Here is a 104552-nt window from a genome sequence, read left to right as displayed (position 1 = left end):
GATGTAATTTATTTTATTGTCTTTACCTACGTGGCTTTACTGAAAGAACCAAAGAGTATGGATCCTTGCAGTCACGAAAACTTCAAATCTAGAAGGTTTCCACGTTCTCCGTTGAGGATCGAACTTCAAGTTTCGTGACGCCTCCATCCCACCCGTTCTCCACAAGTGGCCGCTGGGTCCACCACCACCACAGAGAGCTTCCCTCTCCCTCAACCCACAGCGCAAAACAGAAATGAGACACCCCCTCCTCCACTGTCAACTCTCGCCGTCTCATTGTGCCGATTTACCGAAGCTTACCGCAACCAAGAGACGAATCGGCAGACTTACAGCTTGGGACGGAAATGCAGTTGGTCGCTCAAAGCGCCCCCCACCTCCCACTCTGCTTGGTTTTGCTCCTACGCTGGTGCCGTGCCCACAGTTGCTACAGCTGGAAAAGTGCTGCCTACCACCCTCGTAGCTTGAAAGCTGCTGCCTATATACCATGTGGATCCCCTACCCCACGTGAACCGGCTCCGATCGGCTTCACCTTTCGACCTCCTCCATTCCGTTCGCACGCTGTGTTGAGAAAACAAACCCGTCTGACTCGTCAAACTACAAGCATGCCTGTTAGAGTATTTGTATGCTGCTATACATTTCCACGTGGTAAGTCACTTGGTTGAGCTGGCATGTGTAGCCAGGTCACTTGTGAAAGAGAGTTGCATAGCTAAGTGGGCCTTAACCTGGTAAACTAAATATACTCTTTGGTTCTTTCGGTAAAGTCACGTAGGTATAAAATAAATAAAATCACGACGTTTCGAGTACAACACAAGCAATCATCATCAGGTGGGAAAACCACAGCAAGAACAGCCCATCCCATCTTCCTTGCACGTTCCCCAACTCATCTTTCCATCGCGTGGAACCGCATTGTACCGCGTTCCTGTGTTAACCAATGACCACAAATGTGTCGATTCGTCTCATAGACCGAAATGGAATGTGTGCAGATGTTTTTCTATCAGCAAAGAATGCAACAAGGAAGTAAACCTTTGTGAGAGATGAGTTAAGGGTTGAAAAGAGGGCTGACCATCACCACTGTTTTCATTTTGCTGCAATGAAAGACATGGCGGCGACTATTGTATGTGTGTTATGTATGTTGAACTTTTTTCGCACCGTATGTAGCCAACCGTGCTATTGTGAGCCCCGTAGCCTTGATAAAAATCGCCTGATAGGGAACCAACATTTACAGGCAGACTTGAGAACAACAAAAACAACGCAAAATTAAGACGTTTAAGAGTCGTACAGTATTAGACCTACGAAAATCTCACCCAAAATGGAAACCTCTGCTCTACTATACCCAGTTTGGTCGTTAAGGGTGCTGTTATTTGGGTGTTAGGCTGGTTAAATAAATAAAACAATCAACGTATTAACTGGTATGCAGGGTGGGCCATAACTACCCTGATTTGAAATAGCGGTACGTTGTGTTGAATGATTTTGTAAAAAAAAAAATTTGCAGAAAGAAAGTAGAAGTAAAATAAATCACGACGTTTCGGGCGCAACACAAGCGTCCGTCATCAGGTAGGAAAGCGTGGACTGCTGCTGATGTAGACTGTTTTAAAAGCTTGTGTTGCGCCCGAAACGTCGTGATTTATTTAATTTTATACCTACGTGACTTTACCGAAAGAACCAAAGCGTATGGATTCCTGCAGTCACGAAAGCATCAAATCAAGATAGAAAGTGGAAGCTTGGGAGTTTATGATGAACCGGGATACACCTCAGCAGCATGCAAAAGTAGTTGAAATTAATTTCAGAACAAAAATGTGAAATTATTTCAACACAGAGAGACTATCGCAGATATTTGAAGACTCCAACTCCGCACTGTAATCGGGCGTTGATTTCCCGATTTGAGGGAATCAGGAACAAAGTGTTGGCAGACCTCGAGCCAGTCGATTTCCGACTTCTATTGAGCACGTTAAGGGCGAGTCGTCACTGAGAATCCCAAGACTTCGACGAGGAGAGACGCTCCTCTCAATTGTGGAATCGCACGACGGTCGATGCGGCGAATCTTGGTACAGGACTTGAATTCGTTTCCATGTAACATTCAGTTGGTAGCGAAAATGTCAGGCCAGAGACCATTAAAGCCACCTACAGCGTTCGTGAGCTTTCATGGAGGGGAGTGGTGGAAAATGCCGTTGAAAGAGCACGGATTTGCTAACGCAACGCAGGCTTTCATTGACAAGATATTATTTTCCATCCATTATCGTATCGAACCTCCATGAATTAAATACTTTTCTAGCATTTAGAGTTTGTGTTTGTATTTCATTTTTCAAAAGTTTTAGGCAAAACTTCTTCTTCCTAGCGTTGTTCCCGCTGTGGCACAGGGTCCGCTTTTCGGCATTGTCTTCTCCATTTGGCTCGGTCCAGGGCATCTTCGGGGGATGCGTTGACCGTCTTCATGTCTTCCTTTATTCGATCCATCATCCATCGCTTCTTCGGACGTCCGCGTGGACGGCGGCCCCCTGGCTCAATACGCACGGCAGTCTTGGCCACTGATGACTCTTCACTTCGCATCACATGGCCGTACCACCGAAGCCTTGCCTCAAGCATCTTGTCCGCAATGAGGGCCACACCAAGTCGCTTCCGAACGTCTTCGTTCATGACCCGATCCCATCGAGTCAGTCCAAAAAAGTTTTAGGCAAAACGAATCAGGTAATTACGTATGGCCCACCCTGTATGTAGTACAACTGTGATCATGCTGCTTGTTGCTGGCCTGCGCTCAACAACGGCGTTAGTTAGAGAATAATCATCTCAAGACACATCACTGAAAGTCACTCCACATCTGCCGGAGCTCTTGACTGGACGCCAACACTTTATGTCAAGACCGTACTTGATACTCAACCGTTCGACATCTTCTTGGTTCTTTCGGTAAAGTCACGTAGAAGGGAAATAATAAAATAATAAAAATGAAACATAATAAAATACAATTCTCACGACGTTTCGGCCACAACGCAAGCAGCCGTCCTCAGGTGAAGAACAGGGCTGTCGGAAACACAGCGTCTGAATGAACACCACCAAGCTTGGCAGCGTATTTTTAAGCTGGAGAGCGCCTTGACAAAGGAATTTGCATATCAACAGAGGAATATTTATGGAAAATGCAGATATGGGATTAGTCACTACTGTATACCACACTGCTGTATATTCACTATACAATTACGATACTATATATTACCTTATACATTATATTAAACATTACACTTTTATACTATTTATTATTATACAATCTGCTATACACAATACCATTGACCGTCGCGTGAAAGGTACTAAGAGGAAGCAACGTACGACATCGTCACCATGTGACATAATGGGTCCATGACATTTGGGGTTTTACTTTGGGTGAACTATAACTGCTTTATTTTGTCAATATCTGCCCTTGCTGCACGTGCATACACCTGCCCACGCCGCCTCATTCTCAGAGAGGCACTGTCATTCAACACTTGCCAGATTAAGAAAAAACATCAACACGGCTATCTCATCCACACACCGGGTCCGAGTTGAGGTCACGCTCGCCAGAATATTTTTACAAAAACTCACCCACCCTGGCTCACCCACCCCGTGATATTAATCCTTATGCCTCCCATTGTCATCACTATCACCCTTCCCCTCCCCTCCTCTCCACCGGCTCCAGCACTCAAATTTGTCTTTGCATTGCGTGCCGGATGATCCTCGTAGCAAAAGTAGCTACAAATGCTACGGGCCCCGCACTTCAAGGGCCCCGCGCTAAATGCTTTCAAGCTATCAATTCCGGTTCAGTGATTCTGCACTTGCTCTATTACTATAGTGCTATACTGCCTTCAACTTTTATGAACGACTGGGTGTTTAACGTTTCGACTGCAATGCAAGCATCAATCATCCTCAGGTGTGAAATCCACAGCAAGAAAATTTGAAAAAAGTATCGGTTTTTTAAATTTTCTTGCTGTGGATTTCACACCTGATGATGATTGCTTGTGTTTCAGTCGAAACGTCGTAAGAATTTTTATTGTTTAATATTTATATTATTTTATTATTTCCCTTCTACGTGACTTTACCGAAAGAACCCAGAATATGAATCCCTGCAGTCACGAAAGCTTTAAATCAGCTTATTAATAATACAGTTTTTTTGGGTTAGATCGCGGAAATATAAATGTGTCGTTAACCCACCACCGCCCAACACATACATTTAATAAGGGTTGTCACGTCAACAAAACGTGACCAATTAGTTACTACTACTTAGGCCACCCGGTGTTTCGGAGAGTAAACCCACAACATTTACAATTTGAGTACGGCGTGTGGCTGGTGATTACAGTCAGCTTCATCAGGCGATTTGCCAGAATTGTAGTTTAATTTGTTTGACCGGAATGTGAACCCCCCCCCCCCCGCGACTCTGCCCCAAACTCCCGCAACTCAAGGGCGACCCCTCCCGGTATAGATTCGACAGTGTACTCTGTATCGCGCGGTATTCAAAACCCACGCTAATCGTACCGTCCGTTTATGAACATCGCTATATCGTGATTAAAGTTGCACATTTTCCCCGGTGTATACATCCTTACAAAAATGTGTGCTCGGCAATAATAAACAATAATTGTAAATAAATCCCGTAACTCTTGCCCATTCACGCATGCGCACGCCATAAACAGAAACAATTAGAGACAAGCCAAAGTGGTTGCGAGTGTGGCCGTGAAACCCACACTATGGACCGTATAGCAAACCCACAGAGACATGTCAGAGACTCGTAGATATATAGACCCATGGAGACCTATACCAAGATCCAGGATGGTCATGTCTACGCGCCGCTTCTCGGTGGCAGCCCCAACAGTCTGGAACGCAATCCCTCTGCACGTTCGCAGCATCACCTCAATCGCCTCCTTCAAGAGACACTTAAAAACTCACCTCTATAACCACGTGCTTTCGAGCGACTCTGAGCTTGGCTCCGCGCCTCTGAGTTGCGGCCGTTACGTCCGCAAATTTGCGCGCGTTATAAATTGCATTGTTTTTTTTATTTAAAGCTTTCGTGACTGCAGGGATTCATCTTCTTGGTTATTTCGGTAAAGTCTGTCATTCAGAATGAGACGCTGTCTTTCCGACAGACCTGTTCTTTACCTGAGGACGGTTGCTTGCGTTGTGGCCGAAACGTCGTGAGAATTATTTTATTATGTTTTAGTTTTATTATTTTATTATTTCCCTTCTACGTGATGACTTTACCGAAATAACCAAGAAGATGCATTATTATTATTATTAAACCACTTTGCCTGCGCTCCTTCAACGGAGGGACAGCAAACACGACACGATTCTCTCTGCTGAAGCCATCTCGTCATGCCCAGCAGTCGTCGACATTGGACGTTCAGCTCCTGGCCCGTATCGTTCCTGTTGCCACCACGCACAAGAAGAGAACAGCATTCACGTTAGTGCTTCACGAAACGTGGGTCTGGAGCAGTTGTCTGCATGTCCATCACCCCGCACCTCCGTTTAGCACGGTTGACAAATTACGTTAAGAAAGAAGTTAAACTTACATACGACATGATGGGTATGTGACATGATGGGTATGTGACATGATGGGTATGTGACATGATGGGTATGTGACATGATGGGTATGTGACATTGTGGGTACATGACATTGTGGGTATGTGACATGATGGTTACGTGATAAAATGATTGCTATGTGCCATGATGGGCATGTAACAATGGTGGGTATGTGACATGATGTGACATGATGATGGGTGACAATGACGGGTACGTGACATGATGGGTTAGGGGCCGTACATAAATGACGTCACGCACCTAGGGGGGGTCAGACATTTGTGACGATGTGTGACGAGGGGGGGGGGGGGGGTGAGAAATGTGACGTCGCATCAAAATTCGCAACTTTAAATAAATATAGACAACACGTTCTACTTGATTAAATATACTTTTTAATAAATGTTTTCTCCTACATCAGAGTGCAGCGGAACAATAAATACGCAATACAATGACAATAGTTTAAAGCGATTTGAAGCATGTTTTATTTTTGGGGGGGGGGGGCAGAGCTTTGTGACGTCATATTTGAGGGGGGGTTCTGACTTTTTGTGACGCCGTGTGACGAAGGGAAGGGGGGTCCAAAATCATCCAAAATCGCGTGACGTCATTTAAATGTCTGACCCCCCCCCCCCCTAGGTGCGTGACGTCATTTATGGACGGCCCCTTAGTGTCCGTAAGCCCTGAGGCACGTAGATAGAAAAATAATTTTAAAAAATCACGTTTCGATCGCAACACAAGCAATCGTCTTTAATTTTCGATTTAAAGCTTTCGTGACTGCAGGGATTCATATTCTTGGTTCTTTCGGTAAAGTCACGTAGAAGGGAAATAATAAATTAAAAAATCAATAAAAATAAAACTATTAAATTCTCACGACGTTTCTATTGCAAAACAAGCAATCATCATCAGGTGTGAAAACCACAGCAAGAAATTTAGAAAAAGTGGCGTTCTTTTATTTAATTTTCTTGCTGTGGGTTTCACACCTGATGATGGTTGCTTGTTTTGCAATCGAAACGTCGTGAGAATTTTATAGTTTTATTTTATTTTTAAATTATCAATTCCCTTCTACGTGACTTTACCGAAAGAACCAAGAATATCAATCGTCTTTAGGTTAAAAAAATTCGATCGAAACGTCGTGATTTAAAAAAAATAGTTTTTCTATTTAAGCTTTTTTTTCAGCAATATTTTGCTGTCTTTTCTTGGATTTTCTGTTTGCACTTAGTCACATATTCACTTTAAGATGTTTTTTGTTCATGTTTTTGTTTTAATTTGTTGCGGTTGCACCCGATTCAAGAGCCGCATGGCTCACAGGGCTACACCTAATAAATGAACTTGAACTTGAATGATTTCCTGCAGTCACGAAAGCTTTAAGTCAAGATTCAGTCCCTACAATAACGAAATTTACAATTCTCTCCTTCCACATCTACGTCTCTCCACGTTTAAAAGACATAAAAGTAAAAGCATTTTACACATCTCATCAGCCACCACCCCCTAACATTGCATTCCCATGGGCCACATTGCTTCAGCACAAGCACAAAACCCTGCAGCAGTTTCTAAATTCAGCAGCAGCTAAACACGGGTCCCTGAGTCAAAGAGCAAATGTAATTATTAGCGATAGTTTAACACGATGGCCAACACACAAAAACACTCGCACATGAGAATAATCTTTATTCTGACCGGAGGAATCCGATGAGCAACGAAGCTATTTTTTTTTAAATCTTTTATATTAAGTTCGCTTGCTTGCTTACGACCATGCAAATCTTTCGGTCGTTTTTTAACCCACTTACCGTGATCCAATTGAGCTGACATTTTCCACACAGACTCGTTGTACGTGACAATTAATGTTCGTGAAAAAAATATTTCCAAAATTGTACACTTTTTATGACAAAAATATTATATTTAATTACCAATTTCTTAATGGTGCAATGCAATCATCTGACCTATAGGTGGCAGCCATCTCAAGCCAGAGGACGAGAAGACTCTAGCCGCCACGCATATAAAGGATTTATAGTGAAAAACTTTGTTTTTACGGGTTATACTTGTTCCACACGTAAACAGTACCCAGGGCGCTGTGGGGGAAATGTTAGTAATGCGTGGCTGATGAGATGTGTAAAAATAATAACAGCGTAACTTTTTTTAAGTTAAGGAGGTAACATTTTATGTCCGCAATCTACCACTTGCCTGTCACGGTTAACCTGTAGACACGTTCATATTCTTGGTTCTTTCGGTAAAGTCACGTAGAAGAAAAATAATAAAATAATATAAATATAAAACAATAAAAATTCTCACGACGTTTCGACTGCAACACAAGCAATCGTCATCAGGTGTGAAATCCACAGCAATATTTTTTTTTTCAAATTTTCTTGCTGTGGATTTCACACCTGATGATTGCTTGTGTTGCAGTCGAAACGTCGTGAGAATTTTTATTGTTTTATACTTATATTATTTTATTATTTCCCTTCTACGTGACTTTACCGAAATAACCAAGAATATGAATCCCTGCAGTCACGAAAGCTTTAAATCAAAATGTAGACACGTTGGTACGGCACGGACGATACCACTCGTCACAATTTACAGGGGGGTATTTAGTCTATGAGCCCATCCTAGACATCTCTCTTCTGTTCTGTTTTAATTTTTATTTTTTATTTTCTTTACCTACGTAACTTTACCGAAAGAACCAAGAATATGGATCCTTGCAGTCACGAAAACTTCAAATCTAGAATAGTATCCAGATGGTTCTGAATGGTACAGCCCAGACTGGACCCACATCTTCAATTCCCCTCTGCTGGTGAATGGTACAGTCCAGGCCAAAACCATTCATGACGTTAAATGAGGGGGGCTTGTTTGTGTAATGTGCATAAGCCCGTGCAACTCCCCTCTGTGATATACAATATAAACGCAACATATTAGGCAATACCACTGTAGCTTTGAAATAAAACATTAATAATCTGCGATGTTTCCGGCATGGCCCTTATTCGTAGCACACACATTATATGCGAATAGCCCATCTCATTTATGAAGCTACCTTAATGGTACAGCCCGGACAATACCAATTGTGGTTATACATAGGGGTATCTATACTGTACAATGGAAAGATCCCTTATACTGTATTCATCCCTACTATTGCATTAATGGTCCAGCCCGGACTGTACCACTCTTGACATCTCACAGGGGTAATGTTTCTGAAATCTGGGTTCGCCCGCGGACTCCGCTATGAGAATGGTTAAAACTGGGCCATACCACTATTGAGAATCACTGGGGAGTTACAGAGTTCCCTCCTCCCCCGCCCCCACTTCTCGACTGTATAAATGAGCATCCAGTGCACCTACACTCCCTCACTGAACATTAAAACAGATACACCCCGAACCATAACCCCTCCTGACCACTCACAATTCGACAATTGGAGGAATCTGGAATACATCATCTTACAAACACCCCCCTCTAAGCAACTAAATGGTACAGCCCAGAGCGTACCACTCTTGACAGGAACTAGGGGGTAATCGAACCCACTTCTTCCCCCCCCCCTCTCCACGCGTCGCTAATGTGCTCGTCCGTGCGTCTCGATCCGTTCCGTATCTCCCTCCCACAAGGTTCGTCCGCCACTGTTCGCGACAGCTCCGCTTGGTTCGCGATGAGCAGGACGAGATAATGTCCTGGCCGCATCCTTAAGGAAGCTTCCGATGTCAAGGTACGTTTGCGTTGAGGTGAAGGACAGGAGCGAGGGCTATGGGTTCGCAATTAAAATCTGTTCGGAGTTTAAAAAAAAACATTTTCAACAAATCCAACACGCGATCCGATTTATGTTCCGAGTTGGGTTTTTTGTTCTGCGGAGGTGCCCCTCCTGTTCCCAAGGGCGATCTGCACTTGTTCGGCGCACTTGTACGCGTGTGTCTGCTGCGAGCGTGTGTCGGGGTCGATTGGGAACGTGTGGGCGCGTGTGGCAGTGTCACAGGTACATAATGGCCGACTGCAGCGTACACACTGATTTAGCACTAGCCACCTGCTTGTGCCTGTGTGTGTGTGTTTACACGTGTGTGTGTGGTGAGTATGTATGTGTGGTGTGTGTGTGGTGAGTGTGTGTGTGGTGAGTGTGTGTGTGGTGAGTGTGTGTGTGGTGAGTGTCTGTGGTGTGTGTGTGGTGAGTGTCTGTGGTGTGTGTGTGGTGAGTGTCTGTGGTGTGTGTGTGGTGAGTGTGTGTGGTGAGTGTCTGTGGTGTGTGTGTGGTGAGTGTCTGTGCTGTGTGTGTGGTGAGTGTCTGTGGTGTGTGTGAGGTGAGTGTCTGTGGTGTGTGTGTTGTGAGTGTGTGTGTGGTGAGTGTGTGTGTGGTGTGTGTGGTGAGTATGTATGTGTTTGTGGTGTGTGTGTGTGTTTACACGTGTGTGTCTGTGGTGTGTGTGTGTGTGTGGTGAATGTCTGTGGTGTGTGTGTGTGTGTGTGGTGAATGTCTGTGGTGTGTGTGTGTGGTGAGTGTGTGTGTTTACACGTGAGTGTGTGTGTGGTGAGTGTGTGTGTGTGGTGAGTGTGTGGTGAGTGTGTGTGTGTGGAGAGTATGTGTGTGTTTACACGTGTGTGTGTGGTGAGTGAGTATGTGTGTGGTGAGTGTGTATGTGTGTGTGGTTAGTGTGTATGTGTGTGTGGTGAGCGTGTGTGTGGTGTGTGTGTGTGTATTTAGACGTGTGTGTGTGGTGAGTATGTGTGTGTTTACACTTGTGGTAAGTGTGTGTGTGGTGAGTATGTGGTGAGTGTGGTGTGTGTGTGTGTGGTGAGTGTGTATAGTGAGTGTGTGTGTGTTTACACGAGAGTGTGGTGAGTATGTGTGTGTGGTGAGTATATGTGTGTGTTTACACGTGTGTGTGTGTACACGTGTGTATGTATGTGTTGTGTTAGGTAGGGGGAGCGGTAGTTGTAGAGGTTAGCACGCCAGCGATACGAACCCAGCCACCCGAGTTTCATTCCAGCTCACGACCAACACCACCAGTGACACATTCCCTAAATTAGTCCTGGGCCTCCACGAGGTCGACTCAGCCTCAAATGAGTCCGCTGGTTCTGTGTCAAAAAGCCATCACAACTGGGGAGACAGTCTTTTCAGGGGGGATCTTCGTGTTAGTTTACGCGTTTGTGTTGTGCATGTGTCTTGGGGGTCTGTGTGTGGGCGTGTATTTACACGTGTGTGTGTGTATTTTACATATTCTGATGCTATGTCATGCAGTGTGCACAGTACATGTACTGTGTGCATCTGTACTGTGTTTCACGTCATGTGTAAGTGGACTGTGTGATGTGGCCTGTGTGTATATACACTGCACGCCGTACTGTATGTGTACATACACACCACACGATGTACTATACTGCTTTGTATAAACTGTTCTGCTTGTGTGCAACGTGTGTGCATTGTATGGTGTGTGTGCGCTTTGTACATGTGCACTGTATTGTGTGTAGATATACAGTGTGTACATGCACTGTGCACACTGTATTGTGTTTCTACAGTGGTGTGGGGAGCGGTAGTGTAGCGGATAGTGCGCTGCGCCGTGAGTTCGATCGCTACCCACGGCCAATACCAGTGACGATCATCTGAACTGGTCCTGGGCCTCCCTTAGGTCGACTCAGCCTGAAATGAGTACCTGGTGCGGTGTGTAAACATCGCCACTGGGGAGGCAAAGGCGACCGGGCGTGGTGCTGGCCACCCACCCCCTCGTGTGCCGTGCCGGCCTTGGTAGGTGCTCACAAACAGCACTTGCCCCTACAGTCTGTGAAGGCTGTACGGGGGATCTTTGTGTGTGTGAGTGTGTTTATGCACTCGATTCTCTGCTGCTGCTGCGCCCCATGTTAAGGTGACTCATCCACATGATGGGGGCAATCACCACCACCACCCAATTACACCACCAATCACCACCACCCAATTACACCACCAATCACCACCACCACCCAATTACACCACCAATCACCACCACCCAATTACACCACCAATCACCACCACCCAATTACACCACCAATCACCACCACCCAATTACACCACCAATCACCACCACCCAATGACACCACCAATCACCACCACCACCCAATTACACCACCAATCACCACCACCACCCAATTACACCACCAATCACCACCAGCGCAGCGACCCTGCCCAGTGCACAGTGGTGGGGCACAGTGTGGGTAACCACGATTGTATAACGTCACAACATCGTCCTGAGACACTGCTGCTGCTGTGCTGTTGCTGCTGCTGATGATGATGAAAATTCCACGTTGCCCTGGCAGGCTCTCGAGACATGAGTGCGAAAACAAGCACGGTGTGTCGGCGTTGTTGTTGTTAAGTGCTTGTGTGTGTGTGTAACGGTGTGGGGGGGGTCGCGATAACGCTTGTCCAGACGGTCAGAGACGGGGGCGATATTCATGTCGCTGAGGATCTCGGCACAGAGGATCTCGGCCACAGCCACGCAGGTCAAAGGGCTTTCCCAAAGCTGTCTCCCAAAGGAGGTTCCCAAAGGAGGTTCCCAAAAGTTTGCGATTAACTCTTCACCACCACCAACCGCCACCGTTAACTTCACCACCAACACCAAAGATAAAGCTCCCCCATATAGCCTTAACAGACTGTAGGGGCAAGTGCTGTTAGCGAGCACCTATGAAGGCCGGAACGGTACACGAGGGGGTGGGTGGCCAGCACCACGCCCGACCGCCTTTGTCTCCCTAGTGGCACACAATGTTTATACACCGCACCAGGTACTCATTTGAGGCTGAGTCGACCTAGGGGAGGCCCGGGACCGGTTCAGATAATCGTCACTGGTGTTGGCCGTGAGCGGGAATCGAAGCCGTGTCGCCGGGTTCATAGCGCAGCGCGCTAACCGCTACACTATTGCTCCCCACGACCACCAACACCACCACAGGCACCACCAACAACAACAACAGCCACTAAGTGGTGGTGACGTCACCACGGTGCTTGTGCCAGGCTAGGTGCACCTTGAGACCACGTGAAGTGTCCGAAGGTCACGGAGCAGACCCAGGTGCCGTGGGTTGACTGACTCGGATTATTGGCCGATGTTACCACCTGTGCTCCATGACCACCACCATCACCACCATCACCACCATCACCAAAGACAAAGATCCCCGTATAGCTTTAACAGACTGTCGGGGCAAAGTGCAGTTAGTGAGCACCTATGAAGGCCGGCACGATACACGAGAGGGTGGGTGGCCAGCACCACGCTCGACCGCCTTTGTCTCCCCAGTGGCGTTGTTTACACACCGCACCAGGTACTCATCTGAGGCTGAGTCGACCTAGGGAAGGAGGCCCAGGACCGGTTCAGATAATTGCCACTGGGGTTGGCCATGAGTGGGAATCGAACTCGGGTGGCCGGGTTTGTAGCGCAGTGCTGCTCTAACCGCTCCCCACATCACCACCACCACCACCACCGCTCCCCACATCACCATCGCCATCATCGCCATCAATGGAGAAACACAATAGCACGACAACAAGAGCACTGCACCGAGGCTGCAACAGCACAACACCACGCGCTTCGAGAAATCCCAGAGAGTTCCCAGGGCAACCCGTCACATTTAGTGCACCGCAGTGTGAAATGGACCGACACGCGGAGACCCATCTCGTGTACACGGGGGTCAGTCGGACTCTACGGGGGCACGGTGGTGGCGGAGGGGTTTACGTGACGAGGTCGGATACGTGAACATTTGTAGAGAATGACAGCGACATTGAAACGAAACTTAAAACATTTTTTTATTTCACCATGCGAGGGCCCATTGAGCTGTGAAGCTCTTTTGAAGACTAATAGTTCAAAGAAGTGGCTTAACTTCTGGAATATTCTAGCGGCCAACATACTCTGAACGCGTTGTGGTTGATCCTTTAACGTCGAGGGGAAGAAACCGGAGGACCCGGAGAAAAATCCACGCGGCCACGGGGAAAGAGAGAAATGCAAACTCCAAATTTTCAATAGGTGCAATGGGGTGTGAATTAAACCCACGACCTCCTGTACACCGGGGAAGGCTTTCACATCTTATCCCAGTAACACCAGGCGTGCACGAAGGGGCCATCCATTCAGTACGTACGCATGGAGGGGGGAGGGGGTTGACCCAAATGCGTACGCTTGCGTATGGGGGGGGTCTACTGACAATGTACGTACGCATAGGAAACGGGGGGAGGAGGGGGGTGAAGCCTCGATAATAATTTGTCTCCATTGGCCTTCAAATGAGCCACAGTTCAGTGTCTTCAGCTGTCAGACAACAAGTCCTGCCGGGAGAAGTGGGACTGTGGGAGAGGTGTCACTTGTATGCCACCCTGACTGCAGCTATCACGCAGCTCAGCAACATCAGTGGCCAGGGAACGCAACTTAATTCTTTAATGCAGCCGGCCGTGGACTATCTGTTTGCTTAACACGTTCTTCGTGAATTAATTATCGGCTGTTCTATAGGATTCGGGGGGTGGGGGGTGCGTCAAGCGTACATACGCAGGTGAGGGGGGGGGTGTAAAAAGTCCGCGTGCGTACAGGGAGGGGGGAGGTCAAGTTTTGACAGATTTTTGCCTTCGTACTAAATGGATGGCCCCTAAACAGGCCGCTGGTCGTAGCAAGTTTCTCGAACTCCCCCCCCCGCCTCCTCTGCTCGTCCCCCTCCCTCCCCCAGCAGCAGCAGCAGATGCTGTGTAAATAGATTCAACCACCCCCCGCGAGGTCTATGATGGGCAGGCCACCACGTGTGGTAGAGGTGGTGTGGGGTAAAGTGTGGGTAACTCCCGAGACGTCCATGTCTCGGCTTTGAAGAGTGGACCCTTAACTCGTTGCGCTCAGACTTGCTCTGATGTTAGCACCAAGGTCCCATTTCTCCGCGCGTCGCGCATCGTAAACAAACAAACTCGAGCGCGAACGTCTCTGACCCGCGTGATTGAATCGCGCCAGATCTGAATGCCGTCGCGACGGAAGTGGGATTTTGTGGGGCGACCCCCCCCGTTGCCGTCGTTGTGCTGCGCGGTATTAACCGGGACGGCCACGGGGCATGAACCGCGAACCTCATCTCACCATATTTTTCTGCGGTGGAGAAATGTTAACTACCTCGCCCGGTATGCAAGAAGTTCGTGGGTTCGATCCCGACCCTGACGCCTGCTGCTGTATTTTTGGAGTTTGCGTGTCTTTCTCTCATCATCACGGTGGCTAGGAGATGTTAACTACCTCGCCTGGTATACAGGAGGTCGTGGGTTCGATCCCGACCCTGACGCCTGCTGCTGTATATTTGGAGGTTGCGTGTCTCTCTCTCTCATCATCATCACGGTGGCTTGGAGATGTTAACTACCTCGCCTGGTATACAGGAGGTTCGTGGGTTCGATCCCGACCCTGACGCCTGCTGCTGTGTATTTGGAGTCTGCGTGTCCCTCGCTCTCCTCGTGGTCACGTGCATTTTTCTCCGGGTCCTCTGCTTTTTTCCCTCCACGCTTTAGAATCAACAACACGCGTTCAGAGTATTTGGCTGCTGTAAATTTCCACGTGACATGCCACTTGATTGGGCTGTCATTTGTGGCCAGGTCGCTTCTGAAAAAAGCTATTTAGCTCATTGGGTCCTACCTGGTAAAATAAAAATGTGTCGAGTCTCCTGGTCCCCTGCTCCGGATCCTCTGCTCCGTCGTTAATTCTCTCCCCGCGCCTCGCGACATCACTGGCAACACCTCTTCTTGTTCGCGATAACAACAAGAACAGCGGTACTGATCACTTATTTGCTGCTCCCCTCGCGTGCAATGCCGGCCTTCATCTGTGCTTGCCAATGTGCCCCAACAGTCTGTTCAAAGCTTTGTCTTTTTTTTGTGTGTGTGCGTTTGAATTTTTCGTGTCACTTTGTGCGCGTGTCGATTCACGCTCGTGACGAACATTTGAACTGGTCCTGAGCCTCCGCTAGGTAGACTCGGCCTCAAATTAGTTCCTAGTGCGGTGACTAAACATCGGCACTGATGGGACAAAGGCGGTCAGGCGTGGTGTTGGCCACCTACCCCTTTGTGTACCATGCCGGTCTTCATAGGTGCTCATTAACAGCACTTGCCCCAACAGTCTGTTAAGGCTATACGGGGGATCTTTATTGTTTAGTTGTGTGTATGTGAATACTGTCTATGTATGTGTGCATGTAAATGTTTGTCCTCTGTGTGCGTGTGTGAGAATGTGTGTATGTGTGTGACAGCTGTACACGTCACAGATTCCCACTCGCATCCCCGTGACGAACCCCCCCAGTGTCAACACAAACCCCCAGGGCCTCTCCACTCACACGAGACAAAGGTACCCCATAGAGACATACAAACCATTCGGGGCAAGTGCTGTTAAGCAGCCACCTATTGTGGTTGGCACAGTGCAAAGAGAGTGGTGGTGGGGGGTGCGGTTGTGGCCAATACTTCACTTAAGCCACATTTTGTCTCCCCGGTAACGAATTTTTTTTTAAACATTGCACCAGGTGCTCATTTAATGCTAAGTCAACCTAGGGGGAGGCACAGGACCGGTTCAGATATCACTCGCCCGTCGCCCATGTTGCCCTGTGACCGAGACTCGAACTCGTGCCGCTGGGTTCACGAACCTACAAAGACAAAGATCTGAACATTTAGCCTTGAGAGGCTGTTGGGGCAAGCGCTGATAGTGAGCACAGATGAAGGCCGGTACAGCACACAATGGAGTGGGTAGCCAGCGCCACGCCAGACCGCCTTTGTCTCCCCAGTGGCGATGTTTACACACCGCACCAGGTACTCATTGAAGGCTGAGTCGACCTAGGGGCGGGCCATGACCAGTTCAGATAATCGTCATTGGCTTTGGCTGTGAGCGTCAATGGAACGCTCGTGGCCGGGTTCGTAGCGCAGCGCACGAACCATTCGCCACTAAGTTACACAACAACAACAACTAACGGCGCTTGTGGCCTGGCTATGTGCACGTTGAGGCCACGTGAAGCATCATAAAGGTTCGCTGCTGGCAGGAGGTCACGGAACAGACCCAGGTGCCAAGGGTTGACTGGCTGAGATAACTGACAGATGCACCACCTGTGTCCCCCCACTGCGCCACCACACTCTATTTTAGCTGCCTGGCACTTGGCGCATTGTTGTGAGCGTCACTCCTCTGTCCTCCTCTCATGCTGGAGGGCGACTCACACCAACTGTGCCCCATAGCGTCCTTCACAAGCCTCCTTCAACAGAGGCTGACTTTGAAACCGCTGGTACCAGTCATCAGCCAGTCCACTCAGCTCTACGTCCTTTTGTACTGCATCATTCCATCTTTTCTCCAACCCCATGCCATGCCCGTTTAGCCCCCGCTATCCAGCCAAATAGAAGTTGCCTGGGCATGCGGTGGCTGTGCATACGGCTATGTAGCCCAGCCAATACAGCCTCGCCTGCCTGAGGAGCTTAGTGTTGGGCTGTGTCCAGATCTTTCAAGGATCTGTGAGCTCCTCGCACTGTAACTCAGTCTGGTTTAATGCAGAATGGATGGTAGGTAAGGCCAGCCTGAATGTTTCTAACCGGACAAAAACACAGATACACACGTGCACAGACGCACGGACACACACGACTAGTTCCGCGTCCATCACTCACACACAGTCTGGGGAAACGGGTTTCATAAACCTCGCCCCTCCTGCCGCCGCAGCCGCGAAGATTCTGCAATGAAACGTCCCCGTGTGTGCCCTGGCCCCTCCCCCCTTCCCACAGGTGAGACTCACCTGCCTGACCGTGTCTGCCCAGTACCACCGCCGCCGCCAGCCAGCCAGCCGAGCATGCACCCCAGAGGAAGCGAGCCGTGAGACACATGTGTGCGACTGTGGCATGGTGCCGGTGAGTCTCTTGCTATGATTCGGATTTCTCACGTGACGACGCGGTGGCTTTCGTCACGTTTTCTGTTCGGCTTCGTTGCCGCACTTGATTTTCTCGTGTTTTTGCCGTCTGTTATTTTGTTTACACCCGGCTCAGCTTTGTTGGAGGTGAGACCCCATCATGGTCTCTTGAATTCTTACCTTGGCTAAACAAAATCAGCTTGCACCTGAGTGGTGGAACACAGGCATGGCCCGCACCTGCCTGTCTGTGTGTGTGAGAGCCTGTGAAAGTGAGTGTGGTCAAGCATTTCAGAGTGTGGACGAGCATGTGAGAGAGTGAGTGAGAGTGACAGTGTGTGTGAGAGTGTACGAGAGAGTCGGTCAACCCATGGCACCTGGGTCTGTCCCATGACCTCCTGCCAGCGGGCGTTCCACACTTCACGTGGCCTTAAAGTGCACATAGCCTGGCACGAGCGCCTTGGTGATGTCACCGCCAGATAGTGGCGAAAGGTGGTGGTTGTTGTTGTGAGAGTGTGAGTGCACCGAGCCTGGCACAAGCACTATGGTGAGGTCACCATCACTTAGTGGTGAATGGAGGCTGTTGTTGTTGTGTGTGCGCATCAGTGTGAGTGGTTTTTGTCTGCGTTTGTGTGTGTGTGAGATTGTCAGTGAAAGACAGCGTGTGTGTTGTGTTTTTGTGTGTGGCTATGAGAGCACGTGTGTGTGTTGGTGTGTGGCTGGTACGGCGTGTAAAGGTGGCTGGGCGCGGTGTGTGTGCGTGCCTTCTCCATCTCCGCCCGCGGTATCTTCGCGCGTTATCTTGCGTGCCCGCGTGTTCTAACTTCATGACGCAAACTTCCGTAGAGCAATCACGCAGACAAAGATCCCCCAAAGTGTAACCTACACAGGTCGTTAGAGCAAGTGCCGTTCGCACCTACGAAGGCTGGCACTGCACACAAGGCAGGTGGAAGGGGGGGCGATGTGTCCAGAACCACACCCTGTCACATTTGCCTCCCCATTGTCGTGTGTGTGTGTCTGTGTGCATGCGTCACATCCAGCGATGTATTATTATAGTTTGCTGTCTTCTCGTCTCATTCCTACTCAATGACGCAAACAGCTCCGACCTTTAAACCGTAGCCCTGCCACACCCTCCCCCCACCGCCTGGGGGGGGGAGGGGGGTTGGCCCAGTGCCCTTTGACCCCAGCCCGGTTCCCTTTGACAGTACAGGTGGCATCCCAAGTGCCCTTCCGCCTCGAACGCGCGGGGGTCACCATTACTCTCGTGGCGAGATGTTAACTACCTCGCCTGGTATACACGAGGTCGTGAGTTTGATCCCGACCATAACACCCGCTGTACATTTGGAGTCTGCGTGTCTCTCTCTCTCTCTCCCCGTGGCCGCGTGGATTTTTCACACGGACCTCCGGTTTTTCTATCTCCATATTTAGAATCAACATAATGCATTTTGAGTATTTGGTTTGTGTACACATTTCCAGATTTGTGTTGAGCTATCATTTGTTATAGCCATGTTGCTTCTGAAAAGAGCTGTGGGCCTTACCTGGTGAAATAAAAAATAGTTTTAAAATAGTTTAAGATAATCCCACACGCGTGGGACTCCGGTGTGAAGTTGTGCCACGATCAGGGGCACATAGAGACGGACTAAGATGCCCTGTGTAGCCTTGGGGCAAGTGCTGTAAGCAAGCAGCACCAATTCACCCAGGCACGGCACACAAGGTGGTGGGTGGCCAGCACCACGCCCAGTGGCCTTTGGCTCCCCAGTGCTCTTTTATATATGCCGCACGAGGTACTCATTTAAGGCCAAGTCTACCTAGGGGAGGCACAGGACCGGGTCAGATAATCGCCAGTGTTATTGGCCGTGCGTGGGAATCGGACTCTGGTGGCAGCGTTCATAGCGCAGCGCGCTAACCGCTGCACCACCGCTCCCCACTCGTATGCACTTTCTCATTCAGCCAATATTTTCCACTAAGTGACGGTAACGTCACCACAGTGCTTGTGCCAGGCTAGGTGTACTTTGAGGCTATCACGTTTCGCTGCTGGTTGGAGATCACGGCACGGACCCAGGTGCCGTGACTTTCCTGACTAACCAGCAGTTGCACCACCTGTGCTCCCTACATGTTTACACACTTGCACATGCAGATAACGTATTTTATAACTTAACTAGCTGTACTACACGGCTTCGCCCGGGACTTGGATTCACCACGCCCGGCCGCCTTTGTCTCCCCAGTGGCGATGTTCACACACCACAGCAGTTACTCGTTTGAGGCTGAGTCGACCTAGGGGAGGCCCAGGACCGGTTAAAATAATCGTCACCGGCGGTGGCCGTGAGCGGGAATCGAACTCGGGTCGCCGGGTAGTGGCGCGGGGCGCTAACCACGACACTACAATGCGTTACTCTTCCACATGCGCGGGTCACATGACAGATTTGACATCACAGCTGACTTGCCGTGCAAAAAATATATGCATTATTGAGCTCCCCCCCTCCCCCAAAAAGAAAAGTGTATTTTTATAATTTGTGCATGGTGTACTGTCTGAAAAGTACCTACATGGAAAATTTCAAGTTTGTTGCATGTCAGGAAGTACACTAAACATTTTGAACAGACACACATAATCACAACTTTGCCTTTTATATATATGGAGATACAAGGAAATCGGCGCTATCATTGCCATAGCACAGGCTGATCATCACGAAGGAAGGCGCTGCCGAGTCTCATACATGCGGCCTGCGGTAGTTTCACAGTCGCGGTCGGGCGATGATTGCTGCTCCTGCTGCATGCGTGCGTTTGCGTGTGATCCCAATTGAGTGACTTATCGGTGTAATCTTTCACGTTTAGCCAAACTTGGGCTGTGACGCTGGCACACGGTGTCCTAGTCCTGCGAAAAAACAACGGCACGGCATCTCTGAACGGCCACTGCGGCAGTTTTACTATTATTAGGATCGGTATGCACCACGGTATTAACCAGGGTGGCCCTCGTGGGCTCGAACCGCGTGAGCCTCCACGCGCTCAAACTGCCAACCATGCCGTGCCGCGTTGGGCGCGTGGAGGTGTTTGATTTCGTTATCTTCTGTGCCGCGCCTCTGTCATCGCGTCGATGCAAATGAGCGCTTGCGATATTCAACTGGCGGAGTGGTGAGAAGGGGAGCGAGTCAGTGTGGAGTCACAGGGCCCAGTGTCTGAGGTCAATCTCTCTGTTTGGACCTGTGAACGGGGGGCGGGGGGGGTACTGCCTGGCTCCCTCCCAGCGTGTCTTGTCTCCTTACCCGCCTGTCTCGTCAATGTATCTCTCAGTCCGTCTCTCTGTCTTGTCTCCTTCTCTACCTGCCTCTCAGGCTGCCCCCCTTGCCTGTCTGCCTGTACATCTTTCTAGATTTGAAGCTTTCTTGACTGCAAGGATTCATACTCTTAGTTCTTTCGGTAAAGTCACGTAGGTAAAAAATGAAATTAAGATTGTTTAATTTTTTTAATTGATCTTAATTTCATTTTTTACCTACGTGACTTTACCGAAAGAACTAAGAGTATGAATGCCTGTACATCTGTTTGTCACAGGCAGGCAAAGACGCACAGACACAGTTAAAAACAAAGACAATATCCCCGTACAACTCTAGATTTGAAGTTTTTGTGACCGCAAGCATCCATACCTTTTGTTTTTTTCGGTAAAGTCACGTAGGTTAAAGAAAACAAATCGATTAAATCACGACGTTTCAGAGGCAACACAAGCTTCCGTCTTCAGGTGGAACCGTCACAGCAAAATGACTATCAATTGAATTCTAGATTTGAACTTTTCGTGACTGCGGTAAAGTCACTGATACAGTCGTTTTGCTGTGACGGTTCCACCTGAAGACGGAAGCTTGTGTTGCCTCCGAAACGTCGTGATTTAGTTTATCCCGGTATCGCCTTGAGCAGCAGGTGAATGGGGCATTTGCTGTTAGTTAGCACCTTTGCAGGCTGGCACGCTGCACAAGGAGGTGATGATATCCACCACGCTCGGCCACTTTTGTCTCCCCAATGCTGATGTTTACACAACACACCAGGTCCTCATTTTAGGCTAAATCGACCTAGAGGAGGCCCAGGATTTGTTCAGGTATTCGTCATCGGTGTTGGCTGTGAGCGGGAATCTAACTCGGGCTGCTGAGTCTTGAGCGCGGCGCGCTAACTACTGCACCACCGCTCCCCACTTCAGACACCCACTCAGCAAAACACTCAGACACACTCGGACACAGACACACGTGGCGGTGGCTGCGGTGTGGCTGTTATTTTTTTGTCTCGGTGTGTCTCGCTCGTCGAGGTCTGGTCGCGATCTACAAAAACAAAATATTCGGCGGCTGAGTAATGCAAAGCGGTGGGTAGGGCTGGTACGTTGGTGGTGGTGGTGGCGGTGTTGGTGGTGGTGGCGGTGTTGGTGGTGGTGCTGGCTACGTTGGTGGTGGTGCTGGCTACGTTGGTGGTGGTGGTGGTGGCGGTGGTGGTGGTGTTGTTGGTGTTGGCGGTGTTGGCGGTGTTGGCGGTGGCGGTGTTGGTGGTGTTGGCGGTGGTGGTGCTGGCTACGTTGGTGGTGGTGGCGGCTGTGTTGGTGGTGGTGGTGGCGGTGTTGGTGGTGATGGTGGTGGCGGTGTTGGTGGTGCTGGCTACGTCGGTGGTGGTGGTGGTGGCAGTGTTGGTGGTAGTGGTGGTGGCGGTGTTGACATTTGGACCGTGGTTTCCCGCACGGGAGATGGAGTAATCGGGGAAGTTCCGACAGGCGCGGTGTGTGCGAACAGACAGCCGCGCCCACGGCACAAAAACACAAACCCCCCCCCCCCCCCGTGTAGCCTGAGCAGACTGTTGGCAATAGTGCTGTGAGCGAGCAACGCGCCTATTACCCACACGTCATATCGAGTGATGGTAACTGAGCCACGCGGCCACTGTGGTGTGATCATGGTCAGCAGAACACTGACCGGACTTGCCCATCCCGAGTTCGCCGGTTCGTATTCGATTACTGAGAGTATTTGGCTCCGAGAAATTTCCACGCGATAAGCCGCTTCGTTTGAACTGTCATTTGTGGTCAGGTCGCTTTTGAAAAAGAAGCTAATGGCTCGTTGGGCTTTGCCTGGTAAAAAAAAATGTGTTTTAGTTTTATTTGTATATTTTTATTGTGATTTGCCTACCTTGCCCTATGCTTTGCACTGCTGTCGTGTGTTTGTATTGTTGTGGCGTGTGAAAAATAGCTTCATAGCTCATCGGATTCCTCCATTGTTAATCAATATTCTGATTCCACTCCCATCTCCCGGCGTGGCAGCTGAGACAATGGAGGTCGGTGGGGGGGGAATTCTTAGATCCCCCCACCTCCCACCCCCACCCCACCTCCCACCCCCACCGCACCTCCCTCCCCCACCCCACCTCTCACCCCACCTCCCACCCCCACCCCACCTCCCTCCCCCACCCCACCTCCCTAACATAGTTTAAGGGGTTCAACCCAGATGAGTTGATCTGCATGTCGTGTGTGGTGGGGTAAAGTGTGGGTACTCTCAACCCTTCCTTCCAAGACATCTTAACGATGCACCCGCACTCCCACACACGCACGTATACACACGCGCACGTACACACACACTCACACAAGCACGCGTACACGCACGCGCACACTTGCACACACAATACACCCTCATCCCCAATACGCGCCCTCACACGTGCTTGCATGCAAGCACAATGTACGGCCCTGTGCTTTGGGGACAGACACCCACGCACGCGCACACGCACGCACAATGCACGCACAATGCACGCCCTGTGCGTTTGGGATGCGGTGAAGTTCGCGTCTCGGTGTGAGTCGAGTCTTCTCTCTCTGCTGACCTTTCCCAGTCGGAAGCAACACTCCTCCTCACATTGCGCTCACTCAGCTCCCGTCCCTGCTCATCGCCTACACAGTGGGTCAATGTGGGAGTTAGGGGTCGATTTACTTTGGCGATGGTGGTGTTGCCCTCTGCTGGTAGTGGTGGTGGTAGTGGAGGTAGTGTTGGTGGTGGTGGTAGTGGAGGTAGTGGTGGTGGTGGTGATGGTGGTAGTGATGGCAGTGTCTGTGGTCAGGCGTGGTGTTGTCCACCCACCCACCCCCTAGTGTGCCATGCTGGCCTTCATATAGGTGCCCATGAACAGCACTTGTCCCAACAGTCTGTTACAGTTATACGGGGGATCTTTGTTTATCTTTGTGGTGGTGATGGTGGTGTCTCCGTCTTGTTTTTGTTCTGTCTTGACAGCTGGGGACATCTGTCTCTACGTCCCAATGGCTGATCCTTTATCTCCAAGTTCCTCTCCCACCTCCTCGCCTCTCCCACCCACTCTCCCCTCTCTCTCTCCCCCATCTCGCCTCTTCCACCCTCTCTCCCCCATCTCGCCTCTCCCACCCACTCTCTCCCCTCCTACCCTCTCTCCCCTCTCTCTCTCCCATCTCTCCTCTCCCATCTACCCCAGCCTCACGCAGACAATCGGTTGCATGTATTAATAATAAGCCCCATTGTCACGTACGGGTTGTTTGCACGGTTAAAAATAAAGCACGTGTTCACGCACGCAAGCGCACAGCTGTGCTTGGGGGTGAATAGTTAATGTCCCATCACACCTGCACGCGTGCGTGCGTGCGTCCGGGAAGCGGTGGCGTAGCGCTGCGCCACGAACCCGGCGGCAACCCGAGTCTCGATTCGGGCTCGCAGTCGAGATCGGTGACGAGTGATATCTGTATCGGTTCCAGGCGTGCCTCCTCTAGGTCGACCCAGCGTTAAATGAGTACCATCAGCGCCGCGACGATCTCCGTCGGTGCTACTCTCTTGCAGCACTTGCCTCGTCAGCCTGTGTGGGCTACAGGGGGGACCTTTGTGTGCGTGTGCGAGTCGGTTGAGGCGTGAGCTCACAAGTTAAGACACGATCGGCTGAATATTGCTCACAATGAACTCTCCCTCCTCACCACCCTACCCCACACCACTCACCCCCACGCTCACCACCCTACCCCACACCACTCACCCCCACGCTCACCACCCTACCCCACACCACTCACCCCCACGCTCACCACCCTACCCCACACCACTCACCCCCACGCTCACCACTCACCTCCCCCCCTCGTAGCCCCACCCCGCACCCTCACTTCCAAATGCTGCGTAGTTTTGGATCACCTATATCACAAAGACCCCCGTGTAGCCTTAACAGACTCTTGGGGCAAGTGCTGTTAGTGCGCACTTATGAAGGCACAGTACACACATCCAACTTGGTTCTGCACTGAGTTTTTTGCAAAATTCCAGATCTTTGAGTGTGGCAAGTTGTGTGGGTCAGTGCTGCTGTATGTGGAGCAGAGGTCGCTTAAGGAAGACAGGATCTCAAGAGGTAGCTCTGTGGTGTCCGCTTTCTTCGGTCGTTCTCCATTGACCAGACCGTAACGTGTAAGAATCTCACAGGTAGTTTTGTGATAGCCGCTTCTGCGGGCCGTTCTGTGTGAACCAGAGCATCACTTGAAGAAGGGAAACTCGGAGATAGTTTTGTGATATCCTCTTCTGCGGGCCGTTCTGTGTGGACGAGTGTGTCAATCGACGGAGAACGGATCTCGGAGATAGCTCTGTGGTATCCGCTTCCACGGGCCGTCCTGTAACACGAAGTCGTGCCGCTCTGCGGGATTCCCGACTGGATTCGTCGCCCGGTGAGGCCGCGACGGCCATCGTCTACTCTGAGTCGCATCGACGGGTCAAACGTGCTTGAGTGATTTCTCCGTCGCTACGTGTGTCGCACCGCGGCGATGAAATGTTCACTACCTCGCCAGGTATACAGGAGGTTGTGGGTTCGATCCCAACCCCGACGCCTGTATATTTAGCGTTTGAGTGTTCACTCTCCCCGTGGTTGCGTGTATTTTTCTCCGGGTCCTCCGGTTTTTCCGTCCGCATTTAGAATCGACGTGCATTTAGAGTATTTGGCTGCTATACATTTCCACATCATGATTAGTCACTTCCTTGAGCTTTCATTTGTGGCCGGTCACTTCTGAAACAGGACTACATAGCTGAGTTGGCCTTACCTGGTAAAAAAATAATATTCATTCAGTTTTAGCAACTGTGCAATCCTTACACGAAATCATCAGTCCACCCTTGTAGACAAAAACAACCTGCCCCATTTGGTAACCGTCGCTCCGTCTCCCACCGGTGGACGAGCGCTGCGACGCGTTTCACCCCCTCGGACCGCCGCTTCGTTGTTATTCCCGACCGTCGTCCGATCGCCCCCTTCGCCTCAGCGGCGACGCGTCCTGCTCCAAGCCCTCCACGCTCACTCTCCACGCTCGCTCTCCACGCTCGCCCTCCACGCTCGCCCTCCACGCTCGCCCTCCACGCTCGCCCTCCACGCTCGCCCTCCACGCTCGCCCTCCACGCTCGCCCTCCACGCTCGCCCTCCACGCTCGCTCTCCACGCTCGCCCTCCACGCTCGCCCTCCACGCTCGCCCTCCACGCTCGCCCTCCACGCTCGCCCTCCACGCTCGCCCTCCACGCTCGCCCTCCACGCTCGCCCTCCACGCTCGCCCTCCACGCTCGCCCTCCACGCTCGCCCTCCACGCTCGCCCTCCACGCTCGCCCTCCACGCTCGCCCTCCACGCTCGCTCTCCACGCTCGCCCTCCACGCTCGCCCTCCACGCTCGCCCTCCACGCTCGCCCTCCACGCTCGCCCTCCACGCTCGCCCTCCACGCTCGCCCTCCACGCTCGCCCTCCACGCTCGCCCTCCACGCTCGCCCTCCACGCTCGCCCTCCACGCTCGCCCTCCACGCTCGCCCTCCACGCTCGCCCTCCACGCTCGCCCTCCACGCTCGCTCTCCCCGATCACGTGGACGGTTGGCGTCGTTCTCCCGCTCGTTGGGGGGTTTTGTTTCTCTTGTCCGAGCGCTCTTCCCCTTGCAGTCTCTCGCGGGGGGGGGGGGCGTCGCGTGTCACGCAAACGGCCACAGTCACCCACGACGGCTCTCACTGGAATTCCGAAGTGTGCCCAGCAGCAGCAGCGGCGGCAGCAGCTGAGAGAGAGACAGAGATGCTGCATTCAGGATTTGACAACTGACAGCACTCGAGGGGGCACTCGGCGATGTTGAAATGTTGACTGTAGCGGCGCCGTCTCTGCCCACGCTGTCCACTCACGCTCACCTCATTCTGTAGGAATGTGCTGCTGGCGGTGGTGGCGGTGGTGCAGGTGATACTGTGTTGTGCAACTTTTAACTGCTGCTACTGACATGTGTGTGTGAGTATGCTGCTAAATGTGTCATAGTTTTTGTTCGCTGATGGTGATGTTAATGCTGCTGATGATGATTCTGATAGATGTGTAATAATCTTCATTCCTGCTGCTGCTGATGGTAATGCTGATGGTGGTGCTGATGATGATTCCGCTAGATCTGTAATACTCTACATTGCTGCTAATGATAATGATGCTGACGATGCTGATGATGCTGCTGATCCTGATGGGTCTGATGCTGGCTGATGATGATCCATTTGATCATGATAATCCTGCCGATGAGGATGCTGGTGCAGCTGTCGATGCCCATGATGATGGATGTGATACGTAACTATACCGCTGATGCTGGTGTGTGTGGGCGTGAGTCGCATCTGCTTACAGGAACAGAGACATAACCCAAATAATATCTCTTAGGTGGAACTTGTGGGCTGTTTGTTGAATATTCCCGCACACTTGTAATCGCAGGAATTCCTCAGTGTGGGCATGCGCCCGCGTCGGTTGTTCATGTGGGCGAGTGTGTGCATGTGTCCGTGTGTGTGCATGTGTGTTAGTTTGTGTGACTGTACAAGTGTGTGTTTGTCCGTGTTATGTGAGCTTGCGAGTGTGTGCATCTGTATGACTCTGTGTATGTGCGAGCGTGTATATTTATCAGTGCATATGGATACACGTGAATATGTGTGTGTGTCTAGATGTGTATGTATGTGTGTACATATGTATGCGTGTGTGTGTGTCTTTTTCTTTACAAAAGGATTTTCGGTTGTGTGTACAAATGTGTGTTAATATCAGCAGGAAGACAAAGGCAGCCTGGCGTGGTGCTGGCCACACCACTCCGTGGCAGCCTTAAGAGGTTTTTCGATAACACCACTTGCCCCAACAGCCTTGTGTAGGCTGCACGGGGGATCTTTGTGTGTGTGTGCGCATGTGTGTGTGTGTGCGCACAAACAGTACACGTGGATACTGACACAAACATAACTGCACGCTGACTAACAAGCGCGCATTACGCTTGTTATTCTCCAGTGCGTGCAGGTAATTGTCTGTAAGCACAATAGCCGTGCGTGACTTGTGCCTCATAGCCAATTGAAAACACACCCAACACATACACACACACATCCACATACACACACACACATCCACACACACATCTACCAAAACACGACATGCACACCACAGCGCACACACATGCACGATAACATCCACACGCATACATACATACATACATGTGTACACCTGCCCATGACAATACGAAGACACCCGTATCCACATACGCACACACTTCAACTTACACACGCGCCAACCACAACACGCACGCATCCACCACATGCCAACTTAGACATGCCTATCAACACACGCGTTTTGCACACACCCGCGACAACCCACACATCTGCACACACGCCCACACAACTCCACTCGCGCTTGTCAACAACAGTGCGCACATTATCTGTGCATTGCATTTGCAGTGGAGATCGTGACACATTAAAAACAACAACAACCGTCCTTCACCACTAAGTGGCGGTGATGTCACCACGTCGCTTTTATCAGGCCAGGTGCATTTTGAGACCGCGTGACGTGTCAGAAGGCCCTCTGGTAGGAGGCCACGGGACAGACCCAGGTGCCATGGGTTGACTGACTGAGATGACTGGCTGATGCACCACCTGACTCACACACACACTCGCACGCACACACACGTACGCAATCATAAACTCACCAGTCATGTTTTTAGTCTTTGCACCGATTTCTCTTTGCTTCATAGCTGTGACTTTTTTTTGCGTTTGTCTTTGTGGTGACCTCGGATACTCTTGCAAATGGGACTCATGTCTTGGTGTCATGAGTTCTCACCCTGGTCACACAGAATCAACCCGACTCTAATTTTTAATCACTTGCCCACCATCTCACTCACCCACCCATTCACATACTCACTATCATTCTTATCAAATGGAACTCCTATCCTGGTCTCTAGTTCTTACCCTGGTCACACAGAATCAAATGGGAACATTAACAAGGGGCGGTGGTGGTGGGGATGCTGCTGGTGGTGGTGGTGGTGGAGCTGTTATTTATTGGTTGGGCTGTTGCGATGCTGTTGGTGTGGTTCTGGTGAATGTGTCGGTGGTGGTGATTGTTGCCGTGTTGGTGTGTCACGACGGTTGTGCAGTGTTGGTGGTGAGGGGTGCTGCTCATTGTGTCAAGGTTTACGTATGTATGTTGAACTTCTTTCACACCGTACGTTGCCAAATTGTTGATGTTGGCGGTGTTAGTGATGGTGCTGTTGGTAGGGTGCTCCTGGTAGTGCAATTATTGTTTATTGGTATGGTGTTGGTAGTGCTGATGGATGTAATTGGTATGATGTTGGTGGTGGTGTTGAGTGGTGGGTACCCGGATAGGTGGATTGGTGAATGCATGATCTGGGTGAGAAAATTATTGGATAGGTGTGGGTGAGTGGTTTGATGGGTGGTGATTGGCTGGGTGAGTGGCTCACTGAGTAGCCGATTAAGCGCCTGGGATGAACGATGTCGATGACGACGACGACGACAATGATGCCAATGCAAAAGTCTCGGCACTAACGATCTCGCCCCTTTCCAGCAGGACGGAACTATGCCTCACACGCTCGCACTGGCCACCATGCTCAACGGAAAATCCATCCGGCACGGCACCGCGGACGCCTCCGGGCTCCTGCGGCAGCCGTCGTCTTTCCGCCGGTCCGTGGACCCCGGCACCACGCCGCTGCCGCCGACGCACCGGGACCGGCGCTCCCTGGACGGGATCCCGCGGCAGCCGCCGCTCCGGCGCGTCGCGGTCGACTCCCCCCCTGCCGCGGTAACGGTGGCAGGAGGAGGAGGAGGAGGGGGGGTCCTGACGGGGCAACAGGTGGTCGAGAAGCGCCCCGGCGTGGTCCGCCACCCGTCCATGAAGCGCCTGCTGGACTCGCGTGGGTTGCTCGCGATACAGAAATTCAGGCACGCGCGCGGAAAAGCCAAGGACGCCTCGCTCGGGGTCCTGCCGCAGCGGGCGGTGGAGGGGCGGGGCCCTGTGGAGCCCATCATCACGGGAGGAGGACCCAGAAAGCAGCAGCAGCAGCAGAAAATCAGGCACGTGGCGACGGGCAACGGGATGACTGTCCCCGTTGTAGCGGTCCCCGCCCACCCAGTGGACGTCGTGAAGACCCCCGCGTTAGCATGGGGCATCCAAGGATCCCGGGACGTGCTCCAACTGTCGACGGATGTAACGGACGGGCGAGCCGCGGATGCCCGCGTGGACTCGGAGGATCCGGCCGCTTCGACGGCGAAGTCGACGACCACGTCGGCGTCGTCGGCGGCGGCGGCGACGACGTCGGCGTTAACGACGGTAGTGGCGACGGTGACGACGACGGTGACGACGTCGACAATGGCGGAAAAATTCCGACGCGAGAAAGGGAAGGACGGCCGCGAGGGGGTCTTTGCGATCCATACACTGGGCAGACGGCCGTCCACAGCCAGGAGGTCCATAGACGCCTCGCTGGTGCTGATGACGCCGGCGTCGCAACCCAAGCACAGGCACGCGAGCGAGAACAGCAGGGACGCCCGCGATGGGGTCTTCGCGCACAGGTTTGACAGGCGCTCTCTGGACGACTTGGGCAGCGTGGCGCTGCAGGCCGGCGGGCGACCCGCGGCGGGCGCCACGGACGCCCGCGGGTCCTTGAAGCGACGGCCGAGCAGGCACTCGCGGGCAGCGGGGGAGGACAGCGATGGATGCCCCGGGGGGGTCCTGACGGCGCGCGAACCGCACAGGCACAGCAGCGTGGGCAGCCTCGGGGGCCTTGGCGGTGAGGTTTTGAAAATTAAAAAAATTAGAAATTACTTGTGAATAATGTTTTTTTCAATGTTCAGTAACATTTCCCACTCTGCATTGATTAGCAGTAATAACGTTACGAACCTTGCATGAGAAGGCTTGCCATTGATCGCTGTTTTATTATTGCCAAGATTTGGGAGCAACCTTTTGATAACCGTGGCCGCCTGTTCTCTGGCAGGTGAAAGATTCTTTTAACGTCCGATCCTCTTTACGAGAGCCATAGATTTAGTTTGTTGTCCTTCCCCCACACCTCCAGTTGGCATGGTTGGCTACGTATGGTGCGAAAGAAGCTCAACATCCGTGCTGCATACATCGTGATCCCGCGTCGTGATCAACGTTTTAAGCCTTGTTGTGGGCGTGGGGTGTTGCAGATTCGGACAGGCACGCGAGCAGGAGTGAGCTGGACACCTCGGGGGAGCTGGTGTTCCAGGCTGGGGTCCTCGTGGGCGGCTACCTGCCAGCGCTCGTGGACAGACTGGTGCCGACGGGGGACTTCCCCACAGACGTGAGACATCGCCACCACCGACATTACCACCACCGACATCAGCACAACTGCCACCACCGACATCGGCACCACCAACATCGCCACCACCGACATCGCCACCACCGACATCGCCACCACCGACATCGCCACCACCGACATCGCCACCACCGACATCGCCACCACCGACATCGCCACCACCGACATCGGCACCACCGACATCGGCACCACTGCCACCACTAACACCGCCATTGCCGACACCGCCACCACCAGCATCACGACCAACGCCATCACGCATGACATCACCACCAACATCATCGTCGCTGCCATTTTCTATATTGCCAGTACTTTTTACATCACGTACACAATCAATGACATCCCGTCATCATTGCCATCATCGACATAGAAGGCATCATCAACGTCACAAAGATAATCATTGATGATATCATCGAAATCGTCACTGTCATCACCTCCACCATGGACATTAACATCGTCAACACGATCATCATCATTGCAGTCAGCTAGTCACTTTCTCAGTCGCTCAGGAGAGTGATTTAATAGATGTCATGTGGTCATGGCTGTCTCTTACCTTGTGTTCCCCCATGTGTCCGTGTCTCCACGTATCTCCCTGTGTCTCCCCGTGTCCTCCCGTGTCTCCCCGTGTCCCTCCCATGTCTCCACCGTGTTCCTGCTGTGTCTCCCTGTGTCCCTCCCGTGTCCCTCCTTGTCTCCTCTTGTCTCTCCTGTGTCCCCGTGTCTCCCCCGTGTCTCCCCCGTGTCCCCCCGTGTCTCCCCCGTGTCCCCCCGTGTCTCCGTGGGCCCCGTAGAAGTCGCTTGCGTTCACCGTGCTGCTGTGTGGACGTCTGTTTGCTGCGCCGCACGACCTCGCGGCGCTGCTGAGCGAGGCCAGCGACCGGCGGTGGCACTCGGAGGAGCTCGGGGACGAGGTGAGGGACGGCTCGTGCCGGCATGCGGTGCCAAGATCCCGTGCCGGTGCTGTGTACGGTGTGTGCGGCGTGTGCCTGTGAGTGCATCCCCTTGTTTTTGTGTGTGCCTGTGTGTGTGTGCCTTCGACACTTCACGTGGCCTCAAGGTGCACATGGCCTGGCACAGGCGTCGTGGTGACGTCACTGCCACTTAGTGGCGAATGGCGGTTGTTGTTGTTGTGCCTGTGTATGTATCCGTGTGTGTGTGTGTGTGCATGTGCCCGCGTGTGTGTGGGGGGGGAGTGGTAGTGTAGCGGTTAGCGTGCTGCGCTACAAACCTGGGTTCGATTCCCGCTCACGGCCAACACCGGTGACGAATATTTGAACCGGTCCTGGGCCTCCCCTAGGTCGACTCAGCCTCAAATGAGTACCTGTTGTGGTATGTAAACATTGCCACTGGGGAGACAAAGGTGGCTGGGCGTGGTGCTGGCCACCCACCCCCTTGTGTGCCATGCTGGCTTTCATAGGTGCTCGCTAACAGCACTTGCCCTAACAGTCTGTCTTTGTGTGTGTGTGTGCCTGTGGGTGCAGGCTAAGCGGAGGAGGTTTGGCTGTCACATGTCCGAGTTGCTCTCCGAGTGGCGCGACACGTTCCCACGTGACTTTGAGGATCTGCGGGTCGCCCAGCTCCTCGCCGAAGTCTCCCGCAGGGTCGTGGGTCATGCAGAGGTCACAGACGTTCCCACTCCCTAAACCTTAACCCTAAACCCAAACTCTTACCTCTAGCCCCTGCCACTAACCCCTCATTCTAGCCCCTAACTTTAGCCCATAGCTGGTGGGGCTTGTGGTGGTGCTTGTGGTGGCCTTGCGTGGTTTTGGCCAGCCACCTCCTCGTCTGGTGTACCAACCTTCATAGGTGCTCGCTAACAGCACTTGCCCCAACAGTCTGTTCAGCCTATACGGTGGAACTTTGTCTTTGGTGTTGGTGGTGGTTGTGGATGTGTTAGCGATTGTGATTGTGGTCGTGGTGTTGGTGGTTTGTGGTTCTGGTGGTGGTTGTGGTTGTGTTAGCGGTTGTGGTTCTGCTGGTGGTGTTTGTCGGGGTTGGTGATTGTGGTTCCCCATCTCGGTTGCCGTGGTAGCGACCGTGCGTCTCGACCACAGTCTCTTGCTCGCAGCGGTTCCTCTGGTTCTGTTTGCGGCGCTGTGCCGCATCACTGCGGTTCTGACACCGCATCCCCCCACCGCCCGCCCCGCAGGAGGCTGACGGATTCCACGTCCCTCTCGGATGTCCCCCTTTGCCCCCCACGCCGGGCCTGCCGTGGGAGGTCCCTTCCCTCGACCGGCTCTCTCTCCACTGCATCGCTGCGCCGGATTCCGCGTCCTCGGCATCGTCGGCGTCATCGGCGGAGCCGACCGCCGCCAAGGGGTGTGCGGCAGGGGCGGCCTCGGTGGGCCTCTGCGGGACCTGGGACCTGGCGGCCACCTGCGCCGACCCCTACACCCTCGCGCAGCAGCTGACGGACATCGAGCTGGTAAGCTTTCGCTTCTGAGTTTTGCGGTTGTCTGACGTCGCGAGCTTGAGAGACAGCCGCGGCTTTAGAGGGGGGGGGAGGCCTTCATCCAGCAGTGAAGCGACCATGGCTGATGATGATGTGGTGGTAGTGGTTCTGATGGTGGTTGTCGTAGCAGTCGTGGTGGTGGTGGTTGCGGTTGTGGTTCTGATTGTGGTAGTTGTGGTATCAGTCGTCGTTCTGGTGGTGGGTGGTGGTAGTACCAGTTGGGGTTTATTGGCCGAAGATAAACTAGTGGCGCAGCATAACCACCCACAGCTGCCCCATCCACATCGTTGCTTGCGAGCGCCATGCGTCACCCTCTTGTGATGTGTCACGTTCATCCCAATCGTGCGAGAATGTCGGTGTTATGCGTGTGTCCCGGGAATTCACGATTGTAATAACCAATCGCATCCACGCAAATGCGTCACGTGGCAATGAAATCGGAGAGCAGATGGACGCCTGCAACTGGTTGCACGATTTGCTCGCAAACGGTTGCGCGGGCTACTCGCAACCAGTTGCAGAGACATTCACGCATAAGAGGTTCACTTGCATGCAACGGATCGCTCAGGTGTGGACAAACGCTATTGTTTTGCAATAACGGTGTTTATACCGCAGAGTTAAAATAATACATTATATCCTGACCCTGGGATTCAAATTCTATATGGGGTCAAAATACCGCATGCTCTAACCGGCGTTAATAGGCGCTCGCTAATGCCGCGTGTCGGCTTGGGTATGCACGCAGGAGCGGATGAACGACATTGGCCCCGAGGAGTTCATGCAGGCCATCATGGCGGCCACCAGCAGCAGCAAGCAGGCGGACGGCGAGGAGGTGAGTGTGTGAGTGCGTGAGTGTGTGAGTGCGTGTATGTGCGTGAGTGTGTGAGTGTGTGAGTGAGTGTGTGTGTGCATGTGTACGTGTGTGCGTGCGTGTGTGTGCGTGGAGTGGTAGTGTAGTGGTTAGCGCACTGCGCTATGAACCCGGCGACCCTGGTTCGATTCCTGCTCACGGCCAACACCAGTGACGATTATCTGAACCGGTCCTGGGCCTCCCCTAGGTCGACTCAGCCTGAAATGAGGCGGTCGGGCGTGGTGCTGGCCACCCACCCCTTCGTGTACCGTTCCGGCCTTCATAGGTGCTCGCTAACAGCACTTGCCCCTACAGTCTGTTAAGGCTATTCGGGGGATCTTTATCTTTGTTTGTATGCAATACCGCTGTGGATGGCATTGCAGTGTACTACGAACTAAGCTACCCGAATTCGATTCCCGCTCATGGCCAACAATAGCTAAATGGGCCTTACCTGGTCAACAAAAATAAAAGTAGTAAAGAGCAATAGTTTATTTGGCTGCGTCAGTACGTGGCCAAACGAAATCGCCCGTGAATTGTCATCGATTTCACAAAACGTCGTTTGCATCCAATTTTTTAAGACGCAAAAAAAAAACTGCAAATAAACGACCGGTTGGCGAATAGTTGTTGTTGTTGTGTTTGTCGTGTGTGTGCGTGGGTGGGCTGCAGAATAAGGGCCCTCCCAAAGTGCAGAGCCCCCCACTGGAGGTCTACGTGGACTGGTTCAACCGCCTCACATACCTGGTGGCCACCGAGATTTGCGTGGTGGGTGGCTTACCCAGAATTCCCTCCGTGCCATTAAGTGTGTCCTCGCACGCTTACACAGGTGTGTGTGTGTGTGTACGTGGCACGATTGGCTACGTACGGTGCGAAAGAAGTTCAACATACATGCGTCACGGGACAGATCCAGGTGCCATGGGTTGATTGCCTGAGATGACTGAAGGCAGATGGCACCACCTGTGTACGGGGGAGCGGTAGTGTAGAAGTTGCTGCTCTCCGAACCGGGCTACCGGAGTTCGATTCTCGCTCACGGCCAACACCAGTGACGATTCTATGAACCTGTCCTGGGCCTCCCCTAGGTCGACTCAGCCTCAAATGAGTACCTGGTGCGGTGTGTGAACATCGCCACAAGGCAGACAAAGGTGGCCGGGCATGGTGCTGGCCACCCACCCCCTCGTGTGCCATGGCGTCCTTAATAGGTGGTCGCTAACAGACCTTGCCCCATTGGTCTGTAGATTACACGGGGGAACTTTGTCTTTCTGTGCTAAAAAAAAAACACTTGGCAGGACCCTCCTGGAAAAGAGCCATGAGACTCGGTGAGCCTTTCCTGGGTGAACAAGCGGAATCGTAGCTATCGTAAAGATCAGAGCAAAAATGTCCAATACATGTCTGTATGTTTGGTGTACATTTGCAGGCCGCGTGTGCTAACAGCACTTGGCCCAGCAGGCTTGTTTCAAGGCTTTACCTGGTGGGGGGTGGTGCTTTGTGTGTGTGCGCTCGTGCAGCCCGGCAAGAAGAAGCAGCGCGCGCGAGTGATGGAGTTCTTCATCGACGTCGCCCGCGAATGCCTCAACCTCGGAAACTTCAACTCGCTCATGGCCATCATCAGTGAGCCACTCGCACAATACTACCAAGATCCCCCGTGTAGCCCTTGCAGGCTGTCGGGGAAAGTGTTGTGAGCAGGCAACACCCTTCGAAGGCTGACACAGAGCACCTGCTCGGGGGCGGTGTGGCCAGAACCACACCCGGCCGCCTTTGTCTCCCCATTGCTGATGTTTTTACCCACTGCACCGGGTCATCATTTGAGGGCGAGTCGACCTACAGCAGGCCCAGGACCGGTTCAGATAATCCTCACTGGTGTTGGTGGCCGTGAGGGCAAATTGAACGCTGGTCGGTGGGTGCGTGGTGCAGCGCGCTAACCACTGCGCCACCACTCCCCAAACACGCAACAACACCGCCCGTTCGCCACTAAGTGGCGGTGACGTCACCACGACGCTTGTGCCAGGCCAGGTGCACTTGAGGCCATGCAAAGTGTCAAAGCCTCGCTAGCAGGTGACACCTCCGATTAGCACGGTCGGCTATGTACGGCGCAAAATGAGTTCAACATGAATACAGCACGGGACAGACCCAGGTGCCATGGGCTTGACTGTCTGAGATGACTGGCAGATGTGTGCCACCTGTGCTTCCCGCTGTGCCAACTTGCACCATGCTCACACAGCCACGAAGCCATCCAATATCACGTGTCCCCCCCCCGCCGTGTTGCAGCCGGGATGAACATGAGTCCTGTGGCACGACTCAAGAAGACCTGGTCCCACGTGAACACCGACAAATTCCAGATCCTTGAGGTGAGAACCCCGCGTGACCCCACATGACCCCCAAGGTTTCACGTTACCGCTCGCCGTCTCTCGCCGTAACCGTGGTGACGATGTTACCGAATACCCTCCTCTTTCACCTCTTTCCCATCTGTGCATGCACGTGTGTGTGTGTGTGTTGTGCATCTGTACACGTGTGTGTGTGTGTGCGTGCTTTTGCATGTGTGTGTGTGAGGGGAACGGTGACGTAGTAGTTAGCGCGCTGCACTACGAACTCGACGACCCGAGTTCGATTCCCGCTTACGACCAACACCAGTGACGATTATCTGAACCAGTCCTGGGCCTCCCCTAGATCGACTCGGCCTCAAATGAGTACTTGGTGTGGTGTGTAAGCATTTCCACTGGGGAGACAAAGGCGGTCGGGCATGGTGTTGGCCACCCACCCCTTCGCATGCTGTGCTGGCCTTCGTAGGTGCTCGCTAACAGCACTTGCCACAAACATCTATTAAAGCTACAGGGTTGGGGGGTCTTTGTCTCTGTGTGTGCAGCACCACATGGACCCCACGAGCAACTTCTGTAATTACCGCACCGCCCTACGCGCCGCCGCTCAGCGCGCACACGCGGCACAGAGCGACCGTGAGAAGGTGAGCGAGCGAAGTGTGTGGGTCAGTGGATGAGTTAGGGTCATGTTGCTGTCTGGCCTGTGGCTCCACACAAAGCTCTCCGGGTCTTCTCAACCACCGTTATGCCCTCCCTTCCCTATCCCTATGAAACTTGGAACCCTTTAATGGAACATCTGTGCCGGCTTAAAAGATTTCGGCTGGCTTGCCTACGATCCATCCTCGGTTTAACCAGGCTGGATTACGTTTGAGGAGCTGACAAATCCTTGAGAGATTGAGACACAGTCCCTTCAATGAGCTCCTCTTGCAGGCAAGGCTGCGTTGGCTAGGTAACGTAGCCCACATGCCAGCCACCGCATGCCCAATCCGCTTCTGTTTGGCCAGATATAGGGGGCTAAATGGACACAGCACAGGCGGAAGAGGAGATGGAGTGATGTGGTACAGGAGGACATTGAGCTGAGTAGAATTGCTGAAGGCCTGCACCGGTGGTGTCAAGATTGGTCTCTATGGAGGAGGCGCGTGAAAGACGCTACTTGGCATTGGAGGCAGTCGCCCTCCAACAACAATGGAGGGCAAAAGAGCGACGCTCGACAACAATGAGCGGAGCGCCGGGCGGCTAAAACGTAGCAAGTTGACACAGTTGGTGCCTCTGCCAGTCATCTCAGCCAGTCATCCCATGGCACCTGCTGGGTCTGTCCTGTGACATCCTGCCAGCAGCAAGCCTCCCACACACTTCGAGTGCACTGGGTCTGGCACAAGATCTGTGGTGACGTCACCGCCACCCGCGTTTGTGCCGCACTGCCTTTCATAGGCTCTCTTTCACAGCACTTGTCGCAATAGTTTGAGTAGGCTAAGTGGGGGATCTTTGTCTGTGTCTTGGTTCAGATCGTGATCCCGTTCTTCAGCCTCCTCCTCAAGGATATTTACTTCCTCAACGAGTCAAGTCCCAGCATGCTGCCCAGCGGCCACCTCAACGTGGAGGTGAAGAGTCCACCTCGCCACTCACCCACCCACTCGCTCACCCACCACCTCACCCAAGGTGTCACCCACCAACTCACTCACCCACTCACCCACCCACTCGCTCACCCACCACCTCACCCAAGGTGTCACCCACCCACTCTCCCACCGACTCATCCATCCATCGACTCATCTACCCACTCATCCACCCACTCACTCATCCACCACCTCACCCAAGGTGTCACTCACACACCCACTCACCCACCCACCACCCACCCACTCTCCCACCGACTCATCCATCCACCGACTCATCCATCGACTCATCCACCCACTCACCCACCCACCAACTCATTCAACTAGCCACTCACTCACTTACTCAGCCACTCATCCATTCACCCACACATTCATCTGCTTACCCGCCTGACTGGGTAGCTCTGTGGTCGACTCAGCCTCAAATGAGTACCCAGTACGATGTCATGGTGCTGGCCACCTCCTCCTTCCTGTGCTATGCCGGCCTTCATAGGTGCTCGCTAACAGCACTTGCCCCAACAGTCTGTTAAAGGCTAAACGGGGATGTTCGTGATTTAAAGCTTTCGTGACTGCAGGGATTCATATTCTTGGGTCTTTCGGTAAAGTCACGTAAAAGGGAAATAATAAAATAATAAAAATATAAAACAATAAAAATTATCACGGCGTTTCGACTGCAACACAAGCAATCGTCATCAGGTGTGAAATCCACAGCAAGAATGTTTGGATTTCACACCTGATGATTGCTTGTGTTGCAGTCGAAACGTCGTGAGAATTTTTATTGTTTCATACATTTATTATTTTATTATTTCCCTTCTACATGACTATACCGAAAGAACCAAGAATGTGGGGATGTTTGTGTTTGTTGCGTGTCTGTGTGTGTGGAACTGGGATGATTTGCAATGACCATGGGCTTCTAATTTGACCGCATGTCCACTTGACCTGTGGAACTGCCCATGTAAAGACCCTCCTCCCCTCATCCTCTCACCTCGTATCTCCCCCTCCTCTCCACTGCCCTCTCCTGCCCGTCCGTGGTGTGGTGGTTGAGTAGAAGCTGCAGGAGCTGACGAGGCAGGTACGCGAGTTCGTGACGTGGCGACGCGCGCGCTGCCCGTACCCATCCGTGCCCAGCGTGCGGGACTACCTGCAGCACGCGCCCGTCTACCACAGCGAGGAGGGTGAGCCACTCGCCCACCCGCCTGCTCGCCCACTCGCTTGCTCACTCGCCCGTTCACCCACTCGCTCATCCACCCGCTCGCCCGCTCATACACTCGCTCGCTCAACCTGCTCACTCACCCGCTCGCTCACCCGCTCACTCATCCACTCACTCGCTCACGACCTCCAGCGCAAACCCGTTCAGCATGTGCTGTGTTTTGAGCGCCATGTATGATATGTCATGCTCACCGTGTGTCGTCGTGTGTATGTGTGTGCGCGCGCATGTGGGTTGTGTGCCTGTGTGTCCTCACCATTGTATTTGTTGCTCTGCTTTGCGTGTGTCGTGCGTGTGTGTGCTGTGCGTCGTGTGTGCGCTTGCGTCGACACGGCGTGCATTGCACCCCCAGCTCTGCAGGTGGCGTCATACGAGAGTGAGAGTCCCGAGAACCAGACGGAGAAAGAACGACTCAAATCCCTCCGGTGCGTATGGCTCTCCTCGCTCACACTCGCACACTCACGCACTCACACTCACACTCTTGTACTCCCACTCGTACACACACACACTCATACTCACAAACACTCCCACGCACTCGCACACACACACATAGACTCGTACTCGCACACAAAAACAAAGATCCCCCGTATAGCCTATAACAGACTGTTGGAGCAGGTGCTGTCAGCGAGCACCTATGAAGGCCAGAACGGCACACGCCCGGCCACCTTTGTCTCCCCAGTGGCGATGTTTACACACCGCACAAGGTACTCATTTGAGGCTGAGTAGACCTAGAGGGGAGGCCCAGGACAGGTTCAGATAATCGTGACTGATTTTGGCCGTGAGCGGGAATCGAACTCTGGTGACCAGGTTCGTAGCGCAGCGCGCTAAACGCTGCACAACCGCTCCCCACTTGCACACACACACTTACACACATACACTCGTACATACACTCGTACACACACTCGTCCTTACACTCATACTCGCACACACTCTCACACACATACACTCGCACACATACACTCGTACACACTCGTTCTCACACTCATACTCGCACACACTCTCACACACATACACTCGCACACATACACTCATACACACACTCGTCCTCACACTCATACTCGCACACACTCTCACACACATACACACTCTCACACAAATACACACGCACACATACACTCGTACACACACTCGTCCTCATACTCGCACACTCACACTCATGCACTAGTACACTCGTACACTCGTATTCACACGTTCATACGCGCACTCGTACTCACACTCGCGTACGTGGGCGATGATTCGGTCATCATCTCGTGTTGCTCCAAGGCCCAGTTCCGATGATGCCATGAGCCCTGTCCTCGTGAACACCCTGATAAGGGAGCCAACTCCCTCCCGGCTCCCAGAAGTGGGTCCTTCTAACGACGTGGCTCCTGCATTTCACGCGTTATTTACTTTTCCATTTTACGAGCGTGTTCCTGTCGAGTGATTAGGGGTGATGGTTTCTGGAGAGGCACTAGAAGAGCCTCGCGCTATTGACTGACGCTACGTCGCTTCCGATTCTCCCCGCTTTGTCGTGGGGAGACAAAGCGGGACGGCCGTCGCGCCCCAGCCACACCACCACCGTTGATGCTGCTACTTGCTAACGGCGCTTGCCCCAACTGTCTGCGTAACTATACGGTGGTGCCGGGGGGCTTTGTCTTTGTGCCGACACAGGTCCATGCTGACGTAAAGACGCGAGAATTTCACCGTCGGCTCGGGAGGAGCGCTCGCAGCAACGCCGGTGGCGCGCACCGCAGCCAACCCCGTGCCACCACTGCACCACCGCGTGCGTGTAATCGTGTGTGTCTGTAGGGAGTGGTGGCGCAGCGGTTAATGTGCACTGCTTGATGGACCCATCTACGAACCGAGTTCGATTCACGCTCGCGGCCACCAACATCGCTGATGAATATCCGACCTGGTCCTGGGCCCTCCCCTAGGTTAACTCAGCCCTAAATGAGAACCTGGTGCTTTCTAACAGCACTTGCCCCAACAGACTATTGAAGTGTATATGGGGGGGGGGGACCTTTGTCTTTGCGTATGAGCACGTGTGCGTGGGGGGAGAGGCGGGCAAGTGGTTGGCACAGTGTGCTATCAACCCAAAGGCCTCGGTTTGGTCCCAGGCCGCCTGGCTTGAACGACCCTTCGCTCGACTTTGCCTAAAATGATTCTGCCTGCAGTAGCGTTCCGACGTCGGCGGTGGGGGGAGGCGATGGCGGTCAGGGTGTGTGTGTGTCGCGTGTAATGTGCCACGTCAGCCTTAATGGGTGCTCACTAATTGGGCAACCTGCAAAACAGTGTCCAGGCTTTGAAGGGGGGTCTCTGCATTGTGTGGGCGGTGGGTGCATGTGCACGCGTGTGTGCGTGAGTGCGTGAGTGCGTGAGTGCGAGTTTTTGCGAGTGTGTGTGTGTGTAGTTGTGTGTGAATGTGATGGCTCCTACAGTCTGTTCAGTTATGGGGGGGGGGGAATGTTTGCCTTTGGATGTGTAATGCTATGCGCATTATTGCATAAGTTTGTATGGGTGTATATGAGTGAGTGTTTAGGTGTATGTGTTATGTATGGATGTCTTTGTATGAGTGTATATGATTGTGGTGTTTTTGTATAGATGCAAGTGTGTATGAGTGCACGTGTGTGTTTGATTGTGTGTAGGAGTGTGCGTGTTTTTTATCTTGAGTATGAGTGTGTATAAGCGCGTGTTTGTATAGGTGTGTGTGTGAGTGCATGTGTAGGTGTGTGTGTTTGTATGAGTGTGTGTGTTTGTGTAGGTGTGAGTGTGGATAGGGGTGTGTGTGTATGAGTGCGTGTGTGTGTGTAGGTGTGAGTGTATATAGGTGTGTGTGTGTGTATGAGTGTGTGTGTAGGTGTGAGTGTGTATAGGTGTGAGTGCGTGTGCTGGGCAGGAACGGCGCTCTATTTTATAACGAGAGGGTGGAAACAAGCAAAAATATTCTTTTTAAAAGAACATTTCCCAAAAAAAAAATTCTGAAAACGGACGACGCGTGTAAATGTACTGGTAGATTTTTATTTCTGTAAGATAACACGAAACTGGAACGATGGTAGAGAAATGGCAGCTTTCACGATGAATTGCGAGACAACCATTGAGTTTGTTAGTTTGTACTTTATGCTGTAATTACTACTGTCACCGACGGGAGGGGGGGGGGGTCCTTACAATCCTAATGTGTGGGGAGGCAGACCGAGCGAGCAAGGGAGTGTGGCTATGCCGTGAGGGGTGTGGCCAGAGGCTCGTTAGACACGCCCTCTATTGTGCAGCAGCTCTTCGCTCAGATGTGGACAAAGCAGTCGCGGCAGGAGGCGATTTTAAAGTTGCGCGATTTTTGGGGTGTCGGATCTGCTCCCGCGACTGCTCGCTCGGATGTGGACCCGGATATGGGGTGGGGGGGCCCATATAAGACCACCCAGACAGGGCCCCCCACTCCTCAACGGGAACCTCGCCCCCCCCCACCCATGACTGTACCGCCCAGCGGGGCGGAACTGTTTACATTATCCGCAAGCGTCAGAGCATTGGTGTCGGTGTGAGATGGCGTTTTGACCCCCACGTCATGTTGACCACCGGGATCACAATACGATGTATTATTTAACCCCCTTCCCCCCCCCCCCAGGTCAGTTTGTGCCATTCTAGCTTTAATAATGTAATGTTGAGAATTTGGGAGTGCGGGGGAGATGGGGTGGAGCCCAATTTCTATCATTTGTAACCGAGACTTCAATATATGTTGAACTTTTTTCTCGCTGTATGTACCGAAACGTGCTAATCGTAGGTGCGGGGGAAGGACAACAAACTAAACACAACAAGCAGTTCTAAAGAAAAATGGGTTTTCAAAAAAAATGGGAAAGTGTTCTGTTACCTCCCCGCGGGGTCCTCCTGATTTCTTTAGCGTCAAAATTCCATCTCACACCTGTGCTAGGTAGGGTTGCCGTGGTATTGGAGTGCGTGCCTGCGTTTGAATTGTCTTGGCAAACAATGCGTTACTTGCCCACACAAAATACGGACGTGAAAAGACGACAGTTAAAGTGTGAGATGAATAGCTATTGCCCATGGTCAAATTAGTGATTTGCCAAACATCTTTCGGAGTAATTGGGGTTATTGGCGGCGAAGTGGTGTCGCTGTTTTGGCTAATTTAGTTATTTCGTTGTACCGAGTTTGACAGCGTGAGCGCTACGGATCGTAAGAGTGGCAATGATTATTATGAGAAGCGTGGCGAGGCGAGCGAGCTGCAATTGAAGAACTCTTCAGTAAACCTTTATTTGTACTTGTTCAGCAAAAATATTTGTAAAAACTTTTTTTAAAAACACACTTTAATGGAATGTACCGTACTAGTAATGGAAGAACTCCACGACTCCAGGAAGTGGCCCGAAGCTTGCCATAACGTAAGGGGCCGTGGTGATTTACAGCCAACGTCAGTTGAGCGTGGACAATTAGACCCAAGGCGAAACATAACATATAAAAAAGATTGTTAAAAAAAAAATTTTAATGATAGAATATAGTATTGTCATCAGTATGCCATACGTATACCAAGTTTGCAGTCGATACCACATTGGGAAGTGGGTTCAAATGGAGTTACAAGATGTGAGGATAAGACAACAACAACAGACAGAGTGAGTTAATAGAAAGTGTGTAATAACAAAGACAAGAACGCAAAATACACTTATAGATTCATGGCTAATTGATCACAAACACCATCGTCGTGACGACATTGTACGTATGGTGTAAGCGGATATCAAGGCAACCCTCGTTGACACCTGAATTTTTACAGTTTTTTCTCACTTGCTGTTTTTCGATACGTGTGTGTGTGGGGAGCAGTGGCACAGTGGTTAGCGCACTGCGCTAAAAACCCCAGCGGTCCGAGTTCGATTCCTGCTCGAATTCAATACCAGTGGGCAAGTAATATCAGAACCAGTCCTGGGTCCTTCCCTAGGTCAGCTTGTCCTTAAAATGAGTACCCAATGCAGAGGGTGTGTTTAAACATCAGCACTGGGTAGACAAAGGTGGCCAGGCAGACTGTTAAGCCACACCATCATCCCCTTGTGCGCTAACAGCACTTGCCCCAACAGCCTGTGGAGGCTAATTGGGGGGTCGTTGTGTGTGCGTGTCTGTGTGTACGAGTCTCAGGTACATCATGGTACTGATAAAACTTCACACCCAACACGTGTTTGTGCAGTGTGGCTGGTGATTGGCTGTCGTAATTGGCGTGTGTGAGTGTTGCCTACATAGCGGAGCAGTCGTTGAGTGGTCAGCCCACTGCACTATCAGTGACCCAAGTTTGATTACTGCTCAATGTCAACACCAGTGATAATTATCTGAACTGGTCGACGCGGCTTCAAATGAGTACCTGGTGTGGTGTGTAAACATCAGCATTTTGGAGACAAGGGCGTGGTGTTTGCCACCCGCACCCCTTCGTGTGCCGTGCCAGCCTCCCTAAGTACTACTGGTTAACAGCACTTGTCCCATCAGTCTGTTGAAGACTATTGGCATATTTTCCGGGAAAATGTCAAAACTGGGTGGTTTTTAACTTTTGCCGACAAAACTGGATCCCAAATGTCAAAACTGGGTGGTCTTGGAAAACGACAGGCAAAACAGGGTGGTGCTTTTTGATATGACAAAACTGGGTGATGTTCAATGTGGACAAATGTCAAAACTGGGTGAAGAAGGTGTACGATTTAATGTATCATTTTGTACACGTTTAGGTCCTTGCGTTATTCATCCATATGTCGCCACAGATTTAGAGCGTTCCAAATGATGTTTCTCGTGGCTCATGTTCCATACCTTGCACCACAAACTTCCCGTTTGCATACTGGCACAGTGTGCCAGCTCGCTACTACAGTAACACTTACTTGCCATATGTATACTGGCACAGTGTGCCAGCTTGCAACTACAGTAACACTTTCAGCTCGCGAACATACACGAACTTGCCATTTGTATACTGGTACAGTGTGCCAGCTTGCATGCTACACCTACTACAGTAGAACAACGGTAGATAGTGTTTGCGTCGAGAAGTATGGTGCTGCACACTTAGAACAAAACATGTTTGTTACATATATATAACTACTTCGATGGGCAAGAGCGCTTGTTGTGGCCCTTGGCGTGACAGAAGGAGCACCGCGTGAGGCCCAATGGGCCACCTTCGCCACGGTTGCGAATCCGACGCTTCTTCGGGCGGCCAGCCTTCTTCTGGCGAGGAGGTGGCATCATGGTGTTGTCGCGTTGCAGCTCCTCGGCAATGGGCAGCTCGATACCGGCAACCGAGGTCCATGTCGTGTTGATGGCAGAGACTTGGTAACACACCGCACATGCGTCGTAGAGCTCAGGCATCCGCCCAAACGCCATGAGGGCACGAATGTAGTGCCGACACGGCAAGCCCATCTGCTTCATGTACCCGCACGTGCACGACCGAGAGCTGAGATCGACTCGGCGCTTGGCAGAGGCGTAGGCGTCTGGATCTTTGACGTATGCACGCGTCGAGGTACTCTCGTAGACCTTGTACCTCGGGGCCAACGCCTGCTGAGCGTCGATGAGTCCTTGAGCGTACGGCGTAATGACGCCCTTGAGCGGCCCACTTCTCGGCGTCGCTGCGGTGGGCAAAGGCCGTCGTCATCATGTCTTCCATGTGGTGCATGAGGAAGTGGAAGGGGTCCATCTCGCGAGCCGGCAGGGCCTCGCTGTTCGTGGACTCCACAAAGTTCGTCGTGCGCCAGCCGTACAATGGCGTCGTGTGCAGGTGCGGGTAGAGCGCCCACGTGTGGGGGTCGATCTTGTTGTAGTACGTGGCCGCCGCAGGCAGAGCTACGCCCAAGCAGCCCAAGGAGCTGCGGAACGCGGCCTCGGAGGCGCACCCTTGGGCATCGTAGATGATGCCTTGGAGGTCGGGCGTGAACGCGGAGCCGATGTTGTCCACGCCGTTGCAGATCAAATGCCGCGTGCAGTGGATGAGCATGAGGTCCTTCCAGTCGGAGGCTAGGATGCCCGTGCCACGATCGCAGAAGACCGGCGTGCCGTCGAGCTCGATGTCGTTGGTCGTGCAGCAGTTGAGAAACCAGTCGTAGGCCGCTGCCGTCTCGGACAGCACCAGCGCCACGGCGAGAAGGACGTTGCGGTTGTTGCCGTCGCGCCCAACGAGGACGAGCATGGTTCCATTGTAGGCGCGCGCCTTCATGTGCGACCCGTCGATGCCGACGACGCGTTGAAGACTTGGCTGCAACGAGCGTGCGATCGGGTTGCAGATGAACGCACCCCAGAAGATGCCCGCGTCTTCTCGCACACTGCAGGTCGTCGCGTTGAGCTTGCCGAACGTCTCCACCAGCGAGTTGATGAACTCGAAGCCTGCATGGGCCGCACTCTCGTTCGCCGCGATGCACGTGTCCTTGGCGCGGTACATCATCCGGGTCGGGACAATGACGCGAGCAACGTTGGCGACCTGGGCAATGACAGTCGGTGCGGAGGTACGGGGGTTGGCGCGAAAGGCCGAACGGGCTGTCGTGTTCGCCTCCACTTGGCGCTGCGTGATCTTGGTAGTGCCCGTGCAGCCGTGGTGATCCGTGCACAGCGCCGAGACGCGGAAGCCGCGTCGTTCCCCCGTGAGCTTCGTCAGCTTCACCTTGAAGGAACAAGGTGTTGAACTAGAGCAGACGATGGCAACGTGCCGTCCGCCGCTTCGCTTGAGGTCAAGGACCGCGCGCTTGCCTTGTTGCAAAGCAAAGTCTTGGATGCCGTGGATGGCCTCGCGGCGCGTGGTAAAAGTCTTCTTGGGGTGGAGGGTTGCCATTCGAATGTGAGCAAGGTGGCAGTGCGCCCGCCTGGTCGCAAGCCCGCCCCGAGCTCACTTCCGAGTCCGAGCCGTAGCTTGAAATGTTGGTCGTTGGGGTGCTGGCACACTGTGCCAGCGTACAAATATCAAATGTGTGTAGTTATATGGTGCTGGCACACTGTGCCAGCATACTAATACCACGTGTTTAAATGAATGGGGTGCTGGCACAGTGTGCCAGTATACAAATACCAAGTGTTTGGATGAATGGGGTGCTGGCACACTGTGCTAGTATACAATTATCAAGTGTATTTGACAAATGTCAAAACTGGGTGCACCCTGAGTGTCCAAAACTCAAGTTTTTGGCCACCCAGGGTGCACCCAGTTTTGACATTTGGGATCCAGTTTTGTCGGCAAAAGTTAAAAACCACCCAGTTTTGACATTTTCCCCATATTTTCCCATACGAATGCACTCTTGACCCAGTATTTAAAGCTAAAGTTGGGTGTGCGTCTCATAGTGCTGCGAACAAGATTCGTTTTAATATAGTTCAGAATAATCTTCCAGTAGACAACCCTCTCCCAGTTTTAAAGCAACGCGTTCGGTAATAATCACCTGGCAGACGACGCAATATACCCGTTCCATATTCTAGTGATAAAAAAATATTTTTTTACAAAATGACCCCAAAGTATAGGGTGCATCTTCATGGCGCGTCTTTTATAATTGGGAGAACACGGCAACCAGGGCGCCCGCCGGGCTCAAACTCCGAGCATCTTCAATAAGCGGCCAACGCTGTCCTGCAGGGCCTCCGTGTCGCCCCCAAGCGGAGGTCCTGCTGCTGAGGGCTCCTGCTGGCAAGGCCCCCAAGCGAGCCCCCTCTCCAAGGTCTGCTGTGGCCGACTCCTCGGCAAATTTTCTTCCGCCCCCAAGGTCCTCGAGCACCGGGAACCCGTTGGGCAGAGTCGGGGAGGGGGGCAAGCGAGGAGCCACGCTCCCAAAGCCTCGTCGTCCGCATTGCCGTAGCACCCGGGAGGCACAAAGCCGCCTCTTGGGTTTTCTGCAGCGAGCAGAACTGCAGTTCGGCAAAACCACCCGATCGTCATCCTCTCGGTGGACACAGGCGACACATGAGGCTCCCTGGGCCCACAGGCATCTCGCATGGGTCTCACCGGGGACACACGTAGGCCAGGAGGAGCTTGATCTCGCTGTGGATGATGACGGGATCGGGGTGCAAGTTGTCGGGGAAGCGGTGGGCCGCCGTCATTTCCCAGGCGTCCAAGATCACGACGGGCAACCCCGCCATGAGACGGCGCATGACGCGGTCCAGCTGAAGAGCGAGCCAATCGGACTGGTAGACAGAGTGGTAGCTGGTGTTGGCCGACTTGAAGACGACCAGCGTGCCGGGGGCTCGCTTCAGCAGGCGGACGATCGCGGCACGAATGCCGCGCATGCGAGCGATGTAGAGAGACACGGGGAACCCCGTGAAGTGAGCCCACACGCTGATCCCCACCACCGTGTCCTTCCCGCCTGGGGTCGGGAGGGAGCGGTAGTACACAGGCATGGACGCAGGGACATGAGGACATAGGGACAAGCACAGCAATGAGGACTCGTAGTGTTTCCCAGGTGTTGGTTTTACTGGTAGGAACCTCCTGGTTACACCAGCCCACGGGATTATTGTGTCCGTCCGTCCGTCGTGAATCGATAAATGAAAGGGGTGGGGCTGGGTGGAGAGGGGAGGGGAGGGTGGGGAAGGGCTGGGTGGAGAGGGGAGGGTGGGGAAGGGCTGGGTGGGGAGGGGCTGGGTGGGGAGGGGAGGGTGGGGCTGGGTAGGGAGGGGCTGGTCACCCCGTGGTGCCCTTATAAAACTCAACGTTTAACCTACTCACGCCGGCTTGTGCCCGCCCTCACAGTCGGCCATATTTGCGGAATACACCACGCCGCCGTTGACCCTGGCCATTGACCGAGCAACCCAACGTTCCTACCAGCTCCCTCCGCAGGAATGTGTTAAGAACGGCGTGGCTGTTTAAGAACTGGGACAGGATCTGATGAACCACAAAAACCTGGATTTTACACTTCCGTGGAATGGTTGCATGTTGGCCGCAGTGTCACGATAATTATAATCATTTACTTTTATATCGCCTCATACAAATCATATCTCAAAACGTTTTTCACACGCATACAGTTTTTAGCACAAGGAGGTATGGGAAACCCAGACAAGCAGGAAGGCAGTCCAAGTCGGCGCTAACGATTGCCCAAGCTCTGCGATCTTGCATTGGGATGTTTCGGCAGTTAGGCGCATTGGCTCATGTCACGTCTTGTGCCGTCGCCGGGCAGAAACGTGTCAACACCAGCGGAGGATTTGTGAACGAGGCACCACGAGATGTCGTTCGTGCAGCACGCCGCGAAGTGTCGGGAGGGGGGCATCCTGACCGACGAGGCCGTCGATCTCGTTGGCGGCGTAGTGCAGGGCCGCGAAGGGCCGCTTGGCCGTGAGGAAGGGCGGGCCGTGCGTGCGGTACAGCACGAAGGTCTTCGCTGCGCCCACGTTGGCCGAGATGAGGGGGCCGAGGTGCGTCGAGCCGATGTCGATGAGCTGCATGTCTGGGGAGCAGGGAGAGGTGACGGCGTCGTGAGTGGTTTTAAACGGTGTTGTGCATATTGTGTATCAAAGTGTTGTCCACTTGTATAGTTAAGACTAACGAGCAACCTGTGGATGTCTAGATTTGAAGCTTTCGTGACTGCAAGGATTCATACTCTTAGTTCTTTTGGTAAAGTCACGTAGGTAAAAAAATGAAATAAAAATTTATAAAATTAATTTAAATTTCATTTTTTACCTACGTAATTTTAATTTCATTTTTTTACCTACGTGACTTTACCGAAAGAACTAAGAGTATGAACCAGTGGATGTGCCATGGACTGGAAACACCACTTCTTACCAAGGCTCAAAACCTATTTGTGCAGACGCATGGAAAACCATTAATGAGAGCGTATACACGTGGGAGGAAACTTACACATGCAAAGGGGGGGGGGGTAACACACAATCCCCGTACAGATGGAAATTAATCCGCTTGCTGTGCCGCAGTAACCATAGCAAGCCAGCAGATGGCGCCCTTGCCACCAACGGTGTGCAGGAGGGAGTTTCACTAATCCTTGGTTCACTCATCTTCATGATCCCGATCCCCACCCTCATCTCCACAGTGCTGGAAAACCGATTGTCCGTGGCACCCACCCGGCACATGGGTGGAGATATGTTCGAACCACTGTCGAATGGTGGAGTCTCCAAACAGGTAGAGCCTCTTTCTGCGCAGGCACTTTGCCAGGTCTTGAGGGGCAGGGAAGGGCCGCGCCCTGCATGCCAGCGACACCCACTCCTCGTTGAGGTAGTAGCCGCTTGGGGAGGGCACGGGGTGGCCTGGCACGCATGGCCCAAGGCTGGCCTCTGGGATATACGCGCACACGCACATACAGTGAGGGAAAAAAGTATTTGATCCCCTGCTGATTTTGTACGTTTGCCCACTGACAAAGAAATTATCATTCTATAATTTTAACGGTAGGTTTATTTGAACAGTGAGAGACAGAATAACAACAACAAAAATGTTATAAATTGATTTGCATTTTAATGAGGGAAATAAGTATTTGACCCCTCTGCAATCTCAGCTCATTACCTGTATAAAGACATCTGGGAGCCAGAAATCTTTCTGATTGAGAGGGGGTCAAATACTTATTTCCCTCATTAAAATGCAAATCAATTTATAACATTTTTGACATGCGTTTTTCTGGATTTTTTTGTTATTCTGTCTCTCACTGTTCAAATAAACCTACCATTAAAATGATGGACTGATCATTTCTTTGTCAGTGGGCAAACGAACAAAATCAGCAGGGGATCAAATACTTTTTTCCCTCACTCTACGCACGTAGTGAACACCCAATGAGTGGAGGATATACCTGCATAGTGAGATGAGACAACACCATCAAAAGCGTTTTACCACGGCCGATGGGCATTCAGCACTTCAACTGAAACCTGGAAAAGCTCCTGGTCTAGGCAAAACATCCCCCGAACGACTGAAACACCTTGGATCCCACGCACAAGATTGGCTATTAAGTTTCTTCACCAGAATTGTGTCTCAATGCCGGCTGCCCAAAATTTGGAGACGGGTCAAAGTTATCGCAATCTTAAAGACAGGGAAGGACCCGAATGTCACGGGTAGGTACGAGCCCATCTCCCTTCTGCGCGTGTATTTAAAACTCTTGAAGCATCTGGTGCTAGGACGCATCTCACCTACTGGCAACAACATTTTGAGCTTTGACCAGGCTGGTTTCCGCCAGCGCCGAAGCACTGACACTTTTGAAAATCGCTTTCAGCGACATCTCAAAACATGTGCAGTATTGCTGGACCTCACAGCAGCGTATGATACATTCTGGAACACGGGACTTCTGCTATTAAAGCTGTCGCTAGTCCTGCCGCACTCAGAAGTGGACTCCATCGAGTTCCTCAAAAATCGTGGCTTCCGAGTGCACATGGAACAACAAAGTCAGCTCCTTGCAGATGCAAAATAATGAACTGCCTCGGGTGTTCGTTCATGCCTCTCGTTTTACACGGAGGTTGTGTTCGTGAAAAACGGCGTAATTACGTAAATATTACGTAATTTTCCTCTAATAAACAATGGAAAATTTTAATTTGAACTTAACTTTCGTGACTGCGGTCATTCATATTCTATGTTAATGTAGGAGCCCTCTCCTACATTAACATTAGCTGTCCCGCCCATACTCTTAGTTTTTTTGGTAAAGTCACGTTGCTGATGCAGCAAATCTGGCCGTGACGGTCCCACCTGATGACGGAGACTTGTGTTGCCTCCGAAACGTCGTGATTTTTATTATTTTATTTTTATTAATATTTATTTCATTTTTTTACCTACGTGACTTTACCGAAAAAATAAGAGTATGTCCCGCCCATCTCTACACCTTTATAAACAGCCTGCCCTCGGAGGATAACCTCCCTCTTCCTGATGACGACCGCTTGTGTTGCGATCGAAACGTCGTGATATTTGTATTCACTTTATTTTTATTTTTTTATTTTTATTTTTTCCCCTATCTACTGCCTTCACAGAAAGAACCATAGAATAGAAAAAGGAAAATTTGTCGGGGAGATCACGCTATCGAACCTCATCATGTCTACATATTTCACTGGTTACGGTACATATAGTTACAATACTACCATACATGTAAATTTCGATTTAAAGCTTTCAGACGCTGTCTTTCCGACAGACCTGTTCTTCACCTGAGGACGGCTGCTTGCGTTGTGGCCGAAACGTCGTGAGAATTGTATTTTATTATGTTTTATTTTTATTCTTTTATTATTTCCCTTCTACGTGACTTTACCAAAAGAACCAAGAAGATACCATACATGTCTTCAAGCTAGTAACAGCGTATTTTTTTAAAGTGTTTTTTTTTACACAAAGTGAGACGCTTACCGGACATTGGTAGACAAATCTGTGCACAAGACAAAGTTCATGCGGACAAGATCTTGAAAATGGCATGCGAGAAGGCGATACTGATGCTGCCCGTGCTTGTGGTCGTCATACTGCACCTCGGGCATTGCTACTGCACCTTGCTGCCTAACCACGATTAGCTCGCAGCGCATTCCGTACGCATTATTGCAATGACAGTGCGTGCATAACAAAAACAAGTACATTAACGCACTATTTCAAGAATGTCTTGCGTAAACGCGTGTAAGGTGCCGTCCATAAATGACGTCACGAGATTTTGGACTTTTTGACACCCCCCTCAAATGTGACGTCACAAAGCTGTGCCCCCCCCCCCCAAAAAAAAAACATGCTTCAAATCGCTTTGAAACTATTGCCATTGTAGTGCGTATTTAATGTGGCTCTGCACTCTGATGTTGTAGGAGAAAACATTTATTAAAACGTCTATTTAATTAAGTAACGTGTTGTCTTTATTTAATGTTGCGCATTTTGATGTGACGTCACATTTCTCAAACCCCCCCCTCCCTCGTCACACATCGTCACAAATGTCTGACCCCCCCCTCCCCCTAGGCGCGTGACGTCATTTATGGACGGCCCCTAAAGCGTGAAGCAACTGTACTCTTCAACATTTACATCAACGACCTCGCTACGAGGAAGCCACGACGATTTATCTACGCAGATGACATCTGCATCACAACCCAAGCCGATGACTTTGGCGTCCTGGAATATACCCGGAACAGTGACTTAACGATGGCATAGCAGACTACTGCAGCAGATGGCAATTCCAGCAAAGCATAAGCAAGACGGTTTGCAGTGTGTTTCACCTGCACAATGCCAGCGCAGCTGATCAAACACGACCCAAAGCTGGTGATCATTGGGAGTGATGTTGGTTGGACAGGAGTCTGACGTACCGTACATATGAAACTCTCTGCTGACCCGGCTGGCTGGCTGTCTCAACGTGGGGTGCCTGGTCACTACGTACGGTGGGCCTCTCCCTCTGTAGCAGACTCCTGACCCTCAGCTGAATGTCATCATGAGAACCATATCCAGTGCAGTGGGGATAATCCCACTAGCGTGGCTTCGTTTATTTTACAACATCCCTCCGCCAATAAGTCACTGCCAAACTGCGGTCGTCAAGATGCTGGACAAGGGTGCATGCAGCACCAGCGTTGCCCCTTCATATCGATATCGTCAAGTCACCACCCGTGCACCTGAAGTCCCGATACCCTGTGTGGGCATCACTGCAGCCCGAATATATTAGTATGTGGGATAACCGCACTGCCTGAGACGAGGAATGGAGATTCGTGGATGTGCCTAACAAGGACCTGACCAGTGATCGGTCTGTCCAGATGCCTGGTTTTAATCTCCCAAGGCACCAGTGGGTCCAGCTGAACCAGGGGATGTGTGCTGCTTACAAACATCGATGGGACATACGTGACAGCCCGCTGTATGAATGAGGGAGGAGATCATGGCGCACAAATTCTAGATTTGAAGCTTTCGTGACTGCAAGGAATCATATTCTTAGGTTTTTTCGGTAAAGTCACGTAGGTAAAACATCAAAATTAATGATGCAGCTAATTCGGCTGTGACGGTCCCACCTGATGACGGAGACTTGTGTTGCCTCCGAAACGTCGTGATTTTTGTTTTTATTTTATTTTCATTAATTTTGATGTTTTACCTACGTGACTTTACCGAAAAAACCTAAGAATATCATGGCGCATATCATCTCTGGCTGTGTAGTGCGTCAGGAGGTGCCGTGTGTGCTGAGCAGACTGGCTGCCCTGCACTTACCAGAGGAACAGGCTGTCACAAGGCTCTGTGGCTATGTGGGCTGACGTCCACACACAGAACATTCTAATATATTAATTGAAATTGTTCACCATCTAATTTTCTTGTTTATCTGGTGCTCTGTGTGAAAATCACGCGTAAAAGCATTCGCTAAATAAATAGCGCTCGTATTTACTCGGAATTACGACAAATATCGTAAACGGAACTTATAGCATTGCTACAATACCATTATTGCGATTCCAAGGGTAGAGAGGCATTGCTGTTCTAAGTGGGAGGTTAACGAACAACGTTTAGACTATAAAATGGCGCCATCAGTTTGAACACAACGTGATTGATGTCACAAGTAGAACATCGAAAGATGCCAACATTCGTCTCCAGTGGCAGCACCAGGAGTGGGGAGGGAGACTCAACCACCTGTGCCCCACAGTCCTACTTTGGCTATTGATCCATTTTCCCTTCCGAAATGTATTAACCGATATTATGTGAGCGAGAGTGACGATCTCATTACGACCAACCTATTAATATAATTTGATATCCGTTCTCTCTTACAACATTCATGATCTTAGCTTGCCAGATCTACGAGAAATGTCAAGGGCATTTTCCGTGCTCACAACCCAGGTGATGGGAAGTGGAATGATTTGGTCATGTGGTCACATTTTTTTTATCGAAAATATATTGATCATGAGCTAAGAAAGCCCTGGGTCAGGCTTCGTGGGACCGAAGCGGTGAGCACTCAGCACTCACCGAGGTCGCGTGGTGATGGGGATGGCAGCACCTGGATCTGGCTCGGATCTCCGCCGATGGTCACTTTGGAGATTGTGCTGCATCACCAGGATCAATGTGCAATAGATAACACTGGTCAACACACTTTTTCTAGCATAAGGTTTTCCAACGGTTCTAAGATAAATTTGGGGTGCTGATTCCAAATCTGGCATCAGTTTTTGTCTATCACATCAGGTTTTTGAGATATCAAATATTGTATTTTCAATAAAAACTGTGGAAGAAAAATATTAAATAAATGTGAATATCTACATAAAATGATATTATAAACACACTATCCTAAAAATACAGCACCATATTTTAACACTAAAGCAGTCACTGACTCGCAACAACTTGCAATCATAAGTGACAGAGTTAATTTCGGGTAAAATCAATGAAAATGGGGTATGCCGATAGCATAAAATGAGATGTGATAGAGCAAATCTGAGATGAGATTTGGAATCAGCACCCTGAAATTAGTCTAAAACAGCTGCAAAAGTCCAGGCCGGAATTTTTTTTTTGTTGACCAGTGTAATCATAGAATGAACAAGGTGTGGGTGAGGTGGAGGGAACGGAATGGAGTGTTGTGCAATAACAATATGCAAAATATTCCTAAATGTAATGGCATACAGGGTGGTGGTTAGGTCAGTGGGCATGTACGGCTCTGAAATAGTAGCATCCGTTATTTAACCAGGAAATTAAATACTTGCCCGTTGAGACATGACACATTGCCTCTTTTGAAAGGGCAACGTCGGTTTCATCAAGTTGTTGAGAACATGGGTTCCTAAACCTCCCCAACTCGCAATGCACCTGAGAAGCCAGATCATTTTCAGGAACCCATGCCCACTGAGACGGTGACAAATTGTGGCGTCCGGTTACTTCTAAGTCAGAGGCGAAACAAATAATTGCCAATAAACATTTTGGAAGTCATGTTAACAACAAAGGTGTCAGAGGAGCCTACCTATGTATGGAGGTATTAGATTGCAGGTCACAAGGTGATGCAGCTCAGGCACGGATACGTACACAGAGACACTGATATTGACACACAGAAAGACAAAAGAGTGGCGGCATACAGTCACGGATATGGAGACCCGATTATAAATAAGTAAATAAGGTGAACTGACTTTAACATAAAACATGTATGAGGAATAATGTGTCACTTTTGGAAAGAAAAGTGACGATACAAGGCAAGACGAGGCAATGGAGAAGATTGTCCGACAATATATACAAATTGGCTAAAGGCAGCATGAAAATATCAACACAAACACAGCCTAATCGAGTTGTTTTTGTCAACCCTATTAATCAGCTTTGGCCGTTGGACAGGCTGCTTACTTGCTGAATAACCGCTCCTCCTGATTGGTGAGAACTTTCTTGCGGCCCCCATCAGAGTGGAAGCGCAGGGAGTCACAGGGCAGCGTGGTGGGCCTCGCACAGAACCACGCGTGTCCCGTGGCCGCGTCCCTGTACTCGCACGTCCCACCCTTTGCCAGGAAGAGCGGCACCGCGTTGCACTCGGTGGCCTTGCCTCTCGCGCCTTCCTTCTCGAAGTAGCCGGTAAAGAAGATCTTGTTGGGCACCGAGTCGCGCAGGCGGCTCATGATGTGCACGGCCTCACTCGAGTGAACCAGCTTGACGTCCACGAGGGCCTCGCCTGGCCACGGCAGCACGACGCTCGCCGTGTACGAGCCGTTGTCGTGGTCCAGCACCGAGCCGAATACTCCCGCCCGGAGCTTGTCTGAGTAGACTTTGATGCGAAAGTAGTCTCCGCCATGCCGCTTGTCCCTGCCGTGGTGGTCCCTGGCCTGCACGGCGAGGTGCAGCGTGTCACCCACCGTGAAGTTGCGTGTCCCACCCAGCAGCCGGTAGCTCGTGGTCGCGGGGCTGGTGGACGACTCGAAGTCGAACGAGGATGTGGAGGGCGGGTTAGGCCACCGGAGGAGCTGCTTCAGGTCGTCCATCTCGGGGTCACGTTGTTCTGGGGTGAAATTTCTGGGGCCTGGTTCGGGCTTCACATGGCAGGGAGGCTTATGCGGGAGAGGGAGGATGAGGGACACCTGGGGAGGCACAGAGAGGAAGTGGAGAATAGAGGAAACTCAGACGTTGGGCCACTCAACCTGGGAGGGCAGTAAACCAGGATGATAATATCATGGCAGATTGAAGCGTGGCCTTTCGAGTTTCCTGGTTCTCCTTGACCTGCTGCTGGGTTACCTGTGTGAGTACGGCTGTCACCTGTCCAGGTTTTTCCGAGGATACCTCTTGCTGAGGTAGTTAAGGATTAGGTTTTGGTAGCAGCAACACTCAGCACCAAGGGGGGATGAGATTAGGAGGTGGTGAGATGTTATCGTCATCGCCTGGTATACAGGAGGTCATGGGTTTGATCCCGACGCTGGCGCCTGCATGTTTGGAGTTTGCACGTTCTCCCCGTGGTCGATTTTTCTCCAGGTCCTCCAGTTTTAACCTCCACATTTATAAACATGCTTTTAGATTATTTGGCTGCTAGAAATCTCCCACGTGATAAGACACTTCCTTGAACAATAATTTGTGGCCAGGTTGGTTCTGAAAAAAAGCTAATAGCTCAGTGGACTTTACCTGGTAAATTACATAGTATTAGATTAGGTGAGGAATAGGAAACAGGTGCCGCCAAATGTCGGGATTTGTATGCCAGAAGCAGATAATATAATAGTTCAAACGGTGAAACAAGCACCACATTCTGCACGTATTAACTCACAGGGTCTGATAGGGTCAAAACAGTCACCTAAAAATCAAATATGGCTGACATTTCTCCAAGATGGCCACCATTTTTCTTTGTTGATACCTTGAGCAGAGGCGTCAAGTCTTATTTATCTTAGTGTCTACATGTATTTGCTGTGATCTAATAAAAAAAAAATGTGAATTTTTTTTTAATTATAAACAAAATCCAAGATGGACTTCATCTTAGGCCAGATGTGTTTCCACTCATTTATACACCTATTGATCTACAAAACAGAATAGCTACATTTCAGCTAGTCTTTGCATGCACAGGGGCGATGTGTCCAGTGTGCCCTAAAAGTGCATCGGCATGAACTCTTCTTCACTTATTCTTATGAGATCGTAGTCAAGTGATGTATTTTAACCAATGTATCGGCTGAAAATCGGCTTTAAAAACACATTGGTATTAGCATTTATGCCACCGATGTTTTATACACATACTGTATAAAGAGCCAAACAAAGATTTTTGTTTCTATAAATGTATATTTGCTAATTGATATTTGCTAAAGGATCCAATTGTGAGGTGGAGCAGCTGAGGCGTGCACTTCAGTTGTGAGCAGATCCATACAATGCTAGCAGTGCGTGCCCCATCATTACCTCAAAACAGCAACAGCTTTCATCGACCTCTCTTTAGCTTACGATACCGTATGGCGAAAGGGACTCCTGCTGAAGCTTGCAAAAGCCGTACCCTGCCGCCCGACAATTAGACTAATCACCGAAATTCTGATCAATGGTTCACCGTCCATCTTGGTGAAGCTGCCAGCAGCCCACGAGTGTCGTCTCCGCCTGCCACTTGAACAATAGACAAGCCTCGAAAACGTTTCAGTTTAACTTCTACGGGGAGAAGCTAAGGCATGATGAACACCCTCGGGATCTAGGATTTACCCTGGATCGGACGATTAGCTACCATCACCACCTCAAACAAGCTAAAGGTAAAACGAAAGCACAAGTGAATATTATTCAGAAACTTGCAGGAACAGCCTGGGGAAGTGATGCCAGCACGTTGAAGATATCGACGCAGGCCCTTGTTCACTCCGCTGCGGAGTACCGTGCCCCGGTGTGGGGTGCAAGCCCTCGCACGGACCTTGTCGACGCCGAAATTAACGCGCTTCATATCATCAGCGGTTGCCTAAAGTCTACTCCACTCCCGTGGCTTCCTGTGCTGGCGAATATCGCTCCGGCCAACATCCGACGCGATGATGAAAAACTTCACTCTGCTGCTCCATCAAGATCTAAAAAGGAACCCCCATGGCCAAGGCTAAAATCTAGAAAACCATTCTGGATACGCGCCTCCGCTCGAGCAGCCGAAAATAAAGACACCGCCCTCGATGGTCTGAATCATGGGCGGCTATGGACGTGGCAAAAAAAACATAATTCACAATCCGAGGGTGGACGTATCGGGTTTCACTCTTCCACGACGACTATGGACCACGTTGAACCGCGCTCGAACGCAACACACAAAGACTAGCGTTAAACAGCTGCACGACTATGCGTGCCAGCGGGTGGTTAATTGCAGCGTGAACACGCGCGCTTCTGCAGGCGGTTTATTTCCTAACCCGCGCACGCACTATGATGAAAGCTACGGCTCTGCCTTCGCCACTCATCTGCCCACGCAGCTGCTCCACACACACACAAATCACACTGCACCGATACTGTGCTAACTTTTATTCATGGCGCAAAACCCTGCACTGCCCGGAGGAAATATTCCGCGAGCAGAGCCTATCCTATCACGACCAAATTCCCCCAAACACTCACGCGCCCTGTTGCCTACATCGCAGCCATTCTCACAGCGTCGCACGGACGTGGGGAGAGGCGGAGGGACGGAGATGGGAGAGAACCTTGCCTCACGCTTGTCTTGTGGCGGCACTCGCTGGCGTCTCATGGACGCTGCGAGTGGCTCGAAGAGGCAGGGAGTCGGTCTGGGTCACCGAGCGGCTGGAGATCAGAAGACCCTTGAACCGTTTCGGGTTCCCCCTATTTATGCCCTGGGTTTTCGAAAATCCAGGGTTACATTACATCATCCTGCACAGTCAATCGTTACCTAGGGCATTCCGTTACGCTATCCGCTGGTTTAGCCTGAGCGGCCGCCCGGCTGAATACACACCCACGGTGTGCACAGGGATTTCCCTCCCACCTCTTCGTCTGTGCTGCTCGCGTAATATTTCACCCTGGCCCCTCCCCGGTGCTGTGAGCGTCTCATTGCGGTTAGCCCAGTGAGTTTCTGTGCGCCCATACAATTTTCAGCCAATTTTGGGGGGCCGCAATGTAATTTGTCCTGGGAGGGTGTCGGCCAATCTCCTGGCACTGGGAAACCGTGGTACTTCCCCTCTAGGGGCCCTTTGGATGGAAACCCGTGGTGCCAGGCAATCCCCCGCTGGGACACTACGTGTGTGCGCTGCGTGTGGGTGGGTGTTTAGTGCAGGTGTAGTGCCGTAGATGGGCCACACTTACGGGCAGCAGTGGACAGGGCCCATCTGCAGGTACCTCGGACCCCCAGGGGAGGGGCCACTGTGCCAGCCCATGAGGGGGGGGCTGCTGGGGGCTCTAGGATCCTAGGCAGCTAAGCCCTCGGGCCGGGCCTCAGGATCCCAGACAACCCAGACAGCTGAGCCCTTTGGCGCCACCAACGGAGGGCTGCGGGGGATCTAGGATCCCACGCAACCCCACCCCTCGATGGGCAAGGGGGATAATAGGGCCGCTTCCTAGCCGATCGGGGCCAGTCGCAGCTCAAGACCCAAGACCAGCCAGCTAGGACCCTGGACCCCCTCGCCCCGCTTGTCCTTGTAAGGGCCGGGATGCTGTGCGGGCCAGTGGTGGGACTCTGGGACTCCCGGCTCGACATCCTTGTAAGGGCGAGTTCCGAGGAAGCCAGAGTCTTGACCCGCACCTTGGCTGGGTCGGGTCAGGTAGCCTCCCCTAGGGTAATTGTAGCCGGAGGACCCCAGAGCGTAGCCAGAGTCAGGCACGCTAGGAGTAGGCTGTGACGCTAGGCTGTGTCCCTAGGCTGTGTCCCTAGGCTGTAACAGAGTATCAGGACTGTTGGAGTGTTGTATCGTAATAAAGAAGTTACCTCTACAAGTGTCTCTGGAACCCATTACACAGGGGCCGGGAGGGAGTCATGGCGCTTGCGGAGTTGCTCTGTGGTCGTGGCATCACAATAAACCATAGATTGATCTCTATTTACATCTACGGGATAAAGGTCAGCGTCCATTTTCAGCCACAGTCGTGCAAACAATTGATTCACTCCCCCCGCCCCCCCACTTTGCACAAGAGCTTAGAAGTGTGGTCACCACATCTACGCCTCTATATAAGGAACGAAACAGTTAGACTTTTTCACAAATCTGGCTGTCGCCTGATGAAGCTAGTTTTAATTACTGGCGAAACATCGTACTCAGATTGTAAATGTTGTGGCTTGGCTCTCCAACACACCGGCGTGCTGTACTAGTGACGAATTGGCATGTTCCGTTTACGTGACAAGCCTTTCTAGTTGGCTATGCCGGGTGGTGGTGGGTTTTAACTATACATTTACATATTTATGCGATCTAACCCAAATAACCTCTCATCTCTACACATAAGCAGCTTCCACCATCATGGACTCGCACATGGGCCCAGAGGCTCTTGCAGAGACCTGTAGGCTCACACAGAGACCTGTAGACTCGCACAGAGACCTGTAGACTCACAGAAACCTGTAGACTCACACAGAGACCTGTAGGCTCACACAGATACCTGTAGACTCACACCGAGACTTGTAAACTCACACAGAGACTTGTAGACTCACACAGAGACCTGTAGACTCACACAGAGACCCGTAGACTCACACAGAGACCCGTAGACTCACAGAGAGACCTGTAGACTCACACAGAGACCTGTAGACTCACACAGAGACTTGTAGACTCACAGATACCTGTAGGCTCACACAGAGACTTGTAGACTCACAGAGACCTGTAGACTCACACAGAGACTTGTAGACTGTAGACTTCTTACACAGAGACTCGCGTGACACATACTCGATAGAGACCCATAGACTCACAGCGATCCATAGACTCATATGGAGACTCCAACTCACAGAGTGTGTGTATGTGTTGGGACTGCCCCCCTCAAATTTGGTTCTCTTGGTTACGCCGGACGAAATACCCTGCGACATGTCCTCCCGTGAACCCACCCAGCTCTGCTGCCCCGCTACACCTCCGTACCCGTCCCCAACTCACGCCGTCACTAAACCTGCCTTAAAAGTAGCCATAGTATCTAAACATTAACTCACCCCGGAACAAAGTGCACATTGGAGACTCCAATTGGCGGTGTGACCGGCAGAGGTTCGCGATTCATTATTCGACCCCAGCCCTCCGCCCTGGTGCAGTTTAATCATTCGCGTGGCGTAACCGTGAAATACGCTGCGCCGGTTTGCTTCACGGTGGTCATTTGATCCTAAAGGTTTTGATTAATGTACTTTTAGAAAACATACAACATCGAGCATGAGATGTAAAGGAATGATCCCTGACTCACATTTGCAATGAGGACGATGGCGAAGATGCAGAGGAGGGCGACCGAGGTTCGAGCCAAGGTCCCGCACAGCCTCCTCGCGTCCATGACTCCTGACGCGGCGGACGCGCGCAAATTGTGGGGCGTTGCGAGGAGACGTTGGCTCACGACAGCATGTGTGAAGACACGGGGATACGTGAAGACACGGGGAGACGTGACCGCACGCAGACACAAGGTGAAGAGAATGAGATGTCGTCTGAATGTACGAGGGGAACTTTTACGATCCGGGTTTACACGGTACGCGAAGGTTGGGTGGACCATCACGCACGACGGAAACCTCGTACCGGTGGGCAAAGTGCGGTCAGTCTATGCTTGGATCGTGGGCAATTCGGTACTCGGGCTCCAGCAACACACGGCTCTATTGTTCACGCGAGAAATTAGCACTGCTAATGAGATATTATTCATCGAAACTACGCCCAGAGTTTGCTCGCGTTTGTTCAATCAATGCTGATGAACATATATACTGCCAGAGAATGACGTGTGGCTAATATGGGATGTGTAGAAATGTGTGTTTACCTGGAGATACAGTGTCGTGTTGTCTGCTTCTTTAACGGATAAGAGATGACACGTTTCATGAATTCAACAAGCTTGTAAGCGCAGTCGTAGGAAGGGGAAAAGCGGCAAGAGAAGTGAGGTGACCTGCAGCGTGGTGAGCGGGTGGGTGAGTGAGTGAGCGGGTGGGTGAGCGAGCGGGTGGGTGAGTGAGCGGGTGGGTGAGCGAGCGGGTGAGTGAGTGAGCGGGTGAGCGGGTGGGTCAGTGAGTGGGTGAGTGAGCGAGTGGGTGAGTGAGCGGGTGGGTGAGTGAGCGATTGGGTGAGTGGATGGGTGGGTGAGTGGGTGGGTGGATGGGTGGGTGGGTGGGTGGGTGGGTGGGTGAGTGAGTGAGTGAGTGGGTGAGTGGATGGGTGAGTGAGTGAGTGGGTGGGTGGGTGGGTGAGTGAGTGAGTGGGTGAGTGAGTGAGTGGGTGAGTGGGTGAGTGGGTGAGTGAGTGAGTGGGGGAGTGAGCGGGTGGGTGAGTGAGTGGATGGGTGAGTGGGTGGGTGGGTGAGTGGATGGGTGAGTGGGTGAGTGAGTGAGTGAGTGGGTGAGTGAGTGGGTGAGTGAGTGGGTGGGTAGGTGGGTGAGTGGGTGGGTGAGTGGGTGAGTGAGCGGGTGGGTGAGTGAGTGGGTCGGTGAGCGAGTGGATGAGTGAGCGGGTGGGTGAGTGAGTGGGTGGGTGAGTGAGTGGGTGAGTGAGCGGGTGGGTGAGTGAGTGGGTGCGTGAGCGGGTGGGTGAGTGAGTGGGTTAGTGAGTGAGCGGGTGGGTGAGTGGGTGAGTGAGCGAGTGGGTGAGTGGGTGGGTGAGTGAGTGAGTGAGCGAGTGGGTAAGTGAGTGAGCGGGTGGGTGAGTGAGTGAGTGGGTGAGTGAGTGGGTGGGTGAGTGGGTGGGTGAGTGGGTGAGTGAGCGGGTGGGTGAGTGAGTGGGTCGGTGAGCGAGTGGATGAGTGAGCGGGTGGGTGAGTGAGTGAGTGGGTGGCGAGTGGATGTACGAATCGGTAAGTCAGTGAGTGCTGTTGTAATCTGGGGTGTAATGGTTGGACACAGTTCGGATGAGACAGAGGAGTGGGCAGGATGCAGGTGGAGGGTGAGAGGAAGGAGGGGCAGGGGGAGGAGGTTACGGCTAAGTACAGGAACAGTCCCCGCGTCTCCCTCCTCGGGGCTGAATGATGAAGATGGACTCGAAGAGTCTTCCTCCATCTCGGACCTTCAGGTCGTGGCTTCTGATATCACTCCTCGCCCTCAGCGCCCTCGTTTTCTTCGCGATGAACGTGAGAACTCCACCTCCTAATCTTCCTCAATACATATCCTCGCTTCTCTTGTGTTCTCGGTTCGAGACAGCGCGCCTCGCAATGCACTTGTACCCCGTGTGCATAGTGATTATTGGGTCGCCGCGTGTGGCATCTAGTCGTGTTTCATCGCAATATAACGCCATGCGGCGTGGTAGCAGAGGTCGCAAACGGGTTATGATTCCTTACCCGTACCCGTACCCGGCCGCACCAGGGTCGCAAATGGGTACCCGTACCCGTTCCCTACCCGTACCCGTACCCTACCCGAAATGAGTGACAAACGGTTACTCACCAGTGACTCACGGCCTACCCGTACCCGGCCGGGTACGGGTAGCCGGGTATCGGGTAGGGTACGGGTATCGGGTACCCGGTTGCGACCTCTGCTTGGTGGTTAAAGCTTGCTTGTATAGCAGGGACACTGTCCCTCTCCTCCCGTGAATCGTATCGAGGGGACAGGTCGGCTAACTAGACAATACGTGCAGTCCCCGACTTACGAACACAATTAGTTACTGGACCCGTTCATAAATTAAAAGGAACACAATAATATATTGGATTAAATGCCCATACGGTCAGTGGTATGTCAAATGTGTTACGGTTCAACAGAAAAGTGAAGCATTGCTAAACTCATAAGATGAAATATTGTACATTTGCATGTATAACACGATAAAAACAATATTGTATAGTAAATAAAACATAAAACAAAGTTACGTGAATAGAAACAAAAATCAGTTGTATCGTCACTTCACTTGAGTTCTGATGCTGGGGGGGGGGGCAATGAGTCACCACAATTACACACGCGCACACGCGCACTTGCAAAGACACACACACACACGGGAGCACGCACGAACATACACACAAATGCACAGCCACGCAAACGAACGACAGACGATCCCTCGGTACGGACTGTTGGGGCAAGTGCTGCAAGTGAGCATCGCCTATGAATGTCGGCACGGCACACGAGGGGGAGAATGGCCAGCACCACGCATTGCCTTTGTCTCCCCAGTGACGATATATGTACACACCGCATCAGGTGCTCATTTGAGGCTGAGTCGACCTAGGGGAGACCCAGGAACCATTCAGATAATCGTCACCCGTGTTGATTGAGGGTTGTTGTTTTTTAAAAGGAAGAAAGAGTAGTCCGGCTCAATTTTCTCTCCCATGCGATTTCCTCTATTATAGGGCATCAATGCGGACTTTTAAACGTGCTTTAACGGCGATATTAAGATGAACAAATAACTCGATCCGGAAAACAGAGAATTTTAACAAGATTTGGAATGTATCAACGATGCCTTGGGACACTTTGTCCAAAGAAGGCGAATCAAACGGTGGCAGATAAGAATTTCTCAACATCCACGTACAACCAACTCTTAAAAATTATCGTCAACAATTACAGAACACGTGTTGACAATCACAACACCGTGGCGACTAAACAGACAGAAAAAACACAACGATTGTTCGTACCAAACCCTGACGCACGCTCCACTCTTGGGTGAAGAAACAACCCAGGGTATATAACGACAGTCTCAGGACTCGACTGGTGCCTTCAACAACTCACCTGAGCAACTCAACGCGGTTGCAGTCCCGGGACTTGGTTGACGCTATCAACAGCGCTTTGAACAACTCAACGCAGTTTCTGTCTTGGTCGCGAAGTTTACGCCCTCGACAGCGCCCCGCAGCTGATCCTCTCCCAGAGTCCCCCTGGGCGAACGCTGACCACCCCGGGCAATGCCAAACACATATCGCGTTCCCGGGCAAACGCCGACCACAACATACGCGCACACGCATGCACTCACTTTCTCACACAAACACACACACAAAGATCCCCCGTGTAGCCTTAACAGACTGTAGAAGCAAGCGCTGTTCGCGAGTAGCACCTATGAAGGCCATCATGGCACACGAGTGGATGGGTGACCAACAACACGCCATTTTTGTCTCCCCAGTGGGAATATTTACACATCACACCAGGTACTCATTTGAGGCTGAGTCGACCTAGGGGAGGCCCATGACTGGTCACTGGTGTTGGCCATGAGCGGGAATCGAACTCAGGCAGCCACTTTGGTAGCGCTAACCGCTACTCCCCACACACTCACTCTCACACACACACACCACTCTCACACACTCACTCTCACACACACACACCACTCTCACACACACTCACTCTCACACACACGTGCACGCGAACACACACAAACACTCCGAGGGAGAGGCTGATTCATCAAGCGTGGACGCAGAAATTATAGTTGCACAATTGGGACCAACAATCGGTCGACATTCGCTATCAGCGGCAAGACACCATTTTAAGACGGAACCAGCAGCTATGTATGCAAGTTTTAAATACGTCAGAGTGCGCAATTACATTGCGAGAAGGGACGGTAATTGTGCAAATTTCCCCAGCGAGTGAGATTCATGAAGATGCAGAAGTAGCGGGAAGAGAAGGATGGGATAGGGTCTCCCTGGGCAGAGGAAATCGTTCAACGGAACCCTAAATTGACTCAAGGTCAAAGAGACCACCTTAAAAGTCTCCTTCTAGAATTTTAAGACGTTTTCAGTAAGGTATGAGTTGCACGGACTTGATGCAGCACCATATTAAAACAGGGAATGCTCAACCCGTTAAAGATAATTCATATAGAGTGGAACTAGTATATAAAGAACAGCTCTGTAGAGCTACAGATAAGATAGTCTTAGGTTTTTTTCGGTAAAGTCACGTAGGTAAAACATTAAAATTAATAAAAGTAGAATAAAATAAAAATCACGACGTTTCGGAGGCAACACAAGCTTCCGTCTTCAGGTGGAACCGTCACAGCCACGACAGCTGTATCAAGTAAATGAGAGATTGCAAGAGCTACCACTCCGTATATATAGTGTTTGGAGAGGGGGAAGGGCCAAGTACGGCACACTTTTTATTATTATGGTAAGGTGAGGCTTAAGAGGCTGAGCCTTTGTTATGGAGAGGTACGGTTTGTGACTAAGCCTGGCCTACATAACAATAGTGTGAGAAAAGAAACAAACTAAACATGGTAAAACAAGCCTGGCTGTCTATCAATAACCTGTAAAAGTTGTCTGTCAAATAAGATGGTCCAAATAAGTGTAGTAAAATCTTTTTTGCATGGTTAATCACATCTTTCCAATGATTACTCAGTTTGTAACCATCATCACGGTTGAAATTATGTCTGTGTTTGTGTATTTGTATGGCTTCGTGTACAAACCTTTGATGGTAGCCAGGAGGTTTGCAGTGCACCTTGGTCTCGGAAAAGACAATTTCATGAGAGCCCACCAAGTTGTAGCAATGATCGGCAACGGCCGAAGAATTAGTTCTGCCGTGTTTCAGATCTGACTTATGCTCGCGGACACGATCAGAAACATGACGTTTCGTTTCTCCAATGTAGCAATCACCACAACTGCAACTCAATTTGTAGACTCCAGGATACTGTTAGTCAGGAACGACATCCTTCACAGATGGAATCAGATCACGGATTTTATGCACTGTACTGAATCGGACTTGGATCTTATGTTTGTTTAGAATTTTGGAGATCGTTTTGGTCACGCCTGCTATGTATGGTAACGTGATAGTTTTGGTCGGAGTTTCATGTGGCTGTTTCTGTGTGGTGGGAGAAACAGCTTGGCGGATAGTGCGGTCAGAGTATCCATTCATCCTGAGGGCCCGATGTACATGTCTTAATTCACCGGCCAGGTGGTGTTGGTCAGAAATGCCATGGGGGGTATAGCGTTTTGATGAGATAATTCTTTTGAGATGGGTAGTGATGGGAATCCGGTTTCAAGTAGGAATCTGTGTGGGTGGCTTTCCTGTAGACAGAATGTCCCAAGGATCCGTCAGGCTTCCTCTCAAACAGAATATCCAAGAATGGTAGTTTACCATCTTTCTCCACTTCCATGGTGAATCTGATGGATGGGTGTCTGGAATTTATGTGGTCCAAGAAGTGGTTCAATGCTGGGAGGCCATGTGGCCAGATGACGAAAGTGTCATCCACATACCTCTTCCACAGGGAAGGACGCAGGGTGGATGTCTGGATGGCGTCTGATCAAATCTAGAATTACAGATAAGATGTTGACGGCGGAAATTATTTCTCCATCAACAAACCCCTGGTGAACACCAGTAGTCCTAGTTAAGAAGCCAGATGGTTCCATTAGGTTTTGTGTAGATTTCCGACACCTAAACAAGGTTATGATCGCAGACGCATATCCCCTGATGATTCTCTCCATGCATTAGAAGGAGAAAAATATTTTTAGATCTTTTATCTATCGTCACGGTTTTGGCAACTTCCCCTGGACGACGAATCCAGATTAAAAACTGCTTTTCTAACACCGCAGGGGTTGCTCTAATTTAATAGACTCCCCATGGAATTACTCACAGCACCAGCAACCATCCAACGCCTCATACAATTTGTACTGTCGGTCCAATGGGAGATTAGTCTTATATATTTCAACAATGTCATTGTTTTTAGTAAGTCGTTTGACGAACATCTGATGACACCACGATAGGTTTTATTTAAAGTGCGAGCCACCAAACTGACATTGAAACCATCTAAGTGTCATTTTGTACAGGGCTCAGTTAAATATTTGGGGCATGTTGTCAGCGGTGTGGTGATTCCTAGGATTTGTTTACTATCGACGATTTCTACCCCGGCTCGCTATAGTTGTGTAATAACACTCTGGAGACGGTTTGTGGAATCGGTCCTTTTATTTACTTTCCTCAGTTCACAAGCACTCCTCGTTGCTGGCAGGCAACGGGAAGTGGGCAGACAGATTGCAAGAGACGCACCGCCACGTGGCACTCGGAGCCCCGCTCGTGCGTGGCCCGCTCTCTCTTCGTTCCTTGTCTCACCTCGTGTCCCTCGGCTCTTCCCTTATTTAATGCCTGGGTCACGTGGTACGCTCCAGCCAATCCCTAACATCCTGCGCTGAATGTTCCAGATTCCTCCATCAACTCCCGGGACCACGCCCCTGACTTGTCTTCCCATTGGCTGAGGCCAAGAGTAGCAGAACCAATCATCCTAGCTGACATCCCTTGATCACGCCAGGGCCATGCTCCCAGGCTCTCCCCCCATTGGCTGTAGAGCAGGACCGCCAGAGTCAATCACCACGTGAGCCGGACATAGGCTCTCATTACAGTTGCTAAACCCTTGCCCGCCCTCACACCAACAAGGGGTGAGAGCGTGCATTTAAAGCGCTAACGTTCAAGGTTAACTGATGCTCCACCACTAGCATATCCGGATTTCTCGCTACCGTTCATCCTTGATACAGATGCTAGAGATGTCAGTATAGGTGCGGTCCTGTAACAAATACAGGAGAAAACGGAATTTGTAATTTAATACGCGAGTCGCGTGATTTTCTCGGCTGAACAACGCTATTGCGTTACTCGTGGAGAACTCCTGGAAGTAGTTCATTTTGTCACGTTGTTTCGGCCCTACCTAAATGACTGCAGATTTACCATGCGGCACTACAATTCTCACTTAAAATGGATAAATCCTCAGGACAAATGATGCATATCCGGATAACTGCATGTGCTACGGGAGCGGCATGGTCTAAACCGACCCTCCCTGACTCGCTGAGAAAGGTGATGTCGATAAATGCAGCAAAAGTAGAAAACGATGTACTGCCCGCAGATCATGATCTCGGGCTGATAAGGATCAAATGATCCGATTGCAAAAAGAGAATGAACCTCTACAGTACTCCGCTGCACAGGCAGCTGAATGTGCTCAACATGGTCCAAAGGGGGCTCCATTTATCACATAGTGAGGACTTCTGATGAGGTGAGACGTGAAGATGCAGCGTCGTTGCCGAGTGGTGCCAAAACCCTTATGGCAACAGTTGCTACGAGAAGTGCATGCAGAACAACTAATGCACTTGGGCCACTGACAAACGTTCCTCGCACTGCAGGCGAAGGATGTCCGCAAGTGGGTAAATTGTTGTCAAGAGTGTGCAAAGAGGAAACCGCCCCAACCCATACAGCCTCCACTGCAATCGATCGCAGTCGAGGGTAAACGAGCTAGTAGCATTGGATATCCTGGGTCCATTTCCTAAACCAGCAAGGGGAAATAAATATTTGCTCATGGGGACGGAGTATTGCACACAATGGCCCGTCACATGGCCAATACCAGACCAAACGACTGCAGCCATAGCAGAAGCCTTTCTCCGTGGCTGTGTATTGGATGAGGGCCCCTCTGAGAAACTGCTCACAGACCAGGGTTGGAATTTTTCGGCTAAACTGTTGAGAGATATCTGTGATATCATGGGTACTAAGAACATTCAAATGTCACCAGACCACCCGCAGTGCGATGGACAAGTAGAGAGGCTTAACTGCTACACTGTCAACAATGTTGTGCCATCTTGTAAATGATGATCAGATCGACTCGGACTTGCACATCCCGGGGGTCCGAGGGGCATGTCGCAGAGCACCACATGCATTGACCAGGCTCTCCTCCTTCGTTTTGATGTACGGGAGAGACCCTGAGCCACCTATTGAGGACCAACTGGTGGCTCTCCCTGCTAAAGTTGTTTCATGGCCTGCCTCCTTCAGGCTGCCACGAGAAAGGCTCCGTGAAGCTCGTGAAACAGCGATGGCGGAATCGGGCAGATTGCAAAAAGCAAACAAATGGTTGCAGCAGGGTACAGAGACACCTGTACCCTTTGGGCAGGGCGATCGGGCAAGGTCACACTGTCCCCAGGTCCGAGTTGGCACATCGGCCAAACTACACCGTCCCTGGCAAGGCCCAGTGGAAAGTGTCAAGATCCTCCACCTACAAAGTGTTTGCCTCCAAATGGGATGCCAGTGATGGGTGGTTCATCCGAGTCACCTTAAACCATATAGAGAACCACCGACACAAGAAGTTATTCAGGCCCAAAAAGACCGGGTCCAGGGACATCGTGACAAATGCTGCGAGGGGAGCATCCTCCTCGCAGAAATACTGCCCCTACACTCTCTTCCCTCTTCTCATGAATGACTGGAATGAAGATGGCCACGATGAGGGGGGCCGACAGAGTCATCAAAAGAGGCGCCGAGAAGGAGTGTCACCGAGTCGAATGTGCTGCTCGACCACACATACATATTGACGATATGTAAATATGTATGGCTAACTATGTTGTGTATTGCTTGCCTAAGAATCTACAGCTTTAACAGGGTAGCCCACGTCACGTGAGAGTTTAATTATGATAAGGAAGGGTCAAGTTGGGTTGTAACACCTTCCCCCCCCTTGATTCAAGGGCCTATGATATGCGTTAGCCCAGAGGTTACATTTTATGTACTCCATGCCCCCAGGGTTGAATCCCTTGTGTGATCCTGTTGTTCATGACATACATCCCCCAGGTTTGAATCCCTTGTGCGATCCAATTTTTGCCCACATACAGTCCCCTATTATAAAATGAGAGTTGTAGCCGGGACGGCAATTTTTTTATGGGGGGGGGGAGTACTGTCCATGGCAAGGGTTATAGTGGGGCCAGTGGAGATGGATGTAAACAGATGCAGGGTATTATAATACATTCCTGCGGAGGGAGCTGGTAGGAACGTTGGGTTGCTCGGTCAATGGCCAGGGTCAATGGTGGCGTGGTGTATTCCGCAAATATGCCCGACTGTGAGGGCGGGCACAAGCCGGCGTGAGTAGGTTAAACGTTGAGTTTTACAAGGGCGCCACGGGGTGACCAGCCCCTCCCCACCTAGCCCCACCCCTCCCACCCCCCACCCAGCCCCACCCTCCCCACTCAGCCCCTTCCCACCCTCCCCACCCAGCCCCTCCCCACCCTCCACACCCATCCCCTCCCCACCCTCTCCTCCCCACCCAGCCCCACCCTCCCCACCCAGCCACTCCCCACCCTCCCCTCCCCACCCAGCCCCTCTCTTCCCTCCCACGCCCCTCCCTGCACGACGGACGGACACAATAATCCCTTGTGGGCTGGTGTAACCAGGAGGATCCTACCAGTATAAGCAAAGATTCGAGAAGGGAAGTAGAATACGGTTAGAGTCTGCTAGAATAATCTACCGGGGGAAAGTGCTGGAAGTTACCAGGGCGTGGCTGAGTGGGTACATAAGGGGAGCGAGGCCCGCGATCAGGCAGGCTAGCTCAGAGACTGCAGGTGGACGACATCGGGGCCGACTGTTGGAGATCTACATAGTGGAAACGATCAAGAAGGACTGTTCGAAACCGCCGGGGCTGCAGATAGTCATAGCCTTTTCAAATGTGTGAGTCATACTCTCGCCTTGTAAATACGTTATTATGGAATAAATCTTCTCAAAAGTGGAACCTGTGAAGGAGCTTCATTACAACTGCACGAATACGCTACACTACTACACTACACCATTACAGTATACTGTACACAACTGCTGTTTAACGCGGTAGATGCCTTCCTGAAAAGTGTAAAGAAAAAAATGTGTAAAGAAAAAATGTCCCCTTAAATAATGTAACGAAAAAGCTTAGTGAGATAAAATGCATGCACACACGTACTATATCATAAGGTTCAGTTGCGCGGCTCAAGAAAGTAGTTCGTCGTCAACTTCTGAGAAACCGCGTTATAATGATCAGGTCCCACGTTATAACGGATGCATTCCGCGTTGTGCAAAATGTTTCCTAATAGAAGAACCACGTTATTGTGAAACATGTTGCGAGTACTTACCGTATACCATTTAATTACACGACTTAACACAATACCACACAACTATACCACATCACTAAACTATACTGGCACTTGCTCACTTATTTTCCCCTCATTCACTCTCTCGCTCCTCCTGCATTCACTTGTTTACCTCTCATTCATTCACTCATTCTTTTGTCTCATTCGTTTAAGTCATTCATTTATCCCTCAGTTACTCATTCATTAATTTATGCATTATTTCATCATTCTCTCATTCATGCTTCATTCACTTGGTAATTCCTCCCTTATTTAGTTACTCATTCCTGTCATTAAATTACTTAACCCTCATTCTACCTTAATTTACTCATGTTTTGATGTGCATGCACTGCCTCCCCAGGTGTCCCTGATCATCCCTCCCTTGCACAAGCCTCCCCGCCATGCAAGGCCTGAACCAGGCCCCAGAAGTCCCACCCTGGAGCCGCATGACCCCGAGATGGACGACCTGCAGCAGCTCCTCTTGTGGCCGAGCCCGCCCGCCATGTCCTCATTCAACTTCGAGTCATCCACCAGCCCCGCGGCCACGAGCTACCGGCTGCTGGGTGGGACGCGCAACTTCACGGTGGGTGACACGCTGCACCTCACCGTGCAGGCCCGAGACCACCACGGCAGGGACAAGCGGCACGGCGGAGACTACTTTCGCATTAAGGTACATTCACCAAGGCTCCGAGCCGGCGCATTCGGCTCGGTGCTGGACCACGACAACGGCTCGTACACGGCGAGCGTCGTGCTGCCGTGGCCAGGCGAGGCCCTCGTGGACATCAAGCTGGTTCACTCCAGTGAGGCCGTGCACATCATCAGCCGCCTCCGCGACTCCGTGCCCAACAAGATCTACTTTACCGGCTACTTCGAGAAGGAAAGAGCGAAAGGCGAAGCCACCGAGTGCAACGCGGTTCCGCGCTTAATGATGAAGTCCAGGATGTGCGAGTACAGAGACGCAGCGACAGGACACATGTGGTTCTGCAAGAAGCCCAGGAGACTGCCTTGCGACTCCCTGCGATTTCACTCGAACAGAGGACGCAGCAACATTCTCACAAAAGATGAGGAGCGGTTTTTAAGCAAGTAAGAGCAGACATCTCCCTCCTCCTGCTTGACAAACTCCCCAATGCATTTCACTTGATAGTTGTAGCAACAAAATGATGAGTTCAGGCCAATAGTAGAGCGGTAAATGGGTTTTCAAGATTGACGAGCCCAATCTTGATACAACAGCATTTTCTACTCCTCGTTTGGACTCAATGAGTTGGTGATGTAAACAATAATGCGGCCACATTTATCTCTTGTGCTGGGGTCTGGACAAGCCTTAGAACATTTTACAAGCAATGTATAATTTGCCCGCAAGTCATGATGGGAGTCGTGCTTTCTTGATGTTTGTGAGCACACCTTTTCATGTTGTTCAATCAATTTGCTTTCAGCCTGCACACATTTTCCTGCTGTGATGGAATTTCAAGTATAGCTGATAAGACCAATCCTAGCTACACAGCAATTTCCACAATTTGTAAAGGCATGGACTGAGTCTTAACTTACACGTTACCTGCCGGTGTGGCATCCCATCTGCCTGGGCCATTCCCCACCCATTTTTTGTGCGTTGTTCCTGGGTGATGCAGCGAAGTCTCAAAGGTGAGAATCAGCGGAGATCCAAGCCAAATCAAGGTGTTGTCGTCGTCATCACTGCACAACCTCAGTGAGTGTTGAGCACTTCATGTCCCACGCAGCCTTAGCTGGGCATGTCTAGAGTGTGACCAGGCCTGCTCAGTTGGGCCAGAGTACAGAAAAAATGTTCAAGATTCTCGGGCAAGCTACGAGTGTAATACGATCATGAATGTTGTAAGAACAAACATATCTTGAGTCAAAGTCAATAGGGGTGTCATAGTGAATTATATTTGATTGATTTCTCGTAATTCTGAAAAACAAAAGTTACCTTATTGAGTGTATGTGCATGTGTGCTTCTCAGTGGCCGGCCTTGGGCCATGCATGCCAGGCCGCCCCATGCCCTCTCTGAGTGGCTTCTACCTCAACGATGAGTGGGTATCACTGTCCTGCAGAACACGGCTCTTCCCTTCCCCTCAAGACCTAGCCAATTGCCTGCGCGGAAAGAGGCTCTACATGTACGGGGACTCCACCATCCGCCAGTGGTTCCTGCACCTTACCGCCCACGTGCCAGGTAGAAAGACCTCACCATCAGCATTAACTCCTCATCTCCATATTGCTCCACCTACTCAATTTGTCTTGTCTATAGGGAGCAATACCCCTTTTCCACTGCCACAGCTGGGCCGGGTCAGAGCGAGGCCCTCACGGTATGAGCCAGAAACAAACCGCGCTACGCTGACCTCGCAAGACATCTGCTCTGGCTCGAGACCGAGTATGGCAAGGGATGGGGCTCATTCAGTGGGGCACCAGTGGCACGGCTCCTAAGAATGTCTGTAGATACTAGGATGTTTTCCTGTGTCTCTCTCTTCCAGTACAGCCACTTTGCTAAGGCCAATGGGTCCACAAACATCTGGCAGCAGTAGTCCTCCACAGTTGATGATCATTTTCATCATCACATACAATCTGTTGCTGATGTCTCTGTCATTTATATGTTTGATAGCAATCTTCTGACCCGATGTCATCTTTGATCGTGTAATAACCATAATTCTGGAGCACTAACCTGAAGCAAATGTGCAACCAAACAGATTACCAGGATGTACGCCAAGGCCTCCTATTGGTGCAGAGAGGCCTCCATAGTGATTGGTCAAGAGGCAAGGTTTGAAGCGATTGGAGGAGAGGTAGAAAAGGACTCTGAAGCCGGTCGTGTAGGGGCTGACGCCAAACGGTTTATTCAGGGCTTACGCCTAACTCGGGGGAAGGGGTTAACACAACAGTTATTAACTAAGCTCCCCAGGGGAAGGGTACTGGGAGTTCCCTACACCCCACCAGGCTATCAGGCTCTTCCCACAGCACTGACCAAGGGTTCAGACAACTCGGCCAGCCGGGTAAAGTAGCCCTTTAGCCTGGCTCTCTACCTTCAAATACCCCAGGTGGCATGACGTCACTTTACCCTGACGGCATTCCCCCGAGGCGAGTGTGACCTGACGTCAGCACTCCACTCCTCAACACATACAACAATTTAAACTATGAAAATACTGCACGTGTTTAAATTTTTCATGACAGTAATAAACACGTAAAATATACAGTGTGATACGGTGAAAAGTTCATGTTATTCGGTATTCACATCAGTCCAGCAATCGTCAAACACACGTTACAAGAGTGTAGTACTACGTAGATCGCCCTATGCAGAGTCTTCGCGCGTGGATTGGTCAGTACGGTACATTAAATCCAGTAGCTTTGTACAGTAGGATATTATTTCTGTACATTTGTATGTTTTTGCCAATTTCATATAGTAAACTATTTTTACGACTCAAAAAACATATACAATACACCTAAACACATAATACTATGCAAAAATGCGCAAAATTATGACATTTTAAAGAATGGTGTTATTATTCGATAATCTACTGTATATAAACATGTTTCAACTCACTGGTAAGTGTAAGAACAATCCTCATGACCAAATTCAGCAATTAGAAAAGACGTTTCACTTGAGACTATGTCAAGCATGATCAGAACAAGATCTAGAAAGTCAAAGTAGCAATCTAGGAATTTAGAATTACTATCGATACGTCCTGGGCTGTCCTGTACAACCCCGAATATAGAATTTACTTATGGCCAAATACGACCATCTTAGCAATGTCATTGCATTAATAAGTGTCACCGTGACATCAGTCGAGTACCACTATGACTCGTCTGCCTGCTCAGACATGAAGTTCATCGACATCAACGCCCCGACGCTGCTGGGCCCGCTCATGTCGGTGAGCGTGGCCGCCAAGACGTTCCTGCTCTTCCGCTCACAGGGCCTCCCCTTCCTCACGCCGCACGGGCCCGTGGCCGCCCTGCACTACGTGGCCAACGAGATCGACGGCCTAACTGGTAAGGAGGCCCCTCACCTATGCCTATCACCCTCCCCACTTCCTTACCCACTATCCATACTCTTCTACAACTAGATGTGGAGTTTTTAATTACAACGGTTACAGAACAACCTCACTTGTGTCATCCTTGCTGTCTGCCAACTACGACTAAACTCAGCCACCACTTTCCATAGTCTTCATTGGCTCCCTTTCGCCAGCAATACTAATTTAAAATCGCCTGTCTTTGTCATCGCGCCTTCACCACCGGTTTCCAGCATACCTTGCCTCACTGCTCTCGCCCTGCACTGAAGCTCAAGGATAGACCCCTACGCAGCATCACTCAAAATCTGCTTCAGACACCAAGGTCACGAACTGTTACAGCCTCACGTCAGTTATCTGCCATCGCCCTATCAATATGGAACTTTATCCCTTTGCACATTCGCAACATCAAATGCACTCTGACTTTTGAGAAACATCTGAAGGCCTATCTGTTTGGTCAGCCTTTCGAGCAGCCCTGAGCTTCGCTCAGGGCTTCGCTCAGGGCTGCTTCGCTCAGGGCTGCTCCATGACACATCCAAACCGAGCCAGTGGAGCTGTAAGCCATCTGTTTGTCCATCCGTATGCTTATTCATTCGTGTCTGTGTTCATGTGAGAATAAGGACTGATACATACAGTAATCAGTAGAATAAATTTAATTGAGTACAGGCGATTTACAACGATACAAAATTACGATATTTTATATGCCACCATGGATCGATTTACGATGCAGAAACGTTATTTACGACGCATCTTCCGACATGACTGAATAGATTTTAAGTCCGTTTCATTTCGTATGTGACTTAGCATGGAGCTTTTGTTATTCTCAAATGTTTTTGTGGATTTTTACCTATCAAACCCTGTTAAATATGGCTGATGAAAGGATAGGCACATATTGGCAAGTGATGTTTCCACTGTTTCTACTGTCTATGGGAACTGACAAAAATGAGATGGATAGAAAAGGGGGAGATAAATGGGGGTGAAGTGATCTGGTCAGGGGACGAAAAAGTGTGCACCAGAGGAGTAGGGTTCTTGTTGAGTGCAAAAGCCAAAGCATCATTATTGCGATACAGACTGGCTAGTCCAAGATAAATTGTAGTGAGATTTAATAGACAACCCCTAAATATGTCATCAAAACATATGCACAACATCAGGTAGCACAGAAGAAGATATTGGAGATAAATCACGACGTTTCGATAGCAACACAAGCCATCGTCTTCAGGTGAAAATCGTGATAGCCACGATGTCTGCTGCGAGCAGCACGATGTCTGCTGCAGATGTTGCTGCAATAGAGACACTATTTACGTCTCTCCATCACCCCACTCCCTTTATGAAACTCAGCCGTCTCGGCTGACCGACAAATAACCAACGCAACGTGTGGACCTCCAATTTAGAACGCAACAAGAGAACAACAACAATAAATAATCCCGACCGAGGAAGAAACGATATATACACTATATACAGGAACAGGAAGAGAAGAAGATTGGGAGGAAGAGAGAAGAGAAAAAAAAACTTAGTTGCAACCAATTACAATGGACGAGCCACCCCCCGGACAGGCTACAACTACACCTCGCACATGCAACACCACACTCGAGCAGAAGATGAGCCCGGGTCAGCAATTGACCCATCTGGCTCAAATGGCGGCCACGGGCCACGGGTGTAGGTGCACTTTGACACCGGAGGATGGTCATTTAAATCAAGCTATCTTTGCCCGAGTCCTTGATGCCAGGCCGTCAAGCGAGGAAAGAGCGGGTCCACTGGAGGCTTCGGGAGCAGCCAGAAGATGGCTCCACGAGCACGGCACCTCCTGAGCCGAAGAACCCCCATGTGGTAGGAGGTCGGGGGATGGCATCTCCGGACTCCGCCGTTTTCCCCGGGCCGGTACGACCGGCGACGTTGGCCCCGTTAGGCGCTTGACCCTGCGGGCGGAATAATAGAACTGTCCTGAGGAAGGAAGTCAGCCGACGTGCGCCCCAGCTCATCGGGCTGACCAGACACCCGGCCCTCAGGAAGTGGAGATGAAAGACTAATGGCAGGTGGAAACAAACGTTTAAGCCATAATCCTCGTGGCTCGGGTGTGTGGCGACCTCGCCACTCTCTCCTCACCCTTCGCCCTGCGTGGCCTCTCACTTTCCCCGTCCCCGATCACTCCTGACTGCTTCCGGTTACCCCCCTTATAGACCCTTACCCTCTCCCCCACGTGACGTAACTCCTCCCCCCCTGACGTCACTTCCGGGAGGTCGTTTACGCCCGCATTACACCACCCTCCCCCGTAGAGAAAATCCAGCCGACCTCGGCTGAACACAACTCCAATAAGCAATGCGAGCGAACACGACCGAATACGAAAAAGGACACAGAACACATGATAATATACCGAAAGAACAAGAACACAACACAATAATTAACGAAATGTGAGGGATTTCGAGCGGGTGCGGGTCGCCGGGCCGTCCCGGACGGTCGGTGGCCCTCCCGCCGAGCGGGAACGTGGCAGGGTTTTAAGAGCGACAGGCTGAAGTTTGTCTGTCGCTATTGGAGGCCTGGCAACGTCCCGGTCCTCTATTTTCGAAGGCGCAGCATCAGAGGCGTCCCGCGATCGTGTCCGCGGCGGGGTAGGAAGGGCTGCGGGCCTCAAAGGTTCCGCAACCATGGTAGGCGCACCCCAAGCTGGGTCTGCTTTCCCCTGCCGCGTCACGGCCGGCTCGTCTGTGAAAGGCACGACATGCGCTCTAGCAAAGTCAGCAGGCACAGGCAAGGGCGAGTCGGCAGCAACAGACCCCGGCAAGGCAACCCCAGGAGATGACGCATCCGGTCGAGGGGCCACGTATGGTTTCAACCGAGATGTATGGACGAACCAACACCGAGAACCAAACCGAACACGCGCCGACTGTGGGTTGGGAACCTCGATGAGGCGAACCGGCCCTTGCCATGGCTTATGTAATTTAGGAGAGGTACCTGGCCGCACCTGTGGACAATGGAGCCAGGCCAGGTCCCCCGTTTTCCAAGGGCATTCCCCTTTTGAACGTCGCGCACACTGCTCGTTCCGAGCCTGGGCTTTGGCCGTAGCCATGCGAGCCTCCTCCCGCGCCTCAGTGACTCGGCGAACGGTGTCCTGAATATAATCAGGAAGAGGCTTGACAGGTCCCCTCGCCTCGGTTCCCAACTGTTCCTTAATCGGCGGTACGTTTTCATGACCATACATCAGAAAAAACGGCGAATATCCTGTAGCCGCATGCGGCGTCATCCGGTACGCTGAAAGCACCCCAGGGATATGCAAATCCCAATCCGATTGTTTTTCACTAACCGTATGGCACAACATGGCGGACAGGGTCCGATTAAGCCATTCCACCATACCATCCGTTTGTAGGTGGTAGGGAGATGTCCGTATTTTTTTTGTACCCAGCGCCGCACACACCTCCCCCAACAATTTCGAGGAAAAATTCCGGCCTTGGTCTGTAAGGAGCCTCTCCGGCGCCCCTTTGTCCATAACATACACAAAAAGAAAGGCGTCTGTGATAGACGCCGCTGACTGGTCAGGCAAAGGCCAGGTCACCGGCCAGCGGGAGAGGTACTCCACCCCTACCAGCAAATATTTATTTCCTCTAGCGGATGGCGGAAAGGGTCCCAAAATATCTAACGCCACCAACTCATTAACTCGAGACACCTGGATGGATTGTATCGGCGGCACATATGGATGTTTAGGTGGCTTACGGCGGGCACAATCGGGACACGCGCGAACGTGCCCGACGACATCCGTCGTCATGCCGTGCCAATAGTAGTCTCGCTGCAGCGTCAATAGCGTCTTCTGCACCCCCAGATGTAAAAGCGTGTCACAATGCAGAGTCCTAATCAATTCGTACCGCAATGATTCCGGTACAACCAGACGCCAGCGTTCCTGCATCCCTTCCCTCCACATCAGCAAGCCATCACGGAGAGCGGTTTCCGGCACGCCGCCCGCACAGAGTCGCCCACTCCCCTTCACAGGCTGCTTACGTAACGTTACCAAGGAATCATCCAACATCTGTTCCCGAATCCACACAGACCTCGGGAGATGTAGAATGCCATCAGCCGGTCCCCCATCAGCCGGCCCCGGCTCAAGCGGAGCTTCCGGCACTTCGACTGCCAGCGCGACAGGCAGAGGGGGGTGCTGAATCGGGCCACATCTATGCGTCCCCGATGCACACGCGCAAGGGGATCGCTGCGGAAACCCTTCCGATGGTGAATTTGGAAGGAAAATTCTTGCAGCGTGCCCAACCATCGCGCCAGCTGGCCGGATGGTTGGTCCATTTTAAGAGCATACTGCAAGGCCGCATGATCCGTGCGAACAATAAACGAACGACCGTACAGATACGGTCGAAATTGGCGGAGAAAAAAAACAATAGCCAAAAGTTCCCTGCAAGTGACACAGTAGCGGGTTTCAGCGGGAGACAAAACCCGGCTACCATACGCGACCACGCGTTCTACACCACCTTTGGACTGAGATAACACCGCCCCAATACCCGTGTCACTCGCGTCCGTATCCAGAATGAAGGGATGCGCAAAATCCGGATAATCCAACGTCGGTGCCGTAGCCAATAGATCGCGTAGGCCTCGAAACGCCGCCTCCTCTGGCGGTCCCCAAGCAAATTTGTGTCCTTTACCCGTCAGGAGATGCAAAGGCCTCGCGATCGTAGCAAAATTTGGAACAAACCTCCGATAATATGAGGCGAACCCCAAAAACCGACGCACATCCCCCACCGTGGCAGGGGTTGGCCAGTCACGGACGCACGCAGTTTTGTCCGGATCTGTGGCCACCCCGTCCGCACTGACGATGTGCCCCAAATAACGCACGGAGTGTTGCAGCAGGTGACATTTCTTGGGCTTAAATTTCAAATTAGCAGAACGCATCCTGGTGAACACGGCCTCCAACCGCGATAAATGCTTGTCAAATGTGCGGCTGAAAACGATACTATCGTCCAAATATATAAGACATGTCTCCCACTGCAATTCCGTTAATACCAACTCCATCAACCTCTGAAAAGTGGCAGGGGCCGCATTCAGCCCCATCGGAAGACAGTTAAATTGAAATAACCCCTGCGGCGTACGGAAAGCAGTCTTTTCTCGCGAGGACTCGTCGAGGGGAAGCTGCCAGAAGCCCGAAGAGAGATTTAGCGTTGAAAAGAACTTCGCCCCCGACAAGGCATCGAGAGAGTCGTCCATACGCGGCAGGGGATACGCATCTGCCACCGACACCTTATTTAATTTACGAAAGTCTACACAAAATCGCAATTTGCCATCTTTTTTCTTGACCAAAACAACAGGTGCGCCCCATGGGCTGTTAGACGGAGATATTATGTCCGCAGCCAACATGTCATCCACTGCCCCTCGAACATGCTCTCGCTCAGCCGGACTCATCCGATGCGAGTTCAACCGAATAGGGGCAGCGTCCCCTGTGTCAATATGATGGTAAAGCAACGAGGTGCGTCCTAAGTCCAAATCATCGGAACTAAACACATCAGAATAGCTCGATAGCAATTTACGAATCGCACAACGTTGTTCCCCGGAAAGAGCTGAATTCTCCCCACACAATTCAGCAATCCAGCGGTCATCTACAGCTCCGGGGCCCGAAACACCTCCAACGACCCCCCGGCCGGACAGATCATCATGAGCTGTAAACGCAGTAGTGGCATGTGCCACAACGGTACCCGCCGGCACACACACGCTTTCGGCACTCGCGTTAAGCACCTGCAAAAACGGCTGCTGGTCTGGCCTAACAATAGTTTGTGCCCCAACCAGCGCCGATCCACCCGTGATGGTGGCGGACGGTGACAACAAAACCCCAATCGCTCCTTGACGACCAGGTACAGGCTTCCAATAACGCAAAGGAATGAGAATCTGTGAGCCAGGTGGAATATCAACAGACACTTCGGACAACGCCTGCACCTGGGCGACAGGAGCAGGTCGCCCCCAGGGCGATGGCAAAAAGGCAATTTTACGGCCTTCCGGTAATTGAATGCAGTTCTCATTAATTCTAATTAGAATGGGCATTTTGGCCAGAAAATCGGTCCCTAATAAACAAGGAACCGCAAGAGACCTCGAAATTAACACAATTCCCGAGGCCGACACTCCCCCGATAGCAATTGTAGCGTACACCTGGCCCACAATGCCCATGCTACCCCCGTTCGCGGCGACGCAGGAAGCGTAAGCCGGACTCACGGCCTCTGGTGGGATGTTCAAGAGATGGAATATTACATCCGAAATAATGGTCGCGGACGCTCCGAAATCTACCAAAATCCGTACGTCCACCCCTTGTATCGACCCAGGTACGGTGGACGAACCGGTAGCAGCCGCGACGACCCGCCGAGCCAACTTACACCACTGCGTTACCGAACGACAAGGCACAGTCAATGGTCTCCCGTTATTAAAAACACCCGGATCGCATGACAACGGTGATGAGTGAGGTGTCAAGCCTTGCCGGGTGTCTGGTGCGCACCGACTTGCCTGTGCTGGCGAATCCTTCCTTGGAGCGGCCGCTGTCGAGGCCTCCTGCTGGGGCGGACCCGGGACGCGGGCCCAGCAGTCCCTGGCATAATGGCCCTTACGCCCGCAGCGGAAGCAGTCGATGTTGTTGCGCCTTGCTGCGGGCGCCCCGTCCCGCCGCGGCCGTGTCGGCGGCCAGCCCGCGGCTCCGGCCACGGAGCAGCGGCAGCCGACAGCTCCTGCGGGCTCCTGTCGTCCGGCACATAAACAGCTTTCTTGGGGTCCCAACCCACGGCTCCCCATTCGACGATGGGCCCACCCGTCCACGCCATAACTTGCTTCCACCGGCGCAGGTTGAACTGGGCGTCCAGACACTTAGCCGCAGACCGGGATGTGAGCTTCTCGTGACCGCACACCGGCATGGGAATGCCGAGATCCCGGGACAACTCCAACATCTTCCCCAGGATGAGAGGTTCCAACAGGTCAGGCTCCATCTCCGGGTATGCGGCCATTGCCAGCTCCAGTACCGCGCCCCTATACGCCACCGGAGACTCCTCGGGTGCGCGTTGTCGTTGCACAAACCGGCGATGAGCATCATCCGGCGGCTCGTAAGCGTCTGCCATTTCGTCGAACACACCACGCAATGTTTTCTTCTTCGCGGCTTTTATAGAGCGAAAGAATCTAACGGACTCATCATCAAGGAGAGTCGGAAGAACTTCTAATGCCTCAGCGTCAGTCCACCTCGCCGAGCGCACCGCTGCCAAAAATCTGCAGGCGAACGCACTCCAATCGCCCCCGATGGAGAATTCCTTGACAGTCGTTAGGTGACGACTGCGACGCCTTGGCGCGTTCCCTCCAGCCGCTGACTCTTCCGATGCCATGTTCAACATGGCGTCGCAGCGTGGTGTTGACAAGATGGCGGCCTTCCGTCACGGAGGGCCCAAAATGGCGGCTTCCCGCCTTTCGTCGTGCACCACGCCCAAGATGGCGTCTTCGTGCCGCATGGCTGATGGCGTCGACATTGAAGACAACCCGGGCTCCTGCGGACCACCAACATCGCCTTCCGACGCCGTCCTCGGCGTAACGAGCGCACACAACTGTGCAAGCACGTTCTTGAGAGTTTCAAGTTGCTCCGCCATCTGACTCCATCTCAAATCCGCGTCCTTTGGTGCAGACTGGTCCGCCGACGCGGCGACATCTTGGACCCCTGGACCCGCACTCGTCCCAGCACGGATCTCCTCCTCCGCCGGAGTCGGGTCCACCGCAGGAGGAAGGTCATCGTCGTCGGAAGATGAAGCCGATGCCGGAGACGGAATATTCTTTTTTCTCAGTTGTTTAGCCATACCGTTACACTTTTGACACCAGTGTAATAAAAGACTCGGACGCTTCTCTCTGTCCTGTGTCCTTTATTTGGGTTCGATCTCTTTCCCTCATGGTACTCCCCTATATACTCTCCACTCTGCAGCCCCAGGCTGCTGTCGCTCACGTAGCCCATCTCCCTCCTAGCAGCCCCGCTGCTGTCACGTCGTGCAGACCCCTGCTGCCCGACTCCTCCCTTGCAGACCCGCTGCTCTCCGCAGCCTCCTCGCTGCTCCTCCTGCCCCGGGGTCGGTCACCGTTGGCCAACGGTGCCGATCCTCGTGGCTCGGGTGTGTGGCGACATCGCCACTCTCTCCTCACCCTTCGCCCTGCGTGGCCTCTCACTTTCCCCGTCCCCGATCACTCCTGACTGCTTCCGGTTACCCCCCTTATAGACCCTTACCCTCTCCCCCACGTGACGTAACTCCTCCCCCCCTGACGTCACTTCCGGGAGGTCGTTTACGCCCGCATTACAGAAGGATAGTGCATCTAAACTGGACCCAAAGAGTGACCAACGTAGAAGTAAGAAAAAGTTTTCACATAGAAGAAGACGTGATGCAGGCAGTCATCAGAAGGAAACTGGAACTATTTGGACACATATATAGGACGAACAACAGCAGGACAATTAAAAGTATGTTGTTCGGAAAAATAGAACTGGAAAGAGAGGAAGACCTAAAAGAGAATAGCTGATGACATAAGAGATTGGTGCCAGACAGATGCTTAAGCATATTGGCACAAGACAGAGGAAGGTGTAAAGAAATTACAAAATGTGCAGTAGACACATGCAGGCTATCTGCCGATGGCTATCTGCCCATGGATTTTGCTGATGGTAAAATAGGGTCCGATTTACGACGATATGATTTATGACGGGGTTTCCAGGAACACATTGTTTAGTAAACGTGGGGAGTGCCTGTATATTAATACATTACCTCACTGCAGCAGGTTCTTCTGAATTAAATGTTGTCACACCAAATTGTGCGTGTGCTTGTGTAATGCGAGCGTATGTGGGGTTTCGCCACCCCAGCCCCCTAAGCCAATCAGGCACCACGAAGCATCGGGGGCAGGGTCTCAGGGCGGAGCCGGGGGGCGTTAAGGGAGGGGTATTATCTGGAAGGTTCTTAAGGGGTGTGGCGAAGGGCGGAGTCTGGGTGACATGGAAAGGGGATATAAGGGAGAGCCGGAAGGGGCTCGAGGTCAGTTGGTGGAAGCTGGGCCACGTCGGGCGTCTCCGCGAGCCATCGGCCACGTGGCGACGCGGAGACGGCTCCCAGTGCGCCGTCTGCCAGCGGTGCACGGGAGTGGGGGAAGCGCGAGAGCGGTGCGGGAGCGGGACGTCCGTTCCACGACGTGCCGTGGAGTGACCGGGAGAGCGGAACGCGAGCTGTCCATAACGAAGAAATAAAGAGATGGAGACACAGGCCCTTGTCGTCGACCCGTTTTATTACACTTGTACCATAGATTAAAACATAGCTGAAGAACAAATCTGGAAAGCAGCTGTCGTTCCTTAATCGTGCCAGAAGGGCAAAAACACCCGTGACCTATTCTAACATTGTGACGTTGGGGCCGATATTCTGAAAACCCCAGGGGTTTGGAAAACCAGGTTCTCATCAGCCAACCTCGCACTTCCATGAACAGTGCTACAACAGCCACTAAAAACACAAACACCCTCGAAACGCCCTTCTGTCTGCGTTGCTGTGTGTGACCGTGTTCTCTCTCACATCCGTGTCTGTGTCCTACAACCCAGGTGGGAAGGACACGGTGGTGGGGATCAGCGTGTGGGCTCACTTCACGGGGTTCCCAGTGTCTCTCTACATCGCTCGCATGCGCGGCATTCGCGCCGCGGTCGTCCGCCTGCTGAAGCGAGCCCCCGGGACGCTGGTCGTCTTTAAGTCGGCCAACATCAGCTACCACTCGGTCTACCAGTCCGATTGGCTCTCCCTTCAACTGGACCTCATCATGCGCCGTCTCATGGCGGGGTTGCCTGTTGTTATTTTAGATGCCTGGGAAATGACGGCGGCCCACCGTCTCCCGGACAACATGCACCCTGAACCCGTCATCATCCACAACGAGGTCAAGCTCCTCCTGGCCTACGTGTGTCCCCAGTAGGGTTGAAGATTGTCTCGCAATGCAAAAATTGGGGAAAGTTTCAATGTATTTGTCTTGAGTGGTATATTAGGAGGGTCAGTATGAAAGTACAGGCGCATCTGGCTTAATGAGCAAGATACATTCCGCAAAAATTGCTCGGTAAGCGAATACTCGTTAAATGATCATCATTTTCATATTGACTTCCATGTTAAAAGCTGAGTTATTTTTCATCCCCAAAACATTCTACTTTTGAAAACATTTTTTTACGTGAAAAATAACTGAATAATTTTCAAATAATGTAATATATCAAATATAATACTTACAAGGGGGTCCCCAATATACGTCGCCACAATATACGTTATTTCACACTCACGTCGTTGACTTTTTGAAGAAACCAACATAAAAGATCCCCGCAAGTGCGTCGTCGTTTTCGACTCGAGCTCAGTTTGGTATAGAAAAACGTAGAACTCGCATTTCACGCGCGTGCCGCCGCCATCTTAGCATCCATCTGCAGAATCCATTCTGCCGCTTCTCAGTCCCATCGTGTTCTCTCACGTTGTGCGGATCGAAAGCTCATTGTAATTGGCATAATGCTCTCACAACACCTTGTCCAATCAAGCCAATCAAGCACAAATCATCCACTCATAAGATAAGATCATACAAATTATAGGTTAAGGTAAAATATTTTTTTAAAATGCTGTTAAAGGTTCCGTGCTTTTTTACACTAAAATTTTTTTCTGTTTGAGTCATGGCTTAAAAATGTCAGAAACACGTTTTGTATGGAAAAAAAAAGTTTTAACGTGTATAGGGCTTCTTTCAAATACCCACAAAAATAGATATGCGTTTGATACGTATACATGCTGTTTACAATGTCCTGTATAATACTGTGCATGGACAGTACGTAAATCGGTTGCTAGGTATGAAACACATTTCCCTAAGTTACCGTCCCTATTCGTACCGTATTACACTATTTATGGGAGAAATTGCTCCGCTTTTCGTCGCATAGGCAATGTTTGCTCTCTACGGTCCCTACTCTCCCCCCCCCCCCATTTCCAATTATTATTTTGGGGAAAATTTCCCGTCGGACATCGTTTCGTTATAACTAATTTAAGGCGGAGTCGACCTAGGGGGGAGGCCCAGCACCGGTTCAGATAATCAAACTCGGTTTGTATCCAGGTTCATAGTGCAGCGTTAACCACTACAATACCGCTACAAAACCGCTGCACACACACGTGCACGCAACACACACACACACAGTCACACGTTCTCACATACTCACAAAGACAACAATTCCCCGAGTAGCTTACACAGGCTGTTAGCAGAGGGGCCGTCCATAAATGACGTCACGCACCTGGGGGGGGGGGGGTGGTCAAACATTTATGACGATGTGTGACGAGGGGTGTGAGAAATGTGACGTCACGTCAAAATGCGCAACTTTAAATAAATATAGCAACACGTTCTACTTCATTAAATAGACTTTTTAATAAATGTTTTCTCCTACAACATCAGAGTGCAGCGACACATTTAATACGCACTACAATGACAATAGTTTAAAGCGATGTGGAGCATGTTTTATTGGGGGGGGGGCAGAGCATTGTGACGTCATATTTGAGGGGGGATCTGACTTTTTGTGATGCCGTGTGACGAAGGGGGGGGGGGGTCAAAAATCGTCCAAAATCGCGTGACGTCATTTATGGCCAGCCCCAAACTCGTACTCGCGCACACTCTCGCTCACCTGCGGTCTTGTGCACCACGTCAGTGCTCAACTGAAACGGTCGAAACAATTACAGTATGTTAATAAGCGTAACGTCGGTCAGAGCAGTAGGAACAGTGCACGCTGGGAATAACATCCTGACGGGAAAACACGCAGGATAGAAACATCATCACGTTAATTTTCATCCGGCAGTGGGCAGACCATGATGAGGATTACACTTAGGGGCAGAAAGAGGAACGCGTGGATCAGAGAACACACGAAGGGCCGAGACATCGTCACATTGACCGCTAAGAGGAGTGGGGCTCGTGAAAGACGCGTCACGAGCAATTCGTCAGACCAAAGGAGCACGACCGCCGTGGAGATGGAGCAAGATCAGCTCGTACACAGAGAGCAAAACGGATCGTGGCATCGCATGACCACAATGGACGGCGAGAACTTGGTGAGAACTTCATCCAGCAGTAGAGAGACTCTTGAAGAGGAGGGGGAGGCTTTCATGCTACAGTGAGGCCAACTGATGATCGAGCACTCACGGATTTAGTCGAGTCACTCGCTCATCAGTCGCCTCTTTGTCCCTCTTCTATAGCTACAGCTTACCCTCGTTACTGTTGCCGTGCACTCGTTCATTCCTATACCCATGCTAAGAACTATCTACCAGACAGTTTCATATCGTCAAAACTGTGTCCAACCACCACACTGCAGGTCACAACACCCACCTATACCCACCCACAGGTCACCTCACTTCTCTCCGTCTTACCTCGCACTGCTCCACTTAAGAATTCCCTCCAATTGCCTCTCTTCCCAAGTTCTTGTACAAGAAACGTGTTAATCATTATCACACCTTCAGGAGTACTGTGTGTTGCTGGCCATTTGGCGATTTGGCGATTTGGACCTGTGGGCCTGTACTCCGCAACTGATTCAGATAAAACAAATAAAACCTCATCCCCACCCCTACCCGCATCCCCTCCCCGGCTGCCCCCTTACCCTCACCACCTCCCGCAGCTTGAACATGAATCTGCCGAGCGGGCTCGAGTCTGTCATAAAGACCACGGGGTTCGTTGTGGGGCACTTTGGGGCCTCATGAATCCAGCGGACCGTGGTGGTCCCCACCATTATGGTACCCAGCATGTGAATCTTATGGCGGGACCCGGGGTCCCATAAGCCCCCGGCTCTCGCATAAACATTATCACGTAAATAAAAACTTTGCTCTTTTTCACCAATGGGTTTGAAGGATGGTGGCAAGTGTTGTCTTGTTAAGCTATGCCTTTAAAACTGAAAACTACTCACCTGCAGCACCTGTTAAATACACTATCGGAAAAATAAATTACACCCCTCTGTCAATCATCGTGTTTCTCAGTGTGGATTTGTGAACACTTTGAAGCAGTACATAAAATAGTACGCGTTTTTTTATGCGCTGTTCATATTGTAACAAGCGTTTATACCAATGTTACTCTACAGAGCAGTGGGTCGCCGCTCCTCTTATCCACATTGATATGAGCGGTGTGTAGGGACTATGGCTTAACCGCAAAAAAAAACATCTGCACAAATGCATATAGACAAGAGAAGTATTAAACTAATAGGGTTATTCCCCTTTTTCTGGCAACAAAACTGACACCTTTTGCAAGGAATCATGTTAACATTAACCACAATACTTGCTGTCAAATGCAAAAAAAAAACAATAATCTGATAATTTATGCATTGTCCTTGAAACTGATTGGTCCACACCAGAGACAGCTTTTCTTAGAGCCTAGTCTCATATGGTGTTCGACCAGGTTTTAGTCGGCGGACATTGACCACCGTCTCTCGGCCCCTCTCCCCGCCCTGGATCAGTACAGTCCAGGGGGGGATCTGGCGCACCATGGTCCAGGGTCCGCGCCAGTAGGTGGTCAGCTTCCCTACCTGTCCGACCCCTACGCGCGGGGTGTGCAGCCATACCTTAGAGCCCGCCGAGTAGAAGGGGGGCTCCACACAGGGGCGGTGCCCTGCTCCTGCCGCTGATGTGCGGCCTCCCCCTCTTGGTAGGCCCGGCCACGGGCCCCTCGCAGGGTCCCCATCAGGTGCTCCACGGGCTGGCTCCCTTCCTCCGGTTGTGGTGGGGGAACGCCGAACAACAGATCTGCTGGTAGGCGAGACTCCCGACCAAACATCATTAGGAAGGGGGTCTGCCCAGTGGAGGTGTGCACCGTGGTTGTGCAGGCGAGAATTTTGTCCCGATCCTGCTGATTGGCGGCCACCATACATTTGAACTTCCCAGCTAGGGTCTGGTTCATGTGCTACACCATACCATTTGCCTGGGGGTGGTATGCCATGGTTCGGTCCTTCTGGATTACAAACTCCCGGCACAGTGCCTGAAATAGCTCTGCCTCGAACTCACTACCCTGGTCAGTAACGACTCGTTGGGGGATCCCATTTTTAAGCACATAATGCTCCAGAAATGCCCGGGCGACCCCAACGGCCATCTTATCGGGGATTGCCACTGGATAGCGCGTGAAATACTCTACCGCTACGAAAATATACCGGTTGCCTCGGTGGGGTCGTGGGAATGGCCCAAGTAGGTCGACCCCAACTAGTTGGTTCGCCTGGCTGATGCGAAACGGCCTCAGGGGCACCTGATACCGCGCCGGTTTCTGCCCACACTGTTGACAAGCGCGGCAGCCCTGTACCCAGGTAGCCAAATCTAGCATCAGTTTTGGCCAGAGATACTGGCAACGCAGGGTCTCCTGAGTGCGCCGTTGCCCATGATGGCCCCCAAGCGGGTGGTCATGCACCAGCCATAGCAGCTGGGGCCGCACCTGGGCGGGAACATAGATGCACCCTGGCTGCCCAGGTTCGGTTAGTTCCCACACCACCCATTTCTTTACACACAACCGGTCGTACAAACCACTCCAGGGTCCCTGAATGGCGACTTTTTCCTCCCGCAAGGCTGCCTCCACTGCCGCCAGGTCCGGGTCCCGCTGCTGGGCCTGTCGCAGCTGCTCATTGTCCAGGCCTGGGAACGCACAGCCGACGTGCTCTTGGATCTGACCGGGCAGGGCCGAGCGGCCCATCGGGCTCCTGGGTGCAGGCTCCGTGCCCGCCGGGCGGCCCACCAGGCCCCCGGCTGCAACCGCAAGGACCTCTGTGGCACATGCAGCACTCCCTCTCAAGGGAGGGGGGTTAGTCTTAGGGCGTTCCAGGGGGGCTGTTACCTGTCAGCAGTGTCCCCCCATGACGCACGGGCCGGCCTCCTCAACTCGTGTCTCGGAGCACACCGTGGGTTCGCTTGACAATGCATCCGCGTTTGCGTGCGTCTGTCCAGCCCTGTACTCGATCTGCAGGTTATACTGCTGTAATGCGAGCAAAAACAGGGTGCTTGCCGGCCTCCGCACCGCTCACACGCGCCGGTGTAGTGAGAGCGTGTGGGAGGGGCCACTGCTCGCCTCGCTCCAATGGGAGCGGGATGAACGTGGGGGCGGAGGCAGAGGCAGGATGGAAGGTGGAGTTGGGTCACGTGGGAGAGGGGGATATAAGAGGAGGGCCGGAAGGAGAAGGAGGAGTCAGAACCAAAGAGGGATCCACGCAGGAGGGTGGAAGGAGCCGTGGCGCCATTGCCACGTGGTCGAGAAGGGATAGGCACCCACGGGAAGGCAGAGTGCGTGGGGAGTGGCCAGACAGGGGAGCGTGTGGGATCGCACGGAGCGAGACAGGGGAGCGTGCGGGATCGCACGGAGAGAGACACAGAAGGGAGCGTGTGCGGAGTACCCGAAGGGCGGTGTGGCCGGGCCGGGTGAGGGAGAGCACACAGAAGGGAGCCAGGTGACGGCGTGGGCGAGAGCCACAGGGGAGCGTGCGCAGGGCGCACAGACGTACGGAAGGCGAGGCCGGAATGAGGAACGGCGGGTGCGTGGAAGCACCCAATAAAGGACACGGAGAACAACGAAGTGTGAAGGAGTCCTTTATTACACTGCTGCAGCTGTATCAGCCACCGGGCCATCTGCCCCCGCGGTTCCTTGAATGTGAGGAGGAACTGCAGAGCATAATGGTCAGTGCGCACGCGACATTTCCTGCCGTACAAATATGGCCGGAATGGCTCACACGCGAAAATCACGGCATACAGTTCCTGACGGGTCACGCAATAATTCAGTTCAGCCCCGCTCAAGGTCCGGCTGGTGTATGCGATGACCCGCTCCATCCCATCCTGCACCTGGGACAACACAGTGCCCAGCCCACTGCTGCAGGTGTCGGTGTCCAAAATAAAATATGTGGAAAAGTCAGGGAAAGCCAGGGTGGGGGTATAGGTGATGTGGTCCTTCAGGGTGGTGAAGGCTGTCTGGCAGGCCTCCGTCCAATGATAGGGGTTCTTATCGTTGGACGGAGTGAGTTGGGTGAGGGGGCGTGCAATCTCGCTGAATCCCTCACAAATCGACGATAATAAGTGGCTAGGCCTAATAATGACCTGATCTCCATCAGGTTCCTCGGCCGTGGCCATTCCATTACGGCGCGTACCTTGTCCGGGTCGGTGCGCACCCCTGCCTCGCTGACGCGGTGGACGAGGTACCCAACCTCGCGCTGCGCAATATGACACTTACGCGGCTTGAGCTTGAGATGGGCTGCTCGCAGTCATTAAAATACCTCCCGTAACCTGGACCAGTGCTCAGACAGGGACGTACTGAAAACTATCACGTCATCCAGGTAAATTAGGCACTGTTCCCATTGCAAGCCCCGCATCACCAACTCCATCAATCGCTTGAACGTCGCAGGCACGTTAATGAGTCCGAACGGAAGCACTCGGAACTCGAATAGTCCCATCCTGCAGAGGTCCTCGCTGGGCTGGTGGCGGCGCGCATCTAATGCCGCCTTCGCTTTTTCCTCATTACGGGCGCCGAAGCGTTGGTCGAGTTGGCGTATTAGTTCCCCCCACTGCGCTTGTGCGCTTTGCCGGTAGCGCTTCTACAAAGTCGGCTGCCCACCCATCCAAATGCATACTCAGCTGTTGTAACGCTTGCGCTTCCATCCAGCTGTTAATATCTTTAGCGTACGTGAGGTTCCGGGCAAACGATTTCCATGACGGAATCCCTTGCTCGGTGAATACCCATCTTACCTGAGCTTGGGGTGGGGCGCCTCTCTCCCTTGGAGGCTTGGGGGGTCGTACTGCCTCTGACACCATTCTGTGGGGGCCGCCGTCTGCCCCGCCGCCCTCCTTGGGCAGGTGAAGCGCAACGTTTGCCCCCTCCACTCCCTCCTCCACTCCCTCCTCCACTCCTTCCTCCACCGCGCCCTTCGGCCCTCTCGCCGGGCCCCCGCCGACCGGGTGATCGGCCCCCCCGCGCCAGCGCCCTTTCTGAGGGACATGGCTGGTTGGCTGGCTCACCACCGCCTGGGGATATCCCGCACACGCCCACGTACACCACCACAAAAACGAACACGGAGGCGTGCACGCACGCGCCCCTGCAGGCGCGTATTTTGCACACACGCGCTAAAAAAAAGGAACAGCGGCGGTATTGCACGCACGCCTCACCGTTAATGCTATTGTCGCTGTGTAAACACGCTGTGTAAACGCTGGCGAGTGGGTTTAAACACCCTGCCCCCGCCCTAATTACTCACGTGGCACACTGCAGGCACTCGTTTTTCACATACGCACGTGTAAACTCGCACGAGCGTCGGTGGCCGTGTATGTTTTAATACACGCGTGCCTCACACACACGCTCAAATCATCAACACTGCGCCGACGATGCAGCCCGGCGCACGCTCTCTCGCGCAAACCGTCTCCCCGCTCAGTCGCACCACACACAAATCGCAGACACCACGCCGAGGTTCTACCCACAAACACAGAAATCACCCGGCACCGATCCACTGAACTAAAGTTTATTACTGGCGCAAATACACCCTACTTGGGGGGAAATATTTCGCGGGAAAAGCTTAGCCTAACTCTGCCTACAAACCCAGTTGCTCAAACGTCCTACCACGTACCTCGAAGCAGCACTCATGGCGTCCCACAGATGCTGAGAGAATCGGAGGGAGAAGGACGAGAGAAGACTTGACCTATCACTGTCTCGCAGCAGCACTCGCTGGCAACACACGGATGCTGTGAGCGGCTCGAAGAGGCAGGACGGGTGGGAGAGGGTCTTGACCGCCCGGAGGTTGAAGGCAAGAGATATAATCATCCCGGGGCTCCCACCTTTATTCTCTAAACTTCAAAGGCCCAGGGGAACGTCGCGCCGTGCAGTCAATCATGCGCCTACCTTTAGATTTTAAACTGATGCCCTGCCCTTACCTGAAGCGTTAATTTCCATTACGCCTCGCTCGCCCTCCCCCTTCCAGATTCAGCCGGTTTGGTCGGTGGTTCCGTCCCACAAAATACACATCCGTGGGGGGTCCAGGGCTTTCCTTCCCCCCTCCCCGTCTGCGCCGCCCACGTGATATTTCCCCCCTGGCCCCTCCCCCCGTGCTGTGAGTGTTCTCACTGTGGTTAGCCCGGTGAGTTTCTGTGCACCCATACAATGTTAAGCCAATTTAGGGGCACCGCAATATAACTTGTCCTGTGAGGGTCGGCCAATCTCCTAGCACCGGGAAACCGTGGGACACTCCCTCTTGGGGCCCTTCGGATTAAACCCCAATGTGCCAGGCAATCCCCCGCCAGGGCACTACGTGGGTGCGCTGCGTGCGGGTGTGTGTTTAGTGCCGGGGCCAGGAGGGAATCGTGGTGCTTGCGGAGTTGCTCCGTGGTCGTGGCACCACACTCCCTTTCGCCAGAAACACAATTTTATAAATCGCCTGCCTTTGTCGTCACGCCTTCACCACCGGTTCCCCACCATACCTCGCCTCACTTCTCTCGCCTTGCACTGAATTTTATGGTAGACCCCAAAGCAGTATCACTCAAAATCTGCTTCGGACACCATGGTCTCGAACAGCATCATGTCGGTTATCTGCTGTCGCCCCCTCGGTGTGGAACTCCCTTTGCATATCCGCAACATCAAATGCACTCTGACTTTTGAGAAACATCTAAAGGCCTATCTGTTTGGTCAGGTTTTCGAGCAGCCTTGAGCTTGGCTCTGCGCCTCTGAGTTGTTGACTTGTCCGCCAAATTTGACACGTTATACATGTCATTATTATTTATATCTTTTTGCTACCGGCATATCCAATCCGTGCCAGTGGAGCTGTAAGCCATCTGTTTGTCCATTCGTATGCTTATTCATTTGTGTCTGTGTTCCTATGAGACTAAGGACTGGCACTTACAGTAATCAGTAGCAATTTTTGTTATTCATAATAATGAAGTACAGGCGATTTAGGACAATCCACATTGACAACATTTACATGCCACCATGGATCGTTTTACAATGCAGAAGCTTTATTTACAACGCATCTTCTTACATGACTCTGAATAAATTTTAAGTCAGTTTGATTTTCTATATGACTTGGCATGGAGTTTTTGTGTTTTCTGTTAAATATGGCTGATAAAAAGAAAAAAAACTGGAGGGAAGGAACTTCTAAAATAAATCCATGTGCTATGCAAACAAGTGTAATGAGTGGCACTGACACGGTAAGAACTTAACGTTGTTTATTAATAAATCTTCGTTACAGCTTGGTTGTCTCTCTCTCTACGGATGTTACGCCGCTCAGGCGGCTACGCTGCCCCACGCCACGTGGCACTCACCCACTCGCTAACACGACGCTGGCTGACGGCGTGCTCGGGAGCGGCTGAGCGGCTGAAGGTCGAGCCGCCACGTGGCCGATGGAGATGGCGTGGCAGCAGCGATGGGGAGCTCCTCTTGATCTTCACACACCGACCCCGCATGTTGCTCCGGCCCCGGCTTATATTCGCTCCCCAGCGACTAAGCCCCGGCTCTGGCGACGCCCCTCCTGGAACCTTCGGGAACGTTCCAGAGGCTTCTCTGGTGGATTCGCTCCATCACCTTTACCCCACATTTAATTCCTACCATAGATAGACCATAACTGTATAAACAACAATGTACGCCCCACATAATACAGGAGATGGCGCTCTTATTACATCACCCTCCCCCCCCTCCCCGTGATAAAAAAAAATCTAGCCGTCTCGGCTAAGGAAAGGTAAGACATAATATGGAGCGCCATCAACCACCAAGTATTACACAATTTGACTTAGGAAAAGAGAACGGAACATTGAACGATCAATGTAGGAGAAAAGAGCAATACGCAATGCAGAACCCAAATGCCTCAAGAAAACCTCGGCGTTTTAGAGCGTGTCCGCATAGCTGGCGGAAGAAGATCAGGAACCCCGGCCGGCAGAAGCAGTGGTCCAGCAGAGGTGGGCCTGGTGGAACAGTGGCATCCTCCAGTCCCGCCATGTCATTCAGGGGCGCTGTGGGCAGTAAAGAAACAGACTTCGGAAGATCACCCTGCACAGGGGCAGCAGGCCTGTTGGCCAAGTCAGGCACCAGGATTCCGGGATTTGGAGATGATGATGATGAGCCCACGGGAGCAACAAATGGTTTCAATCGCGATGGGTGAACGAACCAACGCTGGCGACCGTGATGAACACGGACACACTGAGGGTGCAAAACTTCAACGATCGTAACGGGCCCCTACCATGGTTCGTGGAGCTTGGGAGAGGTGCCAATGGTCACCTGCGGGCAATGAAGACACGCCTGATCTCCCACTGACCATGGCATGTCCGTCTTAGACCTCCGCGCACAACGCTCATTCCGAGCCTGAGTCTTAGAAGTGTAATGCGAGCGTAAATGGGGTTGTTGCTGGGCTCTGGTCCAATCACATGGCCCGGGGTATTGGGGGGCGGAGCCTGGTCTGCAGGGCGTGGGAGGGGCCACTGTTCACCTCGGCTCCAATGGGAGGCGAGGTGAATGGGGACGGAGCCAGTGGGGTAGTATGGGAAGGCCGGATGTGACGATCCGGGAGGGGGGAGTAAGGGTCACGTGGGGGGAATGGATATAAGTGGGAGCCCGGAAGAGATTGGGGCAGTCGGAGAAGTTAAGAGTCTGAGCCACGTTGGGTGGTGAGCGAGAGATCCACGCCATTGGCCACGTGGCCGAAGGACCTCAGCACGCCGTCGGCCAGCGTTGTGCAGAGTGCGGGAGTAGAGGAGCTAACGGAGGAGCGTGCGTGGCACGCGAGAGGGAGCGTGCGCGGGGCGCGCGTGAGACGATGCTGGTCCGTGGAGGAGACCAGTAGGGTGCGGAAAAGAACCTGAATAAAAGACAAGCGGAGACCAGCAGTGCCTGACGGAGTATTTTATTACAGAGGTATTCACCCTGGCAGCCTCCCGAGCCTCGGAAACATGTCGAAGGGACTCGCGGATGTGATCCGGAAGAGTCGACTTAGGAGGCAGCACAGGGGAACGCAATTGGACATCAACAGGTGGCACGTTCTCCCTCCAATACATGAGTAAGAATGGCGAATATCCCGTAGAAGCGTGAGGCGCCATCCGGTAGGCAGAGAGGACGGTGGGTATCTGCAGATCCCAGTCGACCTGTCGGTCATTACCAGTCTGGCACAACATGGCAGACAAGGTACGGTTTAGACGCTCGATCATACCATCCGTCTGAGGATGGTAGGGAGACGTCGAAATCTTCTTGGTACCCAAAATGGTGCACATGTCACGCAACAATTTAGAAATGAAATTCCTACCCTGATCGGTAAGCAACTTTTGAGCCCTTTTATCCATCACATAGCCATTCACGAAGGCGTCAACGGTCGATAAAGCGGATTGATCTGGCAGGGGCCACGCCACCGGCGAACGGGAAAAATATTCGACACCAACAAGAAGAAATTTATTCCCACGAGGCGTCACGGGGAACGGTCCCAATACATCCAATGCAACCAATTAATTGATGTGCATGACAGAGATGGACTGCAAAGGCAGAATGTAACACTGCCAGGGTGACTTCCGCCGGGCACACTTGGTGCACGAGCGGAGCGCTCCAATGATGTCAGACATCATACCCGGCCAATAATAATCCCTCTGAAGGGTAAGCAACGTTTTCTGAACTCCAAGATGGAAAAGGCGTTCAGAGTGCAACGTGTGGATCAACCCCACACGTAGAGAATTTGGCACAACCAATCTTGGCCGGAGCGACATGTTATCCTGCCACATCAACAATCCATCAAGAACAAAAACACGGCCCTCCTTAACAGATTCCAAATCACCCACAATCAGTACGGCCTGATCACGCAAAGACATCAGAGAGCTGTTCCCACATCCACACCAACTGCGAGAGACGCAACACGGCGTCGGCGGGGGGAACTGCCGCATCGTGAGCGAGAACAGTACCTGTGGGCACGATAACATCGCCAGGGCCTCCATTCAAACCCTGCAAAAATGGGGCCTGACCCGTTCTGAGAATAGTTTAAGCACAAGCCAACGTCAATCCTCGCGTAGCAGTATTCGAAGGCGTCAATAAAATCCCATTCACCCTGACGTCGCAAGCGATTTTCTTGCGATAACAGAGCGGAATCAACATTTGGGAACCCGACGGAACCGTAACGGTGGCATCAACCAAAGCTTGAACCGTATCTGAGGAGGCCGGTCGTGGAAGCGGTGATGACGAAAAGCGCAATTTACGACCCGACGGCAATTCCAGACATCCCTGATCCACAAAAATCTTAAGCGGCATTTTCGACAAAAAGTCAGTGCCTAGCAAACACGGCACGGCCAACGTACGCGAAATCAGCACGGATCCCGACGCACGAATATCCCCAATGGCGATGCACGCGTCCACCTGGCCAATGATGCCCATGCTACCCCCGTTAGCAGCAACACACACATCGTACACCGGCCGAACACGCGAAGCAGAGATCGAGAACAATTGAAAAATAACATCCTAAATGATTGTGGCAGACGCCCCTGTATCAACCAAAACACGGACATCAACCCCCTGAACAGTGGCCGCCACCATCGACGATCCTACCGCCGTGGCAACAACCCGTCGAGCCAATTTTTTACACTGTGAAACCAGTCAGCCCTTAGCAATGGTACGCGAACACGAACAATTTAACAAATCATCCCGATGTGATGCACCCGTCTCGGTGGCATGAGATGAAAGAGATGGCAAACGTGCCCAGGTGCCCGACGTATGCCAACTCGCCTGTAGAGAGGGACGTGAAGGTGGACGGTCGGCTGCAGGAAAAGCGGTTGGCGATTCGGACGGCGACGCAGGACGAGCGCGGCACTCCCGGGAGTAATGGCCCATATGGCTACATCTGTAGCACGTGACGGGAGGCCACTGGTGGAGCAGATCATCGTCCTGTCGTGGTCGGTAGGTTTTTTGGTGACGTCGACCATCTTTAGGGGACCGATTCCAGCGAGGGACAGCCGCTGCAACATTGCCCGTCAATGGCGCCTCTTCGGGAATGACGACCACTTTCGATGGAGACCAGCCGATGGGTTGACCATCCTTAGCTGGGTCCCCCATCCACGCCGCCATCTGCGCCCAGCGCTTCAAATTTTCATGTGCGTTGATGCAATGCGCGGCCCACAACGATGTCTTCATTTCGTGGCTGCACGTGGGAAGGACAACATCCATCTCCCTAGCCAACACCAACATGCTTTCCATCACCAGCGGATCTAAAAGTTCCTGTGTTACAATGGGGTATATGCGTCAATTGCCAAGGCCATCAAGGTGCTTCTGTATGCGAGGGGCGACTCTGAGCTCCCCCGCCTACGGTGCTGAAATTTCCTCGTTCTGTCATCTGGCGGCTCGTAGACCTCCGCCATCTCCTGAAAGGCTTGTGTAAGCATCTTCTTCTTTTCCGCGGGAATGGACTGAAACACAGCCAATGCATCGTTGTCCAGCATGGTGGGCAAGGTAATGAGCGCCTCTTCCTCCGACCATCGGATGGATTTGTAAGCGGCCTCGAAGCGCCAGCGAAAGGCACTCCAATCGCTGCCAGCTGCCACGAACTCGCGCACGTGGGGCAGGCGTCGACCGCGGTCGGCGCTCTCATTCGCAGTGGGTGTCGCGATGGACGGCGAAACTTCGCGCAGCAGCTACGAACTAGCGGCCGACGCACCGCTCTCCACAGTGGTGGTCAAAACGGCGGCCGTGACATGCGAACTTGGCAGGAACTGCGAAATGGCGGCCATTTCCACCCCGCCCGAAATGGCGGCCGTACTCACCAAAGGGGGACCTTCCGAGGCACCGTCACCAGCCCTCTGCATGTCCACCCCCAGACGGTCCACCACCGGACTACCTCCAGCAGCGATCGGCATGACGAGAGCGACAAGGCGGAGGAGCGCTGTTGTTAACGCGCCCAAATGAGTCTCCACCCTCTGCCACGGGTCGTCAGGGCGAAGCTGTTTAACCGGCTCCGCCGCGCCGTCCACCGCAGGTGCGACATTGGCACCCGTCGTGGGCTCAATCACCGGGGCCACGGCACCCGGGGTCGGCAGGAGCTGAGTCGCCATCTCGTCGTCGTCGGAGGACGCTACAGGTGGATTCTTCTTTTTCTGATGTTGAGATATCATGTCTTGCGTAGGACTCTATCAGAAAAAGTCCACTTCTTGACACCACTGCAATAAGTGGCTCCGACATGGTAAGAACTTTACATTGCTTATTAATAAATCTTCGGTACAGCTTGGTTGTCTCTCTCACTCTCACTACGGATGATATGCCGCCCAGGCGGCTTCGCTGCCCCACGCCACGTGGCACTCGCCCGCTCGCTAACACGCCGCTGGCTGATGGTGCACTAGGCAGCGGTTGAGCAGTTGAGCGGTTGAGCAGCTGGAGGTTGAGCCACCATGTGGCCGATGGAGATGGCGGGGCAGCAGCGACGGGGAGCTCCTCTTGATCTTCAACACTGACCTCGCACCTTGCTCCGGCCCCCGCTTATATTCGCTCCTCGACGACTAAGCGCCACCTCTGGCCACGCCCCTCCTGGAACCTTCGGGAACGCTCCAAAGGCTTCCCGGGTGGCTCCACCCCCTCACCTTTGCTCTATATATAACCCCGACCACAGATAAACCATAACTGCATAAAAAGCAACGCCCCCCATAACACATTAAATGGCGCTCTCATTACATTAGTATAGCGCTTAGATCGTATTGTAGCATGGCCGGGGGGATGGTGGGGGGGGGGGAGCGGCCCAGCCCCCAGCCTTGCGGCTGAGCAATCAAGACAAGACCGGGGGCTCTGCACGGGACTAGACTACACTACGCCACTCTGTCAGGTTCATGGTTTGTGCTATACAGTCGATATATACTGCTATAGAGTCAGCATGTACTACTGTAGTGATAGCAGGCACCACCACAGTCGGTATGCACTGCTGCAGTGAAAGCAGGTATCACCACAGTATACACTGCTGTTATCATGGCAGGTATCAACGCAGTCAGTTTGCACTGCTGTAATGATAGCAGGCACCACCACACTCGCTATGCACTGCTGTAGTTAATGCAGGTCCCACCACAGTCAGTATGCTCTGCTGTAATCATAGCAGGTACCACCACAGTCATTATGCCCTGCTGTAATCATAGCAGGTTCTGCCAAGATTTCTCAGTACGGGGCGATGTAAAACGATTAACTATTTTTATTTTACCGGGTAAGGGCCACTGAGCATTGTAACTTTTTCACTGCTGTAATCATAGCAGGTACCACCACAGTCAGTATGCACAGCTGTAGTGAAAGCAGTGACCACCAAAGTTGGTATGCACTGCAATCATCTATTTTTACCACGTAGTGAGGCATTCAATGGCTGTACCGGAGGATTTTCCATCTGGTACAGATACAAGATACAGTGGGAGGCTGATCGATGCCCGGGTGCGGTCAAGGGATGGCTCCCTATTTCTCAACCATGTTATGTATGCCGATGATCTGCAGATTGCTGCTCACTCAGAGGAGCAGTTGGAGGCACTGCTGCTGAAACTGGAGTGTGCCACTAAGAGGTGGGGCCTTACCATCAATCCCACCAAAACTAAGCACCTGCCTGGGTATTTTGTACCATCGGACAATCCACCCCCACAACTCACAATTGGTGATGAGCCATTTGTCGTGAGAGTGGAGAGTTTTGCATACCAGCAACTCTACAAGCGCCGCGACCTCCCCCCCTCCCCCCCTCCTCGGGGCTGAATGATGAAGATGGACTCGAAGAGTCTTCCTCCATCTCGGATCTTCAGGTCGTGACTTCTCATCTCGCTCCTCGCCCTCAGCTCCGTCGTCTTCTTCGTGATGAACCTGAGAACTCCTCCTACTCCTCCTCAACCACCTCACCTTTACACTATGAGATCTCTTTTACCAGTGGCAAAATATAATGGTAGGTTTTTACCCTTTTAACTGGTACAAAACTGACACCTTTATTCAAGGCATCATGCTTGCAATGACCACAACACAAGTAGTCAATAAAGCAAACAAAAAGAAGCAACTCTGATAAGGATAATAATATGCACTGTCCTTGAAGTTGATTGGCCCACACCCGAGACGGCTTTCTTTAGAGCCTAGTCCCCATTGGTGTAGGGCCAGATGACACCAGAAGGCGTACAACTCAAAAACAGTGCAATATCAGAGTATTGAGAGTTCGGGGTAAACATTTACACTATGAGATCTCTTTTACCAGTGGCAAAATATAATGGTAGGTTTTTACCCTTTTAACTGGTACAAAACTGACACCTTTATTCAAGGCATCATGCTTGCAATGACCACAACACAAGTAGTCAATAAAGCAAACAAAAAGAAGCAACTCTGATAAGGATAATAATATGCACTGTCCTTGAAGTTGATTGGCCCACACCCGAGACGGCTTTCTTTAGAGCCTAGTCCCCATTGGTGTAGGGCCAGATGACACCAGAAGGCGTACAACTCAAAAACAGTGCAATATCAGAGTATTGAGAGTTCGGGGTAAACATTTACACTATGAGATCTCTTTTACCAGTGGCAAAATATAATGGTAGGTTTTTACCCTTTTAACTGGTACAAAACTGACACCTTTATTCAAGGCATCATGCTTGCAATGACCACAACACAAGTAGTCAATAAAGCAAACAAAAAGAAGCAACTCTGATAAGGATAATAATATGCACTGTCCTTGAAGTTGATTGGCCCACACCCGAGACGGCTTTCTTTAGAGCCTAGTCCCCATTGGTGTAGGGCCAGATGACACCAGAAGGCGTACAACTCAAAAACAGTGCAATATCAGAGTATTGAGAGTTCGGGGTAAACATTTACACTATGAGATCTCTTTTACCAGTGGCAAAATATAATGGTAGGTTTTTACCCTTTTAACTGGTACAAAACTGACACCTTTATTCAAGGCATCATGCTTGCAATGACCACAACACAAGTAGTCAATAAAGCAAACAAAAAGAAGCAACTCTGATAAGGATAATAATATGCACTGTCCTTGAAGTTGATTGGCCCACACCCGAGACGGCTTTCTTTAGAGCCTAGTCCCCATTGGTGTAGGGCCAGATGACACCAGAAGGCGTACAACTCAAAAACAGTGCAATATCAGAGTATTGAGAGTTCGGGGTAAACATTTACACTATGAGATCTCTTTTACCAGTGGCAAAATATAATGGTAGGTTTTTACCCTTTTAACTGGTACAAAACTGACACCTTTATTCAAGGCATCATGCTTGCAATGACCACAACACAAGTAGTCAATAAAGCAAACAAAAAGAAGCAACTCTGATAAGGATAATAATATGCACTGTCCTTGAAGTTGATTGGCCCACACCCGAGACGGCTTTCTTTAGAGCCTAGTCCCCATTGGTGTAGGGCCAGATGACACCAGAAGGCGTACAACTCAAAAACAGTGCAATATCAGAGTATTGAGAGTTCGGGGTAAACATTTACACTATGAGATCTCTTTTACCAGTGGCAAAATATAATGGTAGGTTTTTACCCTTTTAACTGGTACAAAACTGACACCTTTATTCAAGGCATCATGCTTGCAATGACCACAACACAAGTAGTCAATAAAGCAAACAAAAAGAAGCAACTCTGATAAGGATAATAATATGCACTGTCCTTGAAGTTGATTGGCCCACACCCGAGACGGCTTTCTTTAGAGCCTAGTCCCCATTGGTGTAGGGCCAGATGACACCAGAAGGCGTACAACTCAAAAACAGTGCAATATCAGAGTATTGAGAGTTCGGGGTAAACATTTACACTATGAGATCTCTTTTACCAGTGGCAAAATATAATGGTAGGTTTTTACCCTTTTAACTGGTACAAAACTGACACCTTTATTCAAGGCATCATGCTTGCAATGACCACAA

At 51.7% G+C, this 104552-nt stretch overlaps 3 protein-coding genes across 5 annotated transcripts; 2 read left to right on the top strand and 1 right to left on the bottom strand.

Moving 5' to 3' along the window:
* Window positions 1-9081: 9081 nt before the first annotated feature.
* LOC144942384 (ras-GEF domain-containing family member 1B-like) lies at window positions 9082-44412 on the top strand. Of its 3 annotated transcripts, XM_078869218.1 has the most exons (17): window positions 9082-9208; window positions 11115-11230; window positions 17183-17305; window positions 29090-30308; window positions 30706-30839; window positions 31643-31762; window positions 32333-32470; window positions 33001-33276; window positions 34040-34126; window positions 34811-34906; window positions 35647-35749; window positions 36407-36486; window positions 37002-37097; window positions 37959-38054; window positions 39109-39235; window positions 39620-39692; window positions 40918-44412. In XM_078869218.1, the coding sequence occupies exons 3-17, from the start codon at window positions 17297-17299 to the stop codon at window positions 40931-40933; spliced, it is 2670 nt and encodes an 889-aa protein (XP_078725344.1). In that variant the 5' UTR covers window positions 9082-9208; window positions 11115-11230; window positions 17183-17296; the 3' UTR covers window positions 40934-44412. The 3 variants fall into 3 exon arrangements, with proteins under 3 accessions (XP_078725344.1, XP_078725345.1, XP_078725343.1); XM_078869219.1 differs by lacking the exon at window positions 11115-11230 and having other exon boundaries at window positions 29093-30308; XM_078869217.1 differs by lacking the exon at window positions 11115-11230.
* A 3655-nt stretch (window positions 44413-48067) lies between these two features.
* LOC144942559 (NXPE family member 3-like) lies at window positions 48068-57000 on the bottom strand. The gene is made up of 5 exons (XM_078869421.1): window positions 56360-57000; window positions 55013-55089; window positions 50227-50436; window positions 49428-49598; window positions 48068-48524 (listed from the first exon to the last, which is right to left on the bottom strand). Exons 1-5 carry the CDS (start codon window positions 56983-56985, stop codon window positions 48163-48165), a joined length of 1446 nt encoding a protein of 481 aa, XP_078725547.1. The 5' UTR covers window positions 56986-57000; the 3' UTR covers window positions 48068-48162.
* Window positions 57001-64018: 7018 nt separating this feature from the next.
* On the top strand, window positions 64019-86682 carry LOC144942382 (NXPE family member 3-like). Its single transcript, XM_078869215.1, has 6 exons — window positions 64019-64123; window positions 73122-73843; window positions 74386-74462; window positions 74733-74942; window positions 76577-76747; window positions 86321-86682. Exons 1-6 carry the CDS (start codon window positions 64019-64021, stop codon window positions 86680-86682), a joined length of 1647 nt encoding a protein of 548 aa, XP_078725341.1.
* The last annotated feature ends 17870 nt before the right edge of the window (window positions 86683-104552 follow it).

The sequence above is a fragment of the Lampetra fluviatilis genome, chromosome 27 (assembly GCF_964198595.1).
Source record: "Lampetra fluviatilis chromosome 27, kcLamFluv1.1, whole genome shotgun sequence".
Classification (NCBI taxonomy): domain Eukaryota; kingdom Metazoa; phylum Chordata; class Hyperoartia; order Petromyzontiformes; family Petromyzontidae; genus Lampetra; species Lampetra fluviatilis.
This window is presented reverse-complemented; position numbering and strand designations above follow the sequence as displayed.

What these genes read in the sequence shown, in the direction of transcription:
- LOC144942384 (XM_078869217.1), top strand. An exon ending in GGGTCGTGGGTCATGCAGAG is followed by an intron (nt 32,471 to 33,000) that starts GTCACAGACGTT and finishes CCCGCCCCGCAG; the next exon opens with GAGGCTGACGGATTCCACGT. An exon ending in CTCGCTCATGGCCATCATCA is followed by an intron (nt 35,750 to 36,406) that starts GTGAGCCACTCG and finishes GCCGTGTTGCAG; the next exon opens with CCGGGATGAACATGAGTCCT.
- LOC144942559 (XM_078869421.1), bottom strand. Translation starts at nt 56,985, where the DNA reads ATGGACGACCTGAAGCAGCTCCTCCGGTGGCCTAACCCGCCCTCCACA. An exon ending in GAGGAGCGGTTATTCAGCAA is followed by an intron (nt 55,090 to 56,359) that starts GTAAGCAGCCTG and finishes CTGGTGATGCAG; the next exon opens with CACAATCTCCAAAGTGACCA. An exon ending in CGAGATCGACGGCCTCGTCG is followed by an intron (nt 48,525 to 49,427) that starts GTCAGGATGCCC and finishes TCCCGACCCCAG; the next exon opens with GCGGGAAGGACACGGTGGTG.
- LOC144942382 (XM_078869215.1), top strand. Translation starts at nt 64,019, where the DNA reads ATGATGAAGATGGACTCGAAGAGTCTTCCTCCATCTCGGACCTTCAGG. An exon ending in TCGTTTTCTTCGCGATGAAC is followed by an intron (nt 64,124 to 73,121) that starts GTGAGAACTCCA and finishes CTGCCTCCCCAG; the next exon opens with GTGTCCCTGATCATCCCTCC. An exon ending in CCTTACCGCCCACGTGCCAG is followed by an intron (nt 74,943 to 76,576) that starts GTAGAAAGACCT and finishes CTGCCTGCTCAG; the next exon opens with ACATGAAGTTCATCGACATC.